At 38.7% G+C, this 134,393-nt stretch overlaps 1 protein-coding gene and 1 long non-coding RNA gene across 7 annotated transcripts; both read left to right on the forward strand.

Moving 5' to 3' along the window:
* The first annotated feature begins 11,697 nt into the window (after nucleotides 1-11,697).
* mef2cb (myocyte enhancer factor 2cb) lies at nucleotides 11,698-74,683 on the forward strand. Of its 6 annotated transcripts, none has more exons than XM_060882934.1 (11): nucleotides 11,698-11,893; nucleotides 21,297-21,411; nucleotides 41,520-41,721; nucleotides 49,891-50,094; nucleotides 60,760-60,903; nucleotides 62,889-63,057; nucleotides 64,130-64,204; nucleotides 69,232-69,404; nucleotides 70,352-70,481; nucleotides 70,916-71,051; nucleotides 71,495-74,683. In XM_060882934.1, the coding sequence occupies exons 3-11, from the start codon at nucleotides 41,668-41,670 to the stop codon at nucleotides 71,847-71,849; spliced, it is 1,440 nt and encodes a 479-aa protein (XP_060738917.1). In that variant the 5' UTR covers nucleotides 11,698-11,893; nucleotides 21,297-21,411; nucleotides 41,520-41,667; the 3' UTR covers nucleotides 71,850-74,683. The 6 variants fall into 6 exon arrangements, with proteins under 6 accessions (XP_060738917.1, XP_060738921.1, XP_060738920.1 ...); XM_060882938.1 differs by lacking the exons at nucleotides 11,698-11,893; nucleotides 21,297-21,411 and adding exons at nucleotides 23,539-23,947; nucleotides 60,991-61,128 and having other exon boundaries at nucleotides 60,760-60,819; nucleotides 64,130-64,177; XM_060882937.1 differs by lacking the exons at nucleotides 11,698-11,893; nucleotides 21,297-21,411 and adding an exon at nucleotides 23,543-23,947 and having other exon boundaries at nucleotides 64,130-64,177; nucleotides 71,591-74,683.
* An 11,040-nt stretch (nucleotides 74,684-85,723) lies between these two features.
* On the forward strand, nucleotides 85,724-121,447 carry LOC132855318 (uncharacterized). Its single transcript, XR_009649308.1, has 4 exons — nucleotides 85,724-85,873; nucleotides 98,335-98,425; nucleotides 117,057-117,119; nucleotides 121,222-121,447. It is a non-coding gene; the product is annotated as an uncharacterized LOC132855318 (long non-coding RNA).
* The last annotated feature ends 12,946 nt before the right edge of the window (nucleotides 121,448-134,393 follow it).

A 134,393-nucleotide genomic window follows, 5' to 3' on the forward strand; every position in this document is an offset into this window, starting at 1 on the left:
GTACAGTAAATGGAGGATTCGAATAATTAACTTATTTATAAATTTGCACAATTTAGTGTTGGAATATTAGCAAAGAACAAATTACCAAGCAAACTGTCTGCCGCCACACAAATTCAGGGTGTATGACAGAAATCGGTGAGGATCACATGACAATGTCGATATCAAAGCTGCCCAGGTAGAATGACACTAAATATAATTCAGTATGCCATTTAAAGGATGGATAACAGATGGTTTACAAGATCCAGCCTGTGTTTGCAAGGGTTTACATTATTAAGTTGTCACATCTGTCCTGGATGGCATATTCTGTATTTATCACTAGGAATCAAACAAAGTGTTTGTGAGTGAAGAGCAGACAAAAGTAAGGGAGATGGCAAGGTAAGATATGAGGCATGAAATTCGCAATATTCTCAGCCCATGTCTCAAGTTCATAGCGTAGTCGCTCTGCCATCAGTATACCGCAGCTCATTTGTGTCAAAGTGAGAAAAAACATCAAATCCTCAAACAGTGTCATCAGATTCTCCCACCGTGTTTGGCCTGGCAGCTGATCGCACGCCTAGTCGATGACTCGGAACAGGTAAACTTGCTGACAAACTAAAAGCAGATGTTGTGCTTTAAAACCCCTGCTTAGATGTCTAATGACTCCTAAAGTTAAGGGCCGTTGATCTGGAACCACTTTGATTTGCCAGCAGAAATGGTGCATTGCGCTCGTAATGAGGGGCATTACCTAATCACGATGGGTGTCGTGGAAACAAGAGCTTCTGAGAACCGCCTTTATGTATAGAATAAATCACAAGTGCTGAGTGTATAAAGTGCATCCAGTGCAGAAAGAGCTGAGAAAGAAGAAGAGACTTATGTCTGAGTGTTATCTCTAAGCCAGAAGTGCATATAGCTTCCATGCATATAAGCTTCCAACTATGTGATGCCATTGATCTTTTCGATTTCTCAATATGTCGCTGGCTGATTTGAGAAGGCAGGATGATATTTAGTAGATGTGATGTTGATAAATCAGCAACCATTGAAGATTACACGTGGCCGCGTCCAGTGCCATGACAAAGTTGTGAAAAGTTTAACTTTCTGCAGTGACTACCAATGGGAGTGAAGACAGTAGAGCGCATGTGATCTGTAACAAAGAGCACACATTGCTTCGCCTTCATCTTATATGATATGTGCAGATGTACACTGCTCAATTTTATGTACAAACTACAAATCTCCCTCCGTGTTCATTTTAGCAGTAGGAAAACAAATTTGTTGCTAGTTGCACCACCAACTGATAAACGTTATTCCTATGGCAACAAGGAGTAAGAATACCTACTGGTGACTTCACAGGATAGCGACTGCGACGTACAGTAAAATCACTGTATTGTTGCTCACTCGGTCTCTTTGTTGCTGGGCTCCTGTGAGGGAAACTACATCTAGCTAGCATTTTTAACATATCCCCACAACATTTTTATATAAACATGAAAGTAGTCATTTTTTCTAGCCCTTGTTCATTAGGTCAGTTCAGGTTGCCAGGATGATGAAACACCCACACAGTTCAGATCAGGGAAAAGAAGGGAGGTTTTTATATTTCTTAACTGTACCACTGGTTCAGTTCTGATTGGTTCAAAGTTCTGATTATGTACCTTAATCACAATGTTTGTTAATATTTGAATCTATATTTTAAGAGGTTTAAAGGTTGGTCTTTTAAAGCAACCCTTAAAGGTTCTAAGTAGAACTTAAAAACCCACTATTGAGTTTTTACCCATCAGAAATGTTCAGCTGCATGAAAACAAGCTCCTGATTACTGATGAACTCATGAATTACGACTCCCATAATCCTTGTCTTCTGGCCACACCCACTTTTTTCCCACCCGGGTCCATTCCTATCACCCTGTTCAATCTGGACAGTTTGTCATTTGTTCAAATCGTGTTCATAATGAGCCCCATCCGATTAGCTCTTTGTTTGTTACTGTCATCAACATTACTCAGCTCGTATGGTTTGCCGGGTTATTTGTTTGCCTGTGCATGATTCCCTTCTTTTTTGCTGCTTGGTTATAGTTCTGGTGTTATACCCTTGAAATAATTTAGGGTTTCCACTTATAGTAAGCTTATGGCTTGTCCAACACTGCATCCAGTTCAGTTCTTTGTAGGGAATCTTCTATATAAATGAGCAGAAAGTGATCCACATCGACAACAATGTCAATTTTCTGATTCTAATCAATATTTTAGATATCTATATTCTGATATTGATAATTTGATTATTTAATAGGATGCTTATTTTTCAGTCTAACAGGCTTGGAACAGATATGAGTTTGATCATCATATTGATATTTCTCTCTATTATTAATATAAGGTTGTACTAGTATATGGCCGGATAAAAAGACCACTAAACAGTTTTTAATTGTTTTATGTATACTGGGAAATAAGCAGGATATAAGGTATAAGTGTGAAATCAATTAGAATGAAATTAAACACACACACACAAACAGACACACACAACACACTCACAATCATTAGCTAAGCCCATTGCCTGGTCATCTTAATAATGCTGCAGTGAGATGAGTAATTATTTAGTTATAGCTCTCCAGGTAAGAAAATCAGACATAAGAGTTGTAGTCGAAAAGTGTGCATGAGTATAATTTCAGAAAATAAACTTTCCTCTCCAACTCTCAGCAGTCAATTGACTAAGTGACCTTTAAGTGTTGCCGCTGCCGGATTTAAAATTGACAGTGTGAGATGCTAATTGTTTGGAGAGTAGAAGCTGGTGAGACCAATGTAGAGAGACCACTGTTTTCTTTCGTTTTTTCTTATTTCTATGGTGTGGTGAATTAACATAGATTTCCTTCCATTTGTGTAAGCCTCGGTCAAGAAATTACAGTCTGTTCTTCCCACCATGCAGCATGTTTTCACAGATTAGATATTGTGCAGAAAGATTCATTACTGAACAAGTAACACATGATCTCCACCCCCGTATCTGCCTTTGATCTCATGATGCGCTTCAACGAGAAAGCGAATGTGATTATGGACTCACATATACACTTTTCAACACAAAAGTGACTACAAAGTGCAAGCCTGTGCATGTGCTTGAAAAAAAAAATAACAGGTCTATTTCTCAGCAAAACAAGACATGATCTTTGCCAAACCAGTCCCTATGAGGTTTTTCAAGGACCAGAAAGCATACTCCCACTGTTTTTTCTGTGCTGAACAGCCCCCTGTGTCCACTCTCTCTCTTTCTCTCTGGAATCAATGGTGGTCACATTCTGCACATAATAGCTAGCCCTTATAACAGGCTTTTAGCTATTGTGCGATTTTTAGTGACCCTATTTTTCTGTTTGAGTGGCAGACACTTTAACCTAACAGACCTTAATGCTGGTACCCTTCAGGGGAGGTAATTGCACTTTACATCCATCTGCCCTGACCTCTTTCACCCTTGCAGAGCTCCACCAAGAGCTGGATTTTCAGCAAGGCAGCTGGACCAAGGTTCGGCCAAAAAGGCAGAAAAACAGATTTATACAATGATACATGACAAGCACTGTGCTGATAAAATTGTAAAACCATGAGCCTGAGGACTGTTGTGGAGTTGAACACAAAATGTCTTCAATAATCTATAGGAAAATGGGCTTCTTTTAGGGTTGCCTAGATATTTTTACTGAGGTGGTTTAAGAACTGGATTTAACGGAGCATTTTATTATCATTAGAAATTCGGAGTGCATATCGATCCGTGGGATTGATGCATGGATATTTTATTGGACTTTTTCACAAAACAGGAACATGCAGATATATGGGAACATGCTGGATGGAACAACACAAAATCACGCCATCGAAGTCACAACACAAAGCCAAAACATATAACAATCACAGTGTGATCAGTCAAGTTTAATAGAAGATGATAATGATCAATAAACTTAATTAGCTAATAATATCATCTCACACTATTTAAGTAGCACTTTTTTAGAACAGTCAGTCTAGAAAAACGCCCTGCAGCTTTTAATTGCTTGATAAATTTGAATATGCATTTATATTTTGTCTTCACCTTTTTTATAGTGCTCACATGCACCATTCATTCATTCATTCATTCATTTTCTACCGCTTATAAGAACTACCTCGGGTCACGGGGAGCCTGTGCCTATCTCAGGCATCATCGGGCATCAAGGCAGGGTACACCCTGGACGGAGTGCCAACCCATCACAGGGCACACACGCACACTCTCATTCACTCACACACTACGGACAATTTTCCAGAGATGCCAATCAACCTACCATGCATGTCTTTGGATCAGGGGAGGAAACCGGAGTACCCGGAGGAAACCCCCGAGGCACAGGGAGAACATGCAAACTCCACACACACAAGGCGGCGGCGGGATTCGAACCAGCCCTGGAGGTGTTAGGCGAACGTGCTAACCACTAAGCCACCGTGCCCCCCTCACATGCACCAATGTTGCTTAATCCTATATCTGTTTGTGTTTGCATTATGATCATGACTATCAGGACCTGAATGTGGTAGCTTTGTATGTAGACTGAACATCAGCCAGTGTGATGCAGAAATCTAGCATGAGGCTTAAAGAACTCTTGGTTTAAAGAACTCTTAATCCACAGGTGGCCATTCTAAGAATTCGAAAGACATGGGAGAGAAAACTATGCAGCTGTGACCCTCCTGTTCATGTTTTCCACCTCTCCACTATTCCTAGTCCCCATGCCTTCATCTGTCACTCGGGACGCCTGCCGTGCCAGCATCACGCCAACCATGGCAAGATTAGAAAATTGCCCAAATGGTAGGGTGGAAAGGTATAATTGAAAATGGCAAAGGGGGCTTAATGGGGGCAGATGTTTGAAGTGAGCGCTCTACGCTGTTAAGTATTGCAGAATAGAGGCAAGGCAGGCCTCAGAGGGCCACTGCACACAGCGATTACTCTCCACGTCAGGACTCCAGGACAACGGCAGGCTAAGAAAGCCTGGCAGACAGTGCACAGACAAACAAGAACGGCGCTTAATCATGGAGATTACTGTGCCGCCACTGCTGCCATGACAGGGACTAATTGAGGAAATGTGAGACACCTTCTAATGAACATCTAATTAAAACCAACTGCATGCTCCAGGAAAGAACTTGAAGAACTTACTTAGGCAAATAAGACAGGCGTTTTCTTTCATCGCTTTTTATTTACTCAGAGCTTGAGTTGAGAGTGATGGATGTTTCTTTTATCTTTTTCTTTTAAAAAATCTCTATTTTTGTTTAGTTCTGACAATAATTTAGGTTGGACAGCCAGTAAGTTTTTTTTTTTTTTTACATCTGATTCATCATTTTTTCCACTTATTCTATTTAGAAGTTAAACTTTCTTGTGGTTCCATAATGATTTGTCCAATATCACCTTAAAAAGAGCTGACAGTCAGGTCAACACCCTAAAACTCTCAAATAAGTCCTTTGTTATGTTAGCCTGGAGCTCTGCAGGCCTCAAACTCTATACTTTGAATTAAACCTAAACTTCACCAGCAATTCCCAAAACGCAAAAGAAATGAATCCGCTCCTTTTGCATGGATTTGGATGGTAGGAAATGAAACTTCAGCAGAGATCTTTCCACTGACTGTCTGTTTGATGTGTTTTCAAAGAAAGGTATACTGATGATTGTACAATTGTTTTTCTTGCTTTTCATTAACTTTGCAAAATGGAGAAGGCAAAATGTAGGTTTACGGGTTTTTTCTCCATATTTTCTCTCAGATTTTCTCTTGATTTCCCCATCCTATTAATGCTAAAGCTGCATTACATCAGAAAATGACCCTTCACAGCCAGAGCATGTGACAACATTATTAGGAACATTATAATGTGAATGGTTTTTGGGGCTAATATGGATGGCACTGGTGCCCATTTAGCTGTGAAAGGTGGACATAACAGCACCCACTCTGAAGACATGTGTTAAAGATGCGTGGGGTTCTCTACCTGACAATTTAGTGGTTACCTCTCCATAATTGGGACATCACCAGGCAGTTTTCCCCAGAAAACATGTCATAGTTTGGCCTGGTTATCATTTTCCTTGCCAGAGCCTTTAATGCACTCTCAAACAACTTAACTCTTGCATATTTTTCTTGTGTCGGTCTGCCCTTCACTATTTACTCTGGTAAATATATTGCATTACAAAGTGCATAACTTCATTAAACTCTCTATTACTTGTTGCTAGGCACATGCATCTGGGTTTGTACATTTTATATTTCTTTCAAAATCAATCACAAACAGTACAACATAGCTCTTCCCTAGCCACAATTGAGCTTCAGTGAAATAATATAGAATTTTCCATCTTAAGCACGAGTTGTTTCTTTGTGTTGTGGGAATTTAATTTGGGGGTAGGCTGTTGGTCTTGACCACTAAATATTGGGTTTTCCCATCTATTTTTCTCAAGTACAGTCCAAGACAGTTAGGGATACTACATTCTCTATCATTTAGAACAATCTGCAGAAAAAGAATAACAAAATCAGTCACTCAGACCTCTTGATGTGGCAGTAAGTATACTCTATACCTCATTATCAGGACAAAATTTACATACAGGACATCATTAATAGTATAGTATTATTAGTGTGTGTAATGCTTAGTGAATTTCTAAAATCTGTGATCAATAGTGGTAGTAATTATTTTCTCACACGCCACCATTTATTTGCTCATATATTGGCTTTAGGTAGATGTGAAGGCAATTCTTAAATATAGCCTCATAAAAGTCTAAACATATAGATGCCTATAGTCATGTTGTTATTGTGCAGAATTTAATTCACAGGTTCTGTTAATTGGCTTAGCAGAACAAATCTAACCAGCATCACATTTACAGGATCTAAATCTATAAGTGCCTGGAGTTTGTTTCATTTTTTTTTTTCTTTGCTAAATTGTGACCTGAACTATCTGCTATACTGATTTAGTGAAAGTCAGCAAGTAGCTATTAGAGGAAGCCTTAAGGTCTAAATCCAATTTTAATTTCACACCACAGTCGCTTTAAATGATGACTGACATTGCTAGTGTAGCTATTAATTGATAAACATGGACATTTACTTGAAGAAGCTAAATGAAGCTAAATCAAACACTTTTTAAATTTCGCCCCCTGTACTTAACCAGTTAATATATTTGACATGTCTTTTAATTCCGTGATAGTTAGTGAGCTGCCGTATTGGCCAGGCTGTCACTTTAAAAAGAATGCCTGGAGCTGATCGCTTGCTGGGTGGAGGGAGAAATGAGCCTCGTGAGTGATGTCTGTCTCGAAGTGTCCGCTGGATTCAGAGCTATTATAGGAACATTTATTATGACACCTAAATTGTCAGATGCAAAGCACGGCCAAATGCACCATGAAATGGACCTGAGAAGACCTCACTCTTCACACCCCATCTGTTCTCCCTGCCATGCGATCTTCTGAGCGAGAAGATGGAGCTGCCAAAAGTCCAAGCTGGAGAGAAGCTGAAGGCTTTACATATGTGAAGATGCTATATACTGAACTTATCTGAAAGTACTTAGCCAATAAAAGTAAGTTGAAGGGAAAATTGTATATTTAGAATAAAATCTGCACTCATGTGTTTCATGATAAACTCTTTAACCTGTTAGGTGGACTGGATCATTCGAGATCAGGATCTGCTTATAGTGATTGGCCTTTTTTGAAGATGCACTGGATTAGTCACTATTTAAAAAATGTTTGCACTTTTTACCAATTTATTATTATTATTAATTTTATTTATTTATTAATTCAACACATACCTGCTTTCCTCCTGTTACCAACTGTAACATATAGCACATAGACTAATCCAAGTCTGATTTACAGTGAGTGGAATATAGTGGAACAATAAAATATATGAGTAATAGACTGATTGATGTTCAACATGCTGGGTAGTTGATTTGGTAAATAGAAGAGCTGGCATGTACTGTAGCTGATGTTAAATATAACTCCAGCCATCCTTGCTAATTTACCTCTGAAGCAATGCCATTAATTCCCTTGTTTTTTCTGAGTATCACTGATTGATTATGAACACTTCCAAGTGAGTCCATGTTTAAAAGTATTTTGCAGTTTGGAAATTGTTCTTCTGAAAAAACATACATAAGGATTTTACTCGTCGAGTGTCAGTGTGTGCATATATACGTGATTTTCCTCACACACTACATGATTAGTGTCACCCACGTACACGTTACTAATCTAACGTAAAGCATATATATCTATTTTCAATTAAATCCAAATCACTAGAATCAATCTCTGTTACAGAGAGGACCTCAGTGACGGGCCCTTCAATGATTTCCCTTGCCTAGAGGTGAGGGCCTCCCATCTAATTAGGAGATAAAAGCTGCCACTTACCATAGGCTTTCGGGCTCGTTCAGACGCACATACACAGATACAATCGGGTTACCATGGCCACCTGCCAGCACGTCCGGATCGCAGTACATCTCTATCAGGACTAAAGGAACTGCATCTGCCTCTCAGCGTGATACAGCCAGGAAAAGGCAGTATTTTTAGCATGCATTGTTTTTTCTCTACTTGCCTATTTAGGTACTTGCAAAGCAAGTGATATCAGCATTAAATTCATGGGCAACCTTGTTAGAGGTAATAATATTGATATTATTGCTGTTATTGTATTATATGATAATGAATACAATGATGAACAAGGTTTTATTAATGAAAATGTTTAACTGTTGTTAATGTATAACGTCAGAAGTTGACATTTTTACCAAAGGCTATAGGTTGTTTTTTTTTTCTTCTGCCATTAACGAGAGAGAAACATAGCAGAGAGAGAGAGAGAGAGAGAGAGAGAGAGGAGTGGGGGTAGGAACACCTCCATTCATGTAGCAGCAGGATGGTTGTCATCAGAGTGAGGATCTTGGTGCCAGCTTGTGGCTGTCTGTGGATGCTGGCAACTGGCGCAGTAACGAGGGGGGAAAAATAGGCCGAGCCACCAGCAATAATCCTGCCTTCAAAAGATCCAGATGGCTAACCTTTCAGTCAAAATATTGTTTTTGGAGGGAGGTGTTCAGACTTCCAACCCTCTCTTTTTTCTCTCTCTCTCTTTCTCTCTCTTTCTCTCTCTCACTCTCTCTTACTCTCACCTGCTGTGTTTTATCAGATTTTGGGGTTCTCCTCAGGAAAAAAACATTCATCCGAATGTTCCGGAGCTGTATGGGTTTGAGTGGGAAAAGTGATGTGTGTGTGTGTGTGTGTGTGTGTGTGTGTGTGTGTGTGTGTGTGTGTGGAGGGGGATGTGGGCTCCTCTCAGTCTCCTGGGCAGGACACACACAGAGCGACTCTGTGTGGAGAAGAGGGCCATGACACAGCTCACACCACTCAGCGCCATGGATAAAGGGCTCTCCATGAGCTAACGCACACATATACATGCATGTGTGTGTGTGTGTGTGTGTGTGTGTGAGAGAGAGAGAGAGAGAGAGAGAGAGAGAATTGTTAGTCATCTTCAGGAATGAATCATTGTTCATATTAGCCATTGTTCGGTAATTATTATATGTCAGTAATAACACATTTTGCTTTTGAAATCTCATGCAAACAATTGAGCACTATGTAATATTTTGCTGCTATTTTTAATAAATGCAAGCTATACCGACTCAGATTTTAAGACATTATTTTCAATAGAAAAAGTTGCCACCAGGTTATATTGTGTTACACCACATTAACTTGGCACTAACTGCGCTGTTATAAAAACAGTTGTAAATCACGCAAGGGTCCACATGAATCTGTCAGTGGCTTCATCAAGATAATTAGTCCTAATTTGCTGTTGATGATTTAACTAAAATTCTAATTGCACAGGAGGCGTTCTCTGGAGGCATGCCATTTTGGACTTCCTGTTGCTCTCGTGTCACCTCCATGAAGGTGGTCAACATGGCGCAGTCATAAATTAGGCTATATGAATCTGTACACATAGACATGCACTCACACGTACACACATACACATATGTACACAAACACATATATAAAAATTATGTATGCTCCCCCACGCTTACACTCACGCACAAAACAAAACCTGCTCTCATTTGCGCTCCTTCTCCCCTCGAGCACACACAGGTCGAGTCAGGGTGCTCCGCTGGGGGAGCCGCGGTGGCTCCTGTGGTCGATGGCTGGGGCGTCTTGGCCTGTTGTGCGTTGCCACGGTCGCTCTTGCTCCTCCAGAGCCGTGCAGACAGCCAGGCTCCTGTGAGCTGTTGCAGTTGCTGTCCCTCTGTGAGTGGAACACACAGAATGGACTCACAACTTTTTGACTCTTGCGCTGGCCACAACCCCAACCAACAAGCAGCACAAAGAGACAGAAAGAAAGGAAGAGGTCTCCGCTAACAATTTAGTTACCGTAATGTTTTCTGAATGTTGAAGTTAGGAAGTCGTTTATTCGGATGCTTTCCATGTTTTTTTAATTTGTTAGAAAGTATTATATACTGCTTTTTAGATTTGTTGTATGAACGCTAATGTTTTTAATGTCTAATTGGGAATACTACCATTATTTTGCACTGTTACAACCTGTTAAATAGGAAAACAGTGTTCTGTAGATGGGTTTTAACTGACCCAAAGATTTAGCTAGGAGAGCTTATTGTTCAGGGGTTACAGAACGTTGTTCTATCTTTACTTCTTTTTATATGTTTCTCCATTTCTCACTGGCATTGGTTATAAATAACATACAGGGCAAGACTTCATGCTATTCACAAAGCATAACAATCTGAGAGAGAAAGAAACTAAAGGAAAACATTTAGGATAAAGAGTCATTTTGCCGGTGATGCCTACATTTTTCCTAATTTTATTACACATTCAAAAAAGATTAAAGAATATTCAAGACTAATATAAGTGAAATCTTGCCTGCTTATCTTCAAAGATTCCACCTACAGCCCTGTCACTGCCCAGAGCTGCACTCTGTCGCCACTGTTATTACAGTAACTGTGCATTTTCATGGCTTTTTGTCCTGCAATTCACAGCAATTACATCCCCATTACACTCACGTAACATTAGCCACCTATAACAACAATGATTCCGTCATACTAAAACAAAACCACCAATGGGCTGAAATCCCTTGGACACTGTAAATACTATTACAGGGTCGATACAAATAGGATGGGTCCGAAGAGAATGGGATTTCCCGGACCCACTGGGAATTCTTGTTTGATGCGGGAAAGGCGAATTCCGTGCGGTTCTTCTATTTCGGGGAAAGCTGGACTTTAATGAATATATCCTTCGGAAAGTGTGCATGAACCAGTGATAGGAAACAGTGCTAAAGCATACATTTTCAAGGGTAAATAAATGACAACTGATCAATGTGACATTGGATAGTTGTGGTTGGAGGGTTGGCATACCTTAAACGTACAAAAATAACTAGCTGTACGGTAACATATTGTAATTTAATTGGAATAATGTGGTCTATCATGAATGTTATTGAATGTTGAGGATGAAGCAGATACATAACCTAGTTAGTGGATTTCACAGAATGTGGATTTGTTTCTTTCTGGCATGCTTTCAGTTGAAATGGGGTAGGGGTGAACAGTAATCCTGGGCACGAATTCCAGTAGTGACAAAGGTCTGGGTGATACTGATACCTTTAAAGTACTAAATATACTTTCTGGCCTGGAGTGGCATGAACAGGTGGAGAATGGGCATTGCCAAGTGCTTGTGTCTCTATACCCCAAATCTTACAGGTCGCTTTTTTTGGCACAGGGTGTTTTTTTTTTTTTGTGCGCTGGAGGGTGGGGGCTTGGTCTTCATGTCAAAGTGTGTGTATGACACCCTGTTCAGAGGCGAAAAAGAATCAGGGGAGACAACCCAATTCGGGTGGTTACCATTCAAAGCCAGCTGGTCTGGCTTAATTAATGCAGGACATTTTTTTGGTGTAAAATATTGTGTAGTCTAGTGAATGTTTGATTAACCTGGCCCACAGCAGGAACTGGAGGGTGTGACTTCCTGGAAACGCACAAAAACGACACGGGTGAGTTTTTTCCCCCCCACTTTCCCCTTAAGAGTTAAGAAATTGTGCCCATGGAAAATTTGAGGAAATGTTCAGCATGCAATTACTGCTATTTCGTCATTTAAATAATATTCCTGTTTGGGATTGTGTTGCTTTGACTTTAAAATCTAAGAAAAAATAGGTGCTTGAGATTTTTCTAAAAATGCTGAATTATACATGATATTATTCAGACTAATAATGAGATGCTATGTCATCAAGTATTGGGGTATTTTATTTACAACTTTTAGTATATTAATCTAGTGTGGATTGGACGTATTCTGATGAGAAATGTCATACCACAGTCATAAAATGTCCACTAAACAAGAGAGATGAACTAAGTGAAATCAAAAAGTCTTGAAAATCTGTGATAGCAGCCTTACTGAGTAGGGCAGAATTTGTAATATCATATGTTAGAGAAAGTTCTCTGATACGAAGCACAAACTATCACAGAAAAAATATGTTACTGTACGCTGAGTGTCAGGGTTTCAGATTGAGTCAGAAGGTATTTTGGAAATAAAAAATATCAATTTAAAAATAAGTTTGTGTTAGGTACACATATCTAAAGCGCAATATTGTTTATGGCATTGAACATTCTGTACCCTATAATACTATGTGTTGTGAAGAAAGCTGTTTCAGTAAAAGTTGAGGAGTGCTAAAAGAGTGACCTAATATGGTACTGTGAACGTGTATGAATAATTTCATTTCATGTGAACATGTGAAATGAATAACAAGTCTTCATACCAAAAAATAGGAAGAAATGAAGTGAAAGTAAATAAACTCAATAAAAATGTGACAGCAATAAGTTATGATATAAATCAACTGAAAACAAACATTAATATCAACCCACACTCCACCCTGATGAACATGCCCAAGATTTATTTACATTCACGGAATTATATTTCTGATGCAGCATTTTTGGAAGAAGTGCCTCTGACAAAATCTCTGTCATCTAATCCCTCTCTTCCTGGGTGTTCAGGCAGTGCCGTGTCGCTTCCCCTAGGAGACTGAGGCAAGGCAACTATGACCCAGTTTACAAAAGCTCCCCTGCTCCTCATTTGAAAACTCCCCCTTCTCCGTCACACAAATCTTTGATCAGAACGGCGGCTGGGGAAGAACGCTGTTGTTTTCTTACAGCGAAAAGGGTGCAATCTTTGCCGTCGATCCTCTCTTGGCCCTTTGAGGCACTATCTGACGCCTCAATGGTAGCTGTGTAGAAATACTGTTTGTGTTCGTGTGTGTTCTTACCTTTTTCAGAGCTCTTTGGGCTTATATGAAAATTTTCTAGGACTGAAAATGATCTTGGTTTCTTTCTAGAATGATGGTAGGTCTAGTATATAACTGCTTTTTATACAAGCAGGTGACCAAGACAGTAGCACTGGAGCAATTTCAAACTTTGAAATAAAAGCTGTCACGTTTGAATAAATACATCCATTAATCACGAAACCCTGTTGTTGAAACAGAGAGGAACCCCCACGTCTATTTATATTAATTCTAGTCGGCATGTGGCTTTTGCAGTAGTGACCATGTTGCCTTTTGCAGATCCAGATGCCATCTTCTTAAGTTACACGGCCCATATTATAGTCTGTCAAGTAAGTATTTCATATTTAACACAAATGTCTAATTAACTATGACATATTAAAACACATGGAAAGAGTCACGGGGATGAACTGGAAAGAAAAAGAAATCTCTTTACTCCACTGTAATTCTTTTATCTCCCTGTGTGTTCATTTATTCTTACATTCAAAACTAATGGTGGGTCAAGGTGGATTCGGAGGCTATCCCAAGAACACTGGGGGGTGAGGTGGGAATACATTCTGGATATGACACCAGTCCGTCTTCTTTCTTTCTTTCTTTCTTTCTTTCTTTCTTTCTTTCTTTCTTTCTTTCTTTCTTTCTTTCTTTCTTTCTTTCTTTCCCACCACACAGTTACAAAACATAGCACATTACCACTTTTTGATCTCAGTCTTATCTCTCTTGCCTGCCTATTGTCTGACCCTGTTTGAATAAGCATGAGCCTAGGGTGATTCTGATGCCACAAAGTGCTTTACACGGCACCTGGTTTCGTAAACCTGCCCTACACGAGAGCTTGTCTGACTGCTGTGTCATGCCGAGTTCCAATCCATCTATGTTCACCATGGGAGAACCTCTGTATCGCCTGTGTGGGAGGAGAGTTGAGTTTTCCTAGCAGCAAATGGTCCCAGATGGCTTTAGATTCTTATCGTTAATCAAGGGTGAGTGGATCTCACCGCAAACACAACTCCAGTTTATTTGAACAGCATATTATTGGCCCTGGCAAGGTTTAATAAGGAAATCCAAAGAAAATCTTTACAACTGAATTAAAAAGTACCTGAGTCGTTAGAACAAATACACAAACTGTCATCGTAAAGAGTCTGTTAGCTGCCATGCTCATTGTGAGTACGCCTATTAAAGGATAGTTCAAACACTGTTAAAAGTGTGTTACATACTTTATGGGGTTGTGTTAGAATATACAGTGCCATAAGACTGCCTGTAGTGCATATGTTCTAGTCTCAGGGATCATAAAGCAATAAGGCCACAGTACCATGGCCAAGCAGGACATAGGGCTCAAGGTGAGGGGAGCTACATGAGACTGATTCTTGACTGTAGTCTGAATTATTCAGCAGAGGGGGGAGAGTTTTCTTTACCACCTGAAGGGTGTTGGGAGCAGCTGGGTTAAAGCAGCACAATAGCTCCTTATATACTGTATTTCACTGCTGTGCTTCTGTGGCCAGCCAAAGAAAGGGAGAAAAAGAAACATAGAAAAAGCAGAATAAGAGGCAGACAGACAGAGAGTGAAAAGACCTGAAGGGAGGGGGAAGACTCAAATATGAAAAAGTAAAATAGAAGCAAAAGCAAATAGAAAGAGGGTGTTACACATGTTTAAATGTATTATAGCTATCATTCAAATGTCAGACAACAATAAATGGCAAATGATTAAAATCCTCAAAGCAGCTTGTATGATTTATTCGAAACAGTCCATTTGCCTTACTGCGGTTTAATTTTATAGCACGCATACCATATATATACTGTCTGCTCCAGTAAGTAATGTATGGCCAGTTTAGTCTATTTGCCAGGACATGTAGGTTTTTCCACTGCATGTCCATAATACACAACATCTGTCAGGCCGCTGCACAGGCTCAGGAAACACCGGTTGGCACCAGGAGTCTAGAGACAGAAAAATGTGGCATGTTGGCATCATTTTTAGTGGCACCATTATGAAAAAAAAAGTACTACTGAAACAATATAACAATTGTGCAGATTTCATTTAGCTGACTTTCCAACCATTCAAAAAAAGTAAAAATCATTAGAAAAGTTTTTCTTTTTTTTCTTCCCCTTTCTCATGTGAAGCAATCGAAAGACAAGGGGAACTTTGAGCCTCAGGCTAAAATATACAAAGAAACCACCATACTACACTAAAAATAAGGGGAGGAACTCAGGAGTTATAGAAACTTTCCTTAGGAGCATTTGTATGTCTGGCAGGGTTGGATTTTTGAGAGTGTGATGCTTAAGGTCAAATACGGTAAAGCAATATTACTGTTAGCAAGACTTTTTATATTTACTGGAATGGCCAAAATGGATTAAAGTTCCGTATTAACTCATTTCAATAGACTGCAGAGTAAAAAGCTCAGTACTTTTTGGCCCAGCCAATATAGTTGCATTTAAAATTCATGTTTGCTTGTTTTCATCTTTTCCAATGGAAATAATGCTAGAAACTAAGGGTTTTAAGAGTACTGCCTACATGACAGTTCCTTTTCTCTCATACTATCAGTACCTTCTCTCTTTCATATCACATATTAGGCGTGTTTTAAGGGATAGAAAGGCTAATGAGCCATCATTAAATACGAACTATAATATTACGAAATATCCAAATAATTCAGATAAATAGCTGTGAATGGAACAGCCGCAGGACCTAAGGCAGTTTTGGGATAAAATGGAAACACTGTCTAACTAAGAGAACTTCAGACATATTTGCTTGATGAACCCAGACTTTCAGTCTCCATAAACACTGGAGTCCTCATGACCTCCTTTTGCACTTCAGAGATAAGCTGGAAATAGACACACACTAACGTACCATCTGGACCAAAGTTAAGGTAACCTCAAAGTATATACTAATATTATAGTTAAACCTAATATTCATTCAGCATGTACATTCAACATGTTCAATATAATACACTACTAGAGTGACAATCAAATACACAAATTGTTCATTAGGTATTCATTCATTGTTCATTAAGTATATTTGAGCAGGTTATATGAATGTTTTAAATATAATATTCGAGTTGGATGTCTTTGAGGGTTTCCATATGTGTATATTAGTCGTGTGACAACAGCAGCAGCAAATCATTGGCATCGTGCTGGCAGAACTCAAAGGACAGAATTGTCATGAGGCTCGTCCGTGTTTTGCCAAGTGAAGGACAAGTACTGATTTAAAGAGAGGTAGCCTGAATGAGCTGCCAAGACAGTAATCGCAATGAGATTTTATTCGATTAATGAATACACCACTCTGTTGCTGTTTATCAATAGAGTCAAAATCGAATGTCATTGCCACCAACCGCTGTTGGTTACAATGGCTGGCAATAATGGAAAATTGGGAAAACAGAAGTGATACAATTAAAAAAATAAAAAATACAGCTTATGTCATTCATTCATCCAAATCTGATCCACTTTAACCCGCTCAGGCTTGGATACAGAATCAGAAATGTTTAAATGATTAAATGATTATAATTTCCTAATCCCAAATAAGTTGTAAATACTCCCATATCCATTCTTGTTTGAAATCATGGTTGGATTTCATTGTTCACCTACAGGATGTACTGTATTTATCAAAAAGCCCTTATATATACATTTCCAAGCTTTCAATATAATTAGGTCTGTATTATATGAGTTTATCTGAATACAATCCTTCAGATTATTAAAAACATCTGAAAAGCTATGCTATGGAAGGAATTAGTCGTGGTGATGCATTTCCCTTTTTAATGTTATTGTTAATGTTAATTTTAATGTTTAGAAAGCCTTTGTTTCTAACCTGTTACAGCTATAAACATTGATGCCCTTACCAGTGTCTAATCAAGACAATAAAACAAAGTAAATGCAGCTTGTCATGTTACTGGGATGAACAAAGTCCTCTGTCAGAAAACAGAAAAACAAAAGCGTAATCTCTCAGGGTTAAAGTGCTGACACTGGAGACTCCTTCAACTCCTTCAAAACTCCAATGTTAAGGACCATTTCTATACAGAAAACTTTTATCCACTTTAATCCGTTTGTGGAGTTTATGGAGAGCCTGTTATACAAGTTGTTATTACATATAAACGATAACATTAATTTTAATATACAATTATATTAACAACCACATTCATTTAAACTTGTGATCTTGCCTATGGTCATACTGTCATTTTAATGCAAGTCATGCTCCATATTTTTCCAGTCACCTACAATTCCAGTTCCTATGAATTTGCCTCCGATGATGATGATGTATTCTGACCTGGCCATGGATTTGAAATATTAAACTTGGAAAGGGCTGAATAAAGAGACTTCATCCAGCTGCTTCTGGCTGCAGCATGTTACAAATTGGGTTTCAAAGCCAATTACACAAAACGTATACTCCCATAAAACATAAAGGTTTTGGTATGCGATTTCGTAAATGCAACTATAGTACCTGATTATAATCCAGAACGATTGCAGTTATTCTTCATTTTGGTGACGACTCATTTTTGTATTCAGGGCTCTGTTTATGAAATTTGACCCGGAAACACAATCCCTAAACTCTTTTGCCGTTCTAGAAAATTTACTGTCAGTCTGAGCTGTCGCTATATTTTTTTTGCTTTCGGTACTAACGAATCAAGAAGTCAGGTTACTGCACAACAGGAGGTAACGCTATGATCTTCATAACAAAAAAATTTGACTAAAACATCTAAAAATTAATACATTTGTATATACATATGTATGCATCTGTATATTAATTTGATAAAAGTATCTTGTATTCAGATTTAATGTACTTGAGGCTTATATTATATAGTTTAAGCCATTCCCTTGTAAGTTGTTAAATTGATAGACAGCATTAGTTGTTAAAGCTCTAGACTGCCCCTGTTGGCTGAGGAGTGTATTAAGCTCTCTTTCAAACATCTATAACTTCTGTAGCAACTCCCATTAGACAAAAACTACAAAATAACACCATGTATAGATAGTGGGCTTAAAACAATTCTAAAATTTCTGAAGTATTTTCATCATTGGGTCTTGCTGTATAGTGGAAGGGTCTTGGGGTGAGTGGGACAAAGCGCAGGTGTACTGACAAGGGAGATAAAGCCTTCACCATTGTTCAGTTAACTAGAACACCGCAAGACTTTTTTTCCAGTCCTGAAACGAGAGCGACGACCTGAACAAAGACGTAGTCGGTGGTGCAGTGCTTATGCTTCATCTATAATGAATGAAAAGGGTAGTATCGGTGTGCTGTTTGAACAACAGTACATGCACATTACCAAAAATGAGTCAACCACTGAGACCTCAGACTCACAGTGACATGGGTAGCACAAAAAAGTATAACTCTTTAACAGAACGATAATACAAGAGCAGCCCTGGTGGTACTGTTGCTGAGATACCTAAGAATTGCCGTAATGTCCAAAATTTGACAAAAATAAATAGACATTTTAAATAAAACTAAGCGGTAAGCTAACTTCTTGCTTGACTTGCCTGACTTGCCTGTTTTGGTTAATATAATCGTTATTATATTTAAAACTGAAGAATACAACAGTCAGTTGTCTGTGGACATTTAAAGGCTGTGTATTTTTTTTTTGGCTTGTGTAATTATTAAATAATTAATAGTGTAATTATTGTTAACTATTTATGCAGTGTTGAGTTAATTAATTTATTGCATAAGCTCTAACAGATTTAATTATTTATTTAAGTGCATAGATGGAAGTGCAACTTGTGCTCATCTCAGAGTTCTTATGAATTGTTATTCATGTTAATTATGAATTTTTCTGTATCAGGAAAAAAATGTACAGTATCTATACTTCAGAGAAATTGCAGCTTAATCAATCGATGTATGTAACAATCTTAAGTTATTTAGTTCTTAGGACAAATCAGTGATTGTTATGCTGTGGCATGTATGGTTTAAGTCTACCTGTACCTTAAAAAGAAGATAAACTTCTGCAAATGAATACAGAATTATTCAAACTGTTCTCCTTTATCCTGTGAAGAAAGATTTCTATCCTGATGGGAGTGGTCTCTTCCAGGATGACTCCATCCCATCCACACATCACTGGTATCAGGTATCACTGAACGGGTTCGAAGTATTAAAATGATGTAAATCCTATATCCTTCATAGTCACCAGCTCCAAACCTAATTGAACACCTATGTCAGATTTTCAACTGAAAACACCAAATCAGCAAAACACCAGTTGAGGGAATATCTTTGGGAAGAATAGTATTCATTCCTCCATTAGAGTTTCAGAGACCTGTACAATCTGTGCCAAGTCCTGACACCTTAATAAGACACCGGAAGACGTTTTTTTCCTTTAATCTGTCACCAGTCTGCTGATGATAGATGAACAAGTGGGAAGAGGGAAAAGCAGAGAGAGAGAGCGAGAGAGAGCGAGAGAGAGAGAGAGAGAGAGAGAGAGAGAGAGAGAGAGAGAGAGAGAGAGAGAGAGAGATGTGTGATCTGCCTGTTCTTTCCCCAGTGCTGTACTGCTCAGTGTGAAGACACTGATTTGAGCGCTTGACAACATTATCAGCTTTGACAGCCAGATTGCTTTTCACTTGAGCAGATTATACACATGCACAAACACACAATACAAACACACGCTCGATGATTTCTGTTTGCCAAGAGAAATGCACTGATGTTTATCATGTTCTAAGGAAATAGGAGCCTTGTTCTTCTTTCTTCCTCTAACAAAACCCATTTAGACATGTGATGTTAATAGCATACCCATTATGTATGACGACTGGTCAGCTGAAGAGCAGCACAACGAGACATCTCCAGTGGTTCACAGAGGCTAGACTTGCTAGATCTTAACAAAATAACTAAAGCTATAATGATGATATTTTAATCACAATTTGAATGAATCAATCAATGAATCAATCAATCAATCAATCAATCAATCAATCAGGGAATCAATGTATCAGTGAATAAATAACAGTGGTGTTTTAAAAAGGATCATTCCAATAACATTTGCTCATTTTTGGTTACTGGAAAACTGACTAAAATCTCACATGATGTTAAACAAATGCATCTGTGTGTAGTGTAAATATCTATCAAGATGCATATATAAGTATTAATAGCATATGAGACATAGCTATGTGGTGCGCAATTCATAAGCATATTTCAGTCTATCAACTGAGCCAATTTCAATATTTAACCAGATCATTTACTCTGATACTACAAATAGTCTAAACATACAGGCATACATGACACAACTGGCTATTGTTTGCCTTGTTTTTATTTTTATAGTGAAATTTAGATCAGGGCTCTTAAATTGTTAGTTCACTAATTTACCAAATACTACAGATGCAGGGAATCTGATAAATAGGTATAACAGACAAAAGTCCATAGATTTAACTATAATAAAACCTTACATGTTTTATTTACAGGTACATGCGTATTTTGGATCCCCAATGTACAAGCACCAGAAGCTTGACAGGGACAGTGAACTTTAGGCATTTTTCAGCTATATTACAGACTTGTTCCTACGAGAAAGATGCATACTAAAGATACACTCCTCAGCGACAGAGTCATACTCTGAAAGTTTCAGCTTAATATCTTTTTTTTTGGGTAATATTATGACAGCTTGAAATTTCAAATGGAAGAAGAAAGAGCGGGACTCATAGGAATTAAAGCTCTGATGTAGGATCAGTAACAGATGGTTCATACAACGAAATATCTAAGGATGTTAAATCTGTTCCTGTAAGGATTTTAACTATGCAGATTCCCAGGCTTCGTTATAAAAAACTAGTTGTTTGCTAGATAGTGTTGTTTGGGTGAGAAAGGTAGCAAAATTTTTATCTCTCAAGTGTACAAGACAGCATATGTAAACAGAAGTATGTCCATAACACCTGAAAAAGCCTGTTGGAATTGAAAGCCAATCAAATCTGCGCATTGCAAAGACAGTTATTCTCTGATTGACTCCCTCTAGGACCTTCACACCTAATACATATGCACAAGACAGTTTTGATTTTGTATTTATTTTTTTGGTGTTGTTGATTCGTGTTGGTGTTGTTTTTTTTAACACCCCACACCGCCACCCCAACGCCCAAACCCCGGCATGATATGATGAGCAACCTGAGTAGTACACCTTGGTCCTAAAACAAAAACATGTCACAGGCCTAAATGAATCTGCTTTTTTCTTCCTTTTCTTTTTATCTCCACCAGATGCCAACCAAAATAAGCGCAAGCGCACACTGAAATCCAAAAGGCGTTTTTAGAGCGACTGCACGCGTGACGATCTGGAGGAGTGAGTGATTGAGCTGAAGGAACTGCGAATGTGGTGGGTGAGACATAAAGTTTCCTAACTTGCAGAAAAGACAACTAATAACTGCTTTACATCACTACCTGTGCTTTACAACCCATGATACTGACAGAAATTTCATTAGCATTAACACTTTAGGTGTGCATTATAAGTCTGGCAGAAATGATGGACGGATTGTGTGTTAAAGCAGGTCTATAGCTGCTGTAACCACAGCATATTGATTTGAAAACCTTCAGAACAAGAGGAAATGCTTCTCAAGCTCACATTTAGTTGGGACCCAGAGGTGGGATCCCATGTAAACTGACACCAGCAGGTCTTGTTGCAGTCTGTCATACAGATTACCTGCTTTGATTAATTTATTAACCTGTTTTATGTTTTACTTCTGACTCTAGCGTCTGTCACTAAACTACACTAGAAACACAGACCTGTCATGCAGAAGCTGTATGTAGTAATGCAATATGTATGTGAAGAAATATAGAAACAGACGTCAGTGTTTTCGGGATCTCATGAGGAACTGAAAGAACTCCTATAATGGTTTTTTTTCTCTCATCAAACCTCTCAGAATTACTATACAATCTTAGTGTAACCATGTCTGAGCACAGTGGTCATGTATGAATTATTCCAGTCTGTTACTTAGCCTAGGCATGATTTGTCTTTGGCATGTTATTCCAGTGAATGTTTTTGAATCACAGCATGCTTGTTCATGTTTAGCATCTGTGTCAGCTGTAATCAAAAGAGATAAAGGAAACCTGTTGAAAGATGAGCTGGGGGATGGAGGTACAAACAGAGACCTGGAAACAATCAATAAAAAGCTTTCAGTGCATCTAGAAAACTGAGGTAACAACATAATACTAATAAAAATAAATAAATAAATAAATAAATAAATAAACAAACAATTAAAAATAAATAAATAAATAAATAAATAATGTTGAAATTTAAATAATAAATTATAATTTATTATTAATTAATTATAAAATAATACTATTGCATGTACCATATGCGTGTCTGCCTTTTTGTCCTGTACTGAATTAAAATGCACCCAATGGTTTATTGTACAAATTAGATCCGGCCATTATGTGGTTAATTTATTAGAAAAATAAACGATAATGTGACAAATGTAAACATATACTCAAAGTTATAACCAAGTGCTTTAAATAGATATTAAATGTACACTCCTAAATAGGAGCCCAGTTGCAAGACACAGTTTACCTGTTGAACACACAACTAGAGCTGAGTTGACTGTATAAGTGTTCATTAAAACATTTCTAGGTATCTTAGATATTTTACACACACACACACACACACACACACACACACACACACACACACACAAAGAGAGAGACAAAAACACAGACAGACACAGTTATTTGTTTTTATTATTTTATTTATTTTCTCACACTCTTATAAGTAATACCATTCTGCACATTTCCATGCTTTTGATGTGGTGCCATTAAATGTCCTGTTTTTATACTTTTAGTGTGTAATTTAATTACATCTTTAATCAGAATTAGAATCAGCTTTACAGGCCAATGTCAGTGTATAGTGATCCTACATTGCACACTTTCACACTTCCACATACAAAAACTACAATACATTGGTGCACATACACAAGACATGGAGTAACTAAAAAATAATAATAATTAAAAAAAAAAAAACACCTAATAATTGACCACATGACAATTTACGGTGCAAACATTACACTATCTTAACGACCACTCAGAGAGAACACAGTGCAAACATAAGACATGCTTAAAAAATCACTCACACAGAACAGATCACTTTGACGTGAACTGATTTCTTCGTGATACACTCTGGTACCTTTATTTGTGAGAGTGCACATTCAATGGCCCTGCACTTAGTGTGTATAAAACTTCTTCAGGCCCGTGCACGAGAACAACGGCCCTGTTTAATCCCAAACGAGTGAAAAAGGCTTCACGCTCTTCACCAGGTATGAAATAGAGATAGAGATAATAATGCGTTATTACCCGTGGGGTGGGTTTTATACATATATATATATATATATATATATATATATATATATATATATATATATATATATATATATATATATATATTATTTTTTTTTTGCCTTCATTAAAGCACGGGAGTGATGTGAGCCCGCCCCCACTTCATGAGTAAACCCGATTAGTTGTCGTGGCGCGGAGAGGGCGAGGGAGAGGCACGCGCCGCTGACTGAGGGGGAGAGAAGTGCACGAGCGGAGCAGAGCTGAACATCCTTCAGCTGCAGCCTCTTACCGGTAGACGCGAACGGCGCGAGAGACACATCAGCTTCACGCGACACTCACGTTTTACTAAAAAAAAGAGACACTCTTTGCCCGCGTGGCGTATCGTTTTGTTTCTCTTCTTTGTTTTTCGTTTTTTTTTTGTTTGTTTTTTCTTGTTTGAGTTTCTTCCCCAATCCGTGGTGGATTTAATAAAAGCTAAAAGCGAAGGTCCCGAGTCCACCCCGGCTTCCCTATAGACGCCTTTCCGCGTTCTGTCACTCCGGCGGGAAGGACGGACGCTCCACCGGCAACATTTCTTACAGAATGAAGTAAGTAACGTCGCACGACAGTCACAATGTTTGCGTCCCTACATGTTACATGACCGGCACTTTGTTTGTGTCTCGTAGCTGTAACGTTTTTTTTTTTAGTATTGACTTATTCCAAGACTCTGCGCGTGCCACTTCCAAGTTAAAGTTTAAGGCTCTCGTGAGGTGACCGTTATTTTTCAGCTGTCCTCGCGCGACACTAAATTAGCCACTTTAGCTCGTACCAGAAGGTTATTTTACTACACGATATATACAAATGTTATTGTTTTAAAAGACCCAAATTCGGTTGACCTTGTACTTCTGACAGGTAGGCTGTAATTCCACAAACGCCTTGTAACATGTAGAGTAACAGGGAATATTATTTGGAAGCCTCGGTTTTAATGTGGTACAAATGTAGAACAGCGCCATTATTGACCTTATTATTAAGAATCTAACGGTGGAAGATGAACCGGGTCACACAGCGGTATGTTACTGCTCTGCTCACATCTTCTCCCTCTTAACTTAATATAGCTTAACCCCTATAACTATTGTTTCTTATGTCTAAAATGTATTTCTTTCATGACTAGTTGAAAATCCCAGAAAGTCCTTTTGCCTCATATTATTGCATTTATTTTGACCCAAAGTCCTGGAACATGTGTATATTATAGTTTATTATTACTGTGGATCTTATAGTGGAGGAAATGTGTCATAATAATGTCATCAGACTTTAAATGTAAAGTTTTACCAAGTTATTTTAAATGCTTGTCTAAGGGCACAAATATTGCCATTTAAATCACTATCACAAATATTATCAGTTCACATAATATAGAGTTTTTATTTTATTTTATTTTTTATTTTATTTTTTATATATTGGAACTTATTATTATTATTATTATTTTTATTATTATTATTATTATTAAAAAGCTAATCATATTGATATTTGGTATTTGAAAAAATAAAAATAAATAAATAAACCACCAGGCAAAAACTGTTAGTTAACGTAAGGCTGATTAAGCACTTATTTATTTCTACCCCATGACTATGACAGTATTTATAAATAGAAAAAAAAAAACATTAGTAATGCTCAGTACATTATCATTCGCATATCTAAAAATCATGGATCAAAATCGAATATATAAAAACACAGAGTTGATCTGCTAATTTTATTTTGCTTAAAATTCTTTTCTTGAAAATCTGTTGATAAAATGTGTTATTGCTCATAATAATATTTCAGTGCGTCTGAGTTTGATTTTTCTCGTTGCCTTTTACATCTTTAATTAAACGGGTAACCTCAAAATATGAGTTCTGATGTAGTATGATCATGAGTGTACTTTAGAGCTTTCAAATGTCGCATCTGTATTGAAACTTTGGGCAACAAGGTTTGGGCGCAAGATTACAGTGTGTTGTACATTCTACAGTCTGTCATTTTGAAGGTATTTTATATATATAAAATCATCTCTTCAAAAGGAGTTTTAGCGTGTACTGTAAACTGTGTGTTTACTAGACAAAAGTGACTTCAGACACATGGTGTGAAGTTGTTTCCTCTCATACTAAATGCAATCAATGAGGCTTTGCTTTGTGTGTGTGTGCGTGCACATGCCTCACCTGTTGTTCTCTTGGGATTTAGTGTTTGGCTAATCTGCCTAGCAGGAAGGTGAACACACTCACATGTTAACATGAAGATATACAGAAAGCTCTCTCTTTCCCTCTCTCTCTCTGTATTTTTTTCTCTCTCTCTTTCACACACAGACACACACGCACGCACACACACACATACACACACACACATATGCACACACAGGTCCTTCTCAGACCTGTCGTCTCCGGGAAATCACTAGGGATTTTGCCAGTGTCGATTCACAAAACCAACAGTGACAACATGGCCTTACAGTTTCCCCAAAGAGCGGGATTAGCTCCACACGTGTCACCAGGATTGGCTAGAGGACCTAAACCGATTGTCAGGGGCATGGAGCACACAGTGTATATCAGAATTACAATACTGTAACACCTGCTGTGAATTCTGCTGCTCAGATTTTGCTGAAGCTCCATTTCAAATGCTTAATATTTTTTTAAACTATTGTAATTGTGCTTGGATATATAATTAGTGAGAGGAAATCATAGAGGCATTCCTGTTAAACTTTAAACGTTCACTTACCATCATCAGAATTAAAGTAGTTAATCGCCCACATTATCATGCTTTCGAGTTTAGCTTAGGAAAAGTCCATAAATGTTTGTCAAGGGCATAAAGAGTTTACAAAAATGTTTCCATTTGCAATTTCAGATTGGCAAGATTTAGCAGTAATTAGTAATTAGAAGCAATTGCATTTTTTTGCCCAGAGGTAAGGAAATCAGTGTGTCTTGCAGTTTTGTGACTGCTTATTTATCTTTTGAACAAAGGGGAGCCTTCTTATAAAGTTCTTCATGGTGGCATGTGTGAGTAAATGCGTTTGTTAAATGCGAATGATTTTCACTGTCGATTGAGCAAAATTAATATCAAGTGCCTTGCCCGTCACTCTATGATCTTTGCCTTCGAAGTTAGCAAATGTTTATTTTTAATGCTTAAGCTAGGAGACAAGCACATAAGTTTCCAGCGTAAACAGGTGATTAAGCCACGCTAAGGAAAAAGTTAACTTTTTATTATTATAGTTTGTTTACAGGGACTGATATTGAGATTTGTCTAGCTTTACTGGTATTATTATTTATTTATTTATTTATTTTACTATTTTTATTTTTCCTTCTGTCTAATTATTTTAATTTACACACAAAGTAAAGAAGCCGGATTCAGACCTGTAATTTTGCACTCGAATGGGCACAATGCATCAGCGTTAGTGAAATGTACCCAATCCTAAAAGTACCTAATCCTGTCCTGGTGACTTTCGTCTCTGGATTTGCCTCTATATAGTAATTACGAGTGATGCCTGACAATGTTCTTTCAGTATAACAGGGAAGAGAGTATATGGGTTTTGTTTGGAAGGGGTGTTTGTGAGATCACAGAGGAATGAAACTGCCTTTGATGTCTGCTTACATTGTAAAACATATTTCAGAATATTTCTGCATAACGTTGAGCTGAACAATGCTCGTTTGCAAAGCTCTGCCATGTGTTATGGGCTCATTCTTATGCTATACACCGTTGCTGTGTGTGTGTTGGGTGGAGTCCTGTGAGGTGCATGCGGGGAGGTGGGGGTGTGCAGGAGTTTGGTACATTTTTGTCTGTTTTTGTACACACAGACAGATAAGAGCTCTGAAAGACGGCAGAGCCGACTTGAAAGAGGCTGTGTGATAGGGAAGGTGATGTGTGTATTGATGTGTGTGAATGTGTATGTGGTTATGAAGACAGCACGATTCCAGTCTTATCATCCATATGACTCTGAATCTCATGCAGTAACAGTATGGTAGACGTTTCATTCTAAATAGCACTGTAAAGTACTGAAGGAACCTCCTGTTTGCTGCCAGGGCCTCTGTGTCACGCATATGCATTGCAATGGGTGGTCTGAAAAGTCCAAACTGCTGGCATTCGTCACCACTATTTAATATCACGGACGATGTCCAAGTGTCCTGATTGCACACAGTTATGGGAAAGGAGGAGAGCGAAGAATAGGAACATAAGAGAGAAAAATATTGAGAGAAAAATTTGTATAAATATTGAATCACCCCACCAAGGAGCATCTATTAATTTAAGGCACAAAGCTCCCATTTGATTATTGCTGTTTTATTTTTGGTAGCCAACTCAGCAGTTGAAATAAAAACCTAGCTTAAAATAAGAGGACATCCCAAATATAATCTTTAAATGAAAAAAAAGGCTCTCTGAAATCCTGATTTTACGGTGATTTGGACCACTTGGTGAAATCCCCCCAGAACTGCAACTCTTTTTTATATGTTTAACCTGGTGTATTTGTCAAGTGCACTCTTCAGCAAGAGAGACTCTATGTCCCATCATGAAGCTGTAGCATATCACAAAACGATCGTTTTGCTGGCTAATGCCCAAGAAATGCTGAAAAATAAGTAAAAAAAATGAGATGCAAAAGGAAGTGTGTGGGGGGGATGCTGAAATATTTTCCAGCGAATGTAATTTATCTTTGTCAGTGGGGGCAGCATAGCCCTGTCACTCTGTAACATCCTCTGGTGGGAGTGAAGGAGGGTGACAGAGGGCCCTCTGTGTCCCGGCCAGGAGCAGCATCCATCTGAAAAGCCGTCGTCAGACTAGCACGAGGGATATTTTTAGTGGATCCTGTCTCCACAATGGGCTCGGAAGGTGGAGGCCCTTGAGCCGCTTTTTTCAAAGGGGGTCGTGACACAGTTATGTTATCACGCACTACACTAATGTTCTCGTTAGCCAGCACTGAAAAACACTACAGTAGATCTACTGGGATGAAACACAACGAGCGCGAATCACCTTTGCAGTTTGAGTGTAGAGAGTTAAAGTTTTTGTTCCATTCGTGGTTAAGTTTTAGGCAGCGTGTGCACTGCATTAGTTCACTGCACAGCCTTTTCTGTGTTTTTGCCACACACACCTGTATATTTTCACAGTCATCTGCAACTTTATCAGCAGCACCCTGTCATTGAAGCAGGGGGCTGGAGTGGCAAGAGAAAAGGATGTGCAGTGGACGCGCTGTGAGTGGGGCAGAAAAAGGGAGTAAGAAAGAAAGGAAGGAGGGAGAGAAAGAGTGGAGAGGCGTGTGAGGGGCTGGCGTTATGACACTTCATGCCTTTGTGTTTGGGGTGGCTGCTGTACAGGGCCCTTCAACAGGCTGTCACCTCGCAGCCCATCAACTCAGCCTGTTTCTGCTCCTGGCTCCCTCCTGTAGGCTGCTGTAGCCTTAAATCTGCACACAGAGAGAGCAACATTCATTTATACCATCTCTGATTAATAGGAATGATTTTCCAGGAAGTTTTTTAAAATCATTTTTTCTCTTTCAGTCACTGAACAATGCAGTATTATAATACTATAAAGAATTACCTTTTTGAGAGGTGGCTATTATCTATACTTTTGGAATACTGATTAACTCAATTGTTAAGGTAACAAGCAGCTGATTAAATGTTAAAATCTAAATTTTCATGGTTTTTACTTACTTAAAATTATATATATATTAATAGGACACTAATGTTATCACTTTGTCAGCAAACCTAAATTTAATGCTATATATCAAGTGTAAAAATGTTTTCCCATATTGCCCATCGCTATTCAACAGACATCTGGGTTTCCATTATAAGTGTCTGATTTAGATGCAATACCTTCCACTTTTTTGGATTCAGAGAATAGCTGAGGAACAGAAAAGGCCATTCATGCTGTTGATTTGACTCAATCACTGCTGACTTGCACTCTGTTGTTCAAAACCATTATTCTCAATGCTTAGCACCCATTTATTTGTTTATCGTTTATTCATTTGAGTTGCCTACCTATGTGATGGAAATAGAGAGAGAAAATGTTCTTTCTTTCTTTCTTTCTTTCTTTCTTTCTTTCTTTCTTTCTTTCTTTCTTTCTTTCTTGTCGGCAGGACCGTGTGTTTACTTTGATGTATGACTTTTCTTCCAGTAGTTCCTCCAAAGTGCAGCCAATGATGTCATTAATTTTATTACAGATGCACTGTCTGGAAAAGGAGAGAAGGAAAGAAGGGGGAGAGAGAAAGAGAGGAAATGTGCAGTGCAGAGTTGTATGCATAATGAATGAGAGGAGCACTTCATTTGAAACTTCAAGGTTTGGTGGGAGAGCAACGAAGAGAAGAGGAAAGAAATAAAATAATTAGAGAAAGAATGACAAAATGAAAGAAAGACAGACAGAAAGAAAGGAAGACAGAAAGAAAGAAAGAAAGAAAGAAAGAGAGAGATGCGAAAGCGAGAGGGACCTTGCTTCTCTCTGAATGAGTGGACTTGCGGGGGTGGTTGCATTCACCTGCAGCTGCTCCTGTAGGCCCCAGTGGAAAAACAAATAACCTTGTGTGGTTATAACTGTGTGTGTGTGTGTGTGTGTGTGTGTGTGTTTGTGTGTGTGTGTGCGTGTGCGTGTGCATGTGTGTGTGTGTGTGTGTATGCGTGTGTGTATGTGTGTGTTAGGGAGCCCCCATGTCAGGGTGCAAGTAACACGGGTGTGGTATTAAGCTTGGTAACTTGCCTGTGGCCCATACTTCCTAAACAGCGATGTCCTGACAGAAATAGCTCAGCCGTGAGATTAACTTTTCTCCCCTCATGCTCGCCCACGCTCGGCTTGTCCCATGTGCGCGGGCCAGTGGCTACCTGTGTGAGCTCACAGTATTGTTGAGTTAAAAATGGTGGCTGTATTATTTTTGGACCAGAGCTGTGAATAGGTTTATAAATAGCAGAGGAAGTGAGGGGATACATGCCGAGACTCTGGCTACCTTAGCAGTTTCACTGACATCCAGCACTCGTGCCTCTCTCCCTTTCTTCCAGATTCTCATTTGCTTCATTTGGTGAAGTTTATTTGATATGTTTCTCTACAATTTTTCCTAACCACTTAAAACACCCCTGCATGTGTTGAAAGAGGTGTTAATAAAGGCAAGCAAAGTTCTTGCGTAAATGCAATCAGTTCCATGTCCACAACATGCCTTATTTATATACATGAATCATTTATTTTATTTCTTCATAAATTCTGTGGACTGAAATACACTCACTAAGTTGCTCATCCACTACCTATACACACGGTGTGGGTGATATGACAATATGCTGCTGTTATTGCAAGAAATTACATCACATTATGCTTTTGCAAACGCATTGTGGGGATCATGTGCATATGTAGAACACTGCAAACTTCTTAAAGTGTTTTCAGCCAGTTGTAGAGAATGTGAAGGCAACAACCTCATGAATAAAATATTATGAAGCTGATTAAACATATGGTTCTTACAATTTGGCACTGCTTTGTTGGTGCATTCCGTGATTTGCAACATGGTGGCAAGCCTCAGTAAAGATACATGTGAAGTATTGGGTAACTGTCTTCAAGCATTGTGCTGTATTTCTGTCATTTTCTTACCCACCCAAGGAAAACACTATGACAAATATGATGTAATATATATTTTCTTTTATACTGAGCAAATCTTAAGGTGTGGCCTAAGATTATTAACCTTTTTATTTCCTTTTTACTTAGAACAAATCCTATTCACATATAATAGCTTTGAACAGCTTGTAAACTTTTAAAGAACTTTGTCTTGATTTTTGTTACTTTCCCTGTAGTTTAGCATATTGGTGATGTCGAGAATTGAACTGAATGGTGTTGAAATGAATGAATGATTATAAGTTAAAAGGAGTGATCGACAGTAACAGTCAGAATGATAGAAATACAGAGTGGACAAAGGTCCTTTGCCAACTTCCTGTCACCTTTGAAATAAATACATCTGACTAAATACACATAATATTTGGTGTATTGTTTCAGGTCATGTCTGTGCTTTTGACGGGAAAAACGTACTGAAACAAGTGTAGGCAAAACATACTTTGCCTCTGTACTCTGTAATCTGAGGCCTAATCTTCCTGAACTGGTACATCTTTAGCAATGAAAATATATATTGCATTTTCATAGTAATTAGGCAGGATTTTATCCCTCCCATCACCTCACCCATCTATTAAATTCAGTTTCTGTTGCTTTGTGTGTTAATTAATCTGACCAATGGCAGAAAGCACATGATTTTTCTTACCAACGAAAGTGCCTTATTTTCAGTTTTTATCAAATCTCTGCCATGCAGCATGTTGATGACCCATTTCTCAGATTGTTCAGAAAACAAGAGCAATGTGAAGTCCATGGGGATTACCCTACACGACAGAGCGCATGCAAGAGAGATGGTGCGATAGTGAGTGTGATAGAAAGGGTAGAACAATTGTTAATTTTCAGTGGTTTGTGGATTTGATTTATTTCAATTGCCCTCATCTTCCTTTTCAATGCTAATCTCTCTCTCTCTCTCTCTCTCTCTCTCTCTCCCCTACACACACACACACATACACACAAACCCTACATCTCCCTCCTTCAAAATTGTTAGCACGGATTAGCTTCCGCTGTTGCAATAGCCCCCTCGGTTAATTACATGTGTAATGAGTTGTTTATTTGGGATAATGCGCAGCAGGAGCGCTGGCCCAAACGCTGCAGCCAGGAGCAGACCCAGGCACAGTGAGGCAGAGTGAGGGATATGTTGGGAAAGGACGATAACTGAAAAACCGGAGTAGAGTTATCAGTGTGAGCTCGGAAGGTGGACCAGTTGAGGGGGTGGGGGGTTTGTGGGGGCTGAGTGAGTAGTCTCTCTTGCATTCTCAGTCCATCCTGGAGTCAAACGACCTCAGGACTTTTCTCAGGGTGGAGAAACACAGAAAAAAGGAGGGCCAATAGCTCGGAAAACACACTCATGTCAACAAAAAGGGAAAGCAAAGTTCACAGAAGAGGGAATGAGGGATGTGTGCCCAGCAGTGGTGTAAGGGAGTGGAAAAGTGTGGGTGCAAGTATAGATGACTGAGGGAGGGAGAGAGAGGAAGAGAAGGGAGAGACGGATTCTGCTATCATTAGCCGAAGGGGACAGGCGAGGTTATGTGAACGGTGCAGCTGGAGAGGGTGCAGAGGGAATTGGTGCATGTCTCTGCACTGAGTGGCTGAGGCCTTGTGAACCAGCTTCCCTCCCCCTTCTACGCAGCTTGCACTTTCCCAAAGCAACCTAATAAAACAAAAAAACAAAAAAGTAGCAGAGATGGAGAGGATAAGCTTCTGGAGCAGGATCCAAAACACACATACATACACACTTGATTTATACACCATTGGCTGTAGGCACTTGCCTCTTCTTGTTTTCTTTCCTCTTGTTATCAACCGGATCAAGAAACACGGTATTCAGCAGGAGCTAGCGATTAGCGTCAGAATAACAGTAATTAGAAGGGTCATTATTTTTTTGATACCCTCCCCCAAACAAAGATGTAGTAGCCTTCTTTCTCTTTTTTATTTTAGATTCTACTGAAAAGGTTTTTTTCTGATTTGCATTATGCCTTTTTTTCACTGGGCCATTACAGAGAAAATGAACAAGAAGCACCAGCCAGGCTAATCAGCACAGAGTATCAGACAGGCTAAAAGACCCAAACTTTCCTTGTCACCCTTTTGTGATCTCATGCAAGAAAACAGATAGGGAAAAAACACGCCTGCCACAGCTGTGAGACACAAGAAACACACTGCAAAGAAGGCTATGCAAATGTGTACAGGCCCGCCACCAAATCCAACAACAAGGAAAAAATATGTACACACCACACTTCATAGTTCACAAACTACACCTACAAAAAAGGCAGAACAGATGCTTTGAGAGGAAAAGGGGTAAAAAATACGCCATAGACTTTTTTTTTATCAATACAGGAGGAGGCTCTTGTAGAAGGAGAGGTATGAGGGGAAAAAAGTAGGAATTCAACAGCGATGATGGCATGTTCGCTGAAATATATTTCAAGAAAAAAAATATATAATACACCTTACAGATTTTTCAATATCAGTCAGGTCTTGTTTGCTATTTGCAAAAATATGAGGGCTGATGGATGGAGTTTGTCAAAGTGATATGGAGATTTGAAACACAACGTTAAACATCATCTGAAGCGTTAAACATCATCACAGTGCAAATCCAGCCAATGTTGCTCCTCTCCATGCTCCCCTCTTGAGCCTTTAGTTTTTTTTTCCTTTGAAAGTTTCGGCCTGGTTGATTTGCCACAGCTGTGTGGACTCTTTAATCAGACAATATCTTTTTGCCCATTTACCCTGCCACCCTTTCACTGTCATTCTCCCACCCCGCCTGTAAACCTTCCTCTTCCCTTAACGCATTTTAATTGGTTGCTTTCTGTGACAAATTATGAGGACTCGCTTTGATGAGGTCGACCTGAGTTGTTGCCAGAACGGAGCGCGCCTGGCGTTTGCGGCATTTGCCGACTTCTCTCACCACTACAAACACGCCATGGAGTGGGGAAGAGAGAAGGGAGGAGGGTACGCCGGACCCATAATGAAAGACTAGGGATTGGGTTGGCTCCTGGGGTATGCCATATTCCTTCCTTCACACTTGACACCATGGGTCTGGACAGATCTATGCTTTTCTTAGAAAGTCAAGAGTAGTTCTGTGATTTTTAGGGGGTTTCTTTTGCATAAAAACAGTGTTATGGTCTGACTTGGTCAAATGATGAATAATGAGTATGATGACATGAAGAGGATATGGGCTTAACTGATTTTTTTTTACCTCTTCCCTCATTGCTAATGGACAGGAAATTACACATTGAGAAGAGCTCCACACACAGAAATTGAGGGACAGAGAAGGAATTGAATGACATGAGGAGAAGAGAAAGAAAAATGGCAGCCTGGTTGCTTGTTTAGACAAACCCCAACTGTAACAATCAGAGTTAAATGATGCGAGAGATCAACAGCGCAGCAGTGCTCTCAACAATCAGCCCAATCAGCTTGTGGTAATGTCGAAATGACTGTGACATCATGTCGGAAAACAAGAGGTGGCAGGGATGACTGTATAGCTTTTTACCGAAGGCGAGGTTACAGCCTCTCATTTCATGCTCTTTTCGATCTGGGTTACTTCATTTCTTTACAGCACTTTGGGACTGAGGAAAGAGAGAAAGATAAGGAAAAAAGAAAAGTTATGAAGGACATCCTTGTTGAAGGTCTATATCTCAACATCTCTCAGACAAAATGTCTGTGGTAAAACATTAAAAATGTTTTAAGAATGGCCTGCGACTCTATGATAAGTTTTGTTTAGTGTAGTTGGATAATTTGGTTTTGGAGACATCATTTGTACACTCTTTTGAAATATCTGACAGTTAGAACCTGCCGCACAATTTCTGAAAGTCCTATAATTTGCTTACAGAGGTTATGCTTACACTGATAACGGAGCAGGGTTGCTCAGTTGAAATGCTGTTTAAACTTATATGATTTTGCTGGATTATACATTTAATATAAATTACTGATTGCATGGAACACAGGATTTTATGACACAAGAATGTGTTCCTAACATTGGTGGATTTATTCCAGATTTTAGTTAGATATACTGCAACTAAACCAAAACGTCTGATAAAAGGCACATTTACCATCTTTACTGAATTACTCAATATGAAAAAAAAAAGAACTGTGCAATCACTGAACATGCTGATTGATCGGGATAAAAGAGGAGGTTGCTTCACTTCCCTTTTCGTCTCTCTAACTTCTTGGCCAGGCATCAGAAGGAAGAAAAAAAACTAAATTTCTATAAAACAGTTCAATATCAAGTGCCTCAGTGGCTTACTGTACATATTTGCGTCATGAAAAAAATGAAGAGAAAGATATAAAGGGGAGAGAAAAATAGAAAAAGGAGAGGCAGAAGTAAGAAGGGGGTATGTTGGCACCCGCTCTCAGTCTCTGAGCCACGTTAGCCTCTGGGCTTAATTGAAGCCAGGAGGGAACGTTTAATAATTGCTGTCAGAAGATCAAATTTAATTCTCTTTTTCACAGGACCGCTGTAGGGTAGGGTGAAACAAATTGTCATCGGAGAGCTCTAAATGAACAAAGCTTTTAATTAGTCTGATTAGAATGCTGAGGTGGTGAGGGGGCCGAGGAGGATGTGCGCGACAAAAAAAGTGTGGTGAAATAATCAGAGGATCATCTAAGCCTGCAGACATGCCACAGCCCCTCAATGCCCCTCCGACCTCTGAACAAGGCTAACATCATAAGACGCTCTCATCCTCGGCTGATAACATAATTGGCCGATGTTGCCAGACCTTGTCTCTTCCAAGTGACACAGCTCAGGGCTGTGTTAGTGTAGCGGGAGATTACTCACCAAGCAAACATGGTTCCTTCTTGTATTTATTCCTATCTTTTTTAGTCACTGCTTAAAATTTATTTTTTTTCATGTAGCTTTGTTGGCTGATCAAAAGTCAATTGTCCCTCCACAGTGCTGTGGCTGCACCTGGATCTAGAGCAACTGTGCATGACGTGGTAGTGGTTAGACATTTGCTGATAAACAGAAGAGAAATAAAAGAGCTCTGCTCTTGCAGATGTGTGAGGAGAAGAACTCAAACGCCCGGTTGCGGTTCTTTAGTCAAATCACCCATGCATATGTATTTTCCTGTAAAATATTACAAGTTATTGCAAGGACAGCATTTTTCTTCTCCTTGATCAGAACCTCAATGATTCCCTTCCTACGTCCCATAATTTTTTTAATTAATTAATTTCTTTTTTTTATTTTGGTAACCAACCAAACTATACACTTTGTTCGCGCTGTACATGTAATGCTTCCACTAAATTATGAACGCATCCACAGTGCAGAAAAGTGTACAACACAGATTATAAACAGCGGTTGTTACTGAGAATTACACATACATTTAGTCATTACTACGTCATATACTTCCTTTTTTTCTTCTTAGAACATTAGCAGGATTTTATTTTGCATCCAAAAGCCTGTCTCGGGTGGACAGTTATCACTGAATACAATGTCCGCTCACACTGCAGATCTGTGCTGAGCAGCTGCCTCTCCCTGACGCATGTAGCATGTGTCGTCCTTGGGTGGCTTTGCAATGGCTAACTGACAGACGGTTCTCACCTGGCCCGTTTTACCCAGGCTGGGCCACACTCACTGTTTACTGACTGAGTGAGGGACAAGACTTGCTGTCAGCACTCCTTCATCCATCCAGTCCATTTACTACTTTGTGTGGTCACATGTTCCCCATGCAAGGCCGTATTATTGGAATGATCATTTCAGATAGTTGCATGCATTATTACAGTTCATTGAGAGAAGCTTCTGAAATACTTTCCTCTTTCACCTTACTGCTTTGTTTGTAGGCATTTTAAAACAATCCTTTTAACTACCTTGGATACCGAAGTCCTTGTATACTGAAACAGACAAATGCAAAAGCATAGGATAAACATGTCATATTTTCTTCTCATTTGATCAAACACTGGAAGGCCTGTAGCTTATTTCAATAAGTTTTTTTTTCTTCATGAGAAGTTTAGAAGGTTGTTTTGCGTTATTTTAAAATGCACAGATGTTTGCAAGACAGACAGGAGCGAAGTGTTGCAGTGGAAGGACCCTGAAAGAACACTGTGTGATGTAAATGAAACCTTTCCTTTTTTCCATTGAATGCCCTAATCTCACATAAAAACTAAAAAGATTTATTCACCACCCTGCCGAAACGTAGTTCATCCATAATTTCACACATTTGCTAATAAAGTCACGGGTTGTGACATTTCTTTCTATTTTTCATGGCAGAGGTGCCATATTTACGAGTGCCATAAAACTATAGAGTCATTTGGGGTTTGTAATATGTAGTGTTAAAACTCAAATCCATGTGTTGTATGAATGCAGTGATGTCATTTACTAAGTGGTTTTGGAAGTCTGTTCGTGTATCAGCTTTGTCAACTCTGTTGCCCTCTTGGCCAAGAATCCTTTGCATTCAGTGCTTGCACCAGAAAGTGGCCGTTTGGTTACGGTCAGCGGTAGCGGCGACAGCCTCAACTCTCTTTCTTTCTGTTTGTCTCTTCTTTTCTGGCTGGGAGAAGGAAGTGCAGGAGTTTTGGTTCCCATTTTGGGCACTCTGGAACAGTTTAGGAAAGGAAGCACCTTTACACCTTTGATTGTCTGTGGTTTCTGATGTCACATCCTTCCTTCAGGCTCTGTGTTTGTGCGAGTCTGTGTGCGTTTCCTGTTGCTCTGTCCAGTTGTGTTAGAAGGTAAGACCAGTCCTGAAATATTGGATGTATGAAATTCTTTGTTATACTTCATTACTTCATATTGTTTGTTATACTTCATTATATTTCATATTAGCATCATCTCCATTTCTCCGTACTTCTAAACAAAATGGGGGCCAAAGGCTAGATTTTTTATTAGTACTCGTTATTGCAGTACTTCAGCATTGTTTAAAAGCCACAGATGCAATCTCCTTAAGCTCAGAAGGTGGTGAAGCATCCTGCTTCGAAAGCACACAAATCAGAAAGCCTAGCTCTGACAAGCTGAATCTCCAGTTTAGGTCAGTCATCCTATTGCATTTTGGATGGACAGCCATGGTAGCCATTCGTCAGAGCTCGTATCTCCTCTAAGCAGCCAGTCCAACGCTCAAGAGCCTGTGCATGTAATGACATTACAGAGACAATAGGCCTCCCAGGATCCACTTGCTACGGCCTGCCTGTCTCCCTGTGCACCATTAACTATCGCTGATAAACAGCTGCCTGTCTGCAAATAAGTGCATTAAATAAAATCGCCTCTAAGAAAATAAACGCAGTTAGGAGAGGAAGAAAATGTGCTTCAGGGATTAAGCGTAAAGAGGAAAAAAGACTTCCAAGTGTGAGACTTGACTAGAGATTGTCCTAACACACAAATTATTCAGGAAGAACCATTGAAGACGTTTTTTCTGGTCTCTTCAAGGAAATGGGAGTTTATTTGAAAAGTGCGGGGGTTTATTTAATGTATCGCACACCTCCTAAAAGGTTTACTTACTGCGCTGTAATATGTTATTTCAAATCTCTGCGACCACATTTCCCTGTGAGGATAGAGGGTACTTGCCTTTTCTCAAGCACATGGTATTACCAAATATGTTGCAGATGTGCAGGAGAGAGAGAGAGACGACTGTGGTGACAGTGCAAGCTGAGATGTATAACAAGGTATACGGCGTGGCCTGATACAGGACACCACTGAAGATTTCATAATTTCATTTAAAGATTTTGACCTATATGTGCTGTGTATTATGACTGTAATATGATCCAACATCAATGTGTAGTCGCTGCAATGACGTTTCATTACACCTCATTAACCAAATATAGTGTTCTAGTACACTTAAACGTGGCAGCCTGTATCTGATAAGCAAGCACAAGAAGTCAAATTCACTCTATTAGGACTTTGACAAATACAATTGAGTGTAATTTTTTTTCTCCCTAAGTGGAACACTTGGGAATGAAACGACCCAGAATTGTGCCTGCTTTTGTTCGTACTCGTTGCCCTTTTAGCTCCAGTTTTTGTCGAGAGAGGGGGAAATGGAAAGAAAGAGAGAGAGAAAAATGCCTAGCAGCTCATTACATCTCTGTGCTGGTGCTCTTTTTCTCTTTGTCTTTCTCTTTTCCCTCTCACTCTCTTCTTTTCCAGCATTCTTATTTGTGGCAGTAGGAAAGAGGCGTAGTTAACAGATGGGAGGGTCAGCAGCAGCGCTTCTCCCTCTTTCCCCTGAGAGACCTGCTCATCTCTCGCTTTTATCATGCTCTCTGTTTCTTCCATGTTCTCTTCATGTTCACTCGTTTCTGCTGTCCTTGCAGTCACACTTGCATAAGGAGCCAGCTTATCAAACTAAGCTTCCATCACTGTCTTATGGCATCCACGTTGACCTCTCTCACACTAAGCCAAGGATCTCACTCTTGGCTCTCTCCGTCGTATTCCTCCTCCTTCTCTCTCTTCATATGCTTTGGCCATGGATTAGTAAATTGGCTTAACAAACTGGTGCGCTCTCTCTCTCTCTCTCTCTCTCTCTCTCTCTCTCTCTCTCTCTCTCTGTCTCTCTCTCTCTGTCTCTCTCTCTCACGTGTGCATGTGTGTGTGTGGTTGACAGAGTTGTTTTACCAGCTGTACTCATGTCTACAGTATTTCATCGTTCTAGTGTAAATTAGATTGTTCTTATCCATGGTCATCTAAAATGATGATGATGATGTGTGTGAGTGTGTGTGTGTTTTGCTTCAAATGCTAACTATTTTACCATATTACTTCCCCTAAAGCATTTTATCAAACCACATAGTGACAAACCAGGAAAACCAAACAGGATTCAGTTAATTAGAGTGTTTCTTTGAGTGATGGAAAAATTAAGCACACCGTTTGATTTAGTTAGCTGCTATTGGAGTTTTCAGCTAGGCCAAGCACGGACGAGACTGCCGAACACGGCTTGTGCCAGCTCCCTGACGGCATCTTGGTAAATATTTACCCAGTAATCTGGTCATTATCACCAGCTTGTCTCCGGGTTGTTTTGCTCCTTGTTCAACAGTAGTCCTTCAAATAATCATCATGCTAGCTTTAATTTTGCCATGCAGGTGCTAAGACTCTCTCTTGCTAACAGCTCGCACAAAGTGTGACAAGCGGTGCGCAGATGCTAATAAAGCCTAACATCCAGGCTCATTATTAATAGAGACCACAGAATACAAACACCGGCTGATTATTAACAGCACTAAATGTTTCTTTGTCATGCAGAGTGTGTGTCTTTGACAAATAGGTTTTGACATGGTAATGAGAGATTTTAATAACTGGGTGTAGAATTTTATACACCCAGAAATTTAGAACTAGCCACACTGTGATGATACAGAGAAAATTAGGAAACGAATTGAACTGCTCCATGAAAGAAATGAATAATAGCATTCACCTTAGCAACTTAGAATCTTTCCTTACTCTCCTTCCTGACTCTCTCTCAGGTGCAACATTTTAACACCAAGAAAGATTTACAGGGTTTGTCTGTGCTAACGTCTCAGACTTAAGTTTCTGAAATCTGCTTATCAAAGAGCTAGAGAGACGCAGATATGTAGACGGAGGGGAAGACAGAGTGACACATCTTTCACACATAGCAACATCAATGTCTCTGACACGTTCTGGCAGCTGCCTGGAAATGTTTCAGAAAGATCCGAAAAGAAGAAGGGACAAGGGAGGAAGAAGAAAAAGAAGAAAAACAAGAAGGTGAACGATGGAGGGGTTTTAATGCGACACCGCTGACAGCTTCGCTGCATTACACCCAGCCTAAATAATGGGATGCTCATTTGCATAACGAGGGACGTTATCACCTTTACTGTCAGAAGAAAACACAACAACACTTCTGCTGCTCCTCCCTGAGATGAATTGGGTTGGCCTACTTTACAGCGCCAGGGAGGTGCACTTGGTGCAAACACACACACACACTTACCATATGCACAAAAACCTACAAAAGATTCCTTGCGATTTTTTTAGCTCCCTTAAAAGGTGTATGTCCCAAAGATAAGATGGTTTACGGAAAGCCAGGTTAGCTGCTCAACTGAGGGCAGCCCTTTCAAACTGAGGAGGTCTCAGTGGGAGAGATGAGCAGTGAAGTGATTACAGGATCATGGCAGATATAGACTTATTGAGTGTGTATTACAGCACAAATGAGAACAGCCATTTGTGGCATCAAGTCTTTTTTCAGCTCCAAAACCTGAATTGCTTTGGTAAATCAGTCATGCTTAAATAGGAACTCCACTAATGTATCACATGCAATGTCAATTCATTTTTTTAATCATTGTTCTTTTCTTCAATTGTTGTAATGCAACTGGTAATACATGTGGTAACATGGAGAATTTTTTTGTTAACCAGATTCACACGCCGTTCAGCATGGCATAAATATTACATTGTGTGTGATTAGAGCCCTTAAGTTCGTGTCACCTTGTAAAACCTTGTCAAAATCTGTGGAGCTGTGGAGAGAGTGTGACAGTGCTGTCTCCCCTCGTAGTCGGCGCACTGAAGTGCCGGCTCTGATTTGCATGATATCGACAGTGAAAAACAGCGCACTCTTGCTAAAATGTTGACAGATCCTTTTGTCTTTATTCACCATCCCATGTGCTGAGATTATACTTTTTTATCTTCTTCTCCACTATCTGCCATAAAGCTTTTCTCTGTTTTCTCTCTATATATCTCTCTGTGTATAACAGGTACAGCTGCTGGAATCTTTGAATTGAGTGGAGCAAGTACAGAGAAGAAAGACCTGGTTTGAGGAAACGCAAAAAAGCAACAAAAAAAGGAGCAACAAGGCCATAAAGTTATTTGGTGAAAGAAGAGAGTAAAGAAAGAAACGGGACAATGGGGAGAAAAAAGATTCAGATCACGCGGATTATGGACGAACGCAACAGACAGGTAAGGCTCACCAGTTAATGGTTATAAAACACTGAATTCAGACGTTTTAAAAACTTTCATGAGTGGCATAATTTCAACCTGAAATGATCCTTTAAAAATAGCCCCAGCGGCTCTCAACACCCTTCATATGGCTCATGGCCGACGTGCCACCGACTGTAGCTAATGTCAGTGAAAGACTATTTTAGCATGGGTGGGTACAGAGTGGGAGGGTAGCACAAACAAACAGACAAACAACCTCTAAGGCACGCAGAGAGAGAAATTGGGAGGTGGGCGGTTCTTTGGGGCCGTAACACTTGGTCCAGTAGTTTTCCTTTTACAGATCAGGTTGTAGGTGGAGGCCAATGAGATGTGAGGCTTCAGCATGACATCATGCTCATCCTATATGGCCTTTCTACATTTACTGTTTTTATCTTTTATAACCTAGTGTTTTTCCACATATCCTCAGATTCTTGTCTGTAATGATAAACCTTCAAACACACCGGAATGACTATATTCATTATGTTCAGGGATGAATTATATAATCATAGTTAAGTTTTGCTAGTTATCCTCTGAATGATTTCATTTGGATTTAGGATTAAATGTAGGTTACTAATATAAGTCTTTTCATGACCTAAACACTCAGGACATGAGACACCAGCCAGCCAGGGCTGCAAACACAGACAGATATCATATCTAACAAATTCTGTACTTGTATCGATTATAGTGGTGCCAGTAACATAGGTACTTGTTTTACAGCAAGATCAATGAGCTCTTCTCTTCTCTGTGCGTCTGATGTTTATGCTTGGCGGCTGCCAGAGAAATAGGAGTTTAAAGGTGCCTTCAGAGGGCAATCTGTCAAAGACAGCAAGGTCTAAAGAGACTCTTGGTTTCATTTATAGTGACTTTATTTTCTGTTTAACAAAAAAATTGTTTTGTGGCTTACTGTAGCTAAAAGTTTTGATGGCATAGAACGTGTCCACACTCCAGTAAATGACTGCTGTCTGGACTTTGGGAAGGGCTGATCAATTATTGAAAGCGCAATGAGGGGCCGAGGAGGATTGAGGGAAAGGAGAGGAAGAGGAGAGTGGAAAGTAATGGGTGTGTCAGGCGGCACAGACGGCAGGGGAACGGTGGCATTAGTCATTTGGCACTCGTGGGTTGAGTGAGTTCTCCCCCCCGAGGAAACCAGAGGCTCACATGCACATGGCGGAGAAGCAAAGATTCACACAAATGAGTCAAAGCCCTTATCATACCAGCAGTCTCTTCTTGTTTTTCTGTTCTGACTGCTGGGAAAGCAAAGAAACTTTAGTAAACTTTAATTTCGAGATTCTCTTTAGAAGCCTTGCTTACTTAATTTTTTGCAGATTAATCTAGTAAAATATGCTCAAGTATGACCACCGTTTCTTCACTGTATTTTGCTCATTCAATAAGAATTCATTATAGATGTGTTGAGATGATATGCTGAAGTAGAAGTGGTCAGGTAAGACACATAGTTTCTTTGATGTATAGCCACAATAGAAGAGGAGAGATAAAGAAAGAGGAAAGAGAGCAAGAAGGATGCATGGTCTAGGTCAGGATGTTTTTGGGGGAGGCTATCGTATTGCACAGAAAGCATCCTGTCCTGGTGTTATCGCTGCTCTCTTTCCTTCTTTCTCTTGCTGTCCTTCTCTTACTCTCTCACTTATTCTCCCTCCCCTCCCTCAAGATCAGAGATTGATACAGGAAGGACACCTGATGAGAGTCGATGCCACAGCTTTCCGGGACTTGAGATCAAGAGGGAGAGGGCAAAGTGAGGCAATAAGAAAACCAGAGAAACTTTTAGGATTTTATTTAGAAAAGAGGTAGTAGCTTCACACTTTATCAGTATTATGGTTTTGTTATAAATAGAATTAGCTATAAAAGCTTTTTTCATTTATCATTACATCGTCAAACTAATTCTTAGATCAGTATGAAGACGTTGTGTGCAGATGTGGCCTATCAAAGATCTTTACAGATAGTTGTCCTTCCTCTTCAACATCTTTGACTGATTGTATCAAAGTACAGAGTTCTGTGTGATACTAGGAAACCATGAAGACAGGCATCACAAGACAAGAATGAAGGACCTTTGACTCACAACCTGTTTTTTCTACCCTCCCCTCTGCTCTCAATTTGTTGAAGTCGTGGCTGGGCCTTTGCATATTTTCACTTCCCCTTTAAGGAAATCTTTCCATTCCAAAGCAAAATAAACAGCTGCCCGCTTCAATGGTGTTACCTTTGCTGCAACATTCTTGAGATGTTTGCAGGGTTTTCATGCAAATACCATCACATTCAGTGTTTGATGTTCCGGTCCCACAGCAAGTCCCCACAGTTTTATGACTGAGAGAAAACAAACTGGTAAATGAGTTTTGTTTATACAATAGATCAATTTATTCTAAAAATTCTGCTGTATGTCACACTCCAAAAAAAACATTTTTTAGGTCTACATTGTGAGACAGCAACAAAAAAGTGTGAAAAAAAACCTGTGTTTTCCATCATTTTATGTCTTAAATCACTCTTATTTGAGTGGCAAGTGTATAGCTGGCCACCCTGTCTGCAGTGCCTTGGTTGCAGGCATCAGACCCTTATCGCCTTGGGCGGCCACTTGGACCCCCCACCACCACCCTCGAAAGCACTTCCCCAGAGCATGGCCAGTTGACTGACTGCCCAGACTGCCACACAGGGCATTAGTGTGCAAGGCCTGGCTACCTGCCCTCCGGCCACTCAAACACTTTCCCGGGCGCATCAACATGAAAGCATACCCTGTGCGTTAAAATGCATTAGCCACTGTGCTAACTCTCTGCACATTTTTCCCTCGCTAAGAATTCTCGATGCTGCAGCAGTTAATTCTTATAAAGATTCTCTGAAACAAAGGGGAAAATGAGAAGGTCATAACGGATCACAGCTGAATCATTCTAAGTGAAACGCCTCGTTGCCAGTCGGAAAGCAGCCGCATCGGAGTCGGCTGTAATTGGGCCTAATGGAGGGTGGCTAATTCAGGGTTGTGATCCATCTGGCCAGGTGGTGAGACAAACTTGGGTCAGGTCAAGAGAGGCCAGGGAGGAAGTGGCCCTGATGGCAGTGGGCAGGATAAGGGATGTCATTAGTCATAGAAAGGATAAATGGTTTGCAGCTGACCCATTGTGCTTCATGAAGATGGAGAACAAGACATTTTTTGGCATGTTAGGACAGAAGTAATGCTTTTTATTGAAGAAATGAAGTAGTTAATGAAGAAATGAGCATGTGTTGAATGTATAAATTTGGTGTTACATCATGCTGCATTGCATTAAAAAAAAAAAACACAAGCTTTCATTCAAAATCAAAACCACTACTCATTATTCTCACATCATTCCCAGTTTTCCTTTCCAGTAACGTTAGATGCTGGCTCAAAATGTATTATGGCATTTGCATAAACGCCCCCAAGACATAGCTTGAATAAAAATCTACATCACACCTAAACAGGACCAATAGTGTGAACAAGTGATGTAACATTTGGAAAAAAAAAACACTTTATAATGAATAAGCATCATGAATAATGATCAGTACATCAGTACTCAGTTTGGTTATACATTTTAAGTAATGCTGAATATCATTAAGTTCTCCTGAATATCCAGGATTCTCTGTTTATTTACAGCCCCTACCACATTATCATTTCACCAATACTTCCTGATTAAAAGCTTTAGCTAAGACTTTCCACTTTGCATTGAGTGCAAATTCTCTTCATCTGTACTTTATGGTGGAGCGATAGCATTGAGCTGCAGCCGGATTTCAGTACTCGTGACAACAGAGACAACTCTCCAATCAACAGTGGTGAGGTGTGAAACAGTTTGAGTGAAATTAACAGCAGGAAAATAATGAGGCCCTCTGGGTATCCCGTCACCCCTACTCACCTTCCTCAGATTCTCACCTTGCTCCTCTGATCGTTTCCTCTGTTTCTGTCTCCTCAAAAAAAAAAAATCCACTGCACTTAGTTCTTCTTCTTTTCTTCTTCTTTTCTTCTTCCTCTCAAACTCTCTTTAGTTCAACAAATTCTCCAAATTATTCTTCTTTGAACTGGAGCTCCACAAATGTTGAAGTTCCTCTTGCATTAATTGTTATTCCTTCTTTTTTTCTTATTATTGTGCACCTTCCTCTTTTAACCCACCATTTCTTTTGTCTTTCACACATTTCCTTCTAGTTTACAGTATACGTTATTAAATGAATAAGAAATGTTTTCAGTTTAAACAATTAAGACACATTATAGTAAAATGTGTTTTAAGTCAAGCTAAATTTACTCTATAAAGCTCAGTCTTCACCTACACACGCGCGCACACACACACACACACACACACACACACACACATTTTATACATATGTAGTGTCCTTTCTTTAAGAATGTGGGCCATCCAGAAGGGTATAGAGATGGTGTTGATGTCAGCATAAATAAAGACACATAGTCATGCAAAAGGATTCACTGTCAAGCGTACACACATCCAATTAAGACATGTGTAAATAGGTGGTACCGGAGAATGGGTCTCCAGAGTCTGTATGCTGAATGTGGATCATCCAGCATGAGGGACGCAGGGGTGGGGGACGGCATGGTGACAAATGACTACTCGTCCTCTATGTCTCTGTCCACCGGCAAAACCCCCCGGGGAAAACAGCAAGCCCAGGAGGCGGGAAGCAGAAGCGAAGCCATTGTGAAGGGGAAGCCGTCAGGCACTTCCTGTTATGAGAGGAAATACACAGAAATGTGCTTCCTGCCCCCTTGTCTCCAACCCCCCGCATGAAGGGCCAGGGAGTCAGGCTGTTACCGACCTTATTTCTTTTAATCGCTTAGCCATTTGGTTTGTTTTTCTTCATATAGACATTCTTGTTAAACCTTTAATGCATGATACATGGTTTGTACATAGTTTAGGTTGTTAGCAAACAAACACATACTAACAACCATGATAAGGTTAGAAGGTATATATAAGTATTTTCACATTAATATAAGTATTTTTACATTTATTTGTCACACATTACAGAATTGTATACAGATATTATGTAATGTTATTTTAATGGTTGTCAAGTAAGTAAGCAGTAAGGGAAGTAAGCACATAAATGAAATAAATAGATGATTAAATAAGGGGAAATGAGGTCATAGGTCACTAATAGCCTGGGGTATGCATTTAAGAGTTAATAGTGCAACCAAATTCCTCTGTTTTCGGTCCCGTTAGTTTTGGTGCTTCTTCTGTATTAAATTTGGTAATAGACAGGGATTGATCACGCCCAGCCAATAACAAGTTTTCAAGCTTGTGTTGATGTTTGTGTTTCACACCAAGGTCTTCAAGCCAGTGTTAGCAGTAACCTTTCTAGCAGCTGATTTTGCACAGCAGTCTCTTGACTGTTCTCACCCACTAACTATGTAGTGGAGAAGGTGCCATAAGTGCCATAAGTGCCATTTTCAGCAATTAACGCACTGACTCGCCGAAGGCTCTAGAGCATGGAATACTGAGGCATGACAATGTGGGGGCAGTTTGAACAGAGAACTGGAGAAAATGAAGAGAATGATGTTGCAGGCTCTTTTGACTTGCCATTACGTCAGCGACAGTATAAGTGGAGAAGTTTGCACAGCATGGAATTGCGCTTAGAAGTGCTACGGATGAAATAATTTGTTTTAACTCCACAGTGACCTGAAGGCTCTGTCAGTCATTTTATAGCATAAAAGTAGTGGCTCCAGTATAAATGGAATTTTACTTCACCTTTATCCATTTTTGTTGTGACCAGAGGTAAGAGATGAGTGTGGCGAGAGCACACTGCTGCCGTTGCTCCCAATACTCCTTTGGGGTATCATTGTGTTGTGGTGACTGTTTTTAACAGGACTTTCAACCAATGTATTACCTATGCACAATAAAGAAGACAAATAATTACAGTGATGAAAGCATATACATAACATAAAACCTTGTTTTTAGCACAGTCCTGTTTTTGTCTGGGTGTAGTCCCCCATGGTTTGCTGACCTTGTTTTTTTTTTTTCTTTCTTGCAATTTGTGGTTCTCCATATGTAATTCTTCACACATGGCCTTCCGTTGCATAAACCGAATGTTTCCTGACCCACCTGAAAAACCAGAAAATTCAAGCCTGGGTTACAATTTATTTGCCATCTACAAAATGAGTCAGGAACAGCATCGTGAAAAAAGTTCACACATTCAGTGAGCTCCATGGCACCAACTTTCCGTTGAAGCTCTCATCATCATGGCCTATTCTTCAATAGAAACAGAACTGTCAAAACAATCAATAGTGTTCTCCAAACTTTGCCTAATGAACACCGCTGATGAGACATAATCAAAACATAATCACTTCCTTTATGGCACAGCAGAGAGGAATGACAGCAGGCCGTTGACAAGACGAGTAGACGTAACCATAGAAGTAATTTTATTTTACAGGAGCTGTCAGTGGGAGAGGCCACAGGTATCTGCCACTGCACAGTACTGTCACCAATCGAATGGCATTCCTGTGAAGAAGAAGACAGGTGTGGGTGCGTGTCAGGGTGTGTGTGTGTATACTGTGTGTGGGCGCATTCAGTCTTAAAATTATCAGCATCAGAAATGCAGTAGATGTCAGATATCGATTTAGTGAGCTAATTAATGTAATGCTTTGTTAAAAGTTTTGTTACTTAAGTGTGGGCTGTGTCTGAAGTAAGAAAAGATTTAATGAAATGAAAGATTTACTGGGTCACAGTCTGCATGTTTACAATTTAATCAAAAAAGAGAATGAGAAAAAAATTCACCATGTGTAAGCAGCTACATTTAGGAAGTTCTACTTAGACCTACATCTCAGCAAAACATCAGTCCTGGTTCCTCCAGGGGATGTATGCTTAATGTTTTAGTGATCCTGAGTGCATGGGTCCTTAAAAATATAGTTAATAGCATTATAGTTAATAGGCTTTCTAATCTGGGCCATATTTTGTGCTTGTTATCAATTTTGTGATCAATGCAGTACATATCTTTACATTTAGGACTATAATCTACATATATGGTACCAATGAGGCTGTGTTTGTGGCCCTACCGTGGCAGGCAGATTGTGATGAGGGCATTTCCACAGGCGTATGTGAGCCAGATGAAAGTGTGGGCCAGACCTGGGGTCAGAGCTCCTTTGCTTCCTGAAAGAATCTTTTGTTTTAGACTTCAAGAGTGGCATGGCAGAACAAAAGGGGGGAATGAGAGATTGTGAGTTTACGTTTAGCACATATGCAACTCACTTAGATTGTGTGTGTGAGTGTGTGTGTGGGTGATTTTAGCATATTCCCTTTTGCCTTCTTAATTATGTAGTGCTTACGTGTTTCTGTGCTAGTGAGTGTATAAACCTTCTGAAATACCAAATGAGATATTATATATTTTTGTTTTTTGAAAGTCAGTTGTTTTCTAAAGTACGTTTTTGTTCATGATCTGTACTGGTGCATTTCTCTGGACTGAGCATGTTGAAACACGCACTAGGGGATGTCCAAGCGTGGTTATTTATAATGTTACTAATTTCATAGACGAGAACATTTACTGAGAAGTGACATGTCAGCACTGCAGCACTGTGAGCAGGGAGAGATGACGATCTCTGTGCATTTGTGTGTGTGTGTATGAGTGTGTCATCTTTCAATATATGAGGAATTTTGTAAAAATTAGAAATTTCTGTTGTATCCATTTATTTTGTATCCAGTTCCTTTATCAGAGATCCACCATGCATTAAATATAAACAACACTCAAAAACTCAAGCTACAAAGTATAAAAATAAATTAACAAGTGATTAAAACTAAGTAGTGTTAGTATTATTATTTTATACAATAATAAGTCTGTCTGAAGTTTTCCGCTAATTTATACAACATATAATAGGCAGGACAGTAGAACTTAATCTGAGGCATTTTCAAGCTTGTTTGAATTGTAGTAAAAGCCCAAAAGTTTTTTCTGTAACCTTTGCTTGAAATATGAGTGGAAAAAGTCTGATTATGCCAGCATCTGTTTTCCCAGACATTTTGGATGAACAAAAAAGAAAACGGGAAACATTGATTTTCCAACAGTAGTACTGTTCTGTGCAGCTCGAGACCAAGAGAGATTCAAGACAATTTTCTCACACCTTTCCAACCTTGTGTACTGGCCTTTAAACTTTTTTTTTCTTCCTTTCTCTCTCTCTTTCTCTCCCTCTCTTTCTACACTATCACAATGTAGGTGACATTCACCAAGAGGAAGTTTGGTCTGATGAAGAAAGCCTATGAGCTGAGTGTGCTATGCGACTGTGAGATTGCCCTCATCATCTTCAACAGCACCAACAAGCTCTTCCAGTACGCCAGCACCGACATGGACAAAGTGTTACTGAAGTACACAGAGTACAACGAGCCTCATGAGAGCAGGACCAATTCTGACATTGTGGAGGTGAGGAATCTGCCGTACACCAGCTAGCTGGAGCACACGTCGCTTTGACAAGCTGACTTGAAGAATAATGAATGAGCAGAGAGTGATAGATGTTGTGGGTTTTAATATATTCACTGAGGAAATAAAGAACAAAATCCTAATTTCTTCTACAATCGCAGTACATCCCAGTCACATGTGAAGCTTCCTCCATGCATGTGGAGGAAGAGAGAATCATAGTGTTACTAGAGGATATGCTCTCGTGCCAGACCACTGCTACTGTTTTAGCAAACAGACATTAGCCTGTGTGTGACACAAGCTCCTCATATCCCGCCTGTCTCTGCCCACTCTGAGTCTCACAACAGTGATCGAAACATGCTAAAGCTTTGGATAAGTCTCAGGCCTCAGAGACATGCTGTCTACTCGTTGCTGCGCCAGCATTGGCCTCGTTCCTGAAACCAAAGCCGGGTTCAATCCGAGCTAAACAGCCATGACAGAGGCCAATCACGAGGCAGACGTCCAGTAGCAAATGTTAAGCCCAGTGTGAGTCGCTTGCGCAACAAGCTTTCCACACAGACGTGGCCAAGGACTCAAGGGCTTCTGAGGCACTTAAGGATTTATGGAAAAAGATGCTGTTTGTCCTCTCTGGACTGGTACAAGTGTCAACCAGAGACACCCCTTAACTAGCCCTTTTTCTCTAGCCTCCACCCAAATATAGTTATAAGTTAGTATTCTTTCTAATTCAGATTGTCAGCCAAACATTAATACCCATGTGTTGATTCAGGTGAGTTCACACTTCTGTTGCGCTTCAATAACACTAGACTTATCCTTTATTTTGGCATTGATTCAGACAGTATTTTTTATTTTTTTTTTGTTAACAATTTTTCACTCTCTCTCTCTCTCTCTCTCTCTCTCTCTCTCTCTCTCTCTCTCGGAAATATTGCATAAACCCTCCAGAGTCACAGCATGCTTTCCCCCAGTCCCCTCTCTCATATCCATTTCACACAAGTCTGTGTGTATAAAAGCTTTTTTTTTTCATTTGTTCAATATTGGTGTAAATTAAGATTTTTCCCCCTTCTTTGTTCCTTCATACTATATATTCATAAGTCTGAGACATTCTAACACACTGAATGAACACTTACATGAAATGTGTCTAGAAGAGCAGTGAGGAGCATGTACTGTAACTGATCCTGTGATGATCATTTTACATTATTTTTAAGAATCACACTTGATTCTAAACCATACTGAGACTCAACAAAACCTAATGTCTATTTTATATTTCTAACACAGCAGATATGGTTGCTGAGTGAAGACAGTAGACCACTACACTCCCTTAATGCATTATAGACATGTGTATAGTAGACTTTTAATCTTGTCTAGACCTAAACTTCAGCCAGGGAATGAATTATAAATTGTCTTCCTTCACTTTGGAATTCCTTGAAACCAAAGTGCATAAGTGCGTTACTATCCATTAAGTGGTAAGATAAGAGCATATCTGGTAGCATTAGACATCAGTAGGCTACATCAAATTTAAATACAATAAATGTTAAACATCCAAGAAATAATAAGAAAAAAGAAATATAAAGAACTTCACTTTATATCAGACTGTCATGCCTTTCATAGCTGCTATTACTTTTGAAGCACACATTATAAAAGACCCATAATGTAAATCACCTGAGGATAATCTGCTCAGATGTGCCAAAGGGATAGGAGTGAAAAAAGAACAGTGCGGTTGTAGAAGAAACAGAAGTTAGTGCTAGCTCTTTCTCCACTCTGGCACCCTTCTCCAGCTAGTGCTAGTGAAAATTGATTGGGAGTGTGCCTGAGGCAGCAAGCTAACTGCATTTGCGAGCATGCGAGCTCCTACAGGGCCCCCATTTGGCTGCTGCTAGGTTACATCACGGCCGGGGGAGATAGGGTAGCGGGAGGTCAAGAGGAACAAAGCAGACTTGCTGTTGCAGTAGCAGGATAGGGCTGAAGACTTCAGCTGGGCTTTGGAAGGAGGGCTGGAACTGGGAGGTGGGTGATAGTTTTGAAGATGTAGTGTATGTGTACTTCTGTGTGAATAAAAGAAAAAGATTGAAAGACGTACATCTTCAGCAAACATATACATTCACGCCCTTGTGTATTTATATCTACAAGTAAATATTCTGTCTTATATAAATGAAAGAATCCACAAATGCGCATATAAGGATAAAAAACAAGCTAAAGGATAAAACGTAGTTGTTCCTGTCTTTGCCCAGCATGCCTTGGAGGGTGCAGTGGGAGGATAAGGAGAGGCAGGGGAGCCGGGCACAGCGTGTGGGCGTCTCGAAGAGCGGACTGCTACATTAGCAATAAAGCTCCATGTAATTAGCATGTCTTCGGCTGATAATTAGCGTCGCTGGGAGAGTGGCAGCAGCGGGTTCTGCCCGGCCTCTTTAGCTGTGTTTGCGAGGGGCTGAAGGCCCTACTCCTTCACCCCAGCTCTCAACACACGTTTTTCCTCTCCCTCTTCCTTTTGCTTGATTTTCATCCTGGCTTTTCAGGGTCAGGCCCGTTCCTATTTTAACTCGAACGTCTGCTAGGCTAGCCTCTCAATCCAACATGCTGTAATAATGTGCCTATGTACAGCATATAGGAACTGAAAAGAGATAAAGATCGTTTTACAGAATACATAGTGGAAGATATGTAGTAAATGTGCTGAATCTTTGGAGAACTCACTCTAACTAAAGCTTATTAAAGTCATCTCAGAAAAGACCTCTTGCAACATATAAGTGTTTATAGCACTGTCAAACCCTGCTCAATGTGTTAATAACCTAATTGTACTATCTTGGTGTTTTGGTTTGTCTCAGGCAAATTGTTGTCACTGGAATTTTTTTTTCTTTTCTTCTTATACGAAACTCCATTAAAAGTCTCCTGCAAAGCAACATTTGTGGCATGACAATAGGTGGGCAGGTCCAGGTAATTACATGTGAAATTGCAAAGACGAAATTACAGGTGCTTACATAAGGTAAAATTAGTCGGTTTTAGACTAGCGGGAAGAAAGCACCGCAGCACAGTTGACGGAGTAGGATGTCAAATGTTGCACTGGCACGGATACAGCAAATGGTTTATTTGGCAGCAGATGAAAAACTAAAACAGACAAATATAGTTCCTACAACGCCGAGTGCCAGGCAAGGCTCCCCAACATGTGAGGCGCATTAGAGAAGAGCCCAGACAGGGTTGGGAAAATCGGCGGGTTGTTACACTCTTTTCCAGCATGAGTTAGTGATTCTGACACCCAAAGTGCTTAGTTATTGGTGACACTCTTCAAAGTCTTTCTATCCATTATCAAGGCTTCATTCTAGGTTCAGGTTTAATTGGCATGCTTTTTATATGATGAAACAATATATCAAGCTTTATTTTGCAATCTTCATTTGACATTAACCTTTAACCCATAATTTGTGGGGTTCTTTTCCTAATGCTAGAAAATGTAAGAGATAAACAACCTTCAAGTCAACCCTTTTCACATGCACATCCACATGAAGCCCATGGACATCTTGGGCCAATCTTGTTCCCTTCTTAGATTAACCTAATCTGAACATTCACCTCTTAATCTTGGCTAGTGCTCACACCATCCTCCACTTGCAACTTCTGAATGAGAGAGAAGGAATAAGGCAGCAGAGGTGTTGAGGGAACAGCGTGTGAGAAAAAGAGAGGTCGGTAATTATTTTCAAAGGTCATTCTGTTAATGACTACCTGCTCAGCTAATGAGATTCCACAAAGCTCCCTCACGATGTTTTGCCCTCGTATGGTTCTCCGTATGGTGAGATGTGTGAGAGAGCACATACAGGGCATTCACCTCCCCTACACTGTCGCCTGTCTGAAGCAGAGAGGGAGTGAGGGAAGAAAAAAACCTGCACAGAAGCGTCAACTCAGGTTCATTAAACGTCTTGCAGAATGCTTAATGTTGCCAAGAAACACTAATTAATTGGACTGATTTCAGTTTAATTTTTCCTCAAAGTAGCCCTTATGACTTAATTAAAAGATATTTGGCTTGTGTGGGTGCTTAGACGTCAACAGCCTGCTAGAGCACTCTCCTTACTTGTTTATAGTGCCGACATCAGAAGGAACATTCGCCCAGAGCAGTTCACTCGCAGCGCTGCACATGAAGGGCTATTCTACTTACAAAAGGCAGCTATATAATAACTCACCAAAACAACTGTTAAAACAGAATGCTCTTGTAAACTCCAATCGGATACATTGAAGTGTTTGCGCTTATCATGATTAAGCAAAATACGAAATCCGCTGTCCTTTTTCCCTAACAGAAGATAGCATGAGGTTTATGGATATGAGATAAGTTGAGATTTGACCAATCGCTTTTGTCACTCTATATATGTATATCTTTCTTTTTCAAGAACCCTTTTTTCCAGTGGCACAGTGATTTTCAGTGACAGCTGTAACACCACTAGGGCACCAGCACCAGCAAAATTATTTTAAAGAACAAATAGAGCAAATATGAAGCATCATACTGATTTATTTGAGCCTCCACTTATTTAGGTGTAGAGATATTAGTGGCCCCTCTGCATATACATCATAGACCTTTGACAACCATAAGAGGAATTCTTATTTCAGTTATTTGTACAGTAACACTTACAGTAAATTGGTTTGGGCATCTCAGCTTATTCACCAATAGTTTTTTTTTATGTATCTCTAAGAAATTCTTTTTTTTATGTTTGTTAGATGTCTTTCAACTTTCAAAGCAAGGCTGATCAGTGAGGGGGTGAGAGGTCCTTTGTGCTTTTCAAGCCTCCCAGCCCTCATCTAAAGCTGCGTTAACGGACGGCAAAAAAAACAACTTGTACTTATACAGTACCTCATGGCTGATGAATTCTTGAGGGACATTTGCATGCTCTCTCTCTCTCTCTCTCTCTCTCTCTCTCTATCTATCTCTCTCTCTCTCTCTCTCTCTTTCTCTCTTTCTCTCTCTCTCACTTTGTGTGTAAGTCTGTCTCTCTTGTTTTCCCTAGCCGTCATCTGATTAGAAACAGCTGCAGAGCACACGCAGCAACACTTTAAAAATGAGTGCATTTCAGATGTCCAAATTGGGAGCCCCTTCCACCTCCTCCCCCCTCTCTTTCTGTCTCCCTCCCACTCACTCCCTCCGTGTGTGTGTGTGTGTGTGTATGTGTGTGTGCGTGAGAGTCTGGGTGTTTTTTTAGTGTTCTTCCCCTAATAAATGCCTCAAAAAAACCAGTAGTGACCTAAAAATAGCAACCAACGATGCTAAATTTAGCACTTGGCTTACTGCTCTGGCGAAGCGAATGGAGAAGAATAGGCGTGGAGAGACAGGGTGAGTAAGCAAGCCTCTATTCATTCAGCACCCGATGAACTGCTGCCCTTGGCCAGCTAAGGCACAAAACTCAAATCCCCCCTTTCCTATGCCACCAGACCTCAGGGTGCCAATAAACATTTGATCGTCAGAATCAAAGGTTCTTTTTTATTTACTTCTCTTTTTCTTGTGTCTCTCTGTTTTGTTTTTCTTTCTTTTTCTTGTTCCTTCCCAGAGCAGAGAAGTAAAACACTTTGATTTTGTTAACAGGAAAAAGATACCGTATATGACTTTCTTACACTTATGTTACTGTATTCTTACAGAACTATAGTCATTTTGAAACCATAAAGGCACCAATAAGAGAGTGTAGTAGAGAAGTGCAATATATGAAGAGGTCAGATAGAGAATTTTTAAGTGATATACCAGTAATCAAACCTTTTTTTTTTTACATTTTAAAATAAACATAAAATGAGAGTCGCGCCCTCCTCATGCTCCCTTTGAGTGTGGGCGGAATAACGAGCGTCTATTTTGGGCTGTGGGTGTAGATGGCATTCAGCAGCGCTCCGTGGGCTCCCTTCGGGCCTGCCGGGTGTGGAAACACAAGGTCATGCCAGAGAGGTCAGGTGCCTGCTCATTGTTCCTCAAAGCTCTCAGCCCCTTCCTGTAATGCAGCTGCATGATAAGAGGCCATGCAGTAGACAAAAGCTGATAACTGATCTGTGTATGTGTGTTTGTGTGTGTGTCTGTGTTTTCACACTTAGGATAGACAACCTTAACTCCCCACCAGCCAAAAAAAGAATCACAGCATGTTGCATGTGTGTGTGGTGTGTGTGTGAATGTGTGTGTGTCTGTGTGGTGGGTGGTATTAGGGGTTAAGGAGGTGGTGTTTATGCATGTCTGTCTCTTAGCAAATAATAAAGAAGAAAGTCAGTATCTCAGATGCGTATCTAATAGAAAGATGACCATGCAATAAGCACCCCCTTATCCCATGACTAGGCTGCCTTTGTACAGATTTGGGATGGGTCATAAAGGATGAAAGACTCCACTGTCCTCCTTGTTAATGCAATCTCAGTGAGAGGACATGAGATGTGGCTTTTTACACTCAAAAACCTCAAACAACAGATAGATGCTCTGTTTCAATGAGGTGAAACAAATATTATTCCCTGTAGGATAGTGAAGCATTGAAATCATATGGAATTATAGCTTTTGATCTATCTTTGCTTATTTTAATCTATATGAATTAACCATGTTTGCTGGCTTTTGGAAATGACTTAATAAGCCTTAGACCCAGTCCCTACCCTTAAGATACGTTAAAAGCCACAAAAGATTAAAAACTATTCCTCCAAATTCCTCCAGTCGTTTTTAATGCACATGGATGTTTCTATGAGGAGCAGCTGTGTTCTTGAATAAAGTGCCACTCGGTTCACTATTGTGCCATTTGTCTGCACAGTCCTATACTGTATGCCTTTGTACTGGGATTAGCTCATATTGAGCAGCACCCAATGACAGAATTTATCTGTGTGCATGGATTTTCCTTGAGCCTGACCCCATCCCCCATATAAACCACAGACAGCTGTAATTACATCCTTAAAGTGCGGTATTGCTTCAACTGTGGGCTGATGGGTCTTAAGCTCATCTCTTTGATTCTAGATTTCATTGCATGGAGAGGCTGTGTGTGTGTCTGTGTGTGTGTGTGTGTGTGTGTGTGTGTGTGTGTGTGTGTGTGTGTGTGTGTGTGTGTGTTTGTGTGTGTGTGTGTGGTAAAATAACCAATCTAGTGCATTTGGTGAATTAAAAAGCCCTTTGCTTTTTTGTATTTTTTTGTATAAAGAAGATAGGCATTATAGGTCTTCTCACAATATACCAATGGGAGGAGGTTTACTGGCCATATACACACAAATGCTCAGACATACAACACATGCACACATGTGGCATCCCTGCCCCTTGTCATCTCCATCTGTAGTAGCATGTTCAAACCACACTTAATGAAGTAGCGGCTTCCCCTGCTCCCGGCCGACCACCTGCTTCCAATAAGCTGCGACCTCTCTCTCATTCTCTCAGAAGGGGATCTCATTTGCTCAACATAGCAGGCACATGGGATGCTTGGCTGAATGTGTGGGCCAGAGGGTCTGCTTTGAGTCTTTGTGAGTGAGTTTGTGTGTGTGTGTGTGTGTGGCTACGTGTGTAAAAGCATTCCCTCCGCACATGGGGTTTCAGCAAGGTACCATAAAATGATGTGTAATAGAGTGTGTGTAACTCTCCACCCTCTCGCTCTCTCCCGCAGCCTCACGCACCCCACTACACACACACATCACAGAGGCAGGGCTGCTGATTGGCATGAAGTCATTTTTGCTGGCCTAATGGGACCACCTCAGAGACGGCGGCTTTCTGCATGAGCCTATGGTGCAGAGTGGAAAAGGCTTTCTGGTCCACTACATGCTGAATAAGGCAAACCACCCAACTGCTGAAATATGAACTTCATATAAAAACATTCCTCTTTTTTTTCCACATGACCTGTGAACACGATTTATCAGAAAACTAGGCTCATGGTTATATTGGTTTGCCAGAGATACAAGCTACAGTTATGAGATTTCACCCAAAATCTTTTAGTATTTGGTGAGCTTTTATTTCACTTGGTTTTAAAGCCTTCAGGGCCATGAGCTTGTTTTTGTTCATGCAACATGGTCTGAACATGGCAACAGGACTCACCTGCTATTTCAAATAAGGAAATGGGACGAATTTGGCATCGGATGTTTTTTGTTGTCTTGTCTCCTTGGCTTTATAAACAGGCTGTGAAATGTGGGCTTCTCTCCAGCCCCAGACCTCTAAACTCCCAGAGTTGCCCCAGGAATGGAGGACTCATCTTGCAGCTAACCCCAAATCTCGCCCATCAAGAAAAAGTTGCCCATATAGAGTTTAGTCCCCCATATTTCTGGGCATGATTCCAACATGTTTGAAGGTTGGCTGTGACTGACTGACTGAAGGCTAACATACCAGATAGAGGATAAAGTGGGCACATGGGAGGCTGTCTGCTACATTGGTCTGAGTGTCTGATCCTTGAGTGGTTTGATTAATTGATCTGGTCTGCTGTTGAAACGGCGAAGGATGTTAGAATGTGAGTTAAGCTTATTAAATAGTTGCTAGTGGATGGAAATTGTTTAGGCTACACTGTATAGACAGCAGAACCCGGCATGACATTTGGTTTTGACAGACACGCACACATGCATGTGCACGTGTTAGGCTGAAGGTTAGAGAAGATGACTGTATGTAGGCCAATGTAGAGAGGCAGCATCAAGAGGAAGCTGTTTAATTAGGAGTGTGCCTCTGAAGGCTTTATTTTCACTTTCTTTGTCTCCCAATTTTTTTAGCTCTATTCTCCCATTTTATCTTCTGTCTCTTTCTTCTTTCCACCACATTGGACCCAGAATCCCCCTCCTCTACTTGCAAGGCCATTTTCCGCTTTGTTAGATTGATTACTCCTCATCAATAATGTTGTGGACGGTGGATCATGCAGCTTTCATCTACTGAAGCTATTAAGATGTCAGACTAGGAAATGATTCCTCCACTCACATCAGGTACAAAGTGGGATCCTTCTCTGTAGCGACGTATTTTTAGTCACACAAACTGGAAACAATAAAGATGGAGAGTGGTGTTTTGGGAAATTGATTTATTTGTCAGTTAGTTTTTTAATCAAGCTTGTGTAGTATTTTAATTTAACCTGTGATTATATGTGCAACATATCCCGGGCATTAAATAGTTAGAGATCGAAAAAGGGGACAGAGAGAAAGACATGGTGAGATTGGGAATGAGAATCAAGAGCCAACAAACCATCTATGGCCATCTTTGGGAACCAAACTCATGATTGGCTCTTCTCCTGCCCCCCTGCAGCATGTGTGTGTGTGTGTGTGAGGGCTGGTGACAGGTGTGGGCGCTCTGACAGGTGCACATGTGTGGAATGAGTGGCATTGCAGGCGGCCCCCATGGCGGCCCCACGCTGGCTCTTAAACTGCCAGGCCCTGCATGAAAGCTACGCATGCCAGCATGACCTCACATCAGTGCAACACTGCCTCTTTACCCTTCACTGCCATCAGTTCTCCAACAGTGCACTCTCTCCATCAGTTCGGTCTTTCACTACTCTTTATTTCTACAGTGAACTGAAATATCATTGCATTTAGCCAAGTTCATTTAAAGACCCCCTAATGCTGAAAGACATAATCACTAAGGAAAGCATGTTTGTTCATATGGATTGAAAGTTAATTAAAGAAAAAAACAAACACATATAAATGACCTTTGTATAAAATAAGTACAGTAAGTATAACAATAATAATAATAATAATAATAATAATAATAATAATAATAATAATAATAATATAGAATAATAATATAATAATAATATAATATAGTATAATAATATAATATAGTATAATATAGAATAACTCTAGAAGTAGAACATGTTCATTCTTTTCTAACACCAGATTTTTATGTGTGTGTTTCAAACAGAAAATGAATCCTAACTCATCTCATCTCAATTTCTTTGTCAGTCTTCATCAAGTCTTGGCATCTGCAGAGTAAATTTAATTACAGGGTTTGTGATGTAGACAGGCAGATGAAAGCACGATGTACGTCTGCGTAAGTGTCTGCGAGTACACTAACCATGCACATCGTTAGCGAGCGGCTGTACTCCTATATACGCTAATGTCTCTTTATTATAGCCTCTCTCACTGTTTTTGATGAAGCATCTTGAGCTGCTTGTTACATGTTACTTCATAACAGTTCCGATGTCTTTAAATTACAAGAAGACACTGGCTATTTATGTACATATATACAGACATCCACTGATGAAGTCATTTACAAAATGAATGTAAAACAAAGCCAGATTGTGTTTTATTCTTTTTGTGCTGAACAATCAAAATAGGGTACAGTACAGACCCACAGTGTTTTAGGTTGACTTCATGTGAGCAAAGTGTTATTTCTACTAGAAGGTGGCCATCAGGTGGCTGAGAAGAAAACTGCTGGCTGTGGATATAATCTGGAATATCCAGAATTCCATGAATATGAGAATGTTTCATTATTATAAATCTCCAGTTCAGCTTTTTTATGCCTTTATTTGTACCTAAGTATGAACAATATTTCAAGCATTTTCATAATGTCATGTAAATTGAATGCATATATTTACTACAATATATACTACATATAGATACCATATTTTATATGAAAGTCCCTACTGAAATTGTTTTAACCTTATTAATTAAAAAAATCATCAGTTAATTAAAAGATTTTGAATAATCAGTTTGAATCAAGATTATAAAAAGCATAAGAACTCCAGCTATACATTTCTGCCCCAACATTTCTCTCACACCTGATATCTGATAAACATTTGAATGCTGTGTTTGCAGACATTGAGAAAGAAGGGTCTAAATGGGTGTGACAGCCCTGACCCAGACGCAGACGATTCAGTTGGTCACAGCCCAGAGTCCGAGGACAAGTACCGCAAAATCAACGAGGACATAGACCTAATGATCAGCAGACAGAGACTGTGTGTAAGTACCTCCATCCATAAACACCACTCTCACTCCCCCTTTCTCTTTCTCTCTTTCTCTCTCTCTTTCTCTCTCTATGGCCTTCAGGCATTGAGCAAGAAGGAGAACAAAGGCAGCGAGAGCCCGGAGCTAGAGTCTGCTCTCGCTCTCACTCCATGCACAGAAGAGAAATACAAACTGATTAACGAAGAGTTTGATCATATGATCAAGACTCATAAGATCCCTGTAAGTACAGCAGCTACAGAGGACAAAAGGCCGAGATCTAACAGCCATGCCACCTTGCTGTAGTAGCGCTAACCACTCTCGCAGAAAAGCTAGTCATTTGGATTGGAGGCATGGAAGAAGCTCATGGTTAGCTACCAAAGCTAGCATGCTGTTAACTATTCTTATTTCGTGCTTGATGAATTGAATTCTGTGGTTTGAGGTTTGAGTTTTATTGCCATCACCAGTCATCCTCAAACAAGATGAAGAGTTTTGACTCAGACTCAGTATTCACAACCATTTCTTTGTGTGTGATGAGAATCTTAATGTGACTTCAAAAATAAGCCATCTATTAATTACATTTAGTCAACAAACTAACCTCACATACGGTCTAGTTATGGTTTAAGGGAAAGCTTACTTTGAAGGTTAAATTTTGCATGTGTTTCTTTCAAACTCTCATCAGAGCATATTAGTTGAAAAACACACAATAGGTCGTGTCTAAAGAATCTATGCAGGAAACAGCACTGCACAAGTAGCCATACACTCTCACATGTACACAAACGTACACACTGAAGAGAACTGTTACGTGATAGCCCGTTTCTCATGAAATGAAAAGTTTCCAAAGACTTTCTGATGATTTCAAAGAGGAATTCCAATAAATTCTGGGAACCAGTGTTGGGCTCATGACCCTTAATCCTCACTCACTATACATTTGGAATTGACTTATTAATATTGTGATTTCAAATATTATATTAATAAGTAGAAATCCCAAAAAAAGTATATATTCTAAAATGGTATATACTGTGGTAATTTTAATTGGTTAAAACAATTCCAGTGTGCCTTTAATGAAATGGTTTAATATAGAAGAAGCACCCGCACCTACTCAAACAGAGAGTGAGATACATGTATATGTGTGAGATATGGAATAAGTTGGACTTGAGAATTGTGGCTTTAGTGATGGCCGGATTGGTTTGCGGTCACAGCAGCTTGGCCATGTTCTCTGAGTTATAGAGCAGCTTGAACAGGAAGGATGGCACCACACAAATAACGGCCTGCAAATAGATGAGGCAAGATACCGTGAGCTTGACAGACAGAGGGAGGAAGAAACGAGACACTCCGCATGATCTAGAAAGCACAGAAATGATAGGATTCTGAGTGCACTTGTGGATAAATTTAGTAGTATAACAAAGGGTTATTCATGATACTAAAACCAGAAGAGTTGTTTGGGATTTTTGTGGAAAAATATGATAGGGAACACCTTAGGCACAGGGAGGAGGGAAAGCAAAAGAAAGCAAAACTGAACACACAAGGGAAAGAGGAGACCTTCTACACAGAACGAAAATATTTGCCCAGCTCTGAGCAAATGATTGCTTCAGCCTTGCGGACAGAAAGAGAGAAAGATGGGGAGAGAGAGGGACAAGGCTCTCGTCTCCGGTTTCCGCCAGCTGATGTTCCCCCAGATGAGCACTTACGGACCCTTAGGACACATGGCTGCAATTAGGGGCTATTTTTTTCTTATGAAACAGAACATTGAGGAGCTCACACATCTCCTCAAGGTTAAGCATCTCATAGAGTAATGTGGTAAATGAAAGAAGGTCAGATAAGATCTCTTTCTTTCTCTTGCCAGCTTCCTGTTTTTATTTGCTCGTCTTTGTTGTTTCATGTTTTTTACTGATATAAAATGAGTTCAGTAATTATGATTTTTCCTATTTTTTTTGTCACTGGCAGTATTCACTGTAGTTTTGTGTTGTTTTATTAACTTTAACGTTTCACTATTGCTCCAGGCCGTGCCCCCTTCCAACTATGATATGCCAGTGTCCATCCCAGTGAGCAACCAGATTTACAGCCACCCTGGAGGATCCCTAGGCAACCATAACCTGGTTCCACTGGCCCATCACGGCATACAGAGGAACAGCATGTCTCCAGGCGTCACACACAGACCTCCAAGTGCAGGTAAGATATACATACATACATACATACATACATACATACATACATACATACATACATAACTGCTTCTGTTAGAGAGATGTGTCACTGCAAATGAATACACAGTTATAACTGATCACATTTATTCCACTATCCCAAAAATTTATCCCAACATTTGACCCTCATACACAGGGCGCTACAACGGTCTGATGCAGGTGAAAAGGATGTAGCATTTCATAAGCTATGCCCTTCAGTCACCACATGCAATTGGACACTTATGGAAGATTTTTAACTGATGTGTTAGACAGCACTGTCCTCCACCATCATCAAAACGCTAATTGAGGAACATATTTTGAACAAATGGTGGAGCTGTGCTAGTGAGGTGTAATGCCATAAATTAATATTTTATACTAAATATTTTATATTTAATACTTAATAATTCACCAATATGGATTACTTGCAATGATGTTTAATTTAACTTAAATTATTCAAAAAGAACACATATTCTTAACCCTGTATATACATGTAAGTACACATTATGACACCCACTCAGACCATCAAGGCCTATTCCCAGTTTTCTCTCTAGGTCTCTGGCTTGCTAAGGCAAAGTCTTTCTCCCCTTCAGCCCTGTCATTAGCAGTCATGCACTACTGATGTAATCAGCCGCCCAGCACAGGAGGACTGGCTAAATATGAGCTTTGGCCCAGCCCCTGTTCTGCCTGACCACAACCACTGCACTGCTGATTTAAAAATAAAATTGTGTCATTTTTCTTGGATGCAGAGGCCTGGTCTCTTCGGCCACAGCACCCCCACCCCAAGCCCTCTCCTACACACAACCCAGCCACCCTAAGCATACTGCATACAAAAGGAAGGACAGAGTCTTTTCCCCTCATTCACACTTACACACACTCTTTCTTGACACCTTGGCTTTTTTGGCCTGACCAACACTCACACATACTAGGATATGGCTGAAGATAAAGCTTAATAAATGACGTGATAGATCTGAAAAAGGTTTTGCAATAGGATACAAATGTCAAACGCAATGAGGTTATTGAAATTTTCTCTCTCCTGTTTCTTTTTTTTTCATCTGTTGTAGGTGGTCTGATGGGTGCCGATCTTACCACAGGCCCTGGCACCAGTGCTGGTAAGGATGGCATCCCCACCTTCTACAGTATGTCCCCTCTTATCTTTTACTCACCCACAACTTAACTTTTCTTCCATCTTAAGCAGACTAAAAAGATTTGAGAAAGGCCAAGCTTGAGCTACTGATTTTCTTGCGGTCGTTAACATTCATATTGACATTCAGTTTGTGGGTTGGAATAAATTTAGAATAAACAACCAAACTTAGTGAGCTAGCATACCTGAAATAAACGTCACGTGACATTTGTTTTAGAAAGTAATGATTTAAATGTTAGTTACTGACATTCATTTTCAATTCTTGATCTATTCTGTAACAGTTAACAATAACAAGTAACAATTAATCTTAGAACACTATGAGATCTGAGGGGTATGTCACAGCAAAAACATTTTGTCTTCTGAGGTTTGGTTTGAAGTCTCTCATACATGCACCATGAGCTTAGGGCTTTAGTCTTCATGGCAAGTTAGATAAATAATAGTTGCCTTTTTACATGACAAACAATGTCAGGGTCATTTTTTGTTGTTGTTGACCCACAATCTATTTCAAGTAGAATGTAACAACATGCATATCACTTGCCTGGTCAGGCCCCTTCACATTCTCAATTTCTTGTATGGCATAACTGCTAGCATATGTTTGGAGTGCCAGGAAGAGTGTGTTTTCCCATAAATAGCTTTTGGAATGTGTATGTGCTTGGTGTGTGTATGTGCGTGCATCTAATCCACTTGAAAGGGAAAGTTATAGTGCATGTGGATACATACTGGGGCTTTGACTTGTGGTTGCCTCAGAGACAGCTTATGCATGCATATGTGTGTTTGTGCATGTGTGTGAGTGTGTGTATGTGTGGGTGTGGGTGGATGTGTATATGTCTGTCTGAACAACTCAGCAGTGGTCACCACAGAAGCATGGCTATATTCTATATAAAAGTCAGGACAGTAGCTTCTTGGAAACTGACATGGTGCTCAGTTTAGCCCAGCTGGGTAACCTTGTCTGGCCCTGCAGTGCCCCCAGGGCCAGTGGAGAGTTGAGGCTGAGGTCCCATCGTCTATCTCCTCTCCTTTACTGTCCCTCTTATACAAAAGTACCTCTTATGGTAGCGGCTCTACCATCCGCATTCAAAGTCTTTGGCTGTCCAATGCAACCATTGTGTCCTAAGGAAGCCAAACAGAGGGCGCACTGTAGCTCTGATACAAGCCATCCGATTGGAAACAAGAGCTAGGGAGAAGTCATGAGGCACTCAAAGACGTTCCATTCAAGTGTCCTCCAGATTAATGGGCCACAACTAGGCATACTGGATGAATATTTAGTATTTTTTATTTTTTTTTTACTCCAATTCGTTCTTAGTCATGGCTGAGGTTTTTCATAGCATGACATGCCAGCTGTTTAAAAATGCTCCCTGCAGTCTATTTGAAGAGACACACTGTGCGGTTAAAATGGCATTACAGTAAATGATGAATAGCACGAAAGAGTCTTAATCACAACTCGTTTGGAAAATGGAACAATGTCTCTGGCATCAGCTTTTGCCATACAGTGTGTTTACTATGACTCGATAATTTTCCATTCATACAGTTCTTTATGTGCCAAATGTGGCCTTGTCAGACAACCACAACTTCTGTGTACTGGATTGTGTATGTGCATTTATTTCAGTAGATCACATGTTCATCAGGCATAGCAGAAAGGTCAGTTAGACTGTGGAAAAAATTCCATATTGCATCTTGTGAACACGTCAAGGAGATTCAAATTTTGGGAACAAATCACAACGCTCCTACACACCCATGGCTGATGATGTGCTGTTCACTCAATTAGCAATTGTACTAGAATAATATTGCTTTAGTGGAAAAACCTTGGTCATCAAAACCTCTAGGCCAGCGAAATATTCATTTAGACAACACAAAAATTCAATGTAGCCTTTAAACCAAGACAAAGAGTCAGCACATGGCCAAAGTGTAATTATCCATGGTATCATGGCCTCTATCCCCTGTAGCCCCTTACAAGGAAACTCAGTCTGCATGCATTAACAGTTAGTCCTCTTCTGCGAAGGCCCAGAAATAGCCTCCAGCTCTTTATCAAAGGTACACATCAAGTCATTTGGGCGGGTGAAGGGGACTGCTGGTATCTGGCCAGCTGTAATTTTAGCACTTCCCCATTGTGAGTGAGATGGGAGAGCGAGAGAGAGAGGGCTTACCGTTCAGTTACAGAGCAACAGAACAGTTTGAAGGTCAGTGGTGTGTTGCATTTCTGTGAGATTGGTCTTACATAGTCAGCTGTTCTCAAGCTCGTCCAGAATTTTCGCTTTCTGAGTATAGTTACAGAAGTGGTGCAGTCTTATTAGTGTTTACATTTTAATTTTATAGGTGTTTGAGATTTAAGAATGGCCCTCAATTTTTGATGGTGAATTGTAATAAACTGGACAAAACAGAACTGATGAATTATAACAGAATTAGTAGTAAGTAAGAGGTTTCAGGTTGGTGCGTTTTACGGTGTATTTTTCAGCTTAAAGCTTCTGTTATATCATTGAGTATATTGACTGAATTTTCTTTTCGGTTTAATTCATTTTTATATATGATTGTAATTTGCGATAATTGACTTTAGCTGTTCCACTTTTATTCACAGCACTCATCAGGTGGTGTAATTGGAGTGCTTCGTAAACACTATATGATTGTTTTGTGTAACAGCCGGCCTCAATTTTAATCTTTCGCACATTGTGAAATCTAACAGGTCTCCATGACAACCAGGGCAAAACAGATCAGCAGTGTCTTCTCTTCTAGAGGATCTGCAGAACTTTAACTGCTTACATTTTTATAATGTGTATGTTGACAAGGCCAACTCGCAATACATCACATTTTACCTAAATGGTTTAAAATTACTGAGGTAGATTTAATGGTGAATACGTCTGTTATAGAGAGGGGGAAAAGGATGTATTTTGTCCTTTCTATCTCTCTCCATCTGAATCCTTAACAATGATCTGTGGTTGTTGAGGCTTCAAGTGTTCAGAAAAGTACTAGAGCCAGCTGCTTGCAGCATATACTTCACTGTATGAAAGGAGGCAGGAAATACATCACTGCAAATGGCACACACAGACACACACACACACACGCTTCTGGTTCCCAACCCGCCTCTCCCCCCCATTTTCCTCGAATCATACAAATTGCGCTTTTCAGACTTTTCATTTCAAAACAACAAAAAACCATTGCCTTCAAATTAAAGAAAGATCACTGCAGAGAAATTGCCGAGGACAACATCTGTGTCTCGTTTTCCCCTTCAGCGTATGATTAGGAAGTTCATTTATGTCTAACATATAATTCCTGCCCCTCTTTTAAGTGGCAGCAAGTGAAAAGTGCTTCATGTTTTAAACCACAAAGAAAATGGGATATCAAAAGAAACAAAGACACCGTACTTCTGTCTCTTTTTCCCACTGTAACATATCCCAATGGGTTTGATGCAGTCAAAGAATAGGTGATGTAGCAGTTCTGAACTAGCTATTACTAATATTATTACTAGCTATTACTAGGAGTTACATGTCTGTCACTGGCCATTCATGGATACAGACACACGTTTATCCTTAATTGCTTAATAATGGAGCTTTTATGAGAAATTGCAGTTGTCAGGCATACAGATTTTACCCCTTAAAACACTTGATATATTTTACCAATTTTTTTCTGTTGTGATTTTTAACGAATGTTACATTGTCTCCTTATATTTGATTAGGATCTAAAAAAAATTCTAGGTCTTATAAAAAATAAAACCTGGTTTTATTTAAAAAAATATACTGTTTGGAACATTTTTTATTTTGGCCATCAGGTTTTGCAAAAACAAAGGGTTAAAAAGTTTTCTCTATTTACCAACCACCTGCCTCGTTACCACAAACCACAGCAGGAAGAAATGGGTCTTTCTCTCTCTCTGTCTCTCTGGCACACACACATACTCATCTTTTCTAAAGATAGCTGATGGAGGCTATTTGCTTTCAGATGTGAGGTTACAGGGTTTATATGGAATAGAAATGTTCAGCAGTGGTGGACAAATGATAACTCCTTTGCTAGCCCACCAGGCAAGTGAAAGCTCTGCTGTACTTGCCTCATTTTATGGTTTCATTTGTGTGAAAACCTATTAAATTAGTCTAAATAATGAGGTGATGTATTTTGAAGACAAAATGACAAGCTTAACTAGCTAACAATATTTATTAAATTCAATATGGGCAAGTTCTCAAATCTTACGCTTTTACATAGCCGCAGTTTTTTATATCTTAATAATGATGTATGTAATGAACCCAGATATACAATGGGTGATTACAAATAAAACCTTGATTTAACTTGCTTTGCTTGGAGCCCCTAAACAAAAGTAAACGTTCTTATGTTCAAAGATGACTGTAGAAGATTAAAGGCACCTCGGTCAAGACAAGAGAGATCCTTTTCTTTCACATATTATTCTCGCACACCATTTTCAGCTATACTGTTACCAAGCCAGTTTTTCATTCACCCATATAAAGCTCCCACTGATGTTTTTTTCTACTCATCTTACATTTCACCACTAAACTCCAAAATCAAAATAAATAATTTAATTAAATGATTTAAAGTGAAACCATAACTTGCCTTGCTCACAAGTGTTGCCTCAAATTATGAGACCTAGAGGGAAGGAAGTCTGAAACGGGTTATGTCTAATGAGAGATAGCTAATTCCCTGTGGTTTTCTGAGAGCTGATGGATAAGGTGTGTTCTGCAAGGGCTTTGTGCACGAGAGACTGCTTAGTGGTTGTGAAAACTAGGGGAAATGATGAAATCATAAACTCACATTTTAGGTGAAAAATGATCAAAGGTGCAATACCCCGGAACGGGTCAGATGTTTCATTAATGGTCATGCTTGGTGAAAGAAATTTAGAAATAAAACGATATGTCGAGACATGCCTGAAAGGAAGCTTTATTGTAGATTACTTGGCTGGAAAATTGCACATTTTTAGTTGAGGTTAGTAAGTCAAATGGAGCCTGATTAGAAGTTGTGTTATATTGAAAGCTTGATGTGCTATATTTGGCATATACGTAAGTATGACTCTCTATTTTTTTCTGTTAGGAAACGGCTATGGAAACCACCGTAACTCTCCTGGATTGCTGGTGTCCTCTGGGGGTATGAACAAGAACATGCAGGCCAAGTCGCCCCCACCAATGAACCTGGGCATGAACAGCCGAAAGCCTGACCTGCGCGTGCTTATCCCACCAGGAACCAAAAACAACATGCCTTCAATCGTAAGTAGCTCTTAATATGTTCAATGTTCTTCTCTAAATTTCATCTCTGCACTTCTAATTCTCTTCCTGTCCTCATGAGCAGTCACTAGTTTTAATTTTTTTTAGAGAATACAAGAGCTCCCCGTAGATGTATTCAACATCATTCATAGTAGTTCTTACCCATAGTTTTCATTTAGATTGACCAAGAGTCTCCCTAAACCGTTGACACTAATTCTGAATTTATCGCCCTCCCCTTTTTACTGCCATCAGTCTGAGGATGTTGACCTTCTATTGGTAAGTGGGACTGTCACTCTGAACAGTGACACGGACTAATAGACATAAAGGCCATCTGTCACCCTCCAGCAGCTGTCATATTTTACTAGATGGCAATTAGATTCAGCTTGGCTTTGAAGTCAAGGGTAATATAGAGTGTCAGCAAGGACTCACTCAAGTAATCATATGATAGTTCATTAATATATAGAAAGCCCTACAGGTAACTCTAGTTCTCAACTGACCAAGTAAACAACACTTGGCATCCCGTCCTAAAAAATCCCGTAGTGAGACGCAAGTGAGACTCCTAGTGGTGGTTTCATGTAAACACACCCTCTTATCACCTGGCGCTGCCCACTAAATCAGTTTGACCCCTGCATCTCTGCTTCAGCTCCATTAAAGCTTCTCTTTAACGAGAAACCCACAGAAAGAGGCATATGAGTGCATTTCTACCTCATCAGTCATCATTCTGGATAAAAAGCACAGCCCCACCCCCTGCTGTTGCTGATCTTGTTGCCTTGGAGACTGTATGGGTTACTATAGCGACATGGCGCCCTGCAGGCATTGTAAATGATAGTTTGCGAGAGTTTGGTGGTTCTACGTGTCAAGTGATTCATTTCTTTCCAGCAAGTTTGCTTGCTAACCATTATCTTCTTCTTTCAATCACATTCATTCTTTTTTTGTTCTTCTTGCCACAGAATCAGAGAATAAACAACTCGCAGTCCGCACAGTCATTGGCCACCCCTGTGGTTTCTGTGGCAACACCCACTCTACCAGGCCAGGGCATGGGCGGTTACCCTTCAGCAATTTCCACCTCCTATGGTACTGGTACGTAAAACTCAGCAAAGCATCACTATCATCACCTGCATCCTGGGAAATTACAATAATTACAGTTACAATAAAGACAGAAACTTTTTTTTTTCTCAAAACAATTTTATTTTAACTTTTTATTTTGGTTTGAGTCTGAAAGGAAATTATCCTGATGAGTTTAAATGATCCAGTCTTATGCTTAATTTAAGAGGATAGCTACAGAAAGTGCACCTGTAATTATACATCATGTGTATAATCGTGAGTGACAGTGCAAATCACATTTAACTTACTTGCTAACATTAATCGTATCTGTCAAATGTGAATTGTGATAGACTTTGAAAGAATTTTGAAAAATACTCTCATTAAACTCTATCTTTTCTGTTAATTAAAAGCATATAAATATCTAAAAGATATAGGTGTCTAACTTTGTTCTTCGTTGTTTTCTGCTGTAGAATATTCTCTAAGCAGTGCCGACCTGTCATCTATATCTGGCTTTAGCAGTGCCAACACCCTGCACCTGGGCTCAATGAGTGGCTGGCAGCAGCAGCACCTCCAGAACATGCAGCACTCTGCTCTCGGCCAGCTGGGGTGAGTTTTAACACAGCCGCACACATGCACACTATAAAGACTTGTTAGTTTGATGATGTTTGAAACATCACTGTGATGATGTTTCACTAATCTCTAACTCACACATTTCATAGTCACAACTTTTTTTTGTAAGCAATATCTTCATTGTATACTGTCAGATTTAAGGACATCGTTAGGCATTAATGAGATGCACTGCATTTGTATTAAACCTCCAGTGTGTTTAATAACAGCACAATATTTATGGTCAACATACAGATGCTCAATTTCTGGCTGTAGTTTTTTTTCTACAATTCCTGATTTAGGCTTTAAAATTGATCAGAGTAGAATACACAGTCTTACAGTGAACAGACAATGATTTCTGTGTATCAGTATGTGTGTACATGAGTGCGCGGGGCACTCGCCATGTTCTGTAACACCCCCTTCGTCTCCTTTCCTTCCTACAGAAATTGCACTAGCACTCACTTATGTCAGGGTTCAAATCTCTCCCTGCCCTCTACCCAAAGCCTGCACATCAAGTCCGAACCTGTTTCTCCTCCTAGAGACCGCTCCAGCAGCACCACACCTGGCGGCTATGCCCCGCCCCCTTCCCACCCGCAGCAGCACCAGGCCCCACCCCCACAACAGGCTCCACCCCCACAGGGCCGCTCGCCAGCCGACAGCCTGAGCAGCGAGGGTAGTGACCGTGATGAGCATCGGCCCGACTTCCACTCACCCCTTGGCATGGGCCGACCTGGCCTGGATGAGCACGACAGTCCTTCTGTCAAGCGAGTCCGCCTTTCTGAGGGCTGGGCCACATGATAAGCCACGCCCCCACCTCAACAGCCCCCACACTTGACCTCGGTCCATCATCACATTCACACGTTCTCTCGATCTATTCTGATGAATTGTAGCCCTCCAAGCTCTGTCGGGTCACTCACAATGTAAACAGACAGGAGGGCTTTTTTCAATTTACTTACTTTTCGCTCTCTTCTTCAAAGAGTGTCAAATGTACATGTTGTTGTGATTGATGGGTGTCAGGGAGGGAAAGGGAGGTAGGGGCTAGCATTAGAGGGTTAAGACAGTGTTTTAGTGGGTGGGGTTACTATGCATAACTTTTGCTGTGTGTTGATTTGACTTTCAAGACTTAACCATATATGCATATATATTTACACGTGTGTGTAGGTGTACATATATGCATAGTAACAAAAAATCGTCAGGTACTCTCGAATTTTTTTGTAAAGGTATTTACGACTTTCCTCAGTGACATTCAGCCATGGGAGAAGCTCAGCTGAGGGCCAGTGCCGACAGGCTAGCACTTGAGTTGCTCTACCAGTACTTTGTGTACAGATTTAGTTCTCTTCGCCACTCTCTGCAGAATGTTCCCTCGCTAAATGTATGTTATGATTGACAAAGTCATGTTGCAGGTTCAACGTATTGTACATAGAGGGTGGGAGGAGACAAGGGGGGCGGGTTGAGGTTGCCATACATTGGACATTGATCTCAAATGGAAGCTTTTATGCAGGATTTTTTGAAGGATTGTACAGATGTACAGCCCCCTAGGCTTTAGTCAAGGAGAAGGAGTATTTTAGAATCTCTGATGAATCAAGCGCTTTTTTTGAAGAAATGGGAGTGTTATTCACAAAAATGGCAGTCAGTAGATGAAGGACCATACCTAAAATTAAGAGCCATGTTAGTTTATTCTGATGAAATCACAAACCTAGGACTTGCTTTAAATGTTCAGTATTAAAAAAAAAAAAAAAAAACAAGAAAAAGAAACAATTGTATGATACTCTTGCTTATATTTTCATATAAAAAGGAATACAATGCAAAGCATTTTTGTGGCGTTTTGTAGTTTATATAAACCAGAATGAGTTTTGAAAGCTTTGCCTATATGAAAAATGATAGTTGTATAAGAGTGATTAACCTTGGGCTTTTCAAATCTAAGCCATGACATCTGAGAACCCTTGCTTTGCTGAGGTTTTTTTTTTTTTTTTTTTTTTTTCATTTTGTAGAGTTTTTTTAATGTGTATTTCTAATAATATTGAATAATAATATTAAGATTCTTTTAAATATCTGTGAAATTAACATGCTTGTGTATAGCTTTCTAATATATAAATATATATAATAATTATGGTCATAACATTTTTTGTCAGTGTGAGGTTACATAAGTACAGTTGCACATGTTTGTTTGTTTGTTTTTTTTCTTTTTGCTCCATACTGAATCTTTCAAGGGAAACCCAGCATGATCATTAGATTCAGTTTAAATTACACAAACAGCAACTGGCATGAATATCTAGTTTGGGAAAGATACACCCCTTGATTAATGATATCTTGAAACTCAGGTGAAGAATGTGTATATGCTCCTAAAGTAAGCACACTTCCTATCAGATGTATTTGCTGACCATTAAATTCCCATTTCTCAGTAATAAAGATCCTGTTCACTTACATTTCTAGCGAACAGCATTTCTTGTTGCTAAAGCAGTGGTCAGCCTGCTTTTATTTATATATATATCTTTCAGTGAGCACAAGATATTTATCCGTTCATGTGCTTTGGTTAGGAAGAAGCACAACCTTTCTGATATAACAAACCTTTAGTCTGTGAACCAAAGCAGATGCTGTTTAAACTCAAAACAAGGAATCGATACTTTCACTTGAATTGACATTGCACTGAAAGATTTAAAAGAGAAGTTAATGTTTGTTTTTTTTTTCACTAAAGGATATATCATTTTATTATGGATTCATGGTTATGATGAGGCATATGTTGTGAATCCTTGATCGTGTGTTTTGCTAGTTTGTCCCATTAAAGTAACACATTTACCCGTTTCCTCTGATCGTACTGAGATCTCTACAGTGTAATCGTTTTGATTTCGCATGAATCAGAGACTGGACATTTGTTGAAATCTTTTCTACCAAAGACATGGAGCAGTGTTACCCTGGCTTTGTTATATTCCTGTTCTTTGGGATTAGAGAAGGTCATAATTCTGAATATGTTGTTTTGCTTTATGTAATTTACAATAATACTGGTACCTCATATTCACCCTCCCAGTACCTCAAATTACCATCCAACCAATTATGATGAGAAATGGGGTGGAAAAAAACAACAAAAAAACAAAAACAAAACAAAATCTATTTTAAAAAATGAAGAAAAAAAGTACCTAACAAATGTACAGTATTGTGACTCAGTATGCCATCGTTTCTTCTATAAAACCTTGCATTATGTACACATATGACTTCCTGGTTCACCCTTTTTTGGTTTGCTGTTCTTTTTCCTTAAAATATTGTTTCCATTTAAAAAAATGCAAATAACAAAAAAAGTTACAAAAAAAAGTAGTAACAAATGTAGCTTGTATAAACCTACATTGGTAAGGTGGAAAGGATGTGTGTTTCTCTCTTTTTGTTTTCCTTTTTATTTTATTTTTTCAAACCAGGAGAAAGAGGCTTTCAGCGGCATAAGCTGGACTTTGTCGCCACTTGAAGACAAGATGTCATTAAATTAAAAAAATCACATCTCTGTATCTCAAGGGACTTGATTCAGCTGTATGTAGTGAAAAATTAATGTATGGATATTAAAAAAATCATTTTCTCCTGCTGGGATTCAAAAAGGTATTTGTATTTTGCAGAGAACTCAGTAAAGTTACTGGCTTTCTTAGTTACCACTGGTGCTCTAGTGTGTGGTTTTTTTGTGTGTTGTCTATTTTGTTTGTTTATTTATTCATTTAATTATTTATTGCCTCTCATTACAGTTATTTTGAATAATAATATTTTGATAATTGAACTTAAGCTGAAGCGGTCATTAAGACTGAAATGATATACTGGGAAATACCATGCAGGACAAAAGATTAATTAAAAAATTATAATCAAAAATGCTTAGACAGCCTTGAATACAAATGAACAGTGTTTCTTCTTTTATTTTAGTTTTAATTTGTTTTTTACTTTTTATTTATCACTATGCTCCTGCACAAGCATGTAAAGGAAACAAATGAAGTTTAAATGAAATTGCAGAATATAAGTTATAATAAAGGTGTCACACATGAAACTCAATATAAAAATAAAATTAAAACATTTTAATAGCAGTCAGTTTTAAAAACACTTAAAACACATCTTAAAATAAATCTTTGAAAATCTGTACTTATAATCATATATGATCTTACAAAATGTATTATATGTACAAAAATGTCCTGCCCTCCAAAATAACAATATTCAAGCACCATGAATGTGTACTTTACCTATAAATGCTGATCTGTGTGAGCACTTTGTGGCTTTGCATTCCACTCCAGGTTTATCCTGGCAGTGCTCCATTGCTTTTAATATCTCTCAAATAACCTCAAAATCTCTCTGGGAGCAGAGGAAACATGCGTATTAACACGTGTTCCTCTAATTTTCACTCATCGGCTCCTGGAGCGAGTGTGTTCTACCTCCGCTCCACAAAGTGTGCAGGATGTAAAATTCTGCAGAAAAGCCACAAGCCTCTTCTAGAAGTCGCTGGTCTTTACTGACCAAGCAACGTAATGTGATGTAAAGGAGAAAACACAAATATGACTCAAGCAGAAAATGTGTGATTTGTTCAGTCATCATGGAGGATTTTGCAGCTGTGGTGCTTCAACCTAACGCCGTGGTCAGGGACCACACAGGGGATAAGTAGAGCTTTACCACCGGCTGGTTGCCCACTATTGGCCCACACACACACACACACTGCCACATGTGTAGGCATGCTGGTGGTAGACCAGGGGAAAATGCCTGCTGTACATTTCTGACCCAGGCTGGTTAAGTAAAGTCAGATTGTAGGTGAATGATTGTAGGTGCTGAAGCCTAGGTCTTCTTTACAATAATGTGCATTTAAACCAGTTCTTTTTCACTCATGCATCACATTAAATAATCACTTACTATTTTAAGCACTAAAATATAATAAAGCAAAAAGTAATAAATGAATAATTCGAACTATATCTGTACTATTATCTGGTCTTCATTACAGGGCATGTGAGGAAAAATACAGAAATGTCACCATTTTCCAGTAATGTTCAAAGTCATATTAATACAAAATCCTATAAAGTCATAGTGGTGGCAGAAAACGTTTGACTCAAAGTTTCTCACTGCAATGCAGCTATATGAGTTTGAGCTTCTTGAGTGTACATGTGAGGAGATGAGGAAGCACGACAGACAAAAGGCTGCATCGCTCTGTTTAGATACAGATGAAGGAGGGGAAAATCCCACTACACCTCTATGAGTAGGTAGTCAGATGGCATTGTGGGTAATGTAGGAAAGTTTTTAATGAAAAAAAAAAAATCAATTCATCCATTGAAGATCATATAATGACTAAATATTAATATGCAAATCAAGTGATTTTTTTCCCCTTTCAATCACTAATGATAAGTAAGGATTTGGAATGCTGCAATCTGAGTTCAAAGCACAAGGGTTCAAACATTAAGTACAACGAATTCACATTTTTACAAATAGGATGTATTAGGCAGCAGTCTTTTCTGAGCTTTAGGGGAAAAAACTAATTTCAATGGACAGATCATCTCCAATAGACATAACTGTCTTTAATGAGAAACCTTGTTACAAATTTCACACTGAAACCATTAATTAAGCATAAGAGTATGAAACTGTTCTCAGATAATGAGCCTAAATAAAATCAGTAGTATTCTAATTTGTGAACTTTTCTCCTTAGCACGGCTAATGTTAACAGATGGCAGCAATCATCAACAGAAATGAAAATAGTCTGTGTAATATACTTTTCTCACGGATATTTTTCTGGTAATAACACTCCTCGATGTGATTGTTTCAAAAGAATTTCATGGCTGATCTTAATGATATTATAGTTGTAATGGTAATGACCATGGTGACCTTGGTGTGTAATTTAAATCTTAGTGAAGCTTCTTTTCAGGAAATTTAGGTCTTTAAAACAACAACCAAAAGAAACTTAACACACCACACACTTCCACCCCACCCCTTCCTGCCAAGGAAAAATTAGGAGCAAATCTTTGCTAGTCAAACATCACCTTCTCTTACACTTATTTTGATCTGTGTACACAGACATGTTTAATGTGTAGATTTCTGTTTTTATGCATGCAGTCTGGCGGTTCACAGAGTTAATGTGCCGACTGATACAGCACAAACTGGTATAACGATATCTAGAGAGCTAATGCAGGCTAATTCCTACATGTGCTTCCTACTAAAAAACCTTGTTTACGCTAACCAGCTACTATCTACCACAACACATGCAGAGCTGGTCAAACTGGCAGAAGACCGAACAAGAAGCGCTAATAATAAAGAAAAGAGTTTCGGACTTACTGCTAATAATTCTGCATCGTGTGCTTGTTCTTTTAAAGACAGTAACAAAACAACAAGGTTATTTATTGATTATATTAGTCAAGCAATAAGGAAGCTGTAAAGTTACAGTTGGCTAAGATGCTTTATCAGTTTGACCAGCTCAGCAGTTAGTTTGCAAAGTAAACTGTAGAGTACAACATAATTATTTAGCAAAAAGCTATTAAATTTTATACAACGGTTCATTTTGTCTGTAATATTTTAACTGGACAAACTGATATTTTGCATTGAGACATTCCACTGTGTATTATTCTGCCTGTCTGTATTTTCTTTCTTCATTTTTAGCACCAATTCAACCAGCTGTTGCTACTTAAGGAAGGATTTGTTGGTGGCACAAAAGTGTAAAAAAAAGAAAATCAGCCATATTGTGCCTGATGTCAGTTGCACAATATTAATTTCTTGTTAACAGAACTGCTCGAATCACATATTCAGTAAAACAACCCTCTAGCTCCTGCAGTATTAATTCCATGAAGCTATACTTTATTCAATAGTAATTCATAATCATATTGAAAGGGTTTTGTGCTGTTACTTGTAGGAAGGTCCCCTTTTTGAAAGCTGCTGGTGTTCATTTTGTGGTTGTTGCCAGAAAGTAATTTCCCCTTAATACGTTGCTGCTTAAGCATGGCATCGTTTATAAATAAATAAATAAATAAATAAATAAATAAATAAATAAAATTCAAATTCAAATTCAAATTCAAATTCAAATTCAAATTCAAATTCAAATTAAATTTAATTAAATTAAAAATCAACACATGACCCATGTTCTTGTTTGCAGGTTTGCAGATTGTTCTCACCTGGACACAATAACACAATATAAATAGGCTGTAAAGGCTTGCGCATGGTTTACTTTTTCAAATTTCAAAGAAAACGTTATTAGACCTTTCTTTAAACCACAATGCATAAATAAGCGCGAAGGTTGCATATCCTAGAGCTTGGTGTTTCAACAAATCATCCTTAATATAATCTCGAAAACTACTGTATACATTTGCTTGTAGTGTTTGCTATTAGGTTGTGACACACCGCATCGCCACGTGGTGGCAGCACTGCATTACTTTTGTCCTCTCGTATATTTGTTCATCACTAGAGGGCGCTGTTGATCCAGAGTTGCCTTTTAAAATTTGACGCGCGTTAGTAATCTGTTTAATGATAACACTTATATAGGATTCTGGCATTATGCTAGATACATCCATTTTAACTTGAATTAGCATTAATTTATTAGCATAAATTGTATTAATTTACATTTGAAGAGCAAAAAGAGCAGTGTTTCTCTATCCTGGAGGGTTGGAACCATTTTAGGAAACCAAAATCTCAAACTTGAACCATTGAATAAATCTTTTTCTTATGTTATTTATAATAATACAATATAATACAAAGGTATTATGTGCAAAACACAGAAATTTGCTTAATTAGAATTTGATTTGATTTTTGAAATTATTTGTTTTCTTGTTTGTAAAAATCTTTCATAGAGTGTATTGTTGGAGGCAAAGTAAATCAAAACACAGCACATTTATTAAGAAAAATTGTATATATAAATGTTATATAAAGCATTTCACCTTAAATAAGTCCAAGATTTTGTCATGGTTTTATTCCAAAACATATGATAATCAGTGTATAATGTCTATTTTGTAAGTATTGAATGTGTGCAAGAAGGAGAAAGAATCATGCAAAGATAGTATAATTAATTTTCGATTTTTATTCATTTTTCTCACACGGATTAATGCCACCCGCAAAAAAAACCCACTGGCATATTACAGTGATCTTGAAAGACACAAACTGACAAATTATGGATAGTGAGCACAGTTTAATGAATTTATTAACTTACAATAAACACTGACATGCATCTCAGAAAAGCAATTCTTCATATAGGAGAAAAGAAAAGAAAAGAAATTAGAAAAGAAAAGACAAGAAATAATGAAATGAAAAGGAAAGAAATGCAAAGAAAAAATGAAAAGAAATAAAAATTAAAGAAAAAAATAAAAATAAAAGAAAAGAACAGAAAAAATAAAAAGAAAAGAAAAGAAAAGGAAAGGAAAGGAAATATTTTCTGCTATCTGCATAGGAAACCCAGAACTTCCTCTCTCTTTTAACTGAGTATAAATCAAATATTTAACAAACTTGAAAATGATCACCTGGAAGTGGTCAGAACTAACATCATGTTTGTTTATATGTTAGAGTCTATATTTAAGTGTTAAATTCTATATGAAAGTGTTAGAGTCTATATGTAAGTGTTAGAGTCTATATTTAAGTCTTATAGTCTATATGTAAGTATTAGAGTCTATATGTAAGTATTAAACTCTATATGTAAGTATTAGAGTCTATATGTAAGTATTAGAGTCTATATTAAAGTGTTATAGACTATATTTAAGTATTAGAGTCTATATGTAAGTGTTAGAGTCTATATTTAAGTCTTATAGTCTATATGTAAGTATTAGAGTCTATATGTAAGTGTTAGAGTCTATATTTAAGTCTTATAGTCTATATGTAAGTATTAGAGTCTATATGTAAGTATTAAACTCTATATGTAAGTATTAGAGTCTATATGTAAGAATTAGAGTCTATATTTAAGTGTTATAGACTATATTTAAGTATTGGAGTCTATATGTAAGTGTTAGAGTCTATATGTAAGTATTAGAGTCTATATTAAAGTGTTATAGACTATATTTAAGTATTGGAGTCTATATGTAAGTGTTAGAGTCTATATTTAAGTATTAGAGTCTATATGTAAGTATTAGAGTCTATATGTACGTATTAGGGTCTATATGTAAGTATTAGAGTCTATATGTAAGTATTAGGGTCTATATGTAAGTATTAGAGTCTATATGGAAGTATTAGGGTCTATATGTAAGTATTAGAGTCCATAAGTCAGTATTAGGGTCTATGTGTAAATATAAGAGTCTATTTGTAAGTATTAGGGTCTATATGTAAGTATTAGGGTCTATATGTAAGTATTAGGGTCTATGTGTAAATATAAGAGTCTATGTGTAAGTATTAGGGTTTATATTTAAGTACTAGGGTCTATATATAGGTATTAGGGTCTATATGTAAGTATTAGGGTCTATATGTAAGTATTAGACTCTATGGCCAAATGCTTCTTTCACTATAATTAGGCGAAAAAACAGGAACCAAAAATTGAACGCGTATAATAAATTTCCATGAAGCATATTCCTTGGTGTACATTGCAACTGTGGCTCCAATTCACACACACCTGCAATCGTTTAATTTTGATGCATCTAATAAAATATGGCTCTGTGATTTTGTATTATTATGAAGCGCATAACAAGACAATGGCAATGTAGCTATATGATGTGCAGCGAACATGATTAAAAAAAATAAACCAAGCAATCCGACATTAATATCGGTACAATAAGTAAAGTGTTTGAGATATTTTTTCTATATAGTACTGTTACATTTCAATCCCATTTTAAGAGTTCATCTCTTATTAGTCTGGTATTGGGAGTTAATGTGGTAATCAGTGCGCTAGGTCTGATTGAGCTAAGGAGGAATTTTGATGGAAATAATTACAGCCGCTTTACCAAAGATTAACCCGTTGTTCTAATTTCCTGCATTATAACACCATTATAAAAGTGCATAGAGGAACGAATTAGTAAACGGGCACGTGACTTAAATAGCTACGTGAAGAGTGAGCACGTGGAGGTATGCTCGCGCACAATACAAGCAGCCTAATTACATCCACTCTCTAATCAAATCTGGAACTGATTTATTTCGTTTATTTGTTCATTTTATTATTTCTCGATTACCTTTAACAATTAAATCTTATAAAACGGTTATTATACACGTCCTCTCAAAGAGCACAATTGTGTAAAATTGTGTAAAATACTGAATGGAGTACAGGTTTGTAGAAATGGTTATTATTTAATATCTATTTCACCTAGAAGGCATTTTTTAAATTGAAGATTTATTTTTTTTTTTGTTTACTTCATGTCCCAATTTGAAGATATATTGGCAACGAGAATTGTAGCTTGTATGTTGTCTAATGTATTGTATCAGACTGAAAATCCAGGATATTTTTTCACACGCTAAATATTAGTCAAGTAAATGATCCTGTTAACAAAAAAACCCATGTGCATGTGCACTTAGATGTGTTCCGGAGGAGAGGACAAATTACTTTTGTAAAAAATAAAATAAAATAAATAAATCTGTACTAAATCGGAAATAAACTTGTCAATATATGTTTAATCCCGCTAACTGCCTGCAAAATATTTCTAGTGTACAGTGCAAACAGCAACAATATATAATAACAATAAGCACTACTACTAATAATTGGTATAATAATAATAATAATGATAATAGTAAAATAAATAAATAAATAAATAAATAAATAAATAATATGAACAGATAAAAATGTTCAGATATATTACCCCATTTCCCCACTACGCCGTTAAATTTCTCTAAAATGGATTAAACACAGCGCATGTTTTACATTGAGCAACCGCTAGGTGTCGCCACGTATCACCAAAACGCTTTCTACTGACCCAGATTTTAATTTTCCTTCATTTGAAATAAAGCTATGACTTGTCCGAATTAAAAAAAACTAACACCTTTAGTTGCTGAACAGTTCTGCCATAAGTGCATGACATATTTTCTTATATGTATTTTTATTGCTGGCCATACAGCTGACCAGATAACCAGAGAGCCGTTAACAAGCTTTATTTTGACAAATGTCCGTTTTGGCATATAATGATAGAAATATAATAAATGTAGACTATCTATCTATCTATCTATCTATCTATCTATCTATCTATCTATCTATCTATCTATCTACGCACACACACACACACACACACACACACACACACACACACACTCACTCACACACACACACACACACACACACACACACACTCACACACACACACACACATATGTGTATATATATATATATATATATATATATATATATATATATATATATATATATATATATATATATACACATAAAAATATTTTTACATAGTACACACACATACACACACATACACGTCATTTCTATATCTATTAATATATGCGTAGGGAAAAATAGCGCATGCATTTGTGCAACCAGAGTAAAATATCAAAATAATGTAGAGATTTCTACCCTTCACTGATTGACTTACCTGCAGGTATTAGTCCTGATTTTAAAACGAAATTGCCGTGCACTATTAGCTATATCACTATTAAACCATGTTAGACTGCTCTTCTATACACGACTAAAAAACATACCAGTTCACTGGATGATGTTTCGTACAGATTCATACAAATTATCCCGATTAAAGAAAAAATATAATAATAATAATAATAATAATAATAATAATAATAATAATAATAATAATAATAATAATAAAGAACAAACTAAACCCCTTATTGAAATGCGACCTTGGGTGATGTCTTCATCATAAGATGTCTTCATTATTTAACGTTGTGTATTTTTCTAGGTTATCATACATTAGAAGATATTGATGGCAGCTGGTAAAATACTCTATAAGGCTTCTAAATGTGGGAGAAGAATGAGCATTAAGAATTTTAAGAATTACATGTATTTAATCGTACTGATTTAGAAAAGAAAAGGAAATGTGATTGAATATATCAGAAGGTGTCCGGAGCTGAATTTAAGCATGATGATTTAAGTGACTGATGCTCAGAGTAGCCAGTAATTTATTAAGTTTTTCATTATAGTTCAGTCGTTTTTTATTCTTTATGGCTGAATGACAGCGTGTGTGTAGGCCTTTGTGCGGGTGTCTAAGTATGAACGGTCTTTACCACAAACCTAAACTAGATGTAGCTATTAAATTCAACCAGCTGGTTTGATAAAAAAAAATGTAATTGTGCATGTAAATGTTATTATAAAGTAAATCTCTGAAACGATTGTTCTTGTCCTCGTTTTATTTTAGCCGAGGTCCCCCCCCCTACTTTTTAGGTTGGGGGCGCCTTCCTATTCTAATTGCATTGTAAATATGCATCACCATGATAATGGGGTCGCGCGCAGGCGTAGCCCCGCCGCTCACGTGCGCTTCACAACTTCGGGCCCTCTCACTGCGTGTAGATGGAAGACAGGGTCAGAGGATAAACTAGCTTTACAAGTAAAGTTCAATTTCTCTCGGTAACAAACAAGGAGACGCAACTGGGCTTGTCCCGAAAATATGCATAAGCGTAGCAACACGCCTGCATATAGGACAGCACGTGTCTCGAGCCGCCTGGGATGAAAATCTTTACGTGTGCCCGCCTGGCCACTTCTATTGGGTGCCACCTCAGCTGAGCAGCTCGGAGCAAAGGTGCACAAGCTGAAGAGCGCTTACACACCAAAAAAAAGTTCCGGAGATGCGTGTTGCCTCGAATGTCTGTCTGCAAAAGGTAGATTATTTATGGGCGGCGGACACTAAGCGTTGGCTTTAAGGGTAAGTGTGACGCAAAATGAAGTGTCTATTCATATAAAGTTAAATGCCATAGTTAAGGGCGGAATCTGCAGCCGATGAGTGATTACTGATTTCTTGCTATTCGAGGCTAGGAAACATTATCTATCTTGCACGGTGGCGCTCTGGATACTAGAGTCGGATTCGGTGGATTTGCATAAGACATGTAATTATGCAGTTATAACAGTCTGGTAGTCTAACAACCTGGCTGTGCAGACAGTCTCTTTCACACAGGCTCTTAATAAGTTTTCATATAAGAGTCTTGCATATAAAGGCCTCTTATACAGAGTATAACTGACATGTGGCATTGCGTGATCATGCAAAATTATGCAAACCGTTACTAAACGCTTATTGTTCTTTTGTTCTGCCGTCTTTGTTAGTGTACATTGCATTTAAATAGTGTACTTCTCTAAGATTTTGTAAGTTGCAAATCCGAGACTTTATAAAATCGCATTTTATAGTACTCCTTTTAGCTGTGAATACAGAATATGAAGGAAAACAAAGAAAATTAACATTCAGAACCTACCGCTCGTGTAAAATGCTGCTGTTTAAAGAGAAATAGAAAAAAACAACATAAGCACGGTCACCGTGAATGCAAAAGAGATGCAAATATACCTTTTACATATGCATCAATATTTAAAATAACACACACGCTGGAAGCGTCTGCAGCGATGAACCGAGCGGTGTCTCATTGCGCACGGGCGCCAGTCTCCGCTCCTTCAGCGCGCGCTCCGTATCCCACCATGCAGATGATCGCCATATTCACAACAATATATAAACAAAACACAATTCGTGTCTATTCTCTTCAAATGAAATACGAGCCTCTTCGGAGCAGACGAGTGTAAAATTACTCCGAGCGCAGTTAGAAAGGCGGCGTAAGGGGATTTGCATATTTGATGCGCTAATTTCCTTGATGTATTTAAATATGGCTGCGTGTAGCAGAGCGGCTTGTCTACGTCACTGGACGTGACCTCGTTGTTAAATCTAAACGCGAATCCGCTTGCAATCTTGGAGAATTAGAAAGAGGGACAGAATTACGTGGTGTAACGTCATTACTAATTTTCTAACACAAAAATAGCTTATGTTTCTTGAAAAAATTTGAACTAAAAATTCTTATTCAATAAACCTGTAACATGTGATGAGAAAAACTACAGGTAACAAAATAATAATAATAATAATAATAATAATAATAATAATAATAATAATAATAATAATAATAATAATAAACAGTATAATATTCTTCATCTCAATAATAATAATAATAATAATAATAATAATAATAATAATAATAATAATAATAGAAAATAATGGTCTACTTTTTGGCTTATTAGAAGGTTGTATGTGTAATACACAGTCTTCACTACACATTAAAAGCAATGGTAATTTATTAGTGCTTAGGCCTTTTTTTAATGAATAAAGAAGTGAATATAGTATGATTTCTTTTTTAAGGACTGAATAGACCCCCCCCCCCCCACACACACACACACACTAATAATGTCCTCGCTGTGTCTAAAGACGGCGAGCGCGTTCCGTCAGTCCGCTCGTGTGGGACCGAAAAAAGCTCGAGGCAAATTCATTAGCGCAGTCAGTGCGTAACCTGCTCTGGGAAACTGGGGGGCTACAGTCCACGCAAATAAGAGGAAACAATGGCTCCTCAGTTCAAGTCCAACAAAAGACCTGGCCAACTTGTTTGAATTTCCGAGCACGTCCATTCTTTCTCTCTCGCAAGGAGAGGTTCTGCACCCCCCCCCCCCCCCCAAAACACCCCGCACCCCAAACCCAACCCAACACTAAAAAAAATCATGCCATGCCAACCCTTCTCTGCTCAACAGTGCACTTTTTCCCATTTGGTGCTGTAGACAAATAGGTTATGGGAAACTTCTCGACCCCTCCTCTCTGTCTCCCCCCATCTCGCGCTGTCTCAGTCTCTCACACACTCTCGCGCTGTCTCTAGCGCGCGTGGACTACCGGAGCAGGGAAGCACGCGTAATGAGCTAAGTATTAGCGGCAATTTTGAACCACATGCGCACAGGGTGGACTGGTTGGTCAAACGGCGTTTTGCGCAACGAGAACGGATACTGAACGGTTGGAAAGACGTTCGGAGAGAAAGTGAGTACCTTCCTTCTTTATAGACAGATATGAGCACTAATTTCCTTGTAAAGTTTCCCAAGCGCACTTTTACTACAGTGACGCGTAAGTGAAGTTTAACTTTTTTAGTGTTACTACAAAAGTAGCGTTAATGTGTCTTTCTCTGCTTGACAATGGTGACTCTTTGCATCATCTTTCAAAAGGCTGATAGGATTGTAAAAAAAAAGTAGCAATTATTACTGACAATTGTTTTGGACATATTAGGTTGTATTCTGTATTACATCTAATTCTGCCATGCTGGTCAAACAAAGTTAAATAGTCATTAACCAGCTATATAATTGTGCACTCAGTATTTCTGATCTCGCTTTGCTGCATTACGGTGTTGCATTCTCAGATGGGTTGAAATTTTGATGTTTTTTTGCTGTTCATGCACAATGATTTATTCAATATCCATACAATCTCATAACCCTTACTGACAAAATCATATAATCTTAAATATGATTGTTTATTGAAATGGATCATTTATAATTAGATAGGCAGTGCAGTCCAAAATCTAAGTATTGTCTCAGATGTGTGATAAAACCAAGAGACAGAAGGCAAGCTTATAGTTTTGTTATAAAATATGAGTGGCTTTCAGTAGATGTAGACTAAATACACTGAGTGTGTCAGGTGTAAGGCCTACATTACTGCTTCAGACTAATTATGATTGAAGCCACAATTATAAAGTCATTTATTCAGCTAATTCATTCACACGACAAGGATAGTATCTGATGTTCTCGGCTCAATCAAGAGTGGAAAACCACTGAGCTTATTTTATTTTTTTTCACTCTCTTGTCACTGAATTTAATTTAGAGAACCAAAGCAGAGCATATTTCTTATTTATCTGAGTACAATTACACAAAGAGCCTAAAACGGTCTCCTACTGTAGTACTGCTTCAAATCAAGGTTCAGTATTCTAGGTATATTTGTAACAGGAAAAAAAAAAGAATGAAACTCATGTATTAGACAATAGATAAAGTAAACTTTATTGTTTTCCAACACTTACTAGCTGGCTCCCACTTGAGCGCCACCCCCTATGCCCCATCACCACCCTCACCACCACTACCACTACCACCACCACCCCAATCACCACAACCAGTCAGGCACACTCACACATATTTAGAATTCTAGACTGTTGCTATGTTTGTGTTCATTTTACATTCTCTTGTGCATTCACCTCCACCTCACACCTAACGAATGGCCTCTTAAGTTTCCACAATTAATGCTGGCTTTTTCTCTTTATTTCATGAGGACAAGGCACAGTTATTAACTATTACCCCCAAAAAGTATTCCTCACCCTCCCCCATTCTCAAACAGTTACAGTGAGAAAAAACATATAGAATAGTCTATTCATTATTCTTTGCATCCTGCAAAGCAAAGTAAATATGTTTTTTATCTGCCTGCTATCACATGGAATGAATGTCTGTCACCAAAGCTGTGATAACAGAATGAAACATGCTTTGAAGATGATTATTTGTATTGTTAGAATCGAAATAGCTTGTCACACGTGGAAAATGGCAGTCACTGCTTTGGGAATCTATCTGAAAATGGAGATGGTCAGAGTAAAAGGTTACAGAATATAAAGGCATCTCACATTCTCACATATAAAGGCGATTCACAATCGCTGTAGCCTAAAGCCAGGCCAGGCAACAGTGGCCATGCATGGCTTTACTGCATACCTCCATTTTCTTTAGCTATGTGCTCAAAAATCTCCATCTTCAGGGAGAGAGGCGTCGTGTTCAGTCGCTATCTCTCTCCTCCTTCTGCGATCTTTTCCACTGCGCGGCTAAAATAGCGCGTGCCGACGGCGCACGCAAAAAAAAAAAAAAAAAAAAAAAAAAAAGCAAACTCCGCATTTCTAATGACATCATCATTACCTTAACACTCCCGCTGGTCCGAGACCTTTGACCTTGTGTGGTTGGTCCAGATTTTGCTAGTGGATGACCGTCCCCTCCCCTTAAGTCCCCCCCTTCAGTCCCTTAGATGGCCCTATTGCCTTTCCTCAGACCGTTGGTGGCAGCGGCGCGACGGCACAGCGGAATTTCTCCTCCACTCGCTTTATAATGGCAGGCTTTTTTTTTTTTTTTTCGATATATGCGTTTCAGCACACGGAACCTGTCACCCCTCGTCAAAATGATGCAAAAAAAGGAAAAGCAAGAGCTCTATATTTTGTGGCGACACCAACGCGGTGTTATTCATATGTTCACTCATCCTCCGGAATCGGATTTCTCCTTTTGTAACGTGGCCGTCGGTTCCGCGGGATACCGATCACCGCCTGCGCAGTCTAATAGGACCAGAGGAGGCTTTTGTAAAATTGCAATGCAAATGAGGGCCTGAACAAGGATGGCTGCACCTTCCTCACCTTCCTCACCGCTCGCGTCCTCCAACTCTAATGTTGGTTTATGTCTCGATTCCGGGGAATTACCTCATAGCCCAGGCAATAATTTGTGCTTTTTTAACTTCTGAGGAAAGCGTTATTTTAGCTCCACTTTGCTGGCTGTAGTTGTGAACAACACTGGACGACTTGATAATTATGGAGTTGCTTTGACAACTTCACCATGTGGATGTGCACCATCGAAAACCACGAGGCGTCTGGACGGATTACTGTCACGGAATTGAACTGGAAGCGAGTTGTTATCTTTGGTTATCTAGCTGTATGAGTGTGTTGGCCGTCATAAAGCTAGATAACCGAAAGTAAAAACTGCCTCCATGCTCATCGACCTTTGTAGATGCTGCAAGACTTGATGGGTTTAAGAAAGTGTGTGATTAATGTGACGTGAAGTGATGCAAACCCTCTAAAGTTTTACATGCAAAATGAGAGATGGTGGTGGGGATCTTATATGGGGTTGTGGATATTTCTCTCTCTCTCTCTCTCTCTCTCTCTCTCTCTCTCTCTCTCTCTCTCTCTCTCTCTCACACACACACACACACACACACACACACACACACACTAGAAAACTGTTTTTCTTTACAGAATTTAGTTGATGCAGGGGTGAAGAAGTCCTTCTTTACACACAATTATACAAACTTCTATGAGTGACAATACTCCTGAAAAATCTCGACTTTTTATTTATTTCTTTTTATTCTTTATATGTATATAAATATATATTATATATATTATTTCTGCTCTGTCGCCTTTGGCCAGGAAACGGCGCTGGCATCCCAAACAGAAATAATTAGGACATATACAGAGCTGACAAAAAAATTGAAAAGGGGTGGGCACATGGGATAGCGTTAGGAGTTGGGGGGAGTTGCTCCTCCTTAATTGATTCCGTTAAAACGGAGCGCAGGAGATGTGAACGAGCGGACGCTCCCATTCCCACGCTCGGGGGCAAGCGGCGGTGCCACAGGCCGAAACGAATATGACATACAGAGCCGGCGGGGTTTGGTGGGCTTTAGAAGGGGGAGGACGAAGAAAGGGGGGAGGAAGGGGGGACAACAAGGGTCATGAAAAGACGTCAAGTGCACCCGACTCATCTGCATCACTTTAGAAAGTGGCGGTCCCCATGCAGCGCGCGCACGCGGGCCCCCGTCCAGACGAGCTGCAGCACTAACGGCTCCGAGCGCGCGCGACGCTTCTATACGCCACAGTCCGGGCCTCTGTATCAGCAAGCTGAAGTGAAACTTCGCTCTCCTTTATAAAACTATTATATTGTTCACTTTAGAGCAAAGCGTCGACGCAGCCTACAGAATAAATGGGGCTACAGGCTGGAAAGATGACATCACATCCTTTGTGCTCGCATTTTATCTGAACTTGAGAAAAAACAGATATTCATTAAATCGTCCTGACGCCTATATTGCTTATATTAGCATCATGGCATGGCGCTTAAATGTAGTAGGATTCCAAATAAATAGACATGTATTGCTTTTTTAATTTAAATTTTACACAACCATTTGACCTGTTGACCTGTATATTTTATTATTATTATTATTATTATTATTATTATTATTATTATTATTATTATTATTATTGTCGGTGGAAATTAGGTTTCATTAAAAAAAAAAAATAATAATTCATCAACTCATAACCCAGTGTTAATGTGTGTGGGGTGGACTGCTATTATCCAATACCTTAGAGAAAAAAACATCTGAGAGCATGAACTGTTCAGGTGCAGAGTCTAACAGAAACTCAAAGCACAGTGAAACAGCTGCCTTGCTCTTTGAATAAGTCCTTGTTGTCAAGACTTGGCACACCGATGTTGTGTTAAACAGCAAGTTCAGAATGCTCCAATAGACAAAAATAACTCACTCTATTGGATTTTTAATTGTGAAGATTCGCACTGTTAACATGGACTGCTTGTCTCATTACTGCAGTCTATCTTGCTTATTAGACTTTTAACAGCGGGCAAAATATTCAGAATAAATCTGTATTCATACCAGTCAAGCCTTGGCGTTTATCCACACATTTTTGTTTGCACCAATCATTTTTGATTATTTATTTGAATTTTTTTTGTTTCAAGCCTTTGCTACCTGACCCGTCATTTCACCTATTTTAAGCGAGTCTTGTAGGCACAGAGGTTGGAAAGTCATTCGAATCTATTCTAAATGTCATGGCTGCGATTTAATGCAGGGATGTACTGCAGAAAGGTGGTGAGTGGACTGGAATCTCTGCAAATTATATTTTGAAGGAGGCTTTCATTATGGCAGTGCCACATGCTTTGAGTGATAGAAATGGGTCACATTTTTCAAGGATATCAGTATTCTAGCAAGCCAGTATATGCTCTGTGTAGAATAGCTGCTGTAGTGATATGCTCCTTAGAAAAATGCATGCTGGGATTTCTCTTAAGGTTTACTGTATGCTCTTCTGCCCCATAGCTGACATGTAAAAAAAGGAGAAAGGAGATAGGAAATTAAAAAAGATTACTGTTCTTTGATTTTTTGCTAGACATTTGATATGTACATATGGTCATGATATGTCTGAGGTTTACAGAGATCACATCAGCTTATAACTGTACAGGATATAAGTGTAATGAATGTTTGTGTACTTGTTACCCTGTATGAAAGATTTTCTTGATTGTGTGTGTGTGTGTGTTTGTGTGTGTATGTCTGTGTGTCTTGGGCACATTTACAGTGAACAGGGAAAAAATCCTACCTTTTTGATTGGCTGAATAGTATAACCATGGCGACCGAGGCAGCTTATAAGTATTCATTGGGTGAGCAATCTTCATATTTTGGACTACTTCACTTCTCTCAAATGCCAAGGCCTCCTGTCTGGCTGTTCTGTTGCCCTTGATAGTAGGAAGTCTCAAATCCACTTACATTTATATTTTTAAAATTACTTTACCATGAACCTTCGTGATGCCAATATACTGTAATAGCAAATTTGAACTTTAAATTTATACGAAATTGAACGTTAAATGCATTATGTCTCTTACAACCTTATATACACTTAAATTCAGTTTATGTACTGCATCTATTGTATGGTTATTTGATTTGGTCTAGATGCTTTTGGTTAGAAATGACATGTAAGAGATTTCTTAAAAACATTAATAAAAAAGACAAGGGAAGATGAGGGTAGGGTAATAATTATATATCTTCGCATAAAAGGTGAAAGACTTTCTGGTTCCTTTCCTTGAACACAATGACTTCAGAGCCTATTATTGAAAGCTTGTGGATCAGTCAATTATGTGCTTTTATTATTTACTTTTTTTAAATCAACTTAATAAAAAAACTGAAAATTTAAAAAAAAAATTTTTTTTTTTTACAACGATCCGTGTACAAAAAACAACAACAACAAAAAAAACAGAACACATTTAATAGGACCAGACAGGAATATATCCAAATAAATAATTACAGCAGATGGTCTCAAAAAGTAATGCATTTTTTTTATTATTAGTCCATAGTAGCTCGATCCAAGGGCGAGACTGAAGATAAATTGGCTAGGTGATTGTTTAAGGCTGTAAGTGGAGGATTTAAATGAGCAGAATGCTGCCGGGAGCTGTGCATAGTCCCACCCCTTCATGCACTGGTCCTCTGTCACATGTACCTTGCTTTTCACGTTGGTTGGTGTCGCTCTGGCAACCAGAGGTGAGCTCAGAGGGTGCATGTGAAAGAGTGTCAGTGTGTGCGTATGTGTGTACGTGTGTGTGCATTTGCATATGAGTCTGAGGTATTCGCTATAATGGAGTATGTGCAAAACTAGGAGTGTAGGTGTGTGTGTGTTTGTGTGTGTGTCCGTGCGAGAGAGTTAAAACATATGCATATAACAAGGCATCTTTCATCATCCCGCTACTCCATTTCCATTCGGTCAAATCTCTGTTCATTACACTTTAATGCTCCAGCCGTCTTAAATGTAATATGATGTCCTGTCACATCACAAGCATGTTGTGAAATTAGTCTCATACAAACTCTGTGGGTTTCTGAGATCCTCTAGGTGAGCTGAAAACGGGGATTGTATTCCCATATACATTTTTTTTGTGTAAAGAATAATCAGAAAAAACATCCAGGTTTTTCCAGTGCAGCCCAGTTGTACAATAATCTGCTTCCTCAGATATCTCATAGCCGAGCTTTTGTCAGCACTTTTAAGTGTTAGTATTAATTACATTCCTTGGAAGTACCATGGAAATGATCTAAAAAAAAGAGAAAGAGGGAGATAAAGGTAAGAGGTTTAAATCAGCTCTAACACTTTCAGAAGAGTGAGCAGGTGAGTAAGGCGTATAAAAGCTCCAATAAATGATTTAGCTCATTTTAAGTGCAATATTGTACCGTTCTAAAGATCTGTCATGCCTTACACTAACTTAGCTGCCCTGAGCTAATTATTAATATATTTTTTCTGCTGTATAATCATAAACAATTCAGAATTTCCCTGTAATACACAAACCTGACTCAATACAGGAGCGAGGCAGCGTGTGTCTCTTACTGATGGTTTTATAGTATTGAACTGGAACTGACTGGCTGAGTGTCCATTTGCATTCTGCTATGCTCTGCTGAATTTAGATTATGCAAATGGACCTCATGCTATAAATAAATTGCTATAATTGCACAGGAAAACACCTCAATTCTGTCAGATGCGAAAGCTTAAATAATGCATTTCATGCCTGTGAATTATTTACTTGTATTAATTACAAGTAACCGGCAGCACAACACAGTTTTGTTCTAAGACGATAATATAATCTTTGTCCTTTCTTTGTAAAAAAAAAAAAAAAAAGAAGAAGAAGAAGGAAAGAGAGAGAGCTAAAAATATTAACAATGAAATTTCTCATGAAGGAGGAAGAATTTGTTAGAAATGTCCTCTAGTAGAAATTAAATTATGTGGGTGACACAAGAATTATTTTACAACCTGATTTCACCAAAAGCCCTAATTATCTGGGCTAAATTTAGATCAGACAGAATTAATAAGAGAAGATTTAAGCCCTACGACTTACATCAAATCTGCGATAAATTGGCTTTATGCTGTTTGTAAGAGGCTGCTGGTGTTTCTAAATGTACGCGCTCTCCAATTAAATTATTTAATCACCGCACCTGTCAAGCACTGACTACGTCATGCAGAGAACCACGCTTACATTAGAATCTCAACTTTATGCAAATTTGATGAGCACCACCTCATGCATATATGCGTCGTTCCCTGGAGCTGCCTGCTTAATATCCTTATTAGAAGGGGGGGGGATTAAAATTGATGGCAGAGGTTGGGTAGGCAGATCGTACCCTTCTATCTGCCCACGAAGTGGTAGCGCAGGGTCTGAAACCACATCTATGCAACAGTGCTTCCTTCTTTCAAGGTGCCACCATCTTAAAGGGCTTAGCAGTGGCGAGCACGCGGAAGAGGGTAGGGACCTAAAATGTCCGCTGGCACAGGCTCGCGCATCCTCCTTGCTAACGTGCTCACATCAATTACAAAATTATCCAGTATCACCGAAGCCGTGCATGCTGAGCGACTCATTTGCATGCATCGACTCCCCCTCCCCCCGGTACTATCAGTTTTATATGCGAATGGCTTATGGCAAGCAGCGGCGCGTCTTATCCATGCACAACACGCGCCCTTTGCACAAATGCAGGGTGGAACCCAATGCATGTTATCATCGACTGTATTCATCTATAGCACCTCATGATCGCTAGAAATTCCAAATGAATTTATATTTGCTATGTGGCCTGTGGCTAGAACCTTGGTAAACCATTCTATTGATATTAAAATTTGCACAGCTCTAATCTAACGGTGATAAAAGTGAAGGCATTCCCATATCTCTGATAGATGCCAATTGCTGTCAGATTATGCTCGGCTCATTTTAACACTGATTGGAAGAGACTGAAATTGTCTTAACGGTCTACGTTTCTCAGTCCCGAACGAGTCGTAGTGTCATCCGATTCACCCTCGCCAAATTTCTGTTCGCCGTTCCATCAGGCCCAATCCACTCCAGTGTCTTAATTATTTCAAAGGTGGCTGCTTAAAACAGGGCAGCGTCGCAGTACCATTTGCATTTTGCTTTCATCTCTGTAAGCCCTCATGGCACTGTCGAGGCAAGTGTGCGGGAAATGAGTCCTAATGCATGGCTCCATGCGACTACACCCAACTCGTACACAGGCGTGAATTGGCGCACACACAAATACACACATACATACACACACAGGGGCTTGCATTGAATTGCGGACATACATGAAGGCATACAACAAAAGATCCACACATGCGCTGAGAGCATTTCCATGCTGAGTTAGATGACAAAAAAGGTAGGCACATATCTTCTGTGCACAGTGATGTAAAGACCAGGGTTAGACCCTTTTGTAGCTCGGTCAGGTAATTGTCGGGGGTGAATAGAAGCATGGAAGTGCAGACAAAGTATTGGGTTCATTTTCTATTTCTCTTTCTAGAACATATGCCATGTGGTTTGACTAGCAGCACTCACACCTGCAATCACATGGTAATGGGTTTCTTTGGAGGTCTGTGAATTTGGCATCAGAGGGATTGTCAGAGAAGAACAAATTCTTACATGGGAAAGTATATTGACTGTACAGCTGTCATATAGCGTAATTTGCCTTTGAACAAACCTGGAGTTTTGATCATATGGTGATCAGTAATGATGTAATGTATAGCATTGGCCATCCTCAATCATTTTTCGTGTTTATGTCACCCAAGAACATCCTCGGCATTTGTGACACCTCTCTATGCCCCATTATTTTCCGATCTTCAGTTTGGGCGCGCATGCATGTAAATATCCCTCCGCCTACATCTCGTTGTCTCACCTCCAGGAAGTCTGGATTGTGTTGATTAGTGTGAAAATGTGCTCCTGGGGTGTTCTGTGAAACTCCCTCCCCCTCACTCGCTTGCACGCACCTGATGTGTGGAACCCCCCTTAGTCTGCTGAGATGAGATGAGTGTAATTAAATTCCTGCATGTGTTAGGCCAGGCCTGTCAGCAGCTAATAAACGGAGATGAGGGAGTCTCCTGTACACTGAAATAAGACAGCAGGGCATGGAGGGCAGCCAAAGGGGAGCCAGGCAGACACTCAGACTGCAACGTGACATTATTTTCACAGCACCTGAACACCATGTACACTGGAGCTTGATAGATTTTGTAGTAAATATTTTTATAAAGTCGTTACATATATGATAAAATCAATGAGCTATGCACCTTTTTTATTGTCACCCTACAAAACATTTCCTCTTGCATGGATATGTGGCTGCTCAGCCCCTGTATTTGGTTGTCTCTGTAAAATAGTCACTATGCGTATTGTTTTGCTTGAATCTGGCCATGACGCATACACTGCATGCTTTTCTCTCTGCTTTGTTTGCTGGGAAGAACCCTCATTTTTCACCCAGCAGACAAGATGCAGGCTGTCAGTGGGGGAATCATACCTGGTTCCATGCTAGACCAGTCGCCCCTCGTACAGCCCAGTAGCTGCTGATTGTCAGTGTGGGGTGCTGGCAGAGAAATGCAATAACTCTAGACACCCAGGCTGTGGAACTGTAGAGGGGGATGGGTGAACTTGCAGCCTGCCAACGCTGTGCGTGAAAAAAAAAGCCTGCTTTTGGCCGAAAAAACACATCCTGCAGACTAGACAAACACGGACCTGCTTTGCTACTTCCTACCACTTCCTTATGCTCTTCCTTATCATTCTGGAGCTAACTGTCATGGCTTTCATGGCTGTGGCTCAGTGTCATCTAATTATAAGCACAGACAGGAAATATGTCATGAGAGAGGAAGTGCATCATAGTGGTTGTGAGTAATTTCTAGGAATAAAGTAGGAAACACTGGCTGGGTTTGACGTTAATGAGAAAAAAAGAGTGATTTATTCAGTGCAAGCAATTATCCATTTACAGTACTTTGGAAAAAGATAGAGACTTAAAAAATGAGCTAGTCCACTCATCGTTATTTATTTTGTGTTTTGGAAAAGTAAAATATTGCACACTGTTGTTTTTGTACAAATGAAGCATTTTCAATAAAATCAATAGTTCTTTTCACATCAGCTTGACCATGTTGATATTTATTTCACAATACACCCTATTACATGTGAATCTAATATGTGTGAGAAAATGATTTTAATTTAAAAAATGAATACTCCGTGCTTCAATGCTACATGACCTGCATTGTCTGGAGCCTTATTAAGTTGCTATTAAGTAGTAATTAACATGTTACTGTACATACAAACTCTTCAAATGTGATATTTTCTTTTGAACAAATCCCTGCAAATCATACATTCAGGGTTTTTTTTTTATGTGTACAAACAACTTTGTCTCAGGATCTATGCTCCTCTCTATTGACCAGGGAAGCAGCACAATGCAGAACACAGTAGCTTAATAAGACGTGACAGCTGTCATTCCTCCTTTGACATCTGTTAGGAGAAAGACACCATCACTTGGACAAGGCCTGCACTGTTTTTGAGCTTGTTACAGAATAAAATACAGCTGTAAGGGTTTCCTGGCAAGCAAAATAGTTTAAATGCTGTCTGGTCAATCCAAACTAAGCTGGCTTAAACTGCACTGATGTAAACAGAGCTGTAAAATATGGACCAAAATATTACAACATGTTATAATTGCATTGTTACACAATGTGCAGTGCATTAAAACTAACCTTATTTAATTAAAGATGTACACAAATTCCACTAAACCCTAGTGAGGAAGATAGATTTTGTTCGGTTTAATGTATAAGAAAAAATATACATTATAGATGTCCCTAACCCTAATGTTGACCTTTTGTATGTCATATGAGTTATGATGAATTTCATACATTTTTTTTGTATGACATATTATGAAATTGCAGGTGAGTTTAAATGAATGAAAACAAACTGGTGAACATATGTGATGTGTTTGCAGTAATCATGGCAATAACACACCTGCGAACAAAATTAGCCATGCTGTCAGGGTGGGAAGGGTGTCATAGAGGAGGAGAGAGATGATATAGATACGATATAAATAAATTAATTTAAATGTTATGCTCAGAGATCTCATTAGCATAATAAATGCATCTGTGATATCACTAATGCAAAGGGCATCATTTATTTATTAATGAATTAAACCACAGTCCTATCAACATTTTGTTCTTGTTCACAAACCTAAGGGTTGTGAATTCAGAAGTCAGAATTAGAAGTAAGTGCTTACAAAAGTAAATACTGACAGACTGGAATGTCGTCAATCTGACTCCTGCTTTAGCTGAAAAAGTCAAAGAAAGGAAAAGTAGAGTTTCAGATATCTCCACTATTGCTGTATTGAGGCATCATAACTGACAAAATACCACACTGAAAAAAAATAAACGTTGTTATTTCTATATTATACAGATCTAGATCTGTTTTTCAAGGTGTCTTAAATATTTTTTTCCCTTTTTTCTAGCAACCAGATAGTTAACATTGGTTTCTCCATCTTTGCTATAAGTCATTTTATTCCCCAGATATTTTTCACATCAGCATGTTCACTTCAAAGGCTTGCGTTCATCTACTGGAATATCCACTGACTTTGGAACAGCGATAGAAAGAACTGTCTTGTTATATTGCTATTTTGTTATATTGCAATATCATGATCTTAGTATTATAAGTCTGCGTGAAAAGCAATGGGGTTTATGTGGTTAACTCAAATGCCAGAGAAAACATCATCACACCGAAGCCACAATATGTTTCGGATTAGCTTTACCTAGGAAATGCATAACAAAGAAGATAGGAAAGTGTGTTTAGGAGGTTAGGACTGCACAGAGTGTTTATTTTTGTGTATTGGGGTTTTGGATGTTGGTTCCACAGCAGTAGTTCTCTGGAAAACAACTGACAAAAGAGACATTTAGTATTGTTAGCCACAAAACTGTACCTGACAGCGCATTTAAAATTGAAATGGTTACTTCAGTTGCAGAGCTTCAAACTTGGATCTGTATATGATTCAGACTGCAGGGTGAACCATAAAATGTTCTACCTTTCTCATTTTCTTCCCTTCATCATTTGTGAAAACTATAAACATCATCCAAAAGCAGAAATGTTAGCCTGTAGCTTTAAAATGCTAAATATTTATGAATCGTATTTTCTATTCTGCAGAAGATGGGAAATATGACCATAACTGACCACTGGAAGAGAGGGAGGCGAAATGGAGCTGTCTGCTTTATCCTGCAATAAAATCCACTATAAGGTGAGCTGAAGAAAAAAAAATGAAATGAAAAAAAAAAAACAGACTAACAACTTTGTCTGTGGTGAGTAATCCTTGGCAGGTGAACTCATAACATTTGTTTATCCATGCTTTTATGGAGGTCCCCCGGTTCCTTTTTTTAAGTGTATTTGCGTGTCTGTGCATATGCACTATGTGCCTGAAGCTAAAAATGAAAATAGTATGGTCCACTTTTTCATTGCTCTGTGGTCAGCGGTATTAGCATATTGCTCCAGAACATTTTGGTTAACACAGTAAATATTATGCACAGCCAGAGTGCTGCTTTATAGGAGAGAGAACTACAGCATCCCTAAGGACCTTCACACTTCCTTTACATTAATGCACTACATCCAAATGAAACTGAGCGACAGATTTCACTAATATTCAAAAACCAAATAACTGTATGAACAATCATAGTGGAAATGATAGTTAAGAATTTTAGAATTTTGTTATTTTTTTTTTACTATAGAATCTTCTGTTAAAGTCATTTATTGATAAATTCACATATATCATAACGTACAAACGTATAATAAGTCATAAGGCTAAACAGCGAAACACTTGTCTTTAAGGAGCTTACAGTTAAGCTGAAAAAAAAAACCGTATCTGTAGACGAGCAATTCTCGATGTTAATTACTGTTGCTGCCGGTTGGATATGTGCTTTTAAAACCAATTAAAAACAGGATGTAGAGTTCACTCAGGCTTTGAAAGCTACACGTCCTCCTGCCTGCAATCCGGGACTCAGTAATGATTTTTGATCAAAGGTCAGGTCTTGCTCTAATACACGATCTAAAGCATAACCCTGAGTGAATGGTAAACTAAAAAGTATTTAGTAATTGCAGTAATTTCTTAATTACTAGTGTAATTGTTATGTATTTCTGTATTTGTTCATGTTCTTATATATTACCATCCTGTGAATTAGTTCTTTAATTGGATTTGTTTTTCACACCGATACGCTCAGATCCTGTTTCCTGATTCGGGTTCTCTAATGTTAGCATGCATATCACATCACCGTGCAGCTCCAATCACTATGTTTCATGCATCTAGGATGTGATTAGCATTAGCTTAGATGAGCTAATGAAGTTCAAATGCATGATTAGAATTAACCCGAGATGCTAGACAGAGCTCATGCAGACAACATGCAGTGTTTACTCTGTACTCCAGTTCTATATGTAACCGTATCATTTTAATACACCAATGTGTAAAGTGTTGCTATTTGTTAGGTCTCATTATTATGAAATAATTATGCCTATTTTATTGTTAAAAATATTTCGGCCTGGCATTATTCCTTCCCAGTGCCGTCGTACACACCCCATGACATCTACATATACCACATTTCCCCTCCGTCTCGATTTCTAGAACCTTCTTCAAAAAGAAACATATTGCATTAATCAGCGTTTGATCCTTATTAATGTTCCAATTTTTCCTCCTTCCGGAAAAAGTGATCTAGTTGAGATGTATAATTAAAGATGATAGAGCAATATTGCATTCATTAAATATCCAAGTAGCAAATGGGATGTAACGGTGCTGTGCTGCATGAGTTTAACCCACATCATTATTTTATGGAAGGAACAAAGGCTAGGCGCATAGCAAAAAAAGATGCAAATGTATGCAAATCGCTGGCAGCAAGAGGAAGGAGTGGATAAGACAGGCTAGTGAAGACGCACAGCAAAAAAAAAAAAAAAAAAGAAGGGGGGTGTTTACCTTTGCAAAGCAGCCATTTCGAGGTGATTGCGTTTTTAAATATTTCTCCACGATTACACCGGAGATGAAATTTAAAGGCTCTAAGGGGTCATGTTAATTTCACCTGCTTTGCATCAGACCCTCTGATTTGTTATTACATGAGCTGTGTTTATACTAAAAACCCCTCGGTTTACCAAAGTGGTCTCTTCTAATGACAATGCAAAGCAATGAAAATCTCACTTCACCCCATTTCAGATCAGCGCTTTTTCCATTTTGTTGTTTTTTTTTGTTTTTAGTCATCGTTTTAATTTATTTCTAATAATGGTTAATGCAAACTAAAATAAAATTGTTTAATGATAATCCGAAAATTTGTGTTTGATGTAATTGTGGGTTTGATTCACTCAGAATTTCAGAATTTCTGTGGCCAGTGCTTCAATGTGATGAGACGTCATTAGACGAACAATTTCATAGAAATTCCTCCTAACCATATGAAAATGATGTTACTTGACGATGCTAAAAGTTTGACTAATAGATTAAAAGGATATTTGTGAGGGAAAATGATCAGTTGTCTCTTAAGAAGTGGTTGACAATTACGTTCGTGCTATTCCTGTGTTTGTGTGCATCTTTTTAAGACTCCTTCATGAAAATCAGGGAGACGTATGCAGCAGCACATGAAAGCCGATTAAAATAATGCCCCACCGCAGACAATGCTACATTTGTGATCTGTGATGCACACACATACACACACACACACGTCTGGGCCTCTCCTCAGTCCTCAGACACAATATAGTGCGAGAGGGGGCTGGGGGTGTGAAAGCATAGACAGACACTTACAATAATGCATAATGATGTTAACATTCCTGCATGTCTAATAGAGCAGCATCCAACCTCATACTGTGTGTGTGTGTGTGTGTGTGTGTGTGTGTGTGTGTGTGTGTGTGTGTGTGTGTGTGTGTGCGTGTGTGTGTTTCATACAGGGATCGGTGGGGGGTGTGAGGAGGGGGGAGAAGGTAAAGTGATAAATTAATTCATGCATCTAAGTCATGGCTGTGTTTGAATATGGCCATTCGCACCATGATCGCAAGCTCAGTGTCTCAATCCCAGAAAGGGAAAAGACAGAGACAATACAAAGACGCATCTCTCTTCACCATGTGCATGCATATATGAAATAAATCGCACCTGCCAGACAGCAGTGGCGCTTTCCCTCACGTGTGCCGCCTCTATCGTTCTAATTGGGAGCTTAGAGCGAGGTGAGATTGTCCCTTCCCCGTTCCTATCATTTTGTTAACCTCACATCAAGCGGAACCCCCTGCCAATGGGACCAGACGAATTGGATATGAAAATAGAAGTGAAACGTTTGTCAAGGGAAAGCAGACGACAGGCCGAGAGAGAAGGAGAAGGACAGGGAAAAGAGACAGACAGACAGACAGACAGACAGAGCGACAGACGTCGTCTCCAGAGAAGAAGGCGGGTAGCGAAAAACAGAAAAAGCTTATTTTTCCATGGCCACCCTTGCATCGTCTGCATTGCAGATCCTCCAAAGTCTGGCAAACGTGGCACCGGAGCACAGGAGTAGCTTTATATGCTTAATACTATCTGTCCCTCGGCTGATCTTTCCTTTTTTTTCTTTACCGCCCCATATTTTTTTCCCTCTTCTGGTCTCCATAAAATGTCAAGTTAATTTCCTAGGTGGTATGAGCTACACCTTGCCATGCGCCTTGTGTGTGTGAGAGGTTTGTGTGTAAGTGTACACATGTGTATGTGCTTGTGTGTGTGTGTGTTTTAGAGAGTGGGGGAAGGGGAAGGAATAGAAGTAGATAGAGGTGGAGGTAGGAGCTTGAAGAGCGTGGCAGTGTGTATGCATGGATGTCAGTATACATATATGTGCATAGTCGGAGGTATGACAGGGAAGTGTGCATTCATATAACCTGAGTGACGGTGTGCAGAGGGTTTCTTCATATGTTTCGTATGTGTGTGTGTGTGTGTGTGTGTGTGTGTGTGTGTGTGTGTGTGTGTGTGTGTGTGTGTGTGTGAGTGTCTCTGTACAACAGTCAGATAACACAAGTCTGAGTGTGTGAATCGTATATTCTAATATTATAGTATAATATTTCAGTTTATATACAAGTGCACATTTTCTGCAAATACCCCTATAACTGCTAACATTTTGCACAATTTCCCCTCTTTCCAACTATTAACATGCATGAAGCATCAAGTTTGTAATAAGGATTGGACTTGGTTTCAAATATATCAATTAAGAAATGCATTAAAGCCGTTCCCCACTCAGCTGGAGCTGAAAATAAATCCTGCTTTCTTAGATGTTGCTTGCACCAGATTAAACCTAATACTACTACATGTTTACTACAAAGCTGGGAATGATTGGTTTTTATTTAATTTGCCAGGTATATATATATATACATGGCAAAATAAATAAAAAACCAATCAATTTGCCAGCTATATATATATATATATGTTTTTTGTGTGTGTGCTTGTGTCCTGACCTTATTTTACTTATTTTTTTCATTGTAACAATAACTCGTATTTGAGACATGCTTACTGTCTAAAATGAGATTTTGATTTCCATATTGAAGGGCCCTGAGATGCCAAACCATTTCCAAGCACAAAAAAATAAATGTAGTTTGCACAATTTAACATCGAAAGCTTTTTTGAAAAGTCAAACAATGTTTTTCTGAGAGATGTCTCTCCTGGTTCTGCTCAACTCTGGTGTTGTGTTCTCATATCTCATATGCCTATCGTTGGAAACTAAGTGTATGTGTTTGGGAGAATTAGAAAGGATGTGAATATGTAGTAGAGGTGTGTGTTTGTGTGTGTGTTTGTGTGTGTGTGTGTGTGTGTGTGTGGTGATAGTATATACAAACATATTCTCATAGACCCATAAAGCATTATAATATGGAGGAAATGGATAATGTATTTGTCACTCTTGCTTATGCTGATCTATGCCTCTGCCCTACAAATGTCACATCCCATAAGCCCAAAAAAAAACAGCCCCACCTAATTAAGCATATTCATGAAGCTGCTTTGCATACTGCCACTAGCCGATTGGGCAGCGCCAGGATGAGATGTGACTGTGTGGGGAGTGTAAAATTCACACATGCAAATCCACACCGCTATGGACTTCTCCATAATGTGATGTGGAAATGTATGTGAAAGTAATGCTGCTATTTTAGGATTACTCACAACTGGATCTGCATCATTCTGTAATAAATCAGACACTTCTGACTTTTAATATACAGACAGAACAAAACATAAAGAAAGGTAGAAATGTGCAGCTTATGTGTATTATTTAAAATAATAATAATAATAATAATAACAATAATAATAATAATAATAATAATAATAATAATAATAATAATAATAATAATAATAACAACAATAACAATAATAAGTATTATTATGGTTATTGTTGTTATTATTATAATAATAATAATTATTATTATTATTATTTGTTGAAAATATTTATTAGCACTATAAGACGTGTGTGTGTGTGTGTGTGTGTGTGTGTGTGTGTGTGTGTGTGTGTATGGAGCATGGCAGGTGTGCAAATCAGTGCAGGCAAGTCTCGCATACACGATGAGGACTAACAGAATTAAAGAGGTCAAAAAACGAGAGATGGTGAGAGCAAGAAGACAGAGAAGATTGAGGGAAGTAGTTTGGCTTGAAAAAGGGGAGGAAGGGACAGAAAGAAAAGTCGGCATTTTGCCATGAGAGCGCTCCTTCCCCTTGTGGCCCTGAATGCCTGTTTTTGTGCTTTATGCACAGAGCAGCCTCAATCAGGAGCCCTCCAATTAATTAACATCCGGAACGGAGGGACGCCATGGCTTGGGTAAACAGCAACTGTTCTCTGCCTGGGGTTCCAAAACAAGAGGGCAACAATAGTGCTATTGTCCTGCCACCACTCATTAGGGGGAGTGTGGAGGGGTGGACCAGGGTCTGGGTGTATTTATGCGTGGGAGTGTGTGTGTGTGTGTGTGTGTGTGTGTGTGTGTGTGTGTGTGTGTGTGTGTGTGTGTGTGTGTGTGTGTGTGTGTGTGTGTGTGTGTGTGTGTGTGTGTGTGTGCGTGTGTATATGTGTATGTGTGTGAGAGAGTGAGACGCAGAAGCAGGGAGGCCACTCTCCCATGATCCCATTACCATAGGTGGACTCTACTGCATCCTTCATGCCAGCTGCATAGAGAGAGTGAGAGAGAGAGAGAGAGAGAGAGAGAGAGAGAGAGAGAGAGAGAGAGAGTCTGTCATAGCATCTTCACATCAAATCTATCTGCAAGAGGTAAAGGGGTGGGGTTGAGAGAGAAAGAAAGAAAATAATAGAAAATGAAAGAAAGCTTTGTATCTCGTTATCACAGATGAAGTGAGAAAACACAGGAGAATCACTTACATCTTTGTTAGAAGGCTTTTTTGGTTGACATTCCCCTCTTTTTCAGTGACCATGTGCTAGTCCTTAATCCTGGAGGAATGATGTATGCAAAGAAATATTACATTTCTTCTTGCAAATGACAATTTCTTATCTATGTGCCTTTTAAAACAGAAATTTACTTGGATTGGCCATAGTCTGTATATTTAACTTGGAAGAAAAGAAACACCATGAACAAATATGAGACTGCACAAAGAGAAAGCCGTCCGTAGAGCACTCAGATCTCTCCCCGGCCTGTCAACTTGTTTCAAATCTGCAGCCCCGTCTGTGAAACTCACTGTCTGCTCCTTATCCGTGGATATGTTAAATCATATATGACATTTTAGGAGGCCATTTTGTTAATGGATAACGCACAGGACTGCACTTGGAAACCTTGGAAACACTTCGAAGTAAGGCCTTGGAGGTTTAAACCCCCCACCACCACTACCACTAAACCACCGCCGACTATTGCAGCTGGAAAAAGCTCTTGCTTGCTTTGACGAAATGAAAGCCGCAGACGTACAGAGCCCGTGAGTGACAATGACAATTGCATATGAAATTGTTACCCCCTATCCCCTTTGGAGATTTTTACACGCTGTTAGTGGCGGCTTCTCTGTTCTTCGGATGCTTTTCTGTACTTGGGAAATTGGCTTGATAATGGCTACAGTCTGTACCCAAAATGGCAGGAGTGTACCCCCTCCTTCCTTCTGAAACATCGTCTGATGACTTCTGTCTGGAATTTCTCTAATTGTGCTCCATCAGGATGACGTGTGTTACAGGTCGTGGTTATGTAAAGCTTGCGTGTGTCCTGTGTTTGCATGCGTAAGAAACTAGTAACTTCAGGAGCAGTAGAATGTAACTGGTTTGTAATTAAGTAGTAATTACATGGTTATTATAAGTAATATGATATAATTGGCTATATATATTTGTATATATGCTGAATAATGTATAAAGGCTGAAAATATTATTTTGTATTTGGTAATATTTGGTTTTTATCACATGAATAAATTGATTTTTCACATCAAAGATTCTAATTAGGTGATTCACACATTTCTTAGCTTTGCTCACAACCTTGTCCTCACTAGTACATCCTTCTGCTCACAGACATCAAGACATAATTTCACTTGGTCACTACATGTACCTCTGAAACATCACGTGCCTCGTGTGAGTCACGTTTGTTATAAATAACAAGGGTGCTGGTTATATGAAAGCATGTTTATTTCTGCAAAAAATGTTTAGTTTTAAGAGCTATGGCTCTTCCTCACTGTCATATATCAGGCAAATCTCTTGAGTCTTCGTGTTTTGTGTCGAGCCACGAGATTCGCTTGTGTACCAGCCCCCCTCTCTGTTCACCTCTGCGCATATTCCAATCCATTGTTGCATTTAAAAGAGATGCAGAGGTACATTATCGGCTCCCTTATTAAATTCTAATAAGGGACGTGTATGCCATGGCACTCAGCCAATTTCCAAAACCGTGCCAGGGGTTGGACGGGTGCCTCATTTGCACAGAGAGTAAGCGTCCGTTCATTCATCTGGCCTCTTCCGTTAATGGCATATCGCTGTGGTGACGAAATGTTATGCACAAGCAAGTAATTAATGTCGACCTGATGACACTTGCATTGGTGGCTGGCAGAACGAGCGTCACTCCACTCTCCTGAGAAAGCATTAGCTGGCTGACATGCAAGAAAATGTGCACGCCTTGAATGCGCTCTGTGTGAAGCAGAACAAAGGGATGGACAAAGAGGGAAAGAGAGGAAATGAGAATGTAAGATGATGCAGGTATAGGCATGGGGAACGAACGAGGAGAAAAAGCTTCTGATGTGATCCCAGCCATCATATGAGACAGAAGGTGCTGAAAGGCTAAATTGGCACTCTAATAGAGACGGTTTCTATGCCAGCTTGTACAGTGTAGGACGAGAAACGCATATGCATGTTTCTGTATGTCTGCATTTGGATGGCAGGTCGCTTTAACACTCACCCAGTTGAAAGTTGGAAATCTTCAATATTTAATAAAGCGAGAGAGAGTGTGCAAAGGAGGAGGGCTGGTGCTCTAATGATTATTTGTGACAGAAGGCTATGTGTGTTGGATCACTCAGCTGAATGTAGGGCAGTGTAAGGAATCCTTGCTGCCTTTCTGCTGGTGCAACCGAAACACGAGGGAGGGAATACCGTAGACTCTGCAGCTGATCTGAAAAAGCAGTTAATATTAGATCTACTCAGTCAACTAGACCACATGATTTGTAAGAAACAGAAAAAGTGAGGATAATGTGGTTGGATTTCAGTTGTTATATGTATACAAATTCTAATCCCACTCTTTACTTTAACCTTAACCTTTATGACTTTTTGTCCATTTTCCGTTCAACTGTCAAACATGCAAAATATTTTTTAAACCCTGTCTGAAGTAACATGAATTGAGATTAACACAAATTAGAATGTAATGTAGAAATTGTTACACAGATTACCCCTCAAAAGATGATAAATGCAGTTTGTTAAGGTTAAGACTAATCCCAGACTCTTTGTTTTATATTACTAAAAAATATAATGTGTACACATAAATAAATAAAATTGAGAACCTCTGAGAACCTTGGCTTTCTGAAAATATTCATTCTCTGATAAATTATCTGGAATATTGGGTTGTACTTCATCACAATGTTCATGCATCTTCTACTTAGTGTGAGTGTTGTCTCTGACTGAGAATAGTGTCATAAAAATATTTTTTTTTAATTAATACACTTTAACTGTCATAGTTTTAGCTCTCATAAAATAGATATTGGATTGAATTTTTTATTTGATTGATTTTCTTTTGATATCATTGTTTTAGTATGAGATGGTTAACTAAATATATGTTGTAAATCGGTAATAATATATTTTACCACCATCTTGAATTATCTATTTAATAAATAAGAAAGTAGTCAGATTGGCCCTTATTACAGTACATGAAATTTCCTACATCAGTTGAACTGAACAAAGAGTGAATTAGATAAAATGTTGTATGAGAAATATGAAATAAAATATACCTTTTATGATTAATGTCAAAGACGTTAAAAAAATGTTAATATTTATGTTTTATATTTAATATTATTTTTTTAAAAATATATCAAACAAATTTGTTAGCATGTTAGTGTTATTTGTGGTGTCAAAAATATGTGCTAATGAAATCTTCATTCATTCATTCATTCATTCATTTTCTACCACTTATCCGAACTACCTCGGGTCACGGGGAGCCTGTGCCTTTCTCAGGCGTCATCGGGCATCAAGGCAGGATACACCCTGGACGGAGTGCCAACCCATCGCAGGGCACACACACTCTCATTCACTCACGCAATCACACTACGGACAATTTTCCAGAGATGCCAATCAACCTACCATGCATGTCTTTGGACCGGGGGAGGAAACCGGAGTACCCAGAGGAAACCCCTGAGGCACGGGGAGAACATGCAAACTCCACACACACAAGGCGGAGGCGGGAATCGAACCCCCAACCCTGGAGGTGTGAGGCGAACATGCTAACGACTAAGCCACCGTGCATCCCCTAATGAAATCTTAACAAACAGAAATCAATCAAGTAGGAACACCTAAAATCATTTAAAAATTCACAAAATAAGTACCTTTGGTTGACTATGGTTCCCTCTTGGCATTACAAATTTAAGTAAATATACTAACATACGGCTCAAAATTATCCTTGAGCTTTAGCTTATGTTAATTCCAATGGTCTGTATTCAGAGTAACCAACTAAAGTTCAAAAGGTGCATCAATATTTATGAGGGGAATGTTGATATTCAGAGTCGGCTTATGCTGATGCGCTGAGACCTTTTATAGTACCATATAGATCACCACCTTTAAACAAGAGCATTCGATTTAAAGCCTAAAAAAATCAGGGAATAGAAAATGTGGACTGAAGAAACAAATCAATTTGTTTTCTTTGGTTTGAACTGCAATACATTGTAACATGAAAACAAGAGCCAATTTAAAAGTAAAAAAGAATATTAAAAAAACATGGTTATATGAATGAGAAGGATCATAATAAACATATAGTCTGTTTTATTGCCAATAAATTGCTGTATGAATAGTCTCAACTGGACCCAACATATTTAGTTTCCTTTAACAATATGGCTCCCAGCCTTAATTTATTTTATAAAATAGCACTTGATCCAGCGCATACTGTTTTTCACACAGAGAATTAAAGCTTAAAATATTAAATCTGCAACTATAATCTAATATTATGTGCTGAAAATTAATTGTGTATGTAAGCTAATGTGGAACTAGGCTACTTTATTATACTTATCATTAGCAGTTAAAAAAATAATGCCAATGATATTGTTAATTTAATGTGTTCTCCAGCCATGCCTGACCAAGCGCTCAAGTGTAACACTTAGAGCTCACTTTAAGTCTAGGTAATAATTTTCTCCATATAAAATTCAGTTCAAATATAAAATATACGCCCCATATCTTTTATTGCATCTTCATTCATATGAAATCAAACCAGATCCAGTCGTCAGGTTTCATTTATAACATGCTGCTAGTGTCTGAGAACTGACAAAAAAAAAAATCTTTATTTTTTTTCTTTTCCTCTCTTTGGTCACGAAGAAAATATCGGTGGTGTAGCATTAGCAGTTGTAGCTAAGTTACCTTAGTCAGCTCTGGGAGAGATCAGGCTCTGTAGGTGGTTGTGAGAAGAGGACAACTTTTTTCTTAGGTGCTTTTATTCAATGGGTGATTGTATGTAGGATTAGAAATGAAGCAGAGACTGAGAGAGCATACACTCAAACATACACACAGAGTCTGAATCCATGGGAATGGAGGCTGCTGAGGTTCAAGGTCAAAGCCAGAATAGAGGAGCCTGGGGGTGCATTGTCTGCCATATCCCCACACCCACCACACACACTCATGCACACACTGACACACACACACACACCATACTTCCAACACTTGACAAACGCAGTCCCACATATCGCCATATGCAAATTGGTTTCTCCAGCCACAGCATCTTCTGAACCAGATCTCAGAGTGTTTCGTGTATGTGTGTTAAAAGATTAATGAATGTTACCCTGACTTGCCCATGACCTAACATGCATGTTTAAATATATATCTCTAAACACACTGTACATGCTCTCAGTGCTTATTAACATCCATTTCATGTGTACAAACTTTTCACAGCCTCATGAAGTGATATAAAAAGAAACTGAAACAATAGCCACAGCCGTGTCAGATCGCTAAACAGGCCAGCTAGTGGTGAGAAATGATCTAAGGCCCAGCTGGTGAAAAGAGAATCTGTGACTAGGCCTGGGGAAAAGAGGCAGTGATTAGCTCCTTTGTTGGAGGTCTTTTGAGCTTCATTGGTTTCAAAGAAAAGACGTCTGATGAGTCCATCCAAGCTTAGCTGAAACTTTGTATGGTGGACAAACTAAGTTATGGTGGTCCCCCTTGTGTGAGGCTGTATAGCAGAAAGATACAGAACACTCGCACATATGGTCAACCGATTTCAGGACCCCACAAAAGCACTTTATGTGCTTGTTATTGTGCACACTTAACAGAGCAAATAGGCTTTGTCTGTTACTGATTAGTCATTGCAAATCATACGAAGTTTAGTATAGTTACATATACAGTAATACTGAAACTATAAACTCTGTATTATTCCTGCAGTATAAATACTTTCCTAGCATATTATATAGCATATAATGCCACATATAGTTGCATATAAGAAGTTATTAATACATAGATACTATTTCTAAAACCTTTTAAAAAGTCAGATTACATAATATATTTTCATATACAATATTTTTGTGTGAATATTATGAACACTAATCTACAGTTTTACATCATAGCATAGAACTTTGCTTTTTCCTGAAACCTTACACTTTAGGAAAATAATCCCATTATTTCAAGTCAACTATGACCTAACACTATGTGTGTTACAACCTGTGGTGTAGCTACAATGTTATCACTTTCTATGAAGGTCTTATCTATAATAATATACAAACATGGGCATATGTGCAAGTTATATTGCCTTCTTAAGCCATTATACACATTATTCCAATGATTTAACGAAGTGCATGACACTTTATATGTATTAAACATAGTGCTCGTAACACTTGTCTATATAAAGTGATAGTATTAATCAAGCCAAAAATTACATAGTGGCTTATGAGAAAATATTATAGTGATATATATGTGCTATAAACACTACATCACAGTACTTGCTACATTCTTTCAACAATTTGTAAATGTATTATAGAAGGTGCTACAAACTGTAATTGCTTATGAATGCTTTATAGCATGTTATGAACATGTTCAGAAGAGGATGGATGCCATTATACCTACAGTGTCCTTATGAGCAGGTATTATAATATCTTATATTTCACGTCCTTCATGTTTCAGCATAAGCACATGTTCCCTTGTACTTAGGCCTCAGGAGAAGAGCCAGGCTTCAGAGAATGTGTTCACTTTGCATCCAGCTCAAGCCATGTCCATTTCCTAACCTGCCATGCATAACAGCTTCATTGTGCCCCAAATTGGAGCTGAAAGCAAACAGTTGGGCAAGGGAGAACAAGTGGAAACTGTCTATGACATGCCTGGGAAAAAAAGAGTGTCAGCTTTTCTCACGTAAAAGTAGTTAAGCCATCAGTGTTAACAATAATGTGATAATAATGTATCGATTAGTGGGAATGCTTTAAATGGCTGACAGAAATTAAACCAGCATAAAAGCAGGTCATGGAGTGCGGATCTGAATGGGTTTTAATTCTCTGACTGTCCAAATCTTAAAAATATAAAATGACTGAAAGTATGTGGGCAAACATTTTCCTCTCAGACACTGACCCAGTGTGAATTCTTGTGATAAAAGAGAGAACATCATCAATGTCAAGCTCAAGTTCAGAATGAAGACTGAAAGAGCAACCCACCCAATGAGAAAATACCCCCACCTTCTCATAGCACCTCCCCAAACCCATGGCTGTCTAAAGCTAAAATCTTTGAATCTTGGTCAAAGGGGTACATAAATTCCCCGAGGCTAACCTGCTGTGGGCCCTAGCATGTGGACTTTTTTAGAGCCGTGTCATGGCAGGACACTATCTCAAGGATTTAGATCTGGTGTTAAACCCCCTCTGGGGCTGGTTTCACCATGGGCTAAACTGCACACACTTTCTCACTGCTTGTTCCTATTTTTGAATATTTTTGTTAATGTCTATTACATTGCAGAACAAAATGACCTGGAGATTTGTAAGTTGTAATGAGTTCTGAAGGAAGGAACACACTGTGTGTTTGAGTCAGTGTGTGAGCTGAGGGGAGTGGTCTGTTCATGGCACACACTGGAGAGAAGAGCTAGCCCACATCTCTGAGAGCCTCAACAAAAGGCCGTCTCTGTCCATTGTGTACGAGCTGTTTTTCCCACGAGAGGCCCGTCTGGCTGAAAAGGGAGTGTATCAGTTTCCCCTGACATGGATGTTTATTCATCCTGTGGCCAACCGTGCTGCCTGCTCAAAAGGATTCACCTTACGGTTTTTGATGTGTTTGACACACACAAACATAGAGACACACATTTTTTCAGGCTTGGGGGTGTAGGTGAAAATAAAAGATACTGGGTTATGGAGTTCTGTGAGTGGGAGCTATATCCATGATGGAGGTGACAGTATCTAGGCCATGCAAACATCTGCTATGTTAGATATAGTATTTGCATGCTAGTGAGGATTAAAACCTAAATGATGAAAAAATAGTTGGATATGTCTTGAGTAAATCACAATAATGATTTTTTTAGGGTTGTATTAACACCATATATCCAGCCTGAACTATCTGAGTCATCTTAGGCTGTGAAAAAAACAACTGAGCCATGGACTATCAACTGGTGGAGTGTAGTCTAGATACCAAACCAGCAAAATATTTTAGCGTAGATCTTGAAAAATACTGTAGAAGACGAGATCAATGTATGAACAAACTGGGTGCAGTTTTGTGATTCTAGTTTTCTAAACCTGAACCAGCAGCTTCTGTTGCAGATCCTTTGTTATGGTTTATCCAATGATATGGATTCATGTAAATGATTTAGCTGAAAGCAGCTCATCGGACCAGAGACTAGCTACAGGGCTGAAGATTTAGTTCAGAAAGGGGAGAGTTTTCACAGACTTTCTTGACATGATTAAGTATTTAAAGGTAACGGTTGTAGCCATTCAGTCATGCTAGTTGCTTTTCCAGATCTTTGTAAGTGGACCTTTACAAATTTATGCTGAATACCCCCGGACTAAGCCATTGTGGAAAAGGAACCTGATGTCATGAGCAATTTGTACAAATTCAAATAAGCAAGGACAGAGTCCTTTACACCAATAAGGTCTTAATTAAACTTGTAAACATTAGTCTTGCCTCAGCCTTAACCTCACCTTGTGAATTATTAATGATTAAAGGTGTTTGTGAAATAAGATTACGTTAGGAAACATCAAATTCTAAATATTTAGATATAGAATAATGGGAAATAATTTTCAAATCAATTGTAAACTTTTTGCTAAGGATGAACAGGATTAATGGTTTCTTTTAATCCTGCTGGAACTGATGACTTCAAATAAATTCACACAATCCTAAAACCTGGTCTAACATGTCATCAAATATTATAGCTGTTTGGTAATAACAATATTACTGCGGAAGTCAATCCCTAATTGGTAACATAATCCTAGACCCAGATGGTTATAAGGCGTAAATGATGTGACACTTCTCTGACTCTACGAACACCAATAGTTTAGGAGACAGAAAGGTCAAAACAAACTTAACACAGTGAGCCCATCTCGAATCGGAGACTGCCATTATCGTCTAAAATAACTGCACAATCCCCTTCTCTCCTGTCGCTCTTGACCCTATGTGAGACAATCAACAGAACTTGACGACCTGGCTGCAATGTTGAGACTCATTTTGAAAGCGCTCCATTGTCACCATGTAACAGGATGCCACAGCAGGTTTCTTGATCCACTCTTTTGGAGCTGAAAAGCTTTTTTTCCCCCACTTTTCCCCCCATTTTCCAGTACAGCATCAGCTGGGAAGGTCAGCATCCTTTTATTCCTATCTTGTGGGTTAAACATTTCATGCTAGGAATACATTTTGTGGTATTTATCCATGCTATTCTTTCCTGCATGATAAAAGATAGAAGTTGTACATGCTTAGCTTAGTATGAGGACCAGGGATTAATCAGTATCGCTTCTTCCAACAAATTTGAAATTGAATGAAACGTGTCCTGCTTGGTTGAAGAAGAATGTCCAGACATTAATTTGAACAGCAAACATTTAGCTAATTTCAATGACATGCAAACATCCTCTTTCTTTCTGTGTCTGAAAGCAGACCACCATTTCCATGCTAGCCTACTGGAGCTTATCCACATATTTGTCTTTCTAGTTTCGAAGTTCCACAGCAGGTATGTGAGGTGGCAGACTTGTCTGAGACAAAATCATGGTTTTTAGTGTGAAAGCAAAGAGGCTGCTGTCTCTTAGCCCGTGTGTGAGCGAACTGTCAGGAATCACATTTTAGCGGCTTGTTCGGGTCACACTGGCAGAGCAGCTTCATGTTCTTTCACTCGTGCCCTGCCTTTCTCTTCCAGCGTTTGTCTTCCTTTCCCTTTTCAAATCCTGTCTTTCTTTGCACTCATTTTGCCAAACCTGTGTTTGCTTTCCCAAGATGAAATTGTTTGATTGGCAGGTGCAGGAGGTTCGTTTCTATTAACATGAACACTTCAGATTTGCAATTAGGTCTGAGTAGTCTGCATGTCATCCAATGCATGAGAAAATATGTCACGTATTCAATGTAGGACGTATTTGAAGGGTTATGGAAATGCTATAGGTTCAGATTTCCATACAATCAATTACATGCTTATACATGCTTATTGTATAACAAAAATCTCATCTTTTTAAACACCATTTTATAATCCAATGTCAAGAAAGTGCTGTATCTTGCTAATGCGTTATTTTAGCATCAATGTATGTAAAATAGTCATCCTTTTAATAGGTGTATCTATATTGTCTCTTTCCAAGGCACTTACGATTGCATTAACCCACTCCACTGTGCTTGAGTTTTCATTGCGGCGGACGACAGACATGCAAATAGCGGCATCGCATTATGCAAGCTCTTTTTGTCTGGTAGGCTCGTGCAGAGATTTCTGTGTAGCCATCTGTGGTCTTTCTCTTTGGAAACGTGAGAAACTGGGCACATTTGCATAAGAATAATTGACACTTCAACCCTCCAATCATGGAGGATTATTTTAAGCGTATGCGTCCAAGAACGGTGCTTCCATCTTGGATATATATAAAAGAGGGAAAAAAGCGGAATAGATGCATGCTTGAATATTAACCCTTTATGTTTTGTCCTTTCTCTGTGCTGAAGGTACATGAATGGTGATGAATATGAGCATGATGTTTTACGTACTAAGCGCTGTATCGTAAATCTTACTGTAAGCAGCTCATACACATTTTTAAGAATTTTTGTGAAAGTGTTGAATGATGGTAACACAAATATCAGTGCAGGAGTTACTGCCTCTAAATTATGTGTGTGTGTGTGTGTGTGTGTGTGTGTGTGTGTGTGTGTGTGTGTGTGTGTGTGTGTGTGTGTGTGTGTGTGTGTGTGCGTGTGTGTGTGGCCTACATGGTGTATGTAACTGCAATTGCTGTTTTTGTAGAGAATAGTGTCACTGTTAAATTATTTTTAATCACATGGCTCATAAAAAAAGACAAAAAGAAAAGAAAATTGAAAACCTAAAAAAGGCTTTTGTGTCCAAAATGTTAATTATCCTTTAAAAAGTGTTCATTTTATTGTAGTTAGGTTTATAGGTTTATAGGTAACCCCACAGCCTTGGTTCTATTGTGAGCAATCTATTAGGAGAAAGGCCATTTTCTCCTTCTTTAGATAACCATGAGTTAATTTACACACATATAAAAGATTGGAGCCTCTGGCACAAGCCAGAGATGTGTAACTACATGTGTGTGTGTGTGTGTGTGTGTGTGTGTGTGTGTGTGTGTGTGTGTGTGTGTGACTACATGTGTGTGTGTGTGTGTGTGTGACTACATGTGTGTGTGCCCAAATGCATGGCCTAACCCGTCTCGTAGGGTGGCGAGTTTATCCAGATCTCCATGGTAACGATCCAGCCTGCCAAGGCGATACCAAGCTATTGGTGCCCAGGGCAGAGCTGGGAAAGAAAGAGAGATAGAGAGAAAGATTTAAGGGGGGTTGCATGAATATTTGCTGTCTCTCCATTGTCCCATGTCCTGATCATATTCTGACTGAAAATCTGTATTATAAACAATAAGAGTCTATTTTTCCCAAAGGAGATGTTTTTTTTCTTTATGTTCATGCACACTCATGATCTATTTCACATATGGTATACCACGATGTGTGGTAGGTTATCCAAACTATGTCAACAATGTCATTCTTTTACTTCTTCCTTTGTTCCCTTTACCTCAAAACTGAATGCAGCTCAGTTCAGTTATATCTTGAAAATAATATGCTATTAGATTCAGCTTGTAGTTTTTACTGCAATATTATTGGGGTAGAAATAACCAGCTGGCTCACAGAAATTGCAAAAAATGTGTTGTCTGTTTTCTTGGGTGCTTTTCCAGGCATTCACTTACATGTGCGATCCTCTAGTTCCTCTAGTACATCTATATCAGTCAATTTCTGATCTCGGTAGCAATTCGTTAGATGTTCAATCGATTGCATTAATTAAATGATGGTTTTGCATGTAATTGTGCATCGACTGTCTAAATCACATTTGGTAGCCACTGCGGGAATAATTAACGAGTCACTTAGTTGTCTTTAGTATTTGGATACGAAGCCTCTTGATATTGAAATGGCCTGACATTAACAGTGAGCATCAACAAAGTAGTTCAGGAAAATAGTATTTTGGTATCAGGGTCTCCATAGGCAGTAATATATACACTAGAATTTGGTCCCAGTGGATTTAAAAATATCACAGTGATGATAGATTTTGAATGTTACAACCCCTGTTGCGCTGTTCCAGACACTTTAGTGTTTATTTCTGACCACAAAAATAGCATCTGGGTAATAATAGGAAAAAAACTGCAATATCCCAGCGTTATATCACTAAATTACACTGCAGGAAAATGGAGCTCCAAGTCTCTTGTTGATGGCATGTGGGATCATTAACAGCCACTTCCATACAAAAGCATTTACTCTGGAGATGATCAGCCATCAGGTCATAGGTCATGACCCACACGTACAATGACAAGCAAACGATATTTTTGACCAGAGTTAAGTGTAAAGGCTAATGTACCCCCTTAAAATGGGAATGGACTGTGCATTAAATGATTTATAATAGCTGAAATTGTTTCAGTGTACCTTGGCTGTGGGGGGAGACGCAGAATGCACGCCATTCTGCACTTTGCTTATATACTGTTAGATGTGTGGTGAGAGCATGGCTTTATCTACTCTGGCAAAAGGGATATGTGGGAGGAAAAGTAGGTCAAGATTAGAAGTTTTGATCTGATTCAACTGGCAATATGGAGCCATCTGCAGTTCTTTCTTCTGACATGGTACTGTTTATTCTTATTCCAGGTGAGAAGAGATGGGAGATGGGGTCACAGAAGAGATGGATTGCGCACTGTGCCGAGAGTAAAGGTTAGTATGAGGTATTTTTTCATTCATGTTAAATGAAGTAAAGGGTCACACTTTGGGTTACCAGAGAGCCATTAGAGAAATAATTAGTCTCCACAGTCTTGAAGTGCTAAAAAGCGTATAAGAAATTTAAGAATGTGAGCCGTGCTGCTAGTGCTAAACATTCTTATCGTATCTACGGTGACTTGTGTATACTTCCTACTGTTACTGTATATTATACGAATATCAATTGCAGCCACTCACAGTTTTTGCCAAAATTTTCTGTGACCTTGCTTGATTATGTGCATAAATATTGTTAATTTTACTGTTATATCTACTTAATAACTACTACTCATTCCTGAAACATTTAATTCCTGAACCTAGGGCAGAATTACTAACATGAATTCCTAATCTAAACAGATTGCACCAGAACTGATAATGGGTACACTTGATTATTTATGTCATACAGTTCACATTAACACGTTAGTTTATAGAATAATGCATATGATTACATGCCTATTAAGAGCACTCCATACATTGTGCTGAAGTGTACTATTTATTAGCAGATATGTGAAGAAACTGCCACGCAAGCTAAATGTGGAGGACTACTTAGTTTAATGGAAGCACTCAGCACTGAGAAGAAGTTTGACGTTTGATCACTGATGACAGGAGGTGTGCCGTCAAACAACAGCTAATCAGGGAGTTTGGTTCGGGTGTGTGGACTACTTTAAGGTGATGGACAGTATGTGGACACAGGTCACACTTAAATTTGTTAAAGCGCTTTGTGCTGAGTCAGCACCAGCGAGACGATGATGAAACACCCAATGATGCTGAGTTTTGATCAGACTGAGTTAAAGTATGTTCTCTCTATATCCTCTATATCTCCACAGGAACTGTACAGTCTGTAGCTGGCGATTTTAAAGCATCCTATCAGACTGGAGTACTTTTTGTTATTGTGTAATCACTGTCATAGTTGGGTGCATGAAAAATTGCTTCTGCAAAATCTGTTTAAACGCTAAAGCAGCCACGATTTAAAACCTTGGAAGGTGGAAACCGAAAACACGCTACATTTAAGGAAACAGGTCAGATTAAAAAGAATGTATATTTTAATTTTGAAATAAAAATATAAGAGGAGGTTCAAACAGTAACTTCACATGAACCTTTATAGTGTTTCATACAAATAGAGTCAGGATTAGAGTTAGAAATGTTAGAAATGAAACATTTTGTCAAAGACCTTCAAATTCTATGATTGTATATTTATATACAGCAATTACTAATGATATTAGAATGAGTAGTAGAAGATTTTTAAAAATTGTTTCTGTTTAATTCTTATTGAGAGCTGATATTTTATGGCTCAATAACTAAAAATCACTGAACTGTCAGAGCAAACCTTAAAAAGTCTAGAATTCCTGACTAACAGTCCAGTTCTGCACCTTAAAGCTTTATGAAAACTTTTTGTAAATTTGTTATAAAGAGATGCTCATGTTATCTCTTAAAACTTGGAGCTAAATCTCAAAGCACTTCAGTTTAGAACTTATTTTGTTGTTTATTATAGAAGTTTTAGCGAGAACTCCACTTCTTTGTAGTATTAAGGACTTTCTGTGACTTCTGTGGCAGCAGCATTGAAGGTAACCGAATTTCCAAAGTTTTGTGTGGATATTTGTGAATGTTATTATGTAGATCAGAATACAGGGCCACAAATGATAAATGGTCTGTTTATACTGAACTATTTCAGAAAACAAAAACAGTGCTAGCCTCTTGCTAATGCCATGTGCGTCTCTCTAGGTTCCCACAGACATCTCTGCTGATCTCGCATATTTTCCTTAGTGCAATGTAGTTATGTGGAAACCTAATACAGTAATACTCTTGTAGAGGACTGTTGAAGGAGGTGGGAGTGAAATCCTATCAATTCTCTTTCTCGGTTATGTGAAAACAGAACGACCGAAATTAACAGAGGGCTAAAACGCAAGACACTCCCAGACCAGTGTTGCTCACATAAAAAAGGAAACGTCTTATCAGGTTATAGGGACGGTAAGAAAATCCATGTGAGAAGACTCAGGGCGCAGTGGAACAAAAGTGCAACCTGAAATGGGGAGGACACCTGTCAGCCATTATTGTTCCCCTCTTTGTTGACAGTGAATACATGGCATCTTAAGACCTTTGAGATCTTTTTCATTCCTCAAAGCAGTGAAGTTTCTGAATGCATCTCTTATGATTAAGTTCTAGCATTCATGATTTATGTATACATGCATTCCACCTGTGGGTTGTTGAATGGAAGAAATTTTTTTTTTGCATAAGTCAAAGGGGCTTGATATACAGTATTATGTGATTGAATGGCACCTGGAAACGTTCTATTAGATTACTGTAACTGTACAGTATATTATTTTTGCCACAATGTGTTGAATTAGTGGTGACAGTAAACAAAATTGGTCAAAAGATCTTTAACAGTGTAATATAAAAAAGTCTCTTGGGTTCCCAAGTTCAGAGCCTTTTTTAATGAACGCTATTAGACCTTAGAAATACTATATGATCCTTGAGATATTTGATATGTATGGCCCTTGGCTTACAGAATGTACTATTATAGACAGAGTTAGGAAGTAGAATCGAGGGTTGCATAAAAAAGATGAAGATCAGCAGGTTTCATTGAAAAGGTTATAGAAACAAGGCAGTTTGTAGGTAAAGTTACTGAAGTTTTAAACTATAAATGCGATGTTCTTGGTGCTTATAACTTCACTTATTAGTACATTAATGAAATTCAGTCATCACTCTTGCTAATCGTCACTTGGGCTTTTTGATCAAATCATTCTACTTCTGAGTAATAGCTAACTATAATGTAGCAGGAAGCAGTGTTGAAAACTTGAGTCACATGATTTGACTGTCTAAAACCACAAATTTTCTGATTTCATATTCAAACATTGACTTAAGTCAAGCCCTTTGATGCTGAAAGACTAAAGTCATTTTCAAGAAAGTATAAAAAAATGTACATTAAACGTGTGGTGAATCTACTTTTTTTAAAAAAATTTATGGCAAACAATGAATTTTTAGCAAATCAGCTTCAGTCGTCATTTCCAAGGTGAATATTCTACCAATCAGACTTGCACAAGGTACTGACAGTGTTGAAAGACATCTCATTCTCTGACTGTATAGGCACTTTGTGGTAGCTGTGTTCTTTATATCTATTAATATATTCATATTAATATATCTAACATTAATGTTGAATTTTGTATTCTATTAATCTTTATATTATTCTTTATATTAACCTTTGTTCTATGTTTATGTTCTGTAAAGCCGCTTTGAGACAATGTCAATTGTGAAACGCGCTATACAAATAAAATTGAATTGAATTGAATTGAATTCTTTAAACAGTTTCATTTACCTACTGTACAAAGAGTGTGCTTTTTGCAACAACAAATGGTTCAACAGTATCAGATGCAACAGCATTTCATTCAGTTATTTGAAGTTGGACAAAGCAAATCCCAAAGCAATGCCAAATTGAAATAAAATAGATGAATACTCTTAGTTAAAATAGTCTAAACCTCTAAACCTTGTGAAAATCCCCCTGGATTGGTGTGAATGTACTAGCCTAATTATAATTCTGGACTCAAAGAGAACTTAAACAGACTGGTAAATAAATTTAATACCTGGATGTTTGTCAATTTGCCAGGTCCTATCCACCAGTCAACTATTCCCTTCTATGCAAAAACTTCCTCTGAGAAATGTAAAGCCAGCCAACTGTCTCTTTTTGAACTGGTGGTCAGGGCGCTGAATGACTATCACAATGTAGCATAACACACTTAGTGGAACGCGCTAACTCTCTCCTTCCACATTCATGAACTTACACAACATTTCAGCTAGCAGTCTGAAAGCTAGAGTTCTATTTAAGAATCATGTATGCTATGTTGAGCTCAGAAAAATAATCTAATCTTGTATTTTAAAGATGTTAATCCATGTTTCATTTTTGTCTCTTTGGGGGAAATCTTTAAATGTTCCTTAGAAGAAAGGGTTAAAAACCCAGGAACATTTGTAAGTAGCCAAGAAACCTTAGCATGTAAGGAACCCTTGAAGAAAGACTTACTGATGTGCATAGGATTTATTTGTAACTGATATTCCCTTTTTTCATCCTCAGGTGAGGATCATCACTGAATGACGACTTCAATCCATGTACAGATTTGTCCCGGATCCGAGGGACACTTCTTCAGCTATGTCTTGATGCATGGATTGTCTTCATGAAGAGTTTTCTGGATTATGTGTACTCGTTTTTTGAGTGCAAACCATATTCCATAGCAGCTGGAACTGGAATTAATCCATAATGGCATCTGGATTGACACAAGATACATGACTTGAATGTTGTATACAAGCGAAATCACTATGCAATGTATGATTTTACTGCCTACTCCTTGTACAAATATTTTGGAGCAAAAATTACTTGAATATGTTTGCACTATAAAGTTTATTTATACAATAAATTGTTTCTTTTTCTAGAAGGACATTTGCAGAGTGTGATTTGTTTTTCTGATTTGTAGTTGATGGAATTTATAATGTGGTGGATATTAAAATGATCAGTCTTAGGTTGACTGAAACGGTAAACGTGGCTCAATCATTATTTCACAGAGAGAGCACTGTTCGTAGTTTATTGTTACATTCTTAGAATTTAGTAGCTATGTAATAATCTATAAATCTCATAATTCATTGTAAGATTCCACAGCTAAAAGGGTCTATATCTGTATGTGTTCATATATTCCCATGTTGCATATTGCTGCCTCTCTGTTGGTCATGCTGTTCCATAACATTGCAGTCATCTTTGATTGACTAACCTGTTAGTGGTGTTATGATAATTACTGTATATACTGTGTATATATATAGAATATGACATACCTTCTAGCCTATGCAGTAAGAAATAAGAAATAATGATTTTATAAATAGAATTTACATAAAGAAATAAAACATGTCCCAGGCTTCTTCTGACACCCACAGTGTGCTGCTGAGATTTGATTGACATGGACATATCACATATGGCAATAGGATTTCAGTCCATGATGGAATTTTATTGTCTAGCTGCACTTTTTGTTCCCTCCCCAAAATGACATTTTTGACAAATCATAATGAGAATAAGTTAAGCCAAGGAGAAAGTCCAACATTCACAATTCAGGAGTAATGTAAGTGTGCCATTTGCACAGAATTGCATCAGGAATAGGTTCAGACGCTCAGAGCCGTGTGTCTTGGTGTAGGATGAGACCAGATCAGACATTCTACCCTTTCCTTCTGTGTCACACAGTGTGTATCACATGGGAGCCTTGGTGTACACCTGAGCACAAAGCCAGCCATTGTGTGTGTGGAACTGTGGGTCTGACCTCAGAGTCATGTGACCAGGCTCTGGCCAGGTGTTGCCTGAATCTGGAACACTGAACAGCTTCATTCTCGTGACTAAAAGGGACAAAGAGATGTAAGCGGCATGATAATGAACCATGAGCGACTGGGATAAGTGTGTGTGAGTGTGTGTGTGTGAGTGTGTGGGCTTCTGTGTGCCTTGCTTTCTGAAGAGTTAAAAAAAAAAAAAAATACAAAAAATAGAAAAAACAGCATGGCACTAAATGTACTTGACTTTTAATGGAAAATAATACCTGTGCATTCCAGTTGCTACAGATAAATCTTACTGCAATCCTGTAAATGGAAATAAGGAACAACTTCAAAATGACTGGCAGTACCTTAATCACATTAAGCAGCCAGACTCAGGGATTTCTATCGTCAATCTCTGATGATTGATGTGCAATATTCGTTATGAATCACAGATCTTCCCAGAACCGGTGCTGGGTTAGATCCAGAACAATTGGATTGGGCCAAAAGCATGTGAAACCACAAAACGGCAGAGAAGCCATGTAACAGAGTCACTTAGGATTGATCTGAAATAAACAAGAAACAACGAGACCCAATCATTTTTTTTTTCTCATGTGACACTTGAATTTGCACAAAAAAGAAATAAAGCAAAGAGAAAGCTTTTAAGGCCAAAGTAAGTGACCTTGGAAGGGTTGGGAGAGGTATTTAACTTTTAAACTCCATTACCTACTGCAAGAGTCAGTTCAGGTTTTTTCTTTCTTTCTTTTTTCAGGAAAAAAGAAAGCACAGTGCAGTATTTCACTTTTATCTCCAGATAGCAGGTCTTTGTGTTATCTTATTCTTATTGGGAAAGAGGGCAGAAAAGTGAAAGAGGAAGAAAAAAAGACTTTAAGGCAACCTGTACTCCCTGTGGACGTTGAGATACCAAACACCTCCATTCCAAACTTTTCCAACTTTCATGCAAGAGAAATGAAGCCCTGTTGTACTGTAAGAGAATCTGTTTTTTCACTTCAGCTACAGACAAACAGTAGGATGTGTTAGAACAGCAAAGAATATGCCATTGAAGCAGGGACCATTTGTGTGTGTGTGTGTGTGTGCGTGTGTGTGTGTGTATGTGTGGAAGGCAGCCTACAATAAAGGGAGCTTTTAGAGAAAGAATCGTGTAACATATTCCCAGTGTGTCTGTCTGCTCGTCAGGATTCACAGACATGCCAGGTGATGTCCTCCAAAGTGCAGATCTGCCAATATGATGGGCCCCAGTGACAGTATATACACACACATACATATACACAGCGCACTGATTTTCCACAGATGGGTGGCAATGGCCTCTGAGGTTGTTCTCTCCTTCAGACTGACAGTGATGTGTTTCATGGCACAGCTCACGGAATCATGGCAGAGGTGGATATGACACCCGCTGCTCATGCTCATGCCTCAGCGTGAAGAGGAGCCCGGTATAGCTCCATCTGTTTTTCTAGTCGCCACTTGTTTTTACTCTTGCCATGGGAGCAATCCCACGATTCTTAGATTTCGTTTGATGCATGTGAGCATTTGCAAACCTATGTATATATGTATTTGTGTGTGTGTGTGTGTGTGTCTTATGCCTCTGTGACTCGTTGTGCTTTGAAGCTTGCTAGATAGTGATTGATTCAGAAGTGTAGATACAGCACAGTGTGGGAGTCTCCAGAGAGGCAGAAAACCATCAAGCTGAAGCACAAGGCCAGTCATCCCGCTCTCTCTCCCCCTTCATGTTTTTACTGATATGTAACATTGGTGTTTATAGCTGCAAATCCACACAGGGGTCTTGATGTATTTGTGTTTATACTGGTCTGTAACATACCAACTTTCCTGCCTCATAGGACTGGCTTTTGGTTCATTGGGGTCACCGCACTTTGACGGGCATATTAAGATATTAACACTAAGATATTAAATAGCATTAAATCAGTGGCTGATTTTTTTTTTAATTCAATGTACATATCAGGATAATATGTTATTAAGCATTAGCATACAAACTTTAATTAATGTGGCATAAATATTTTTTATTCACAACTATTTTTTATCTAACACTGACACACAAAACACATGTACACACAATTCACTATCTAACCAGCAGTGTTTGAATAAATGGTGATGTCCAAAAAGATTTCAGTTCAAAAGTTTGCCTCTTCTATTCTGAATTTGATATAAATATCCCACCAGAGCCCATCTTCTCCCTTATAACATTTTTAACCTTTTTCTTAGCCTCTGAAAAAGCTTTGGATCTTCTCAGTTGTAATATTTGCTCCCATTCTTCCTGACATCTCTGTTGTAATTCTACCACACCGCCTGCTCTGTACATTTGATCTATCTGTTATGACTTTTCTTCAAAATCAGTTCTGTTGATTGAGAGGTTCATGGTAAGGCTTGGACTTATTTCTTTTGGATTTTCAAGCTGTTTTTTCTGGTAATTGTTATATTTGGGTTTTCGTTCAGTTTTATACCAGAAACCATTGAGAATGTAACCTATAAATAGATGTGTATCCTATAGTACATCTTATATTGCTGAGTAACTTTCAGAAATCCTTAATGAATAAAAAAAAATAAATACGTTGCTATTACATTAACACTACATAAGATGAGGTTATACTGTACCGTGCGTGCTTCCCTTCCATTAATGAGATCCAGTGTACAGCATATATGCACCTGCTGTGCAGTATTCTATCAGCGCTTCAGGTTTCAAACTGTTTGTTTTACCCGAAAGAAGAAAGTGGTGAAGTTGGCAAAATGTTGACCCATGGGAAGATGGAGTTATTGAGTTTGGCATGGTGGCCTTCATGCAAAGAGATAAAAAGCCACTGTGCATCTCCTCCATCCCTCTATTAGTGCTGTCATATCTCTCAGGCTGAGCCCCTTTTCCCCATCAGGCCTCAGGGCAAAGTGGTTTACACAAGTGAAATGCTTTCTGTCTTTCAATTAATCCATAGCCTAGAATCAGCCCCAGCACCATTTTACTGTTTCATACAGCACAAAGCTATCGACTTGCTGAGAAACAGACTGTCAGTTCATATAATCTCTTCTTGGGAGTGTTTTTGCTTTCAATAAGTCTGTATAAAAAATGTGAAGAAAAAAAAAACAGAACCTTTTTTGGGTCAATTTGGGGTTAATAAAAAGATATTTGTATACTTTTGGTAAATGCCATGAGAAAAGTCATTTTATTTTAAATGGTATAACAGGCTGAGTTTTTCCAAATAGAGCACCATTATCACAGCAGGACATGTAAAATGCATCTTACAATTTCCCAGTTCTAATCTAGCTGCAAACTCGTAACATATGTAGGCTAATTTTCTAATTCTTTTTGAATCCCTCTTGAATTTAAATGTCTGCATCTGGTATATGACTAGTCTGGCTGCATTGTCCAGAAAGCCAGACACCAGACTACTTCTGTCTCGCCACTGGTAAAACTCAGCTGGTGTGTTGACTAAAGAGCTGTAATTTTTAGAAAAATCCAAACACTGCATTCTTTATTTTTTAATGCTTCATATTTAATCATCCATATTATATTTTCATATTGCTTAATCTCTGTAAATGTTTATGGTTTTTGATTTGTAAACTAACTCTGTCTAGGCTAGTTTCCTTTCACCCCCCATCCTCCCGTCTCTTTCCCTATAGGCGAGAAGAGGTCAAGTTATACTATTCAGACTAGTCTTGGGGATCACTGAGTAGAGACAAAAGTGGTTCAGTCTAGCCAGAGTCTCAGCACCCTGGGATCAGACATGAACAGTGGTCCCCAGAGAGCCATCATTCATTTGTTCTCCGGCTTTATCCCTGCTTGACTTGTCTGGCACTGGTGATCACCTCCTGAACCCGTCATGGTCTTCACCTTGAACTTCAGTCATGAAAACGCTGGGCTAGCCGAACTGGTTTTCAGTTTGTAACATTAAAGCATTTTCTTACTGAAACTAATACTTCCTAAGCACAATTAGTTACAGTTTTTATTTACTTCTATAGTATTCTTCATGAAGATCACAAATTTGGTTCTGGGTAGTTCTCTTCTTTTGTGTAAAGTTCGATATTTGGCTGAATGAACAGAGGCCGACAGTGTTAAGAGACTGTGGAATTACGGATGAGACCATTTTATTGTATGACCCACAAGGGAGTGGTCCCTCACACTGCTGCTCTAACTCTGAGATTGCTGGGGTCCTTAGCATGGCTAACATTGATGCAAATTAACTTTAAGAGTGTGAGAATATTTGGAGTGTGAGAATATTTGGTGTGTGTACGTGTGTGTGTGTGTGTGTGTGAGTGTGTGTGTGTGTGTGTGTGTGTGTGTGTGTGTGTGTTTGCACCAACATAATCATCCATTATGTGTCATATTATTTTCTATATAAAAATAATAAAATTTTTCTAATATCTATCTATCTATCTATCTATCTATCTATCTATCTATCTATCTATCTATCTATCTATCTATCTATCTATCTATCTATCTATCTATCTATCTATCTATCTATCTATCTATTGTTAGTGGGTGACATGGTGGTGCAGTAGCATTGCCACGTCACAGCTCATGTTAATATTGGTGTGTTTGTTAACTATTCTCCAGTGTCGTCCCCCCTCTGTCCAAAAACATACAGGTAGGTGGACTGGCTATGCTTAATTTTCCCTAGGTGTGAGTGCGTGTGTGAACGTGTGTGTGAGTACCGTCCTGGGATTGACAGATGGCATGGTCCCATCTGATGTAATTTCTCCTGTCTTGTGCCCAGTTTAACAGTGATTGTTTGCAGATCCACCACAACCCAACGCCACCACTATAATTCTAATTCTTCTTCTTCTTTTATTATTATTATTATTATTATTATTATTATTATTATTATTATTATTATTATTATTATTATTATTATTATTAGCACATTGACATTGCATTGTATCCTGAATGGCATCTGTAAATTGTCCGCAGATTGTGAGCATGTGTGAGATTGTGCCCTGCAAAGGGTTGGCTCCCCATGCAGGATGTCCTTCTCCATGTGCCACGAGATGCCAGGGATAGTCACAAGTGTAGGATAAAAAGCACAGAACGGATGGATGTTATTCTGCTTAACTAAAAAGAACAAAAACAAACTAACAGTGAACATCTATAATATAGTGGTCAGTGCATATTCAGGAAAAACACACATTTCTCATTAATTCTGCAGCCGAAGGTGCTTTAACTTTAGCTCTAAAAGTGCAGAATTGCTCCATTCCAGTAACTAAACTATTTTACTAGGAAAGATTTGTGATTATTTGTGTACAGATTTTACAGAAGATTTTCTAGACAGAATTCAACAGCTTCCCTTCAACTTCCATTACAAGTACACTTCATCACTTTCTCCTTCTTTTTCCTCTTCTTCTTAAAATAAGGAGACAATTGAATTAAGAATTGTACACATGCTATAGATGCAGTAGACTGAGATTGTGTCTGAAAATGTCTGGGGTATGTCTCACAAGAAAGAGCTTGAGTTACACAGTTATATTTGGATGTGAACATATTTCTATTCTTTATATCTATGGTTAATTTATTTATAAAACACATATAACAGAGTAGTACATTATGCTTCTCAGAAGAATGAACCCTAGAGGTCTCCACTTGCACCTCTGCAGTGCCCTCCACTGTACAACTCACACACACACACACACACACACACACACACACACACACACACACACACACACACACACACACGCACACACACACACACATACATACGCACACAAACAACGTCTGAACACAACGTCTGAACCAGCCTTGGACTTTAATATCTGATATACAGTAATAGATTATCAGCAGTAACTAGCACAACCTTGACGTAGCAAACAGACCACAGTGATGGAATCACACAAAATACAAACAACCCACCATTGTGTATGATACAGTGACAGCTACTGAAAGGAGCTACATTTGTGAAGGTCATTCACTTACAAAACATAGTTTTCTGTACCGTTGATTTGTTGTGCCAAAGCTGCTGCTATCGGATATTGTTGTTGAATTAAAAGAGAAAATGTATCTGTGGAAAAATTAACCATGATGCATTATATTTGTTCACCGAATAAATAGCACACAAAACACCATGTGGTGTTATTTTTTTTATATTTTTTGTCTTGATTAACTTTAACTAGTTTAATGGTGCTGGATGATATATTGTGATGTTCTTTATATTATATGTTGACAGCATATGAAGGCACAAACTCCCAGACTTTCCCACTATGTAATGCATCTTTACACTTGATTTGGGTGGAGGCTTGTGGACTGCAGCTGCCTGTCTGGCTTGTCTGAATGAGAAGAGGGAGCTGCTACTATTTTCCTGTGTGAGAGTGTGTGTGTATGCGTATGTCTGTATGGGCAGGGGCAACACAGGCTGTGAATGCTTCTCCTGATGAGAGATGGAGGCATATTGAAAAGTATATTAAATTACCCTGATTAACAATTTAGCCACGAACAGGGGCACTGCCGAGGAGCTCTATGGGGAGGCTCCCATGCCATTCAGGACCAGAGTGCCAGGGTCAAAAGGTTCCCCAAGTTCACAGGCTCTGGGTCTTTTGTTATGCTAACGCACTTGCTCCAAATCAGCTGCCCCTGTACTGTGGCCAGACAGAAATTATTCCCTGAGAACTTTTTTTTAAGGGTTGTTATTCCTGGTCAGTGGTTCAGGCTGAAGGTTTTATTTATTGTGGATGATTCAATATAGTGGGAAAGGAGTCAAAGCTGCAGCATTAGCCAGGTTTCAATATATGTGTATCTGTGTGTCAGTGTGGGGGTGAGAGCACATTATCAGAAAAGTCAGTTTTATTACAAATCTAACCTGTCTTTGCAAAATGTAACATCAAACAAACAAACAAACAAAGCAACAAACAAACAAGGTCATTTGAATATTTGGGAGATGCCACAAAGTAAAAATATCTACAGTACCCGTTTTGAATGAACTCTTCCGCTGTTAATTGGTGGATCGAATGTAATGGAAATTCAGTATTTTTCTGGATTTGCTGTGTAAAAACATGCCAGGACATAAAATCATGTATTGGTCAGTTGCATTGTGGTCTCTGGGGAGAACCAATCAGCTCCCAGAACATGGTATAGTGAGGAGATAACACGTCCCTGAGGTCAGGACCAAACGCCTGGTCAAACACTCTTAACCCCAGGGGTCAATGTCTTTAACACCGCAACACGTGCTTTCATTTACTGGATGTGTGCCTCTGTTTTAATTTCTATCTGTTATAACATTGCAAAATTTAACACAGACTATGTGCAGCAACCCGGGGATTATCTTTTTGAAACTCTAGGCGTAAGGGAAATGAACGAATTTAATAAATAATATATTACATACATATAAAATCTCAATGAAATAATTATACTGAGCAAAACGACTGGAGGATAAATCCAGTCTTGGAAGATAAATTTGATTTTATATTCAGCTGGCAATTTCATGTTGTTTTCATCTATTATCTTCTGGATATGTTTCAGACATAGCTATAAGGACATTCACAAAAGCTTAGAAATGATAAAGGAAATAAAAGACATAAGCCTTTTGCTGTTTGACTACAAACATTCCTCTTAAAAATGATCAGTGCTGAATGAACACATACAACACCGAATTTATTTTTAACAGATCTTGCTTTATTTTCTGAGTTCTGAGTATGAGTTCCACACACAGATCATGATTAATAATAATAATAATAATAATAATAATAAACAAGCAAATTAATAATAATAATAATAATAATAATAATAATAATAATAATAATAATAATGAAAATCATTTAAAAAATGCCTGATGGAAGCTGAAAAGATGGAAGGCAAAATTTTGGCGTACACTTTGGATGTGTGTGTTTAGATAAGAACACAACCACAATAACAACAACAACAACAACAATAATAACAATACTAATACTAATAATACTACTAATAACAATAAAGAGTACTGAGTCTGCATTTTGTGCAAGGCCTTCTGTACCATGTCCATGTCTCACTGTCTCCGTTTGCTTCATCAGGTTCGTCTTTTGTCCATGAATGAAATACAGACAACATTTTTCATATCCAGTCTGGCTCTTCGTCTACATGTTTAATTACCCGGTCATGAGAATTCTCTCTCTCTCTCTCTCTCTCTCTCTCTCTCTCTCTCTCTCTCTCTCTCGCTCGCTCGCTCGCTCTCTTTCTCTCTCCTCCCCCTTTCCTTTAATTATAACATCACACCCTGTGCACAAATGCAATGAAGGACTCAGGTGATTGCATCAGATGCAGATTCAGTGTTTCATTCACATCATTTTTTTCTTCAAAATAATTTTCTCTATGTTTTACGTAGGTGGTTTGTTTCTTTTTTCTTTTTTGTGTGAAGCAGTCTATTTTTCTAATTGTGCAGAATTACCTCCCATTGCTTTGATGGTGCATGCAATGTAAAAAAAAATGCTTCAGAGACAAATGCACTAAACCAACAATTCAGAAATCAAAACAAGTTTTATTTCCATCTTAAGGTAAAATACACCAGCAGACTCACTTATTTTCGAATCATTATTCTTTATAACACAGAAAGCTTTGAAAATAATAGAAAATAAGAATCCATAGGTAATCTATGTCACCTAATACATTGATAAATTACACAGTAACTGAATAAGGTGATTGTATTATACTGTGAACATTAATAATAATAATAATAATAATAATAATAATAATAATAATAATAATAATAATAATAATAATAAGAAGAAGAAGAAGAAGAAGAAGAAGAAGAAGAAGAATACATTTATTATTTATCATTTATTTTGTCACATTATACCACATGCTACATTGAAATCAGATCTTAAATAAAAGCACATTTTTCCAGAAGAAAATTTGGAATTTTCTTTCAATGTGTCATTTTAATCACTCACTATTAAGCACGGTGGGATTATAGTGTGTCTGAAAGGCTAATGAGAAAGGAGGCCATCTCCATTTCAGCAGAACCCCGCTTGAAGGAGCTGCCAGTCATAAGATAGACACTTCACAGCAACAACTGGGTGAGGTGATGGAGTGAAAGGTGTACGAGCAGCTCCACAGGGGGCCGCCTGACCCAACAGACCCACAAAGCGGTCCTCTCAGACCCGGTCCGCCCCTCTTTTCAGGCCTGTCGCTTCTCACTGGAGTCTGGCACAAAGAGAAAAAAAAGGCCTAGACCAATCCCAGTACACAAAAGTAAAGTAATCCCCCTCACCATTACAATTTTGCTGTTGCTGTAAATGAAAGTTAGTCACATTAACACATTATATAGCCCCTTCGCAATTACGTGACACTACATTCTTTGAGTATTTGGGATAAACTAAGTACTCACATTGAAGCTTTACCTTCTTTTATTTTTCATATTTGCCCACCAAACCTAATTTATTCCCTCCTTTCCTGCGAGAAGGACACCTGACGTACTCAGACGGGGTCTAATGTCAACAGTGCTCCGAGGTGACATTTACATCCACACGAGACATTTAAATATGTGTGACAAAAAATAATCATAAAAAAACAACACAGCTGCTCTGATCCTTTTAAATCACATTATGTCTAAAAAAAATCACATGACATTTGATAGAAAGAGTTTGATTCTTTTAAATGGGCCAGATAGCATAATGGCATATAAATGCCACTTGTGCATTTCATAAAACAAGGGCAAAGAAAAGCAAGTACTGTATACATGGCTGAAACAGCAAGGACTGAGACGTAAAGTTTATATTCTATCCTTATTTTCATTCATTCGAGTATTCATTTATCATAATTAAGAGCATCATTATGATTTCAGGCATCACTTAGACACAAAGTTTGACATAGACAAACCTCATTTGCATTATAATTTACTCAAGAATAAGACTAAAAATGCCTTATATATCCCCCCTCCCTCTCTCTTTCACACTCATTTTAAATCATGTTTGATTAATAAAAGATGGGACGGAGACAAATCCTGCTCAGTTTCTAAATGGTAAGACCTGCTTGTCATTAAAAATAAAGTATGACATTCCAAAATGTGTGTGTTTGATTGAATATGCAAAGGCTACACTGTAGTATTCTTTGTAGTCTTTATCTGTACTGCAAGGCTGGGGAGTCGAACAAAAGACATGACATCAAGAAGCGATCACATGGATATGGAGGGAAAAAAAAATGTGTGAAAGTTGACTGTGTATTCCCCAACCTAGATATGTTCCTTCTAAAAATACAACCCACTGAAATGAGCCGAATGAAAAGGATAGACCGTGGTGACATACTATAAAAAATTAAGGTAGGAGCAAGAGACGTATACAGTACATCTACAGATGGGTGAAAAATTAAAGGGAAGATCTGTAGCTCTGTTATGCTATGGGGGGGGTTGTGGTGTGAGACATTTATTTCTGCTGACAGCGATTGGGTTTACTGGTCCCTGAAGAAGGAAGGCTTACGGAAAAGCAATACAAAATTCTTCAAACTGATCATCTTTATCCCATGATAAAATATGTCTGTCCTGATGGGAGCGGTCTCTTCCCAGATGACTCCAACCCAACAAAAGATCACGAGAGCGCTCTGAATGCTTTGATGAGGATGAAAATAATGTTAGATGTTAATAATAGATCTCAACACAATTGAACAACTATAGGAGATTTTTGTGTGACAGATTAGACAGCGTTCTACTACACCTTTAACAAAACTAAATAAGGGGATTATATATGAAATAGTATTCATCCCTCCAGTGCAGTATGCTGACTTCTGTGTCAAGATCGGCACTGAAGCTGTCCTGGAGACTCTTGATGAACTAACACCTTACAGGACTGGAGTGAATGTACAGATTCTAAGAGAACAAGAATGACTTTCATATTTTAACTGTTACAAATGTACAGTAGCCTGTAGTAGTACTTGCATACACTCATTCTCCAATTTGTTATTTGAGATAAAATTACTCACATAAATAAGAGGAAATAAATAATGGATGAAAGCTGAATGCATGTCAGGCTGCTGCACTTCAGGAACTTGTATCAGCACCAAATAGGCTCTCATGTCATAGTGCAGAGAATAGTTTAGCTATACACTGCATAATATTTTAAGATAATTCAACTTAGAAAGGAAAGTTCCTTATAAGCTTTCTTTCAACTCACAAGCAGACAAGGCAATACTTTTTTTTTTTTTTTTTTTTTTTTTTTTAGAAAAGTTTAGTTTAGTATCCAAACTTGTCCTAATTTGAGTTAAAGAGGAAAAATAAGTTTGCATAACTTAAAGGATGTATCACATTTTAAAATGGAGTCATTTTAGTTCTTCTAATGATGAACTAATGATGAGTTAATGCGTAATAATCATTAACTATTAAACTATTACTAACGTATGAGCTAATGTATGAATTAAAATGTAGGGTTGAAATAAATCAAACATGATCTATGAGAGTATGAGAATAAAATATGCATCAGAGACGAATGAGAATGAGAGTAGGACTGAAATATGAGAGTAGGACTGAAATATGCATCATTTCAATTGTTTGTAGAATTTGCTATATGTAGCTGTGTACACAAACTTCACTGGCTGGTGCTAGATCACTTTCAGTTTACACTGAACCTCCAGTGATCAAATGTAGAAAGATAATAATAAACAGTAGTAATTTCACCACCGTAACCTGTTTTGCATCCATCCATCCATCCATCCATCCATCCATCCATCCATCCATCCATCTTCCCATCACACTATAGCACTAGTATGCCGTCTTGGTGTTTTGCCCCTTTCCCCGGGGCTTTGCCCCTTTACCCACAAGCATTAAATTAATACAGTAATATCTATTCATTTAGCAGATATTATTTATGAACATTAAAAAAACAGTCTTCAAAAAGATTATTTTCTGGTGTTTTAGTCTTTGATGTTGCTGTGTTTATTTTACCTGTTTTACGGTGTCAATGTCCATCGAGTCTCTCAGCTTTAAACCGTTATGAACATTTATCTTGCTCATGAGTTGGGTCTCTGCCCATTAAGCTGTCTGTGCACATTCA

Source organism: Tachysurus vachellii, chromosome 12 (assembly GCF_030014155.1).
Source record: "Tachysurus vachellii isolate PV-2020 chromosome 12, HZAU_Pvac_v1, whole genome shotgun sequence".
Lineage (NCBI taxonomy): Eukaryota > Metazoa > Chordata > Actinopteri > Siluriformes > Bagridae > Tachysurus > Tachysurus vachellii.

Coding starts and splice junctions, on each gene's coding strand:
- mef2cb (XM_060882938.1), top strand. CDS start 41,668: ATGGGGAGAAAAAAGATTCAGATCACGCGGATTATGGACGAACGCAAC. Junction 41,722..49,890: donor TGGACGAACGCAACAGACAG/GTAAGGCTCACC, acceptor ATCACAATGTAG/GTGACATTCACCAAGAGGAA. Junction 60,820..60,990: donor ACCCAGACGCAGACGATTCA/GTTGGTCACAGC, acceptor TATGGCCTTCAG/GCATTGAGCAAGAAGGAGAA.